General features: G+C 38.9%; 7 protein-coding genes across 10 annotated transcripts; 6 read left to right on the top strand and 1 right to left on the bottom strand.

Annotated features, from left to right (window-relative positions):
• The first annotated feature begins 357 nt into the window (after positions 1-357).
• On the top strand, positions 358-5,723 carry c1galt1c1 (C1GALT1 specific chaperone 1). Its single transcript, XM_088343781.1, has 2 exons — positions 358-535; positions 2,713-5,723. Exon 2 carries the CDS (start codon positions 2,723-2,725, stop codon positions 3,677-3,679), a length of 957 nt encoding a protein of 318 aa, XP_088199907.1. The 5' UTR covers positions 358-535; positions 2,713-2,722; the 3' UTR covers positions 3,680-5,723.
• Positions 5,724-8,113: 2,390 nt separating this feature from the next.
• On the bottom strand, positions 8,114-10,494 carry mcts1 (MCTS1 re-initiation and release factor). Its single transcript, XM_088343782.1, has 6 exons — positions 10,310-10,494; positions 9,913-10,065; positions 9,731-9,828; positions 8,524-8,657; positions 8,379-8,446; positions 8,114-8,306 (listed from the first exon to the last, which is right to left on the bottom strand). Exons 1-6 carry the CDS (start codon positions 10,318-10,320, stop codon positions 8,225-8,227), a joined length of 546 nt encoding a protein of 181 aa, XP_088199908.1. The 5' UTR covers positions 10,321-10,494; the 3' UTR covers positions 8,114-8,224.
• Positions 10,495-11,814: 1,320 nt separating this feature from the next.
• cul4b (cullin 4B) lies at positions 11,815-25,573 on the top strand. Its single transcript, XM_088343780.1, has 20 exons — positions 11,815-12,689; positions 15,308-15,423; positions 15,507-15,610; positions 15,886-15,955; positions 16,062-16,135; positions 16,213-16,375; positions 16,478-16,567; positions 17,373-17,455; positions 17,563-17,630; positions 18,983-19,101; positions 19,176-19,368; positions 19,430-19,534; positions 19,618-19,728; positions 19,797-19,882; positions 20,708-20,815; positions 20,886-20,999; positions 22,255-22,360; positions 22,441-22,613; positions 22,680-22,832; positions 24,751-25,573. Exons 1-20 carry the CDS (start codon positions 12,254-12,256, stop codon positions 24,844-24,846), a joined length of 2,568 nt encoding a protein of 855 aa, XP_088199906.1. The 5' UTR covers positions 11,815-12,253; the 3' UTR covers positions 24,847-25,573.
• A 1,478-nt stretch (positions 25,574-27,051) lies between these two features.
• On the top strand, positions 27,052-45,396 carry lamp2 (lysosomal-associated membrane protein 2). 4 transcript variants are annotated; one of them, XM_088343775.1, is made up of 9 exons: positions 27,052-27,214; positions 28,616-28,731; positions 30,428-30,638; positions 31,866-32,027; positions 32,093-32,328; positions 32,969-33,088; positions 34,371-34,425; positions 34,512-34,682; positions 40,630-45,396. In XM_088343775.1, the coding sequence occupies exons 1-9, from the start codon at positions 27,169-27,171 to the stop codon at positions 40,770-40,772; spliced, it is 1,260 nt and encodes a 419-aa protein (XP_088199901.1). In that variant the 5' UTR covers positions 27,052-27,168; the 3' UTR covers positions 40,773-45,396. The 4 variants fall into 4 exon arrangements, with proteins under 4 accessions (XP_088199901.1, XP_088199902.1, XP_088199905.1 ...); XM_088343776.1 differs by lacking the exon at positions 40,630-45,396 and adding an exon at positions 36,106-38,291; XM_088343779.1 differs by lacking the exon at positions 40,630-45,396 and adding an exon at positions 38,387-40,619 and having other exon boundaries at positions 27,085-27,214.
• A 7,017-nt stretch (positions 45,397-52,413) lies between these two features.
• klb (klotho beta) lies at positions 52,414-71,759 on the top strand. The gene is made up of 6 exons (XM_088343863.1): positions 52,414-53,124; positions 57,564-58,077; positions 60,196-60,464; positions 62,720-62,976; positions 64,382-65,259; positions 70,770-71,759. Exons 1-6 carry the CDS (start codon positions 52,414-52,416, stop codon positions 71,138-71,140), a joined length of 3,000 nt encoding a protein of 999 aa, XP_088199989.1. The 3' UTR covers positions 71,141-71,759.
• A 3,532-nt stretch (positions 71,760-75,291) lies between these two features.
• LOC148360238 (ubiquitin-conjugating enzyme E2 K) lies at positions 75,292-86,629 on the top strand. The gene is made up of 7 exons (XM_088343774.1): positions 75,292-75,654; positions 79,721-79,814; positions 81,834-81,892; positions 81,978-82,060; positions 82,392-82,491; positions 83,943-84,071; positions 85,010-86,629. The coding sequence occupies exons 1-7, from the start codon at positions 75,592-75,594 to the stop codon at positions 85,082-85,084; spliced, it is 603 nt and encodes a 200-aa protein (XP_088199900.1). The 5' UTR covers positions 75,292-75,591; the 3' UTR covers positions 85,085-86,629.
• Positions 86,630-88,898: 2,269 nt separating this feature from the next.
• LOC148360237 (neuronal acetylcholine receptor subunit alpha-9-II) lies at positions 88,899-97,727 on the top strand. The gene is made up of 6 exons (XM_088343773.1): positions 88,899-88,953; positions 89,031-89,176; positions 90,439-90,593; positions 92,110-92,290; positions 93,813-94,164; positions 97,072-97,727. The coding sequence occupies exons 1-6, from the start codon at positions 88,917-88,919 to the stop codon at positions 97,725-97,727; spliced, it is 1,527 nt and encodes a 508-aa protein (XP_088199899.1). The 5' UTR covers positions 88,899-88,916.
• Positions 97,728-121,896: the final 24,169 nt, after the last annotated feature.

The following is a 121,896-nucleotide window of genomic DNA, read 5'->3' as shown; positions in this document are numbered from 1 at the left end:
GCAATAAACAAAGCAGGAACCAAGAACTTTCCATTGCAAAATCACACAATGACATAACAAAATATATTTTTCCCTTGTGTTTTTTAAATAGTTGATTTTAGTATTTTAAAGTGTGCGTGTTTTTGTCGGAAATCAAGCATGACCTTTTGCCCCATAATCGTTGTCTGATTTAAACAATGAATATTAATTGGACTTAAAACGAATTTTTACTATTCTGAACAAACAAACAAGTGAAAATTTATCAGAAAAACAATATCCAGATTAAAAAATAAATAAATACATATAGTGAGTTTATTTTTATTTTTGTTACTTCCGGTAGGCGTTACGAACTATGATGACGTCATTCGTATAAAAAAAGCCCAGCAAGATAAGCAAACAAACGTGACCATAAGGGCGGAAACGGATCAAAATGGGATATAACCGAATAACAAATTGACCAAAACAAAACTCATTCCGGTGGATTTGTGTAACTTGGCTCTACTGGAAAAGTCACTTTAGAGCGGCTCCAGCGGCACCGGGGAAAGGCGCTCGTCAGGTAAACAGTTACCTGCTAATGCTAACTGTTAGCATCTCGGCTACGGAGATTAGTCGTTTTGGCTATAAGTTTTTTTTTCCTCTTAAATATATTTTTAAGTAATATTGACTGCAAACTTTGCCGTCCAAGTCAACTATTGAACGTGCTGTGGTGTTTACAATGATTTGGTAGCAATTAATTTCCTTGTAACGAACTGTATGTGACTTTAAGAAGACTACGTCACAAATCCCTTTTTTAATCTGATTTGAATCTGGTTTCAAACACAAACAATAGCCACTTCCTGGATAAAGCAAATGTCTTGCAGGGAGCTCCACCATTTTTAAAACTAAGAGGTACTTTTTGGTTCTGACTAGCGCTACCAGTCTGACAAGCATCGGTTTCTAAAACAGCAATTTATCACGTTATTAAATTTGTATAACCATGTGTCTACCATGACATAATAGGTTGTAATTATTCGTAGGGTTTAAATTCTATCGATCTATCCATCCTCCTTGGTCATATCCCTCGAGAGGGGTGACCGAAGGCAAGACAAACGCATACAAAAACAAAGAAATTTAAAAAAGGAAAAAGGAGCAAAAAAACACAAAGATTTTTGGACCATGGCCAACCCAAATGCCCAAACACCCAAACAAGGTAAGCACCTCGGCACCCAAGTTTGTCATGCTTTCGTCCCTCCAGATGAAATGGGACACGAGAAAGCGGCCGTGTCACTCGGGTCAGGGTGACACAACACACTCTTTTGATCAACAGCATGGCCCGACAGCTTTCGCTGGTTTACCCCTGCCGCATCATACGGGTTCCTTGCCCATTCCTTAGAATGCGTCTAATCATCCCACTGTCCTTTTACAACACCTCTCCACTCATTCCTATCACCAACAAGAGCTCTATCTTTCACTAGATTTAGACCTCTTTCCTGCAGTGCACTCATAACACCATCCATCCACTTCAATCGCGGCCTTCCTCTTGGTCTCTTGGTCCATTTACTTCTGCTCTGTAGATCCTCTTCAACATCGCTCCTCATCCATCCTCTCCATGTGTCCAAACCAACCGAGTACTCTCTTATCTAAACGCTTGCTCAGTTCCACTACTACTCCAGTTCTGTCTCTCACAATTTCCTTTCTCAATCTATCTGATCTTGTCACTCCCAACATACTCCTCAAACACTTCATCTAAAAAACATTTCATTTCCTTCTCAATTCTGCATTCAGGCTCCAAGTCTCTGCACCGCACAAAGTCGGCACAATCACATGCTCATACAGTCCCCTCTTAACATCCATACTCGTACCCTTTATGATTTAAATAGGCTCGGTAAAACACACCTTAAGACAACTGATGGATTTACATATAATGTGACTTTAAGAAGACAACGTCCCAAATCCCTTTTTTAATTTGATTTTAATCTGGTTTCACACGCAAACATACATATTTAGCCTGAAAACAAAAATTGGAAGAATTATTTTTGTATTTAAAAACACGGATCACGTAAATGATGCCCGTGCACACGTCATTGTTGAGCTCTAGTTTAAATATTTCCTTTATAATGTGCCAATTGAGTACTTTATTCATTCTCTTTTTGACCTTAATTTGAAAAAACAACATAAAACACTTAAAAATGACTTTTTTTCCCCAAACACTTTTAAATAAAAATCATAATGCCGCATAGTAATCCTTCCATCCATCCATTATCAGCACCAGGCGCTGTTAAACCACAAAATGTGACCATTTTTGTTGGCCAAACTCTCCATCACTCAAATAGCAAACTGGAACTATAAATCCTTTTTAAAAATGTGTTTTGCGGTTGCCCTATCGCACTACGTCACATCGCGACATCGGCGAGATTTCGGTTGATCGTGCAGCTCTATTGTAGACTGACCTAAATTGTAAGTGCATTGAAAATAGTTTAATGACATTGAGAACAAAACCAGGTTAAAATGGTTGACTTAAAGGCACTGGAAATAAATAATTATAACAATCACAGGGGCCCAGCGTTGCGAGGCATTCTCCTTGGGTAAGGTTGTCGGGTTTGCTAGTTGAGCCTTTCGAAGCCTATAAGCCAAATACAAACACACGCAAATAGGGATTTTTAAATACAATTCAATAAATAAGAGTTAGATGGATTCTTTTTGTAGTGTGGTACCAGATGACTTCTTATCAAAAATATATTTCCTCTTTTGCAGTTGTCTCAACATGTGGTCTGAAGGAGGCTCCTTCGTCAAAGGGTTGGCCCTGGGAGCTTTCTTCTATCTCCTACTGTCTCTTGTGTATAATTTCAGCCCCAACCTCCAATTTTCCACCCAGAAACACCACCAACACCACCATGTCCAGGCACAGAGCAACGACAACCTTAAACAACTCTCTGAATCGCAGATGAAAGACTTAAAAGATCAAGTCCGCGTGTATTGCGTCATCATGGTCCAACCCAAGATTTTAGGTTATTGGAATGCCGCTATAAAAACATGGAGTAAACACTGCGACAAGGCCGTGTTTTACACTTCGGAGTCCTCCAAAGCTTTTGAAGCAGTCGATCTCCAAGAACAGGACAGTTGGTCGAGGCTTCGAAAAGCTCTGAAGCATGCCTACGAGAACGCTGGAGATCTACGCTGGTTTTTCGTGGCGCAACCCACGACCTTCGCCATCATCGAGAACCTCAAGTACCTCCTGTTCACGAAAGACCCCAACGAGCCCTTCTACATGGGCAATGCCGTGAAATCGGGCGAACTGGAGTACGTCACTTACGAAAGCGGCATCGTCCTCAGCTACGAAGCCCTGAAGCGTTTCGTGAGCGTTTTGGACGACGCCGAGAAATGTCCGGATCACGTCAGTCGCTTGTGGAAAGTGAACGAAGACAAGCAGTTGGCAGGGTGCCTCAAGTACGGCGGCGTTTTTGCGGAAAACGGCGAGGATCCCCGCGGTATGGGGCTCTTTAATACGAAAAGCGTGGAAGCGTTGATTCGGGATAGCATGAAAAGCGATCCGGAGAACGTGGTGGAGAGCTGCTGCTCCGACTTGGCCGTCACGTTTAACGGCATGACGCCCAATCAGATGCAAGTGATGATGTTCGGCGTTTACCGGCTTCGTCCGTACGGACACGATTTCAACGATCTACTGCTGTTTGACCCGCCCGAAGGTTCCGACAACGACTAGGAGACAATGGCTGCAACAAGATATTTTGGGGGGGGGGGGAATCCAAACACTTGAAAGGATTCTAACCAGATCCTAAATGGAGGAAACTTTGTACCTTTTGCACTCCTTTTTTGTGACATACATAAAAACTTTCCTTTGAAACAGGGTTCGTACACCTTTTCATGGCCATATTCAAGCACTTTTTAAGGACTTTAAAAGCCATTTTTCAATTTCTCTAGTAACATTACAAGAAGAAACCCGGTGTGAATCATGTATTTTGCAGATGCATGTAGCTCACATTTTCAGTTCCAGGAAGTACTTCCGTAACAATTTACCACTGGGAAATGCCACTTTAATATTTTGCATGGCTCATAATAAATGTCCAAAATTGATACCTAATCCTTTGCCCTAATACACATTGAATAGTACCCTGTTTAGGTGTAGCATACACCTGTCCTCTTTGGCTTGACCTGTAAGGATGACAATGCCATACAAACTAATGCCAGCAGACGTTAATTATTTGGGAAGAAATGTAATGGCAAAGCCACCAGAGAGCCGTGTCTGTTTCATTTGAAAGCAGTCTTGTTGTGAAACATGGCAATTATTTCAAGCATTTACAAGAACTTCACCTAAAATTTAGACACTTTTCAATCCTTAAAAACAAAACATGAGAGTTCAGCCATTTTCAAGGACCCGTACGAACCCTGTTTGAAAGCAAAGCTGGGAACGTTGTTAATGTAGTATGAGCTAGCCAAAATGTACAGTAGACCCCTGGATATGATGGCGTCCCTTTATCATGATCTTTTCACAGTACGATGGGGAATACAATATTTTTTCGACCTCTCGTTGCGGGGTTTTCCCAACATTAAGAACAAAATATTTTGCATGCCCAAAAACCTTATGGCAGGGGTCTCCAACCTTTTTCAAGCCAAAAGATAGCTTTTGCTACCAATTATCGCAAAGTGCTACCAGGTTGATAGGCATGTTGTTACTATACCAGGTTACAATCAGTAGGTTAAAATAGGCTCGGTTTAATGATTGACTAAGCCTCGTTTAACAGTTAGAGATCAAATTTTTCACAGCACCACAGAGTCCTCTCCTTTACAATGATCACTTACTACATGCGACATACATTTCTAAAAAGCCTGTTTATCTGTCGGTCGATGTCATATAAGATACTAGTCTGCTATTGTTTGCATCACAAGCTATTGATTTAACCCCCTCCCACAATCTTTTTCGTCTTTGTTCAGTTCAGAATGTCATGTACCAAACTTGAATTTGTTCAGCTATGGGTCTGCGATGCTAAAGCTAGAAGTAAAATAATGACCACTGTGAAAACAAAGCTGCTCATGCATATATGTTGAATTACTCCTCTAAGATATCTCCCTGCTATTGATCAGCATCATAAAATGCCGACCTGCTATTGGTTTGCGTTGCAGCGTCATCAAGATGCTGATATGCTATTAGCTAAAGTCCTTCCCACAATGCCTTTCTCCCTCTGTTCAATTCAGAATGTTGTTTCACAAACTTGAACTTCTTTAGCTTTGGGTCCCAATGCTTGTAGCGATGATAAAGGACGAGGCAAAACATGACAACAATGGAAACAAAACGTGAAGTAATAATGAAATACACACACATCGTTAATCCCGCTAAGGAATATGGCCGCAACCAATTGCCGATCATGACTATTATAAGAATGAGGAGGTGATTAAAACCACAAAGTCTTCCAGTGAGATGGGGACACTCAATTTTGATATTTTTACCTTGGGTACCAGGGGTTTGGAAAGCATGAGGTAATACCACAGGGATCTATACCCCGCCTTAAGACAATTTCACTTCTAGATCCCTGCATCAAAATAATATATCATTTCCAGGGGTCTACTGCATTGTCAGGGAAGTGGGGCAATAATGAAGAATATAAAAAACATGCATTCTTTGATCATGTTTTAATTATTATCCAAGTTTCTAAGAAAGTGAACTTGGGTACATTGAATCAATCAATGTGATCTACTTTTCAATGTGATTTGAAGAAAGATAATAAAAAGAGAAGGGATCTTGTCAATGATTTATACAATTTGTAGAAAATTCTTTATACAATGTTTAAATAAAAGTAATTCATCAAAATAAAGAGAAGTTTTTCTGGTCATCACAAAATCTCACCCGTCACAGAATAATATATTTTTAGGATATCACGTGAGCTGATTTCCACTTTAAAGTCCAAATGAATATGCCTATTTGACAGACCAGTTAAACTTTGAATGATATAGGGGGATAGTAATAAGCACCAAATTGTGAAAAAATCTAACAGTTGTCTTTACTCCTTGTACTATGAACTTCCGATCTATTGTGTGTATTATAACAATGACATTACGAATTTAATAAGGCCTCAGGTAACAAATTATGGCTTACCAGTTTTCGCAAGCTTAGCATTGTTGTTATTCTGTCAACAGCAATTAAACTAGATGAACTTAATGGTAAGGTTCCATAAAGAAGCATTTAAAATGTTAAGTAAAGCAGGGCGTGCCAATGTATTCGAAGCTGAAAGCTACTTTATTATTACTGATTCTACCAGTTTAATATGTAATTCTACAATAGTTTATTACCATACTATGTCACTACCATGTTGTAATAATTAGAAGTAGGCTTAAAATAGGCTCACTAAAATGTCTGCCTTGTATTGACTGATTTTTAGAAGTAAATTTAGGGCTAAATTTAAATAGAACTTGGTTTATTGATCATACATTAAAAAAACCCTGATCTTGTCAAAGACTTTTCATGCCGACTAGAAATCCAATCTAAAAAATCACATTGACCCATCACTGGTGAGCTTTTATCAAAACCGGTCCGCAGGCTACTAAGGTGTTCTTTCTTGGTGCCCGTGGGCCACACGTTGGTGAGGCCTCATATAGTTCCTTCTGAAGATCTTCGCTCCTCAGAAACCTGAGATATTTTCAACGATTTTTACAGATAAAAGATAATCGATGCCAAAAATATACTGAGACTTTGGTTTTCAAATATCCATTGATAACAAGAAAGAAGTTGTGCCGGTATCAACGATAAACAATGATACCAAGTACTTTTTGGTAAATGGTCTGCATTTATATAGCGCTTTTCAAGTCAATGAAGACCTTCCAAAGCGCTTTACACTTACCCATTCACATGCAAGGCGTCTACCTGCTTATTGGGGGCATTATGAATTCAGTGTCTTGCCCAAGGACACTTCGACATATGACACGGAGGAGCCGGGAATCGACCCTGCGAGACGAGAGCTCTACCTCCTGAGCTAATGCTGCCCATTATCAAATATATATATATAGTATTTTTGATAACTTTGCACTAATAAAACAACAGATTTATTAACTAATGATTACATTGGTGACCCTTGATGTCAAGAGGGTTCATACACCTTTTTTATTTCCAAATTCAAGCACTTTTTAAGGACTTTCAAAGCCATTTTTTCCAAAGGCATCAAAAGAAGAAATCCAGGGCGGGTCAAAAGAACGAGAGCCTATGCTTTAGTTTCAAACCCCAACTCTATCCCCGACCTTATTTTGGAACCCTAGAATTAGTTTAAAACCTTAACTTGCAGCCCAAACCCTAGCCCTAAACTGACAAAGTAATTGAGAATCCCTAACCTAAGAAACAAGGCAAAAATTTACTATCTCTTTCCCCAAAATTCAAGCACTTTCTAAACCTTGAAAACACCCTAGAATACAAGCGTTTTCAAGGATTTCAAGCACCGTAAGAACCCTGTGTAAATACCATTACCCTCTTCTCAAATTGGATAGACTTTCCCCATTATTTTTTTTCTGTGTCATTCATGGAAAACATTCTGGAGTGGACAATCTGACGGAGTAGCCAAAGAATATATTGAATTTCCTAATGTAAGATAGAATAACTGCACAGGCTAATAGCTGATCCAAAACAAGGTGTACTTAAATAGTTGAGATGCTTGTTGCGGTCATAAACAAATGCTGAAACAAGTTAAAATGGATACACTGTACCGGTTCAGTTGTATATTCTATCAATCCATCTACCCAGGTCATGACCGACAACAAGACAAACACATACAAAAACAAAGCAAATAAAAAAAGGTAAAAAGTAACAAAAGACACACAAAAAAGTTTTTGAACCATGGCCAACCCAAATGCCCAAACAAGTTGGGCACCTCGGCACCCAAGTCGGTCATGCTTTCGTCCCTCCAGATTAAACGGGACACAAGAAAGCGGCCATGTCACTCGGGTCAGGGTGACACAACACTCTCTTTGTTCAACAGCAGGGTCCAACATCTTTTACTGGTTTACCCCTGCTGCATCATACAGGTGCCCTGCCCATCCCTCAGAACGCGTCCAACATCCCACTATCGTATATTACATCTTAGTAATCCAAACTTAGTGTTGGATCACACCTCAGTTGTGCAAATATCCCGCCTTAGGTAAATGTCAAATACAAGAATTCGAAGGGACACCTTTCCTTTAATCCTGTGATTAGTACAAAGACTTACATGGGTGCAAACAGCTGCTATCTATAATATAGATTATGGCAGAAAGATCGATATAATTTGATTCATTTATACGTCTTCATGTGCCACAATCCGTCGTTGAGATAGTGAACGTTTTCGATCCCGATGCCCTTGTTGACTTTTTCTCTGTACAAAAAAAGACAAATCGATGAGATCAATGTCGAAAAGTCATGCTGTAAAATGTACTGTAGGACTTACATGCTCTCTGCAGACAATTTCATGACACCGACGCATAGCGCGTGTTGTTTCCCCTCTGCCATAATTGCCTACAATTTCTGGTTACGGAAGATATACAGATGCAAAAAAATACAACACGAATCTACATTTTTGGGGGTGAGGATACGACAACTGTGTCAGATGCTGCCGGGTAGAGTTTGGCACCCGGTGACGTCAAACCCGGACACATGATGTTGGCGCCGCTTAGGACAAATTTGATGGCACCTTTGTCGACTTGCTGGTGAGGAAGAATGAAGGGATCTGTGAAGTGATGAGAAGGGTAAGTCAGACTCAAAAAATGCATTATTTAAAAATAAACATTAAAAAAAAAAAATCAATCAGTTCTTAAGACCCCACTGAATGATATTTTCATTTTCCGGTGTGGAATAAAATGTTTTTTCAGCCCCTCTTTATTGCATTCCCCCCAATATACAAAATCAATAGGAAGATATTTTTCATGCTAAAAATAATAATAATAATAATAATTTCCTTTGTATTGTCATTCTTTGTAACAATGTACACAGAACAAAATGTCGATACACCTGACCTGTTGTAGCGAGCCAATGCAGCCGCAAAAAGCTTACAAAATCCAAACGTAGCTGTGTTCATCCATATGTGGTTACATCTCTATAATGCCTGCTATTGGTCACTGTCATATAAAATGCTGCACTACTATTGTTTGCATTAAAATCATGATATACTATTGGCTGAACTACCACCCACAATGCCTTTCTCTTCTTTCAGGTCATGATTTTGTGTGCTTCAACAAGTCTTGAGTAGTTGGTGGAACAATACTCTATTTTTTTCGTACTGTATTTATTAGCTCGTCGTAAAACTTGCAGCGATGAAAATCGAGAAGCAAAATCATGATAACTACTGAAACGAAGCTTGCAAGAAATACAACGAAGGGGTCACCAACCTTTACCCTTGCTAAATTGTATGGCCCAAAATAATTAACGGTTCGGACTGTTATTAAAAATAAAAGGATTAAAGCAAAGAAATATTAGGCATGACAATCCTCACAAGTGGAAGCTTTAAAATCAGTTTTAATTTTAATCAACAGTCTCCTTTTGCATCCATCCGTTACTCTACTTGACCAACGTAAGTTACACTATTTTTTTTCTTGAATATTTGTTCATATGCGCATGGATTATACATAAGTACTATGTCCTGTATATTGTTTAGTCATTTAAATCTTTTGATCTGGAGTGCAGAAGGCTCAAAGGTAATTACCATACATTTCTTGCTCAGTCAATTTCACTTCACCTCAAAAACACTCAATTTCAAATCCCGAAAGTCTGTTGATCAAACATTAAAACACACAAAAGTCTTACATTTATGCAATAATCTCAGGGTTGGATAAAAAGGGCCTTCTCGCTGTCTGAAGAAGAGTAACTCTCCATTCACTGTCAAGATTTCAATGTGTTCATGGCTGAAACAGAATAAAAGAGGAGGTTTAATATTCAGTTTGCAAAAAGCAACCCAAATGGATCCAAATGAGAGAAATCCACAGTACCATCGCACTATTTTGACAGGGTCCTTCTTGGGCATGATCTGATTGAGCCATGATTCGATATCAGGGAATTGATCCAGCAACTGGCTCTTTATGCCTTTGATGACAGATGTTTTTAGTTGTATGCAGTTTGATACATTTTCTTTCTCGTCGAATCTAAAATAGGAGAAGATACAGAGTTCTTAAGTACGAGACACGTAGACAGCATCATTTAAGATATGGTTGGCAAAACCTTAGTAGATTCATACAACCACCTATTTAACGTAAGAAAGAGTCCAACATGTAAAAAAATCAAATCCTGCAAGGATTTCTTTTAAGACCATCATTTAAAAAGAAAACACCTGCCAAGGTTTAGCTAAGCTATTAGCGTAACCACGAGATCAAAATACAAGGCACCTACTTTTTAAACATCTTCGATTGCTGTCGTTTCTCAGGTTTGCAGTGGGTTATTTTACACAAACTGCAACATAGGTGATGTTTAAAACGTTTAAATGTGTAAATATGGAGCAAAATACGTTCATTTGGAAGAATTCGACGCCTCTTTGGCACACACGGCAAAGCGATGTTACGTTTTACGGTTTTTACGACACCTTCACCAGCTTTACGCCAGCGTATTGGAGCATTACGTCTAACTGCTGTCGGGACTCCGTGGCGGCCATGTTGGAAGGGGCGAATTTCTTGTCATAGTCGATGAATGGTTACTTGAAATGGCTTAACTTATCGATTTATTCTTTTATTTTCCTTTATTTTATTTTTTTTCTGTTTTCTGTCAATATAGTTGCCTCGTGTTTATTTTTACCGCTTTATCCATTTTTACAGTTACCTATATTCTTATTTTTCCCCTTTTCCGCTAATGTTCTCTTTTTAGCTTTCTTTTAAACTTTATTCCCCCTCTTTCTCAATATAACTCGAGATAGTGATTCCTTTACTTTTTATATATTTTTACTTTTTATATACCTCTCCCTTTCTCTCTCTGTCTATTTTTTCTCTGTCTCTGTATTTCTCTGTTTTCTCTATCCATTAATCTTTTTATCTCAATCTATATTTGTTTCTCTCAATGTCTCTCTCTTTTTCGCTATCCATCCATCAATTTATCCATTACTGTCTCTTTTATTTTTCTTACATTTCTTTTTCCTTATGTCTCTTTTCCATCAACACATTCCTCTCATTAGAGCTTCCTCTATTCCTCCATACATTTCAGAATTTACCTCCATTTCTTTCTTTTCAATCTCTCGGTCATTTTTTCTCTCTCTTTCTCCCTCCATTTCTCTGATTATATCCCACTCCTTCTTTTACTCCTTATCTCTCTATATCAATTCTATCCCTCTCCTTATCTATTCCCCTCGTTTCCTTTCTCTTTTTTCTCATTCTTTCTCTTTCTAACCCTCTCCATAGCTCTCAATTCCTCTCTAATGCCCAGTCTTTCTCTTTCTCTCTCTCTCTCTCTCTCTCTCTCTCTCTCTCTCTGTGTGTCTCTCTCTCTATCTCTCTCTCTCTCTTTCGCTATTTCTCTCGCTTTCTTTCTCTCTCTCTCTCTCTCTCTCTCTCTTTCTCTCTTTCTCTCTATCTCTCTCTCTGTCTCTCTCTCAATCTACAAATTTCTATCTCTCTGACTTTTCTTAACCTCTCTATCCAACTATCTAATTCGTAACTCCATCGTAGAGCAAGTACCCCAAAGCCATTGAAACTGTTCAACTAAGGGTAAAATATGATTTATTTACTGTATGATTTGGTAGGTTTTGCTCCCTTATTTCAAGAAATATTTAGAATAATGAAAATAAAAAATATTACATTTTTTTAAAATGGGTTCCTGCCTCATGTACCGGTACTGATCGTATAACGCCATCTAGTGGCTAAAAAGACACATGAGTACAAAAAGTACTTTCGTGCAAAGTACTTCCGGTGGGGTCACTGAGCAGTTTTAACGAGCCGTTTATATCACGTTTGCCGGCGACTCCATCTTTGCACGTTAAGACACCCAAATCTCAACTGTAGTCCCCTATTAAATGTTATAATTGACTGTTTTCGAGTTTTTGTTCACCGGACGACTCGACAACGCGCTAAAAGACGAGCGGGGCGAGAGGAGGAAGCAATAGACCGCCATCTTTCTTTTGGACGCCAGCAGCAATAACAAGAAAGCCAGCCAGGCTAGCCGCAAGTCAAGCTCTTACTTTGACCATTTACATTCTGGAATTGTTAATAAAAGAATAGCAAAACTGAGGGCAGCTTCCAAACACATCCCCCGGCCATCGTCGTGCTCGCCCCCCTTCTCTCCCGTTTTAGCTTTTGGGAAGTTTCCGACCAAGAAGACTGGCTGCTAAGAATTAGTATTCCCCGTTCTTTCATGTTTCCAACAGGTTTATCTTCCCCTAAGCCCCCACCACCGCCAACGCAGGAGGCAAGATCAACGGCTACTGATGTCAAAAACGACAGCGGCAACATTATCTCTCCAAAGAAGAGGAAAATAAACGGCTCCGAGAGGGAAGACACCAGCGACACCATCTCCCCATCGCCCCCCAAGATCCACGCTTCCTCCTCCTCGTCCGCCTCGTCGCCGGTCCACAAGAAGTTACGCTTCGAGGACTCGTTGGACTTGATCGGCTTGGATGTGAAAATGTCCGAGGAGGCTGCTTCAGCTTCGTGTTCAAATAACAAAAGCAAAGCCGCTCTCCTAGGGGGGCACCATGCCAACGGACTCACCAAGAGCGCGGTGGGCTCCGGGACCTTCTCCAACAGCAAGCCTGGAGCTGCCAAGAAGCTGGTTATCAAGAATTTCAAAGGTACACCGTATTTACGTCAACAGTTACATCAGTTGGGATGTTTAGCATAAGCAAAACTACACACAAAACGCATATAAAAATAGCTATACTGCGGGGCCCCGGGATACGTCATGAATCCACTCTTAGGTGGTGATTACCAAGGGCAAATATTCTGTAACGGCGGAAAGAAATCCCTTGTCACTAGTTAATGCCTTCCAAACTGCCGCTACCCCAGATAAAAACATTAAAATAACAAAATAGTCAAACGCTTAATCACAAAGAGTCTCAAAGGACTGCACAGATCACTATTACAACATCCCTGGTCTGACACTTACAAGAAGACAAGGAAAAACTTCAGCATGAGGAAAAAATAAATCTTGAAGGAGTCGCACATGAGGTAACCTATTCAGTAAGACAATCCTGCAATGGATGTTTCAAGAGCAAAAATAGACAAGTCGACATCACTCCAGTAGTATTATGTGTAATACATGTGCATGTGATTAAATAACATAATAAATAAATATGTTTCACTCAAGGCTAACACATCAACCTTCCTTTTAATCATCATCCTTCCGATCTCTTTCTTCCACTCAGTCGCTTTACTTCCACATCATCAAATATTTGTTGGTGATAGGAATGGGTGGAGAGGTGTTATAAAAGGTGGGGTGTGTGGACACGTTCTTAGGGATTGGCAGGGCACCTGTATGATGCGGCAGGGGTAAACCAATGAAAGCTGTTGGGCCCTGCTGTTGAACAAAAGAGTGCGTTGTGTCACCCTGACCGAGTGACATGGCCTCTTTCTTGTGTCCCGTTTCATCTGGAGGGACGTAAGCATGACCAACTTGGGTTCAGAGGTGCCTAACTTGTTTGGGTTGGCCATGGTCCAAAAATGTTTGTGTGTATTTTTGCTATTTTTTCCCTTTTTGTTATTGTATGTGTTTGTCTTGCTGTTGGTCACCGCTCTTGAGGGATATGACCAAGGTAGATGAATAGGTAGATGGATATAGATAGATAGATAAACACAGACGTAAAGGAAAAACGAAATTATATCTATCTTTAAACATGACTTGACCTTTAGTGTGATGTGACTTGAGCTGGTACTATGGAGTTAATGCAGGGGTCGGCAACCCAAAATGTTGAACGAGCCATATAGATAAAAAAAAAAAAAAATTGTCTGGAGCTGCAAAATGTTAAAAGCCTTATAATGCCTTACAATGAACGCAAAACATGCTGTATGTATCTATATATTAGCTAAATTAGCCCTCTATCAAAAATGACTACATTGGATGCAACTTCGTTTCTATATGAATGAATTCTGGTACGTTTAATTACTTTGATAAAATTAAAAAAAATGCAATAAATATTTGTGAGGAAAAGGGAGAGGAAAAAAATTGTGACTTTGGGTAAAGATTGCACGCATGCATGCGCTGATTAGCACGCCGGCACTGTCCAGAGACTCGATTGGTTACGGCCATGCAACTCAGTGAGAGTAGTGATTTGTTTGCCCTCCTTGTAGTATTTCATAATCACAATTTTTGTTTCCTTGGTTATCACATTTTTGCTTCTTTCTTTAAGATTACTACAAGTCCTGTGCCCCATAGTAAATAAATGCAGTACAATAAATGTAGTATTGTATCGGTGACCCGAAAAGTCTTTTCAACGCATAAGAGATTCTGAACTGAATAAACTAAGACGACTACACTGTGGTAGGTAGTTCAGCCAATTACATATACATGTTTTGATGCCCTAACACAAACCAATGGCAGACGAGCTTTATTTATGTCATTTACCAATTGCAGAGGGGCATTTTACAGACGTAACTCATCCTACGCACCAATTGTTCACGTAAAATAATTTGTTGACAGGTAATTAAATGGATGCAAGAGTGTGTGCTAGTGATGGATGTGAATGAATAAGGATAGTTGAGAAAGACTGATATTGACACATGATGCGGAGGGGGTAAATCAGCGTATGCTGTTGGGCCTCTGCTGATGAAGGGTTGCACGACACAGCAACTCTCCCCTTGTTGAACTGTAGGTTTAATATTCAGTCTTGTGTTGGAAAGGGCGAAGGGGAATGAATATTTGTTGAATGTGAGTGTGTTCTTGACTCTAGCCACCTCCCACTAGGGAGATATGGCTTCAATATTTAGATATATCGGGAAAATGCGAAAAAATGTCTTATTCCACACCCTAAAGTGAAAATTATGTAAGGTGGGGGATGTCATATCCCGGGTGTTTACTTTATGCGTAATTCATTCGAAATTCAAAGTGCTAATCAAAGCTACTCATCAGGACAATCTCAACTTACTTTTTGATCACAGAGCTAGTAATGGTATATCAAAGTTGATTCAATGCTCTGTATTTGTTTGCACAAGCTGTCATCTAGCAGACAAATGTAGCATAAACATTAAAGTTGCTGAGGCAGTGCAGTAACAAATCGGAGACTGCCAAATTTTCATGACTAAGTGCCTAAATATCATAGGTCAAGCAAACTAATCTGTCCCCCCCCAAAAAAATATATATATATCCTTTTTTGTGGGGATTTTATTAAATGATTGTAAAAAATACCTACTGTAGAACAGCACTCGTGCCATTTCAACATCTGTATTTATTGATTATAAAATATATGTGTCTCAGAAAAGCCAAAGTTGCCAGAAAACTACACACAGGAGACGTGGCAGAAGCTGAAGGAGGCGGTCGAGGCCATTCAGAACAGCACGTCCATCAAGTACAACCTCGAGGAGCTCTACCAGGTAACTATTTCATTTTAAGCGTATCTTACCCTTTTCTTTTTCCTGTACGAAAACCTCACATTGTTCCATTATCCTTTCTGCAGGCTGTCGAGAACCTGTGCTCCCACAAGATTTCTGCCAAGCTTTATATACAACTGAGGGCCGTGTGTGAAGATCACATTAAGGCCCAGATCAATCAGTTCAGAGAATATCCTTTTTAGGGTAGCATGATAAATATATGGACGGTGGTTATTGAACATGTGAAAAAACACACGTAGAGACAATTAGATTTTGCGAGTGTTTTGATTTTTCTGTAATTATAGCATGCAGCTACAAAAAAACGCTTTCAGGTCTTCTGATCATTTTTTTAATCAGTTTTTGTTAGGAAATATATTAATAATGGATTTCTGCTTATTTTTTTTCGCCAAGAATGTAATTATTGTAGTTGTAGTCCAATTATATTTGCCTTAACGTCAATCTCACGGGTGCCCTGGATAGCGTGCTATTCTTAAAGAAAATTGACAAATGCTGGCAGGATCACTGCAGACAAATGGTGAGTTTAAGTGTTGGGGGGCTATGAGAGTGTGGCACATCATTTATTAAGATCATCTTCTATTAAGACAGATTATATATTTATTCATTTATTTTTCGCTACCCAGATCATGATCAGAGGTATATTTTTGTTTTTGGACCGCACCTACGTTTTACAAAATTCAATGCTGCCATCCATTTGGTGAGTGGTCCGTCGTCAATTTTTCTTCTAGGCCCGCTGATAAAGTTCCTGCTCATAAGCCTATTTATCTCGCACAGGGACATGGGTCTGGAGCTCTTTAGGTTTTATGTCATCAGCGACCTGAAGGTCCAGATTAAAACTATCGACGGCATTCTACTGCTTATCGAGAGGGAGCGCAACGGCGAGGCAATAGACCGCAGTCTACTAAGGAGCCTGCTCAGCATGCTTTCGGACCTTCAGGTAACCCTACCTGTCCTGTATAAATGTACTGATGGGTAATATCTTCTTTCTGCAGTTTCTTGTCAATGAATGATCTAACTGAAAGTGCTCTGACCTTGCCAGATTTATCAGGTCTCTTTTGAGCAGCGCTTTTTGGAGGAGACAAATCGTTTGTATGCTGCAGAGGGCCAGAGGCTTATGCAGGAGAGGGAGGTGAGCTTCTTAACTGTTTTCTTGCATATGAAAAAATACATATATTGGTAGAGGATGCCTTAATCTGGAAGAGTTCTTGCATATCACCAATTTATTCCATTTTCTTTCTAGAGAAGATGCAAAAAAAACCCATTGTCTTTATGGTCATTGATATCAACGTTGTAAAACATTGTATGCAACAACATTGGACATGGCAGGGTAAACATGTATCAGTAATAAAGACATTAAAAAGAAAATTAGATCAAAGACCATGATAAATAGGCAAAATATTTACAAAATAATGCTTAGAGACTGGTCTATGTTATAACAACAGGGCAATGCTTTCTTTTATTTTTAAAGAATAGTGAATAGTAACAGCAGTTTTTATGTAGCCCGGTCGCTAGGCTGGTCTGAAACACGCTAGCTGTAGAGACTATATCACCGTAGTAAGAGGACCAAGCTAAATTTAACCTGCTTTTGTGCAACCAACTTGAGGCTAAATAACAAACATATCCAGACTTAAACCCTTATCTTGGTTTGTGCAATATACCCAAGGTGTGGGTGTGGTGCCCCTTGTAACACAGTGCAGGTTGGCAGACCTCAAGATTTTGTTGGGTTGTGCAGTGTACTGGAACATGTTTTTTTTATTCTCACCTTATTGGCCCCTGACACATTTTTATGCCTGCATTGTAAACAAACTTATAACACCATGGCGGTTTCCTTTTTTTTAAATTGATTTTTTACTCTCATCGCGCAATATGGTTCCCTGCACATTCGAGAGCTACTGTACAGTAAATCTTACTGCCTGGCTGATTTGTGGTTCCAGGTACCTGAGTATTTGCACCATGTCAACAAACGTTTAGAAGAGGAGGCTGACCGCGTTATTACCTACCTAGACCAGAGCACACAGTGAGTATTCCATTTATCTTTTGACGGTCCATTCTGATAAAGTAACTGAGTATATAGCTAAAATAATAAGTCTAAGCCTGTTTATGGATTTTGTCTTTGCATTACAGAAAGCCTCTTATTGCCACAGTGGAGAAGCAGCTTCTAGGTGAACATCTCACCGCAACTCTGCAAAAAGGTAAGTAGTTGGTAAAACGAAAAGCTTTTATGTGTTCCAATACAAAAAACGGGAGAAACATGGATTATGGAAACCAAAAGGCTTTTCTTTTTAAAAAAGGTCAGATGCTTGATAAAAAAGATATTTGCAACCAGAGCCTAGAACAATTTAGCATTTTTTTAACTGGTTTTCTGGACTAGATGCTCTGGAGTACAAGTCACACCAGCCATAAACTGCATAACAAAATTGGACAAAATGTGTTACACTGGAATATACTATATACTTGCACTACTTTTCAAGTCACGTAATTGCACTATTGTTACAATGCACTTTCATTGTACTATTATATCATGGCCCAGTCTCTTAGCACTACATTGTAAATATTTTTCTCCATTCTGACAGTCTTTTTTTTCTCTTTAATTTTCTCTCTAAAGTCTTTATTACTTGTTTACCCTGGAGTGCCACATCTAATCTCATTGCATACAATGTTTCACCACATTGATATTAATGACAATAAACACAGTTTTATTCTGAATTGCGTTTTTAGGGGTATATAATATAACACTAGAAAAATCACGTCATTTAGAATTTAAATGACAAATTAAAGTAAATATCAAATGGAGCCAACAACAGACTGGACATCTATGAATGTACCTGGTTTGTTAACATTATATTTGAGTTTCCCTAAATATCATTTTTTTTCTTCTGCTTGATTATTTTTTTTATTTTTTGTGTGTTTACTTCTTCTGGTCAACAGAAAGTGATTTTCTTACTTGTTATGAAAACATTAGCACCAATGTTAAATCAATTGACACATACTTGCGTTTTACTGTTAGAAAAATACCACACGATATTATAGACTGATAATAATGTGTTAAAGGGAGTGTGTGTAATATATAGTGGCTCCTTGTGGTACAAAAAAACTTTCATTTCGTAAAATGAAATATATTTATTTGAATAATAAGAAAAAATACATGAACTATCATACCAGGGTAATTTCTTAAAGGAAATCCTAGTTCGAGGGTTTTATTTTTCATTTACATAGTGGAATCCATACCAAACAGTCGCCGCCATGTTTGTTTTGTGTCTTGTTGCTTACTTACGGTGGGATTGGTTTTCGTTCACATTAGATGACAACAATGCCATCTAGAGGTCAAAATTCGACACTGGGGCTTTAATAATTTCACCATCATGTAACTGCGTACGGCCAAACTATGGAAAAACACACGACTGTAAAATAGACTTCAATCTAATATAAATTTTTGTTGGTTGTTTGTTTTTTGGCTTCTCAATCAATTTTGCGATGATATCAGTGTCCATCACACCAATTGGATGGATGCTTCATTTTGACCAAATTCAAATCCTTGTTCCAGGGCTGACTCACCTGCTCGATGAAAATCGTATTCAGGACCTCTCTCTTCTCTATCAGCTATTTAGTCGAGTGCGAAGTGGCGTTCAGGTCCTCCTGCAACACTGGATAGAGTACATTAAGGTATTTGCGGGTTTATATTTGGAATATTTTGATTGAATGTTCAACTTTCACATGACACTCCAAATTTTTTGCAGGCTTTCGGAAGCACAATTGTGATTAATCCCGAAAAAGATAAAACAATGGTTCAAGAGTTGCTAGATTTCAAAGACAAGGTCGACCATATCATAGACGTGTGCTTCATAAAGAACGAGAAGTTTGTCAACGCAATGAAGGAAGCTTTCGAAACATTCATCAACAAGCGGCCAAATAAGCCCGCCGAACTCATAGGTGAGATTTTTCACGCAGTCAAAGGCCAAATCGTTTTACTAAATCTGCTTTTCCCTTCCAGCCAAACATGTAGATTCCAAGCTACGAGCTGGAAACAAAGAAGCAACAGATGAAGAATTGGAAAAGATGCTGGACAAAATCATGATTATATTTCGATTTATCTATGGTAATAATGATCATAATAAGGGTGGTAATACTATGCTTTTGTCATTTTTTGGGTACAGTAATGTATGTTATTTTTTATTTCAGGAAAAGACGTTTTTGAGGCCTTCTACAAGAAAGATCTAGCCAAGCGGTTGCTGGTCGGAAAAAGTGCTTCTGTGGACGCTGAGAAGTCAATGTTGTCCAAATTAAAACATGGTAAGATGAAAAAGACGATTAAGTTATTAAAGGGGGGGATATTCAGTTTTTGTTTGCTTTCATTTTAGAATGTGGAGCAGCATTCACAAGCAAACTGGAGGGGATGTTCAAAGATATGGAGCTTTCAAAAGACATAATGGTGCAGTTTAAACAGGTGAGCGTGCATTGAAAATGATCACAGTGCATGCTTTTTTTTTGATTGGATTCAATCATATACATCATTTGTAATGTTTGACTGTTATAATCTCACTACTAGCCTTTCTTATTCATGAAGAAGAATTAAAATGATTTTAAAACTTCCAGCTGTGAGGATTGTTATGTCTTTGGAAGATTTCCTTGCTTTAATCTTTATATATATATATATATATATATATATATATATATATATATATATATATATATATATATATATATAATTATATTCCCGAATGTTGATTGGTTACAACCATATTCTTAAGGGCAAAGGGTAAAAATGTGTGTGCCTTCTTTGTATTTCTTGATAACTGCAAGCTTTATTTCCATGGTTATCATGTTTTTGCTTCATCTCTTTACAGTATTGTATTATCGACTTGCAACTTTTTTTAAGAGCAAAATTCTTACCAGAATAAAGAGAATGGCACTCTGGGAGAGATTTTAGCCAATATCATATGGCATTGGTATAATGCAAACCAATAGCATATTGGCATTTTATATGACATTGACCAACTGCTGACAGGCATCTTGGTCATAATTTATCATATGCACAAACACAGAAAACTTAATTTTCAAGTTTTTCGTCATGCAAAATAAATTGTTGATGTTGTTTTGTGGGTTAAATGCAGTAAACACATCCTATTCCACACTGTAAAGTGAAAATGAGGTAAGGCGGGCCTCCGTATGTGCCAAAACCTCTTGATGTATTACTGAACACCTATCAACGTCTCCTAAACTACTCAGCATCTCCAAAGAATGTTCCACTCTGCCCTGTCATGTCTTCCAGTATATGCAGTGCCAAAACATTCCAGGAAACATTGAACTCACTGTGAACATACTCACCATGGGCTATTGGCCCACTTACATCCCCATGGAAGTCCACCTTCCTCCCGAGGTGAGCAAATATTTAAGTAATAGCTGCAGGTGTCATAAACGTGGCGTATTGAAAATACGGTTGCGTCCAGATGGTGCGGCTGCAAGAGATATTCAAGACCTTCTACTTGGGCAAACACAGCGGCAGGAAGCTGCAGTGGCAGTCAACACTTGGACACTGTGTCTTAAAAGCAGAGTTTAAGGAGGTGGGTCCTATCATACAAAGTTGGGAAAAGAGGCAGTGACTCGATGTCAATGCGTTAATAAAATGGGAAGTACTATCAACATGATGATGGAACGCAGCTCGGCTACTGTGGTCACTTGAAACCAGCAAATGCAGCAATAAACCATAAAAATAGACCATCCAGCACTACTCACTGGCATCTACAGTTGTTTTACTATGTTTACATATGCTGGAAGTTTGGTTTTGACAGTTGACTTAACCCAAAAACCCAGTGTTTATTATACAACGACCACTGACTGTAAAAAAGCAATAAGCTGAAACTGTTGATCCAAATAACAAACTAAAAGACATGTACTATGTCATAAATCATTTTTGTTTTGATAACTTGTGATTATATAAAACACAACTTGAAGAAGCTGAACATGTCTGGTTGCCATATTCCTACTACAAAAGCCCAAATAACCATCTTGCAAAAGTAGCTTGTCCCAGTGGTGCACACAGCTGGGCCCTGCATATGATGGTCTCAGAGTCGGTCATTCAGGCATCAGACCCTTTTCCCCCCACTGTTTCCTTCTCTAGCCACTCACGTTAGCCACATGGCTGCAGGCTATATCTAGCTATGATAGTTAGCCGCTCCATGTAAATAAAGCTTGCTGCGTCCTTCGACAGCTTTAAATGCAAGCAAATGTCGCTGAGTTCTGCGACTCAGGGTCCAGACACTTGATAAATTCAGATTTGCTCTTGCAATGTTATCCAGTAGATTCTCCCGAGAGCCACTAAAGTGAGCGTCTTGAACCATTTCTGACCAACTCCAGCTATTACCAGCTCAGTAGCCTAGATGGTAAGGCGCCCGCTTTGAGACTGGGAGGTCGGTGGTTCGCGCCCCGGCCGAGTCATTCCTAAGACTTAAAAAGTGGTCGGCGGCGCCCTCTGTTGGCTGCGGCTGCATCGGCTCGCTACAACGGGTCAGGTGTAATCGACATTTCGTTCTGAGTACATTGTTACACAGAATGACAATACAAGGAAATTATTATTATTATTATTATTATTGGCTCTTTTCAGCCGCTCTAAGTTTGTTGCTCACTGGCATTAAGATTGAGATGGGTTTTTGAGTCCGGTAGCTTGCTGAAATTCATCCTTGCTGTTGTAACCTACAACAAACTTTAGCAGTGAATTAGTACACATCCTTACTATTTTGTTTTATTTAAATGTATTTTTTTCCACCTCAGTTTCCTCCCTCCTTTGTCAACTGTATGTTCTTATTTTTCCTACACCAGGGCAAGAAGGAGCTGCAGGTGTCACTTTTCCAAACACTAGTGCTGTTAATGTTCAACGAAGGCGAGGAGTTCACCCTGGAGGAGATTAAACTTGCTACTGGAATAGGTACAAAATGTTTTGCACTTTTTTTGTGAGATCTACATCATTGAGCACAGCTCATCTCAAGTGTCTTGTGCTGTGTGCAGAGGATAGTGAGCTTCGTCGCACTCTACAGTCTTTGGCGTGTGGCAAAGCGCGCGTCCTCACCAAAATCCCCAAAAGCAAAGATGTGGAAGACGGCGATAAGTTCTCCTGCAATGACGAATTCAAGCACAGGCTTTTCCGCATCAAAATCAATCAGATCCAGATGAAGGAGACGGTGAAGTGTTTCGGTCTTACTGACACTTATCTGCAGTGGACTTGAGGTTTTTGTATTTGCTTATAGGTGGAAGAACAGGCCAGCACCACAGAGCGAGTCTTTCAGGATCGACAGTATCAAATCGATGCGGCAATCGTGCGCATCATGAAGATGAGAAAGACTTTGAGCCATAACCTTCTCATGTCCGAGGTGTACAACCAGCTCAAGTTCCCTGTCAAGGTAATTTAGCCTTTATGTAGTTTTCTGAGAATGCCTAAGAAGTTGCTTTCACTGTTCATTTACAAAATTATTGATTATTGGCTGCTGTTGGTCAATACCTGACATTCCAGGTTTTGTCATTCCTAAACAGTCAACCTGCTGAGTTTTTGTTTAGCTTTGGCTGATTCATCTTTACTTGACACTTTTTTTTCTAATTGACTTGATTTAATATCTCATAAAAAAGTTCTCAGTGTGAATTACAGTGTGTACTTCCAGACTTATATAGGGGCAAATTTATACAGGAGCTCCTCCAAGTTTCAGGAGAATCCCACCCCCTTGAGAGCCATTGTCTTTTTCCTTTATTATACCTGATTTAATTAAAACAATGATTATCTTGAGATTTTCGTTAAACAATCAAGTCAACTGTGGGAGAGAAAGCCATCAGAATCTGACAGAACAATTTTCAATAAATGAAACGCACAACCACAAATGTTCCTGCCTCATCTACATATTCTAAACTATATTTCTAGTTGCCCTATTCCCCGCTATAAACTTATATTAAATATACTCTTGAACCCCGGGATAGAGCATTAATCCGTTCCGAGGTGGGAATCGTATGGTGAAATTGTTGTATGGCGGGGGATACAAACATTTGGTATATGCATTCCAAACGCCTGGTACCCAAGGTAAAAACATTAAAATTGTATATGTATTATTAAACAGGGTTCATACTGGTGCCTGAAATTCCTGAAAATGCTTGAATTTTAATGTTGTGTGTTCAAAATTTGAAAAGTGCTTGAATTATGGGTTAAGTGCTTGCAAATGTTTGAATTTGCCATGTTTCCCAGCGGTCTGACTGATTGACTACGCATGAGAAGAATGAAAATAAATCACGTCTGCTTAAAAATGACGCTGACATGCCTGCTCAAGGGGGTTCATTTTTACCATTGCATTTCTTCTTCCCTCTTGACTGATGGTAGATTGCATGAGTTTGTGTGGCATTGTCATGTGAAGCGTCACGCCCAAGATGACAGGTGAATAGACTAAGATGCTGGGTACTTGAGAAATTGGAAAATTGGCTTTGATGGTGCTTAAATTTGGCCATATAAAATTTGTTTGAACCCTTTATCTGAACAAAGTAATATACTCTTAAGTAATACTTAAATATCATATACGTATAAATTAGATAACATTATAAATAAATAAACAAAGGAAAAATGAACTATTATTTAGCATTGGTGACGTGACTTGGCTGGTACAGTGGAGTTAGTGGGTGGATTAAGAGCATGAGGAGATGGTGGATTACTAATTAGATGTTTAAATTGTTGTCCATAACTTCGATCGGTTATGGCCATGTTCTTTTGTAAGGGTAATGAGATGTGTGCATTCTTCGTTCTTATTTATTATTTTTTTTTCATCTTAAGCTTTGTTTTCATTTTTGTATTTGGTTCTCCCTTTAGTGTCATTGCAAGTGTGTGAATCTAATGAATACAGTACAAAAATTACAGAATTGCGCCCACTCACAATGTCTTCACGAAGGCTGCGGGATTCACAACAAAGCGAGAGAAAAGGGCATTGTGGGACAGAGTTCTGCCAATAGTACACAGGCATCTAAGAGAAATCTTAGGCACACGACTCGCAACCTTTATGTACATGAGAACATAATTTGTTGATGTTGTGTGGTGGGGAAAATGCTTTAACGAGCGCCTAAAGGAAAAACAGTTCCTCACTGCGATGTAAAAACATTGAAAGGTAGGATTTATGTAACCATGGAAACTACAGTATACAACATCATATCTTGTTGTTCCAAGTTCCTTTTCCAATCGGCTGGAGCTCTTGTTTGATTTCCTCACATTGGTACACACGGTTATGCAATACGTTTGCACCGATACCCAAATGTGGTTCAAATACCGTTCCTCCTTTCTGTTTCTCTTCACAGCCTGCTGACCTGAAGAAGAGGATAGAGTCTCTCATCGACAGAGACTATATGGAGCGTGACAAGGAGAATGCCAATCAGTATAACTATGTGGCTTGAAGAACATCAACAAAACGAACTTTGAGTGATCAGGAGTGATCCTCCTCAATGAAACTTTTAGCCCCAGTGGATGGAAACGTTGTCACCTTAAACCCAGCCACCGACGCGCTATATGGATGCTTCATCGCAGGGGGATTCTGTGTTGTGTCCATACTTGTCAGTGCCTCTGAGCTCAATGGACAAAAGGATGCACACATTACACGCATTTTTGCCGTTATACTTTGTTTCCTGGAAAAGTAAGAAATATTTATTTCCCAACTTCAGATTCGATGTCCATTCTTTGTCACTTTGTTTTTTTTCTCATCCCCTTGCAAATGCCAATTAACCTACCTTCGAACACATTGAAATTGTTCCCTGACCCGCTCGAATATAAGACTGTTGGGCGACTAATCGGTGGGTGAATATGTCAAATTTGAGTTAAAACTTCAAATGGAAATACATGGCAGAAAAATCCGAGCACTTCATTATTCAAGCTGCTACTGCCCATCAAGCATACCTGGTTTTTGATGTTTTTCTTTTGTACCAGGGTACTTGTTTTTTTTAAAGACCACTCTCTTTTTGTTTTATTTTTTTCACCCAATTTGAATGCCAAAAGCACAACATGTCCATTATCCTTTTTCTTTCCCGCCATACACAACACTAAAGCGTTCTTTTGGGGGCTTGAAGAAAGTGAGGAATGTACATTAGCGTACAACAACAAAATAATAAACACTTTGTACAAAAGTGATGGGTGTCTTGATTATGAGAGCATACAACCTCACAGTACCGCAGCAGAGCTCACATTATTAAGGACTAGGATAATGTACTTGAATTTTTTTTTTTTTTTTACTTTATTCTTGTTTATTTTCTACATTGTTGCTGCCAATGTCATTGCACTATTTTATGGTATGTTCAGTTTAGGCCAGCCTGCTACCACTACCCTTGTAAATATTGCCTATCCTGCTCTTGCTTTATCTCCTATTTTGTAGTGTATTGTGAGGGTGGCAAAAGTTGGTCAGATGTCCTTCAGTAGGAAATTGGGCGTGTTGGCTGAAGTTAAAAAAAAAAAAGGCTTCGTAGACTCAGTTGAAGTAGGCTAGAAGGAGATATTGTTTCTATCCAAAATGCCAGACAAAACGAAAAACTGTCAGATAAGTGGCTTGCCCTTTTGGGGGCCATCCCCTAAAACAAATCAGGAGATCTGTTTCAGATTTCAAGTTACCTTCCCGATTGGTTTCACTAAAAGTCTATATGTGTCTGTAGGGGTGCCAAGATTCTTATCGCCCATTTGACACAGACCTTTGAAGGAGAGAAGTTTTGCTCTCCATTATAGGTTACGTGAAAATGGACCTCCAAGTCTTTTAATTACGTGTTTTTCCCGGAGTGCTACTTCTAGTATTCTGGTAAACAATGTATACCACGTTGTTATCAATGACCATTCTATTCTAAATTGGGGGGGGTTGATTATTGCAATGTTGGTATTGATTGGTTTGTGACCTACCGTCTCGATTACTGTAATGCACTACTCTCCGGTCCCCATAAGTCCAAAATCAAGAGCCTTCAGCTAGTACAAAATGCTCCAGCGAGGCTTTTAACTAAGACAAGATTGTTTGATCACATTACCCCGATTTTAGCCAAACTGCATAGGTTCTCTGTTAGCTTAAGATGTGATTTTAAGGATCTGTTGGTAGTATACAAAATCATGCATGGACTTGCTCCCTCATATCTTTCAGATTTCATTTCCCCCTATGTTCCGGTCCGGATGCTTCGCTCTGAAAATGCCGGTCTACTAGTGATCCCAAGAGCCAAGAAGAGATCCACAGGTTCGAGAGGGTTCTCCATCCGGGCCCCGGTGCTGTGGAATGCTCTTCCCCCTGATATTTGATCTGCAGCCTCAGTGGAAATGTTTAAATCTAAATTTAAAACACACTTATATTCCATAGCATATGAATATCCTATATTTTAAGTTGACAATATCTGTGTATTATTTGCCCTCATGTCGGTTTTAGATCAGGGGATGGTGTCATAATAGCCTGTGGTCTGTGCAGCCCTTTGAGACTCTTCGTGATTAAGGGCTATACAAATAATCTTGACTTGGATAATGTCAATGGTTTGAGTATTTTGTTAACAAACCGATGGTTGTTTGTATGTAGCTTTTACGTATAGTGGCAGTAAACAAAAGTTACAGACGAGTCCACGCCCCCTGCGACTTCTGACCCCGTCATATGACTTGATGTGACGTGCATTTTCTCATAGACTCGGCACCAACTCAGTCCAGCCATCGCCGACTGCTCTGGTCTTTATTTTATTTTTATTTTCTCCTCTGCAGCCAAATTCAACATCATGTTTCCACATTTTGCCTTTGCTCTTCTCTTTGCATTTGTATGCGGTAAGTTCGGTAGATTTCATGCGCGTGGGGATCGATGAAACGGAAAAAAGCATCGGCCTTGTCCTTGTATAATTCGGAACAATTAGTTGCGTTTTTAAATACACTCGTAGTTTTAAAAACACTTTTCATGACGAAAGATTTTATAATCACCTACAACCACGAGTGTTGGGAACGCAGCTGGTTTTAGTTAGCTCTAACAATAATTACTGTCAACAACGTCGAAACTTGAGTGTCGCATAGAGTGCGTAAACCCTAAATAACGCTTGATTTTAAAGTTGTATTATTTGTATACGCATAAAAAATGCTAGTGTATCACCAAATTACTGTGTCGGGTATTTTTATAAAATAGTTTCTCGGGTGTCACGTCAATGGCGTCACGTTAGCTGCTAAAGCTAGTTTTGAAAGCTAAAGTTAATTATTAAACCATGGTGTGTCAAACTTAACTGGTTATTACTTCGGCATTGTTTAAAGGTTTGTCAAAAACATTACCCAAAAATTCCCTGTTCTTTTGAATTGGCCTAATTTAATCTGTCGTAAAACACACATAAGCCTTTGCCTATTAGCATTAGCCGATAGTGGCGTATTACGAAAGCGCAAGAAATGTTTACAATCAATTAATGTGCTTATATAATTTCAAGTTTTGCCATTTATGCTTGTTCAAAAATGTCGCATTTTTTTACCAAAAGTGTTTTATTCTGGTCAAGAACATCAAAACTTGGATATTGGTATATTATTTCTTCTGCGATTTATTCCTGAAATGTTATTTTAATTATAAATACCAATGATTTACAATTTATTTTTTAATAATTATTGAAGTACATGTAATTTTAAAAACGAAGACAATTTAAATGTAATTTTACATTTTTCTCCACATTTTAAGAGTGTTTTTGTCACCGCTGCAACAGTGCCACCGTGAGGCCATCACGTTCCTTGCATCATAATACGCCAAAACTGCAGTTAATCCAAGTAGACATTAACTTACTTTATTTGATTGATGTATTTTTTTCTTCTTCAATTTACTCCTTTCTGCTGCTGCAGTGGGTGCATTTGCACCCAGCAACAATTCTATTGAAAACATACTATTGCCAGTATTCCGATTTAGTCATGTCATGAAATCGTACTCAGAAATCCAAGTAAGGTCTCTGTCCAACTTTGAGTTTTCCGGTTGCAATGGTTGGGTTAGTCCTGTCATTTTCCTATATGCAGTGCGCTTTTACACATTTGAGTAAGTCAATTGCTTGTGTGTACGTGAAGTTCCTCCGACTTCTGATGCCAGACTATCCCCTGCGTGGAAATGTTGTCAGTGTTGAACCCAAATTTCAAAGTTCAATCAAACCTTGATGAGTTCAATTTATACTAGACCTCCCAAACAACCATTGTTTTTTATCTCGATCTTCTCAGGGATCCATCTGTCTCAAGGAGCCGAGGTGATGGTCACAGACGACGATGGGAAATTATGTCTTTACGCCAACATCACAATCAGCTTCTCTGTGTCGTATGCAACGTCAGAGAATAAGGTGAGTCTGTTTTTATATTTTCCACTCGTATCAGAATAGTAACCCAGAAAAAAACAAGGTGTGTTTCCTTGAGTATACTTGCTTGTCAGCGTTTCACTTGTTGGGGTTTTCCTGGTGCACATCCTGTCGCATGCTCAGCAGAGCTGCAGCTAAACTCTGGAATCCATTTTGTTGAGCTCCCCAAAGTGAAAAGTGATCTGATTTTTGTGATATTCTATTCCTGTTAAAATACTAGTCAGGAGTGCTTTCAACCATTAACTGAAGTTAATCTGATAAAGCCAATTCATGCATAGTTGTAATCATGAAAGACGTGTATCTCCTATTTATTTAAACCATTAGTACTTGCAAAATGGGTTATAAAGATTAACATGAATTTTACTTGGATGCAACTATGCATTAAATATTGACAGATATAGAAAACAGGTATATTCTGTAATATTTGACCATTTAGTGGCATTGTATTGTCTAATGCGAACGAAACCCATTGCCAAACGAGCACTGCCTTGCAGCAAGATGCCAGACAAACATGGCGGTGACAACTAGGTATGGATTCCGCGATGTAAAGGGCATACTTTTTTTTTTTTCAACCTATCAATATTAATTAAAAAAATATATAATTTTAATGATAGTTCATGTATTTTTGCCCATTATTCAAATCATGGTTTTTTTCCTCATCATGAAGGTTTTTGTACTACTAAGGGCACTAAATATTACACATTGTCCCTTTAATCAAATCAACATTTGTTTTTTACAGCACTTTTCAGACAAATCTGCAATTCAAAAGTGCTGCATGCACCCATTCTATGTACAATAAGGAACTAACTCACCCATTTTCTCAGCCAACTATGCGGAACACCAAATACAGACACAATAGTTAAAATAAACAATATATAAATAAATTGATGGCAAGGCACAGACTAGTTAACTCGAACAGTTTAATAAACCATTGATGGAAAATTTAAATCGTCACCAGGAAAATGCTGAAGTCTATGTAATTGTATATTTAATTGCAGAAAATTACATGCACTGTGCTGTCGAAAAAAAAGTTTTAAATTTTTTTAAAGATTTATCAGACATCAATGTTTCAATTAGGCAGCACGGCGGTGCAGTGGTTAGCGCGTGTGCGGCACAGTTCTGAGGTCATGAGATCAAACCTTCTGTGTGGAGTTTGCATGTTCTCCCCGTGCTTGCGTGGGTTTCCTCAGGGCACTCCGGTTTCCTCCCACATTCCAAAAACATGCATGTCAGGTTAATTGGCCGGTCCAAATTGTCCCGAGGTGTGAATGAGCGAGTGCGTTGTCTGTCTCTGTGTGCCCTGTGACTGGCTGGCAACCAGTTCAGGGTGTCCCTTGCCCACTGCCTGCAGATAACTGGGATGGGCTCCAGGGCCCCCGCGACCCTACTGAGGATAAGCAGTGTGGATAATGGATGGATGGATAATGTTTCAATTATAAAAACAGACATAAATGAAAAAAAAACTGTCATTTGTAAATAATTATTGAAAATGTCAAGGTTAACAAATATGAAATCTAATACTCACCGGATTTATCGAGCAACATGAATCTTTTACTCCGAACCAGATTCTTGTCATAGCATCAAATTTCATGACGTATGAGAGAAAGTTATAAAGAATAATCAGGAGCGAAAATGATTCAACATTTGATTTGTGCCGGGGTTTTTTTTTCCCCCTCCTCAGAGTGAGCTAGCGCAGTTTGACCTTCCCTCGGAAGTTACGACAGACGGAAGCAAATGTGACGACGCCAGCTCCACCCTGAAGCTCAACTTTGGTGTGGGACACTCCTGGAGCTTGGATTTGACTGCTAACGGGAGCACCTACCAGGCAGATGCCGTCACATTTTCTTACAACCTCAGCGACTCCGCCATCTTTCCTAATTCAGCTCTGAACGGTAATTACTTTTTTTTTTAATTCAAATTTTATTCTTCAGAAAAAATGGAACTATGAAGGCCTATCTATTTTTTTAGGCATTTATGAACAAAATACTTGCAGTTATCTATATGTTCATGTTCTATTTGTTTTTGTGTATTGCTTGATCATTTAGCCAAAGAAGTTTTGAAGCATTCAGAAATACAACAAAAACAGTCCCATCTTAATCTTTTAATTTGAATCTCTTTTGCTTTTGCATGAAATTTGGTGGATTTATGGATAAATATATGATAACAAATAAGAAAATACAGTCAAATTGAATTTTGGGTGAAGTGCTCGATTTGTATATGACTGATATGAAAATAGATTAAGGTTTATTCTGAAATCCTATTGGTGCGCATAAAATTACATCTTTTTTGACTGATAATAGGTTTATCAATCTTGTACAGGACTGGTCATAAAACTGAAAGAGAAAAAAAGAGAATTATTAAAACGTTATTAACCAATCTTAGATTATTTCATCCAACACCCTAAACCAAGTTCATTAAGAGTGTTCTTTGACTATAATTTTATGCTAAAAAGAATTATGCATTAAAAGTGGAGTGCGTAGTTATAGGTGTCCTTAAAAAGTTCAAAAATAATTTCTCTCCGGGTGGATGCTAACGAGCACATGCCGATACTAGTTATTGACTTTCTCAAGTTTTCTTTATTTTCCTCATGTTTGGTTTTGAGTTTTTCCTTCCTCTCATGTAGTTTTGAGATCAGGGGATGGTGTAGTCTGTAGATTGCAATAGTATGTGGGTCTGTGCAGCCCTTAGACTCCTTGTGATAAAGGGCTATTAAAAAAAACATGACTTGACTTAAATGTAGCCATGTATAAATTTAACCACTCTTGGAGGCCCTCTAGTGGTTGCGGGGCCCGAAGCAGCCGCTTAGCTCGCTTATGCCCTGGGCCAGTTGTATTGAAAAATGAGTTTGCTTCTTAGTGTTATTGCGCTACTTCCCATTGCACTTATGGTACAAAAGAAAATTGCACGTACATTAGGCCAGTCTCCAAGCACAACCCTTTAAATATATTTTCCCATTTATCAAGGTAGTGTGTCATCTACATTTTTCTCATTTCAGTCTTTATTACGTGTTTATCCTGACGTGCCATGTCTAATCTCATTGCAATCAATAATCCCTAGGTTTTTATTAACGACAAAGTCAATTCTATTTTATTCTATATATGTCTTCTTTCTATCTTCAGACACTCGCTCCGTGACCGTGAATCCTCTGATCACTGAAGTTGGCAAGGACACCAGCTACTCATGTAAGAGTAAGCAGACTCTTCAGTCTGAGTCTGTCAACCAGACCTTATGGAACGTCCTCATCCAGGCTTTCATCAACAACGGCACACAGAGCGAAAACCGTAAGTGTGGGATCATCTTAACGTGACTACATTTTTCCCACTAACTGCCGATCCGTCTTCGCTAGTGACCAGCTGCTCGGCCGACCTACCCACGCCCTCTCCTGCCTCGCCTACCACCTCTCCTACCACTGTGGCCCCAGTGATAAACACCACCACAATTGCACCTGCTCCAACCACCACTGCACCCGTCCCTACCCTGCCCACACCCACGACAGGGAAGTTCATTCTCAAACCGGATGAGAACAGCACAGCGTGCTTGATGGCAAACTTCGCCCTGCGGATTGGCGTCAAGCAAGACGGGGTGTGTATCATCTTAGGCTATGTTCACACTGCATGAAATCAGATTTTATTGCACAAACTTTATCCGATTTGTTAAATTCTGTCTGATCGACACATATCCCCAAAAGTTTTTACGCCAGACCAAGGCCACTTTCATATGTGGTCCTAAATCCAATACATATCTGATCTTTTGGAATGTGTCTGCTGTGTGAACGGCAGAGACTGATTCATGCGACCTGCACGTCTCTGTTATGTGTCAACAACCATGGCGGACAAAAAAACTGAGAGCATTCAGTGGATTTAAAGCAAAGTTTTTGATATAATCAACATTTGGGGGGAGAACTCTGTTCAGCCTCTGGTTGCACAATAACTTTAAAATGGATACACGCCGCTTTTAGCATCCATGACTACTTCTGCAAACACTTCGCACATTTCACGTGACGTCGCATGTCCTCTTCTGTGCATGCTGGAGACTTGTGGCGTTCACAAAGGAGATCACAAACGAATTGAATATAGTTCGAAATGTGAACTGTCTCACAAAAACATCGGATTTCATCCAAAAATCGGAATTGAGCATTAAGCTCTGCAGTGTGAACCTAGACCTAATAACTCTCCAAATGAAATATCACCACTAATATATTTTTGGGGCTTTGCTGCTTTAGAACTATCAGGAGATGAACTTGGAACCCAACGTGACTTCGGTGTCTGGGTCGTGTGGAGTCAACACGAGTGAGCTGGTGTTGGTGTCTAATGCGATGACCATCGCCATGACTTTCACCAATGTGAGTCCTTAATATTGATTATTAGGGTTGCACCAAAATAAAAATGGAAAACGTTTGGCCAAAAATTAAGCACTGGGGAGAAAAGAATGGTCCTGATTTTGCACTGACTTGGAAATGATAAATGATTGACAGGCATATAGATTCTAATGATAAGTCTTATTTATTAATTCTGATGAAGAAAAAGGAATTTTAGCGCTTAAATAAATGTGATACAGAGGAAGCAAAACTATTGGGGAAACGAGAATGCAAACAATACAAGTAAATTCATTATATTTTTAGTAAAGTAGTAGAAAAATAGTTTGTCTGTTACACTCGCTATGTCGTTTCAAAGTACATATTTCTGGGACATTTTAGCTTGTAATGGACGGAGTGAATTTGTGACAAGAAGTAAATAAATGGAAATAACTGATGATGCAAAAACGAGTTTCACACACACATATTTGCTAAAGTAAAATAATAATGGTGAATTTAAATGTAAAAATGGGCTTCAGGGACAAACCAACAATGTCCCACACAAAGTATGTTTTTCTGAATTCAAATTGTGCGACTTTAGTGAGTCCTTTGACGATGGCATGTAAACATTAGCCAAAGTCCGACTAGCAACTATCCAACAGACTTAAGCGACTTACACAATAAATGTCATACACAAAGTACGTGCATTCAAATAATTAAAACTGCTGACTTGTATTAACTTGGTCCAGTAGTGTTCGCATGTAAACATTGGCCAAAGTCCAGCTAATGGCTAGCCAATGGACTTCAGGGACAAAGAGAATGAATGTCACACACAAAGTACTTCTTTGCAATTTAAAACGGCTCAACTATAGTCAGTTAGCTCTGGAGTGTTGGCGTGTAGACAGCCGGCAAACAATCGTGGAAGCAGAAAGACACGCAAACTTTTGAGGAAAGTTTGGCAGGTCTGCTGTTTTGACAGCATACTCTTATCACCTTTCTTCTTGTGTGCAAAATAAAAAGTAGCAGAAATAGGCAGCACAAACTCCGCCCCCGAGTGAAAGCCAGCTTCACATGGCTTGTGTCACTTTTGACATCATTCTGTCTGAAGCCTTTTTTTTTCCCCAGGGTCAAAATCGAAAATGCACTTTGGGTGATGTTTGTCGGAAAGATCTTTGGTGCTGAAAATGTGGGGCATCGTGATTAGTTTCACTGGTGCCTGTAGTACAAGAACCCTTATTACTAGCAACTTTTGTTGAAAAATGAACTATCTAAAGATTTCTTTCTGAATCGATTATTGCCGCTAATCAACAATATTCCCCTTCCCTCACAGGACACCAAAAAATTCCACCTACAGTCTTTGAACGTCACCACAACCTTGAGCTCTGGTAAACTTTGTTTTTATGTCTTACTTAAACGGGACTTGTTCAGCATCAAGAGGAGGTTAATTTAGGGTGGTATGCTCGTTTTCAAGGTGTGGTCTTTTCCGAGGCCAACACAAACTTGAGTCTTTGGGAGGCAAGGCTGGGCAGCTCGTACATGTGCAACAAGGAGCAGAACTTGACCATCACCGGACAGCTCGACCTCTTTACCTTCAACCTTCAAGTGCAGCCTTTTGCTGTGAAGAAAGGCGTCTTCAGCACAGGTACAATTTGCCACTTTTAAGTCCGACAGAATTTATGAGTCCCTTTTTTAAAACTTTGCAGTGGGGCTTTTGCTAACTTGACCAGTTCATTTTGAACATATCTAGTTTTCAAGTAACCTATTTAAGCAATAGAGTGGTACCTTCATTGTAGCTGGCGTGACGTGGACAAGTGACTGAATGACTTTAGCCCTTAAAGTGACAGTGTATTAGATATACTTCTTAGTTTATTATAACTATATCATTTATTTAAATGAAACACTATTGATTCACACAATAAGCAAAAAAAAAAAACAAAAAAACTAATGTTTTACCTCATAAACATGATTTTTGTATCACTTGTACGTTAAAAAATTGGTAAGCGTATTGCAGACCTTGAGAGGCCCTTTGAAGAAGCTGACATTTTTAGCCGCTTATTACCACGGAAGCCTGAATGACCGTTTAGCAAAATTAGTTTTTATCACTTACTTGCCCCTTGGCATCCACAACTGAGCCCTGGATGTAATGGTCGCAAGGTCCCATCGTTCGGGCACCTTTGACTCATTTTCCTCGCCCCACCGTTTTCTTCTCTAGCCACTTGGCTTCAGGCTATGGCTGCTTTGGATAGCCCCTCTTGCTTTGTTCATCTTCCGTCCGTGTGACTCTCCTACCTCAGCAGATTATGCATTTTAATAAATTCTCCTTCATTTGCTCTCGCTCTGACCATCTTTATTTTCCCCTTGATTCAGTCATTTGATACTTGTCATCTTTCACTTTTGCCAAATATCCTCCTCTAGCCAATCTTCAGGCCAAGGCCCACTGTTAGCTGTTGTTAGCTGCTTCGTGTAGATAAAGTTTGCTTAGGCTTTCTGTGTCACTCTCTGCCTGACAAATTCTGCTTTGCTCTTTCCTGATTTCCTTCTCTGGCCACTCGTATGGGAAACCAGGCTGGCTATGGCTCACCACTAGTTGCTTTCAGCGTTAGCTACTCTGTCTACATGAAGCTTACTTCATCTTTCAGTGTCATTGGCTTTCTATTATGGGTCATGCATTTTAGTAGTATCTAAAGTTTGCCACTTACACCAGTTTTTAACAACTCCAGCTATTGGCTCTTTTCAGCTGCTCCGAGTGCATCCAGCTGGCTCAGTCTTTTTTTTTTGTCAGTCACAATTAACACCAGCTTTCATATTCTGTGGCTGGCCTTTAATCCATTTTAGCTCATGCAAGACAATCTGGAAGCAACCTTTTGGGAATTTTGCTAAGTGGTATCTTCCGGGCTTCCGTAATTTCTCCTTTGAACCGACACGCTTTAGTTCCATTCTAAGATGGAACGCCCTCTAGTGATGAATTCTTACACACTGTCACTCATTGGAAGTAAAAAAGAAAATCGTGTTTTTCATATAATTGACGGAAACGTGTGATTGACTGCCTTTCTCTTCGTCTGCAGCCCATGAATGCTCATTGGACGATACCAGCATCCTAATCCCAATCATTGTCGGCGCTGCTCTGGCCGGCTTGATTCTCATTGTCGTGATTGCATACGTGATCGGTCGAAGAAAGACCTATGTCGGATATCAGACCCTTTGAGAAGCCATTTGTTTGAAAATTGGACACAAATCCTCACAAAGCCCAATCCCCCATCACACCCTCTCCAAGCCTGGTCCTTGGATTTGATTGGCTCTCGGCAATTCAAACGTTCTATGGCAGTCAGAAATGTTTTGGTGTGAAACTTGCACACAGAGCATCACTGAAGGCTTTCAGGGAAAATGTTTTTTTTTTTCAAGGACCAAACTTGTCTGCCTTTTTTGTTTTTGTCTTTTATTTTTGTGATGGAGCAAATGAAAAATCCACCGAACAAGTTGTCAAACTAGAATATTTTGGGAAAATTCAAAGGTATAATGGACACAATCACTAAATGCTTGTAAGAGTTCCATTTCCTAATGTAATGATTTTAATTTTGGTGACTTTTTTCATCTTTGCTTATTGAAACGTTTTTCACAGTAATGGAATTTGGGATCCAGCGATGCAATTTCCATGACAACGATTTTGCATTTGCTCTACGACACTCCCATCTTGTTTTTCTAATGATTTCATCTCCTGCACATGATTTTCTTTGGATTTTGATTTTTAATGCTGCAAATCCGTTAATGGGGTACCTGTGTCATTCAACAATTTTTGATTGCTGAATATTTTCTTCCGCCAAATGCAAATCCTTCACTCGATTTCTTTAAGGCAGACAAAGAAATAATCGTCTAAGGGTGAGATTCTACCACTATTGAGACATAAAAGTAAGTCTAAACAAGTATTTTCTCCTGCAGAGCGGGAGAAACGGATTCCAAAATTTTGAAAGATGTCTATTGGCCCTCAATACTGGGTTCATTTTCTGCAACGCTTTGCACAAGTCATAAAAAACCCGACATGTCTTTTTTTCCACAAATGATGTTCTGAAAAAGGGATGTATTGTTTGTGTATGTTTCCATGTAAATGCACTAAATGCTCTACTTTTTTGCCGATGAGATTGGAAATGTCAATGATTGTTCTGTGATCCGGACTCCAACGGCTGCAGTTGCTTCTTAACGATGTGTAATAACATGATCAACTACTATTTTCGAATGATGCGCAGAAGCTGAGCAAACGATGTGGCAGAATTCTGCCTCATGGTTGCCTAACGTAACTTGGTACTGCACACAAATTCTTTTCACTTCCTTTAGATTCTAGTTAGCCCTTTTTGGGTTAAAAATTTGCTCAGTAGTGCCCTTTCTAGTTTCTGTCTTGTGACTGGCTAACACAACATGGCATTGCACATTAATCCTTGTGTCGCATCCTTAAGATTCTTGTAAACCCATTTTGGGTTACTCAACAATGCCCCCTCCACTATATCTTAGTTCGTATTTCTCCCCAAATCTTCTGCAACCGCGTAATTACACCGTCAAGTTTCACTTTGGGATGTAATGTACTGAATAATGCACCAAAGCAAGTGAAGCAGCACCATTCAGCTTTCTAATTGGCTAGTCTGAATCTCACTTCCTGGTATTGCACACTAGTGTCATTTCCTGTGGGTTGTAGCTACCTAATAATTAATTGAAATTTGCTCGTCAGTGCCCCCATCCTTCAATTTTATGTAAGCAAGTAACATGGCAGCATTCTGATTGGCCAATCCCATCGGTGGGCTTACACTTCCTTGAACCGCACATGAATTCTTGTCGCTTCCCGTCGATTCTGGTGAGCTCGTTTTTGGATTAAATTTGCTCAGCAGTGCCTCTCTTTCAATTTGTTTCTCCCAAAATGCACTGCAGCTGTGTCAGAGCCTTCGGGTAACAGTATTTTATGTGTGTGTTTCCCCCCGCCCACTCCTCCATTTTCACGACAGCAAGCCAGTGTGTCACTCATGTTACTTGTCTATACAGAGGCACATTTGGGCAATGCCGAAATTTAGAAAAATAAAGTGGCTTGATTTATGTTTATGTAGGTTCCAAGGTTTGGGATTTCTCCCCAGCTTTTCTTTTGCCTAAAAAAGGGAATCTGTGTGTTATTACATTTGCTTTCACAAATATATATTATACAGGTTGTCAAACCTGACCGTTTTGGTCACCTGGAGGTTTAATACAAATAAAAGTGTGCTGATGTCCCGGATCTCTGGAGTAAATATTTTCCTCTTTCAGTTTTTACTAACCCATTCCTTGTCCCTGTGAATACGTGTGACCCTTTTTCTCTTCACTTTCATTCAGCCGAGGAATGCCGGACGGATTCTGAGAGCTTCCTCGTTCCTGTCGCTGTCGGCGTTGCCCTCCTTGTTCTCATTCTTATCGTTCTGCTGGCTTACTTCATCGGGAGAAAGAGGAACGTGGCCAGTGGTTACGAATCCTTTTAGAATGTTTTTTTTTTTCTTTTTGTTGATAATCCTGACTGCCTACCAATATCCTCGCTGTTTGCTCTTTTCACATGCTTTCATTTGCTGAAGCTTAAAAAATCATGAGGTTTTGGGAATAATTGTTAATGCTAAATATAGCTTAAAAAAAATAACCCTTCCATTATAATGGATGAAAATAAATATCGTAATCTAAAAAAATCCTTTGAGGGTTGGATAAATTAAAAAAAAGGTTTAATTATTTCTTTCGTTGGGCATATCTCTGTAAAGATAAGGGCGATAATTCTATTATTCAGTCAGAAAAAATAAAGTATCTGCTATAATAATTATTCCTAACACAAGTGATAATTTATAGCTTTTTTTCTTTTCGGGTGAACAATTAAAAAAAAAAAAAAAAGCTGAAATATTTCTAGCTGATTAGTCCAAGAAGCAATTTCTATACAGGAGGGTTGTTAATTAAATTTTATGTTTTATTTTTGGGTCACAAAATTCAGTTAAAATATCTGCATATTATTGGTCTTATATTCCTAATTGAACTAATAACAAATTATAGTCTGAATAGTCTTGGGACTGGTTCTGAATATAGCTCACAAGCGATGGGTAATTGTGATTTTCAGGGAAACTTGTTTTTTGAAATCATTTTTGTCTTTAAATGATCAATTCTTTCAAATTTATTTTTAAAATTCGCCTATAATTTTTGTGTATGAATGAATGTTCTGCATTTATATAGCGCTTTTCAAGTCAATGAAGACCTCCCAAAGCTTCAGTTTTCCCTTTTACAGACAAACTAACCGATAGCAGCGTCAGCCATGCAAGGCAACTACCTGCTATCGGGGGCATTAGGGATTATTCAGTGTCTTGCCCAAGGACCAGTCAACTGATAACAATCCCTCAGTGCCCAAGACAGTTGATTTAGTGGTTGATGGACCCATCTTGTAATATTTAAAACCAGGTATTAGTAGCATGGTAAAATCATAGTAGCTGCCCGGTTGTAACCTGATAGCTTGTTATTTTATGAATGCATACAACTGGTGACCCTTTGCACTAAACTATAACATAGTATTATCTCAGCTTTAAAAAGGTGGTGATTCCTGGTGTAAATTGTCCCTCATTAGTCCATTAAAAAGTTATGCAGAAGGATAATCAATTGTTGCTTTTCATGTAAAAAACAAAAAACGATGGGGAATCTGTATTAACAGAAAATTGGGTATAATATCAGTGTCTGAAATAATGTCTGTCCGGACGCCCGGGGCGTGCATCTTTTACGTCAGGCGTACAACTTAAAAAAACGTCTCCGCCCGGGTGGTTTTTTTGAGATTAGTCGTCTTATTGCGTTTCAAGTTGTGAAAAATGGGTCAGGCAACTTTTCAGAGTTGTCCGCCCTGGTGTCCGCTAACTTTTTGGCATGAGTTCCAGACGCTGATAATATTTTGTCATAATGTAATCCACATGGTAGCTTTTACTGATTTCCAGCATCATTTCAACTTTAGGTTTAACCCTTGGATGCATGACCTACAAGTACATACTCTTCCATGATCGGTGTTGAAGATTAACGGGAAAAAGAAGTATGGCATGTCATAAACATTTTTTATGAGGAATATGACAATATTACTTTAGATTTTGAAGAATAAAAACACATTGGGCCATTTGTGTTCACTTCGTCTAAATTTAGCCCCCAAAAAGTCGGAAAAAGATATTGTTTCAACCAAACAAAGAATTTTCGAATGTATTTCGAGCCTTTTTTTAAAATCTCTCTTCAACCCGTTTCGACTGGGTAGAACATTTTCCAAACCGAAAATGAAAAATATCTGGTTAGCATGTTTTTGTGTGTGTTTTTTTCGCAGTAGCTCTTTTTTCAGGATAATTATTAGACTCAAAGTGCTTTGCATGAATACAGTTGTTCCCAAAACATCAGAAAAGCCCTTGTGTGTACAGATTATAATTTTAATAATCCTGCTTCTGAATTACATTAATTCTCTTTATTGGATGCTGCTATTCTTCCAGGCTTGGATCTGCACATCTAATTTGAACCTATTGCCTCACAATTTCTTTTTCTCTAATTTTCCGGTCTGTTTTCTTCTTCGTTTTTTGTGTGCAATTTAGCCGAAGAATGCTTCCTGGACTCTGAATTGAGCTTTTTGGTCCCCATCGCTGTGGGCGTGGCCCTCAGCTTCTTAATCGTCCTGGTCCTCCTCTCTTACCTGATTGGCCGAAGGAAAAGCCGAACCGGGTACCAGTCAGTCTGAAGCTCTGCCTCTGAAACACAACCACTTTCCTCCCCACCTTCCTTTTATCCCAGTGTTTTTCAACCAGTGGGCCTGGGCACACTCGTGTGCCAGGAGAACTTGTCCAATGTGCTGTGGGTAATTGGCCAATTTTAACTTGGCAAATAAAAAAGACGCCATTGTTTTTTGTAACTAACTCTCATCCATATTAGCAAATGGGCACACATTCAATGGTAATGGTAAATATTCTGCATTTATATAGCGCTTTTCAAGTCACTTGAGACCAGCCAAAAAGCTTTACAACGTGGTTCACACTTACCCATTCACATACACACTCATTCACCGATAGCGGCATCAACCATGTAAGGCTCCCAATTCTTATTAGGGGTTTGGGGGTTCAGTGTCTTGCCCAAGGGTACTTCAACATTTAACTCAGAGGAGCCAGGAATCAAACCTTCATATTTTCTCTTCTGGCAGCACGGCGACGAGATCAAACCTCCTGTGTGGAGTTTGCATATTCTCCCCGTGCTTGCGTGGGTTTCCTCCGGGCACTCCGGTTTCTTCCCAAATTCCAAAAAAATGCATGTCAGGTTAATTTGCCGCTCCGAATGGTCCTTAAGTGTGAATGAGTGAGTAATGTGTCTGTCTTTGTGTGCCCTGTGACTGGCTGGCAACCAGTTCAGGGTGTCCCCTGCCCACTGCCCGAACATAGCTGGGATGGGCTCCAGCACCCCCGCGACCCTACTGAGGATAAGCGGTGCAGATAATGGATGGATGGATGGATGGATTTTCTCTTCTTATATCTATCTATCTACAGAGACACATATTCAAAAACGTTTTTTAATGAAGCTGTCTAAGATTGTTCCATTATTATTTTGTTATTTTATGTTTTTTTTAAAAAAAAAACTGAAAACTATTTTGCTCTTTCTATGTATTTCTGATTTTTCTTGGGGAAAAAACAAAATATTATTATAGTATTAATTGAAAAACAGGTTAACTATGTAATAAAATCCCACATTACAGCAAAATTATTAACCACAATGATTCCCCTGTATTATTCCCTGAGACATGGTGACCACAAACTATCAAAGATTTTAAAATGTCACTTTAAGCTTAAAATAAATTGAATAATTTGTAAACAATTCAACCGTCTGCGCACCTCGATATTTTTGAATGCAAAGTGCGCCTTGGCTCAGAAATGGTTGGAAAACACTGACTTATCCTATCTACCACCACACTTTCTTTCCTCCCTCATGACCAACAATGGCGTACTATCAAATTCTGCATGTTCCAGAATGGACCGAGGCTTTATCCCGGCCGCCCTTTTCAATATCCTGAATCATTTTGCTCATGTAAAGAATGAACTAACGTTTGTTGTCAAATGACCTGAATGTATAAGCAAACTATGTTTTTATTTCTAATTTTTCATTAAAACGCGGGTACAGTATTCCCTCGATTTTCGCAGTTTCGTTCCATAATCACTCGTATTAAGAGAATTTCCGTGAAGCATAAATTGTGATACCTCGGTATTCGATAATCCGTTTGGGTGTGGTGGTCTTATACTAAATTGTTCCATTGCCAAAATAACCAAATATAACCCATTAGTGCACGTAACAACAATTAATACCCCCAAAAAAATCATAAAACGTGTACCTGTACCTAGATTACCAAAATAACCCAATATGAATTATGCAATACCTTAAAGGGACCGTGTGTAATATTTGGTGCCTTCTAGTGGTGCAAAAAGCTTTCAGTATTAAAAAAAACATTGATTTAAATACTATGCAAAAACACATGTTAATTTTTATTAACAAAAAACAGCGAAATTCTTTTACATCGTGGAATTTCTACTAAGAGGTCGCCGGCATGCTTGTCTGGCACCTTGCTGCTACGCTGTTTTCTGTGGCACTGGTTATCTTTTGCATTAGACAATAATGTCCTCTAGTGGTCAAATATGACACACTTGGGCTTTAACAATCAAATAACCCAAATATTGATAAAATGTGTACCTAAACAACTATTAATCCTCTAAAATATCAATAAAATGTATATTTAAAAGTGTCTAAATGCCTAAATTATTAATAAACACACACTTCATCAACGATAAATACCCCAAATATCAATAAAACCCATATCTCTACTACTACAATTACCTTAAATATTAATAAAATGTGTCCCTAGACGACAATAAATACACAAAATATGAATTAAACAGTTCTTTAAACAACCCAAAGATCAAAAAATGTGTACCTTGACAACGATAATTTATTGAAATGCATATCTAATAACACCATTATTTTATTTTGCAATAGATTCCTTTAGATTACTTGTGTTTCCTCTGGACCTAGCGACTACGCGAAAGCTAATTCCACTTCCGCTTGGTCAAAACCAAAATAGGTCCAAACAAGTGATGTACCGACTTCTTCAGTGCAAGCTTCGTTTGTTTCTCGTTTGTTGACTCTGGCACTATGTTTACGGAGTCTGCTATGACACTCAATGAGCTCACACGGTGGGTGCGGCATAGTGTGGTGCTTGCAAACTTTGAATCACATTTATTGGCTTGTGCTATCGTAAAAACTTGCCTCTGATTGGTCGGCGCTTTTAGATTTCGAACATTAACAATTGTGGTTGGCCAAATCTCCATCACTCACTACAAAACCTTAAAACATTGATGAGCAGGTAGTTTCCTCGCATGGCTGACGCTGCTATTGGTTAGTTAGTGTGTGTAAAAAGGGAAAGTGTGAAGCACATTGTAAAACGCTTTGGGAGGTCTTCATTGACTTGAAAAGCGCTATATAAATGCAGAACATTTACGTAATTGTTCTCACTTTTCCTTCCCCTCATCACTAACTTTCTTTTTAGAAATGAAAGGCAATAAATAGCACTAAATCACAAATTTGCAACTCGAGCTTTCACGAAATGCTAGCCGACCGGGCTAATAGTATAGCCTTCGGTTGTGACTGGGTGTTTGAGTTCCGAAATAATGTCTCAAATTTTTGGTCGAACACCTATTTGTCTGAATACTCAGACATCAATGATATATATTAATTAATGATAGCAAAACATGTGTTTACTTTTGCGCACATGCAGTTTTCCTCTTTATTGATATTTCTATGTCCCAAAGCATTGTGGGACTTATAGTACAGAGACAAATGATACAAGTAAACTCCATGTCACTCGCCAAAACCGCCTCCTGTGTATTAGTTGATTTTTCTGGGAGGTTTTCATTTCATTTTCTGCCTTCATGGCGCAAGTTCCACAGTTGTATCCGTCCATCTATAATGTAAGTCCATGCTTCTGGCGGGCCTCAAATGGGCACACCTTGTAAACCTGGTGCGCAGCATTGGAGCAATCTCTTTGGAAGAAACAAGCGAGATACTTCCTTGATTTTGGTGAGTGACATGAAAACAAGTTTTACTTTAGTGGTGGTGTCTGTAACTTAAAAATATTCTACTTGCTGAAGCCATCTTCTGGCTGAAATAATCATTGCAGCCTCTGTCAAATGCGTGACTCTTAGATGCGCTTTAACAAACTCTTTTTTTTATCTTTCTGCGGGTTTAGGTTGACATTTGGACTGTATGTTCTTACTCTCACCATTTTCATCCTAGACTTAAAGAAAACTTAGAGCATGCCCCTGAAACCACACTCTTCTCCCCGCCTCCTTTGCTTAAGCCTAATGCACTGGGTGGCGGGAACACAGATGATAAAAGTAAGATAAATGCAGATAGGCGCAGTAAAAAATAATAATATGAAGGCTCTTTAAACTTAGTTGGGCATCAATAACCCATACTTACTTTAGAAAGTATTTCTTTTTAAACTTTTTAAGGACACCTCAAACTACGCACGATATTTGCTTAATTTTGGTCAGAGACATACAAACAATTCTTACTTTAAGGTGGTGTCCCTAACTTAAAATATTCTACTTATAGATGCCATACTGTGGCTGATATCATCATTGTAGCCTCTGTCAAATTCCTTTTGTTGCGTGTGCTAGTATGTAACTCTCTTAGATACGCTCAAAAAAACTCATCTTTTTTCACCTTTTAGAGGTTTGAGTTGGATTTTGGACTGTATTTGAAACAGTCATTTTCTTACTTTCACCATTTTCATCCTAGAATAAAAGAAAACTGAGAGCATGCCCGTGAAATCACGCTCTTCCCCCAGCCTCCTTTCCTTCAGCCTAGTACGCTCTGTGGCCGGAACACTGATGATAAAAGGTAAATGCAGATGGGCGCGGTGAAGAAAATATAAATAAACTCAGTTGGGCATTGTTAACACAAACTTATTAAAGAAAATATCGAATTTGAAATTTTTCAAGGACACCTACTACGCACCCCACTTTCAATGTCAAAGTTAAACGGCGTATATTCGCGTCAAGACTGCTCGGAAGTCAAACCGCAAACTGAGGGAATACTGTACCATCGAAGTATTAAACGATAAGGGACACTTTACTAGCACTCCATACAAACACATATTGAGAAATGTGACCGAAGACGAATGGAAATGTGCAATTCTTCCTTTTTTCATCCAAGCACCGGACCGACAGTTTGTGCCTTTTACGTTAGCCACCCGTGAGTTGCTTTGTTCGGGAAAAAAGTAACATTGGAGGGAATGAAATAAACGAAGAATGGCTTCTTGTTTCGTAGCGCTGTTGTTTTTTGTGCCTGGAGATCTTGTGACTCAATTCAAAGGTTGCCCGAAGAGCTTCTTTACGACCTGTTTGAAGTTCATGGACGGGGGCGGGGAAAGGTATGAGTTGTAAAGCATTAAATATATTTTCGAGAAAAACAATATGACATTTGCACATTCTAAGGGAACGATATGAACTCATATTTTTCATTTAAGGCAGTTGTTGCAAAAGTGTCCATGCGGCTCAAAAGCAAGGTTTAATACAAGGTTCCCGCGGATCCTTGAAAAGTCTTAAAAAGCATTAAATTGTAAGGACCAGAACGAAGACAGAACACAAGCGTGCGTTTCTCTTAGTTTATTTGGAAAAAGAGAAATGATAGTACTGTCACAAGCCAGGAACGGAGACAGGACCCAATAGCGTTCGTTTTACTCAGCTTTTAATAAGAAAGAGAGCGGTGCTTGCACCCACGATCCGATGACGAGACGAGACGGCAGGAACGCAGAAGTGGCACTTCCGTGTCGAGCGAGGGTAGTTGTTGACGGCGAGAAAACAAGTCGATGGCCAGGATGGGGGAGCAAAACAGAAACTGGTCCAGAAAAGAGGTCGGCAACAGGTATCAGGCAGGAAACAGGGCAAAACAGGTCGATGGCTGGGACAGAGGAGCAAAAGCAGAAACGAGTCCAGAAAAAGTTCGGCAACAGGTATCAGGTGGGATAACAGTGCAGGATAATGTCGGAGAGTACAAAAGCTTGCCTAGCTGAGAGCATAGGTTCGCAGACGGTCTGACGGCTTCCTTTCGGAAGACGGGAGTTTAAAGAGTCCAACAGCCAATCAGGTCCCGCGGCTTTTGGCGCCAACAGGGCAGTTGCAGGTGCCCCAAATCAGCAATCATGACAAGTACACACAATCCGTAGATCGCGGGGAGCAGGTTGCTCGGAAGCGGAAGTGGTATTTCCATGGCGAGGGAAGGCAGTGTCGAGAGCGGGAAAAAAACAGATCTGTGGCCGGGACTGGGGAGCAAAAATCGTACTCAAGTTCATAATCAGAACAGGAGAGAGTCAGGGTTGAAAGGCTTGCCTAGCATGGGCTGAGGTTCGCAGACGGACTGACGACCGGTGACAAGAAGATAGGGGGGGGGTTTAAAAAGTGACAGGCAGCCAATCGGTGTTCGAGGCAGTTGGTGCCAAAAGGAGCAGACTCGGGTGCCCCGCATCAGTAATCATGACATAAATGTATTATTCTTAAAATAACACCTTGTTATTAAAATGTTTTAAATCCAATTTTTAAAAGTCTTAAAACACATAAGATTTATATTTGTTTGAACTAGAAAGACTTGGTGAAAAATTCCCTTTTTCATGATTCATGATCTCATCTCATTAGCTGCACCGCTTATCCTCAGTAGGGATGCGGGGGTGCCGGAGCCCATCCCAGCAAGCAGTGGGCACTGCAGATTATTTTCCTCATTTGAGGTATTTCTCTTATTTGCCTACATTTCTACGTTTTTTTCCCAGTAATAAAATAGTGAAAATGAGCTGCGCTATATTTTGTGAAAAATCATGAATGGGCGCCACCAGGCTGTACTTGCCCAAAACACATGACAGGAAATGCTGCCCCTACGACCCTTAGTTTTGGGAACCAGGCAACCCACAGACGGACACACACGAAAATTTCAGAAAATGGGTGTCATGATTTGCCAATTGCCCTCACCTGCGCTCACTCGTTCAGCCCCAGTTGCCACTCGTTCCCTAATTAGTCATCCTCCTACTTAGACACATCATTCTCGTTCACTCCTGGTCAGTCCGTCTGCAAACCTCAGCATATGCAAGGCAAACACTTTTGACTCCGGCTCCTGTTTTGATCCCGACCTGTTTACTGTATCGATCCCCGATTCAAGCTCTATTCTCCTGTCCCAGCTACCCATACCCTGAACCTGTTTCCTGTCTCGATCTCCTATCCAAGCTCCGTTCTCCTGTCCCGGCTACCCGTATCCTTCTTGAATCTGTTTCCTGTATAAATCCCCGATCCCTGGCTTCCCGCTCGTCCCAGCTACCCGACTTGTTCAGATATCCGACCACGCTTCATTCTCGAGGGCTGCCCCGCCCCCTTAATAGAAGCATTGTGTGAAACGTTACGCATTTGGGTCCCCTGCTTGTATTGGTCGTGACAATGGGAATATCGTATTCACATACGGGACAATTTCAGATAATGAGAATATTGTGATATCGTGTTTTAGTTTTTGCAATGTAATTTTAAAAAAATGCCATACATTCTAGATTCGTGTCAAGTCATAATTATTTGTATAGCCCTTCATCACAAGGAGTCTCAAAGGGTTTCGAAGACCACAGATGATTGCAAACCGTAGACTATTCTTACACCATTCCTTGATCTGAAACCTACATGAAGGCAAGGAAAAACTCCAAAAACATTAATACAAGAAAATGTAGACAAATTAGCTCGCACTGAATCAAACATGAAAGAACAATATACTTTGGAATACACCAGGCTCTTAACAAAATATGAAAGGAAGTGGGATATTTTGGAATACTTACTATCTCTCACTGGACAAAACATGGATAACAACGCAGACTCTTGTAACACTGGCTCTAACTGATCAAAACATGAAAGGGAACAGCGGGATTATGTTGGAATATAAACTACTTCTAACTGAAGAAGTTGATAACCAATTAAACAGAAACATGAAGGACAATGCAGAATATGTTGGAACACAAAGTCTTACTGAACAAAACATGAAAGGATACAGAGCAGGATATCTTATAATACTCGCTGAACGAAAAACTGGAAAGCAATACAAAGTAGGATATGATAAAACACTGACTGAACAAAACATGAAAGGAGACAATGCAGGATGTGTTGGAACGCTAACCAACTAACTAAATAAAAAATTAAAGACAACGCAGAGATATGCTGTAACACTAACTATAACAAAAGCAAAAATAACACATGACTGGGAAGCAATTTGAGATATGTTGGAAAACTAACTGAACAAAACATGAATCAAAGACATCCAGGATATTTTGGAACACTAACTCTTACTGAAGAAAACATGAAAGACAGCATGGGACATGTTGGACTTAACTGAACAAAGGCATGTCACCGCAGACTGTTGAAACACTGGCTCTAACTGATCAAAACATGAAAGGGAACAGCGGGATTATGTTGGAATATAACCTCGTTCTAACTGAAGAAATTGATAACCAATTGAACAAAAACATGGAAGACAATGGAGGATATGTTGGAACACAAACTCTTACTGAACAAAACATGAAAGGATTCAGGCCAGGATATTTTAAAATACTAACTGAATGAAAAACTGGATAGCAATACAAAGAAGGATTTGTTAAAACACTGAACAGAACATGAAAGAGACAATGCAGGATGTGTTGGAACGCTAGCCAACTAACTGAACAAAAAATTAAAGACAATGCAAAGATATGCTGGAACACTAACTATAACAAAAGCTAAAGGGGGGCAATTTGGGATACGTTGGAACACTAACTGAACAAAAACATGAATCAAAGACTTCCAGGATATTTTGGAACACTAACTCCTACTGAAGAAAACATGGAAGTAAGACAGCATGGGACCAAGGCATATCACCGCAGACTGTTGGAACACTAGCTCTTACTGAACAAAATGTAAAAGGAAGGCGGGGCAGAAAATGTTGAAAAGCTGAATAGCTCTAACTGAACAAAACATGAAAGCAGATGAAGGAGGACAAATGTTGAACGATCGCCCATTAAACGGTACAGTTCTGACCTATCATTTTTTTGTAATAACAGCAGCTTTCCGTTTTAACAAACCCATCCACCTTGCTCCCGTTTCCATAGCAACTCCACTATTTACTTTCCACTCCTAATGAGAACACCTCCTTGACCTGAAAGTATCATTTAAAAGCGTGACAAATTCGCACTTTCCCGCAACTGGACTGGAAATGAAAGGAAATCGAATTAGCTTATATGAGCCGGGGACCTCGTCGTCACCCCTCGTGTTTTAATCGAATCCCGAGAGAACGAGGCAAACGTTTTTGATGCCTTCAGGCGCGAAGATTGTCAGAAGAAGGATCATTTTCATCAAGTTGCTGTCAAAATGGGATTTACTCACCTTAATAAATGTCCCTGAAGGCATCATTGGATTTAAACATCGGTTTGTTTAGAGAAATTGGAATACGAAAAGAGGAGAAACGGTTCCAAGTTTATTTTTTGAAGCCAGTGCATAGCAGTAACGGGGAGGACATTCTATCAATGTGTCATGGTTGCCATGGCGCCTAATTGGCCCCGCCCATATGGCGCCAGCTGCGGCTCATTAACAGATTGGATTTCTGTCTTTTTAAGCTCAGTGCGCTCTCTCTTACTTTGTCAGTCCGTCAGCGAACCTCTGCCCCGCAAGACGTGGGTTCTGACTCGGTCCTGTTTTCCTGATGGTACTTCCAGTCTGTTATTGTTCCCGTTTATTGTCCTGTTTAATATCGATTTCCAGTTTCAATCCCGTCTTGTTTGTCCTGTTTATTTTCACCCGTTGCTGCAGCCTCCATCCAGAAGAGGGCACCCAAACAGGTTTGGAACTAGGAACAGGTGTGTCCAATCTCCATACCTGTCCCTAAACATCCTGACCCCAGGCATGTCCAAAGTTCGGCCTGGGGGCGAGTTACAGCCTTGTGATCAAATTTTAACTGACCCACGGTCTCTTTCATAGAATCAATAAAATCAGTAATGTTGACTGCAGTATAAAATAAATGCGTTCAAAAATAGTTGTATTGTTTCGCTAGATGATGGCAGTAGACCCTTTCCCACCTTTCCCTTGGCTTTCTGTGAGAATGTTAGCTCACCCTATTTCCGACATCCCGACTGTAAATAAAAAAAGGGAAGTTGACTACGAGGGTTGCCCCTTCCTAGACAAGTGGAAATTGGATATTTTTTATACTGTTGGGAATTAAAATATCAAAATGTATCGTTTACCAAATTGTTCGAATTAGTTATCTGACTCCATTAACCAAACACAACCTACATTCAGCCAACAATACACGCTCGTTTCTTGATGGAAAAGATGAACAAGAAACCGACACTTCCACACGGGGGCAGATTTAATTTCATTAGCAATTTAACTAAGTGTACTCCATCGAAAATGGCCGAATTAGTCGAATTAGTGTCCTCGGAGTCTCTTCAAGACCTCTCGCTTCTCCCCTCGGCCCACGTCTTTCCGCAAGATGGTGTGCCGGCTCCTCCCATGGGCGTGCCAATTAAGCCCAACGTGAGCTCCAACACCTCGCCGCGATGTCTGGAAAACTCAAAACAGCACCGAGCGTTTCTCAAAACAATGCCTTCTGTCATCAGGGCCTTTCTGCGTCGTTGGATATGCTGATTATCTTATCAGCCTTACATACCGTTTTCGCCATTCCTGTAAACAATATTTCCTACCAGGGTGCCCTGAACTTTCACTGCTCATTGAATAAAGGCACAGTCAGTAAATAACTACAGCATTAATCTCAATAAATGTAACTTGTATTCAATCGTATAAAATCCTTTATAGTCAATTGTATAAAATCCTTCAATGCCGAAATCCAAAACAACTGCGTTTGCCTGATTTGCCAAAAGACTGTGGCTGTTTTAAAAGAATATATGATCAAGAGGCGCTGCCAGGCTAAACATGCTGACTACAAAAAGCTAACTGGATATGAACTGTGAAAAGGTGAAGCAAGTGGAAGCTGTTTTAACGGCACAGCAGCACTTTTTCAAGAGACCCTGCGAGTCACTTGAAAATGCCACAAAGGAGAGCTACAAGGTCGTGATTCCTATCGCAATTTTCGCTTCAAAAACCTGGCCCGCTTTCTTAAAAGTTTGGACACCCCTGTCCTCGCCCTTTCTACATATGACTTTTTAGACAAGCATCGTGGGTTGTGTCATTTTCATTTCTTCTGACATTGTCTTCCTGGCTGTCATTTCCATGCTAGTTCCACTTTTATCAGGTTTGGGGTTTTGTTTCTGGTTGATTTAAGACCTGGTTTGTTTTTGTTTGTTTGTTTCTGTTTTTTTTTGTTAACAAACCATCCTTTGTTCAGCAAACGTGCCCCCGGCTTCTCCGCATTTGAGTCCACCACAACAAAAACGTGACACTGATTCCACTCCTGTCTCACACAAAAGACATTGAAATAACCGATTCACTGTTTATTCAATCAATATTGGATTACGAGTATCTCTGTTCAACCCATTACTCTCGTAATTCCTTATTAATATATTTTTGAAGCCCTACCCTACCTTGTACCAGGGCACGTCAATTGGACCAATTACTCTGCACACCAACACACCAAAAAACACTGAAATCATCGATTCACTGTCGACAGGGTTGGGTAGGGTTACTTTAATTGGATTACTTTCAATTACTTTTGGATTATTCCAATACCAAATATGCTAATCAAAGACAAAAGAAACTAAATATGAATAAAATTATTAAATTTTGTGCAGGCTTGGGGAGTAACGGAATACATGGAACGGCAAAAACGATGTTTGGATTTATTTTCATTTTGTTTCTGTCGCATTTTATGTTCGTTTTGCCGGAGATCAAAGAGATCAAAGCCAGGAGAGAAAGCTTACCACGTGTTGTGAGTCATCATTTGATTCATATTTAGTTTATTTTGTCTTTTATTAGCATATTTGGTATTGGAGTAATCCAAAAGTAATTGAAAATAATCCAGTTAAAGTAACCATACCCAACCCTGACTGTCGATAACCTCTCTACTCATTTATGTGGAAAACAATTTAAATTAAGAGCACATCCACTGAACCGATCTCGCTTGTATCTCAAAACACACTCACACTAAACACACAACCAAGGAGGCCGATTATCAGTTAACCTTTGTATGTGTGAACATAAGGTGGGCAGGTCTAAACGGCAGGGAAGTCTTAACAGGTTTATGACCACCTCGCCGGCTCTCCGGACTGTTATCATTTCTCCTCCGTCCTCCACGACATGGATCCGTTCTCCAAAAGAATGTTCCCGACACAAATTTAGAAAACCATGCCGGACCACCAAACCCTCATCCTGATTCAGGTCTTGCTCCTGTCCTCACGGGCGGTAACCATCGTAACCTCTATCGGCAACGGGCGACTCATGTGGCAGGAACCCAGACCGGTCTCTGTTAACTCAGAAGAATCGTTTCTCCAAGATACCTTCCCCCCTGGGTTCCTTTGGGGGACCGGGACATCTGCCTTCCAGACCGAAGGACACCAGGACGGAAGGGGTCCGACCATCTGGGACCGGTTCCAGATGGACCGGGTGTCCAGTGACGGCTACGCTCGCTGGGAAGAAGACATACAGGCTTTGGAGTATCTCGGTGTCCAAACGTACTCGTTCTCCTTGTCCTGGTCTAGACTGTTCCCCGATGGGAACTGCACAAGTCCTGCGAGGGTCCAGGCTGTGGACCACTACAACCGCCTCATAGACGCATTGGTGGAGAAGAAAATCCAGCCGGTGGTGACGATCCATCATTGGGATCTGCCGCTGGTCCTTCAGGAGAAGTACGGCGGGTGGAAAAACGAAAAACTCATCGGGTTTTTCGAGGACTACGCCAGGTTTTGCTTCCGTACCTTCGGGGACCGGGTAAAGTACTGGATCACCATGCATAACCCGTACCTTGTGGCTGTGCTCGGGTATGGGTCCGGAGTGCATGCTCCTGGGGAGGCAGGAGGTGTCGCCGCCTCACTTGTAGTGGCTCACAATTTGATCACGGTAAGTCATCTGTTATTTTTGTAATCGGTTTTTGGACTGTAGTGGACTGAACAACTAAAAATACATCAGGTGACTTTGGTACTAGAAAGACAAATACAAATGTCTTCCAAAAAATAGATTTAAAATTAAATTGGACAAGCCCAACTTAATAAAGGTAAATCTAACACAACACAAACTCAACTATGGAAGCCTTAAAGTGCCAAAACACAACAAATTAGATAATGTGCTGTTTATTTTTAACATTAATTTAATAAAAATATTAGGACAAAACAGACTGGATGAACCCAACTTAACATAGTTCAATTCAAACTAAACAGAATTCTACGGAAGCCCAAGTGTGCAAAAATGCAACACATTGGAACCTAATCATGTGCTATTCTTTTTTTTTTTTTATTAGCTGTTGTGTTGTGAGGCAGGGGCCATCGCTGCCTCTCTTATTCTGGTCCAAAATATGATAAATGTTAGTCTTGTTCTATTTTAAAAAAAAATCATACAAAATTGGATAAGCCCAATTCAATACAGGTCAACGAAATCCAACTTCATCTCAACTGAGCCCTACAGAAGCTCAAAAGTGCACAAAATGCAACAAATAAAAACAATTTTTGAAATAAGTCATAAATATTTGAGGGTAACGATACGTTTGACTATTTTTTTCTCATTTATTTATTACCTCGAGCTTCATTTCCATGTTTATCGTCTTCTTGCTTCTCCCTTTAGCATCACTGCAAGTCTTGGGACCGAGTCAGACTTCGTAACATGCGATTCTGAACGAAATAAAAAGCAGGAAATGTAGATTTGTGGGCAACCAATTGCGTATTGGTATTTTTAATGTTACTGTGCCACAAACCAATAACAGACCAGCTTTTTATATGGCGTTGACCAATAGCAGACAGGCATCTTGGAGACGTAACTCATAGGTATACGTAGTTTGAATTTTCTACCTTTTAAGCCACACCCAATGTTTTATTGTTTCTACTTTATCGTGGGGGAAATGCTGTTACGAGAAGCCAAAAAACAACCCACATCGTAAAAACTTGAAGCAGGGAAGCTATCAAAATTGTACACTCCTTAGAAAATCTATCTTAATTAATGACTCTTAAAGTTCCAGTGTGCAATGACCACTAGATGGCACAGTTGTCCAATAAAAACCGAAAGCAAGCAACAAGACGACAAACATGGCGGCAACCTCAGGTCTCGATTCCACTATGTAAAAGAAAAACAAATTTCTCGAACCTATGATTTTTTTTTAATGAAAAATAACATTTTTTACTGAATGAAATATTTTTTTGTACCACAAGGAGGCACTAAATATCACGAACTGACCCTTTAAAGTCGTACATAACTATTTACTTGAGTTTTAGTAATTACGTCATTAAACAAGAATACCTCCAAGTTGTAGTGGGCTAATTATCCGCCATGTTTTCTTGTCGATAAACAAGATATTTTACAACAGGTCTAAAGTCCATTAGTGTGCGACAGGAAGTGAAGCCGATATGAAGGAATACTAATCAGCCATGTTTTTGCCATTTACGGCACCGCACAGCTGTCGTTTGTTGACGCTAAGCTCATTAGCGTGTAGCTTTTAGCTTGCGTCTAAGTACCGCAACTGGAGTGAGCGGCGGTGCTAGCTTAAATAAACACGTTGCTATTCCTCAACTAAATATGAGCTGATAAAGGACTCAAACAAGATTGTGAACCTGAAATATGAACAGATGGGTCCTATTTTCGCTAGTATTTCTTTGGTGGTGAAGGATTTCATACATTTGACTATAAAGGATTTTATACGATTGAATACAAATTACATTTAATGCAAAAGATATTCACGGACTGGGCTGTGGTGCGAGGTCAGGGCACCCTGGTGGAAAATGTTGTTTACAGGAACAACGGGAACGGGACGTACGGCTGATAATCAGCACATCCAGACCCTGTTGACGCAGAAAGGCCCTGTTGACGTAGAAACGCTCGGTGTTGTTTTGAGTACCCCAGACATCGGGACGCTCTTCTACGAGATGGTGAAGCCCAGGGGGCTTCCTTGGCACGCCCATGGGAGGAGCCAGCACGCCATTATGCGGGGAGAAGATGGCCAATAGGAGAAAGCTAAAGGACTTCAGAAGAAGGCTTCCCACAGACGCCAATGTCACTAATTCGGCCGTTTACGATGGAGTTCACTTAGTTCTGTCATGTCCTGCACGGTTGTCATGGCGCCCAGCTGGCCCCGCCCCTTGACACCGGCTGAGTCGCATTGGACTGATTGCTTTTGGAGGACTTAAACGCTCCTTTTGGGACTACCCGTGGCCAGACCATTGTTTAACCCTCGTTGAAACCCTGTTCATGCCCGTTCGATCTGAGTAATGCCTAGTTTGTAATTTTGATTGCCTTTGAACCTGTTTTGTTTTTGGTCCATTTGTGTGTTGGACAACTTTTCTATCCTAATTAAAGTGACAGATCGTCTACGCATATGGGTTCCGACTTCCTGCTTCCCGGGTCCGCTTCGTGACAAGTTCGTTAGTCAGGGAAATTAAATCTGAAAATGTCGGCTTCCTGTTGATCTTTACCCTCAAGGAACGAGTGCGCATAAATTGTTGGGTGAATGTAGGTTGTGTTTGGTTAATGGAGTCAGATAACTAATTCGAACAATTTGGTAAATGGTACTCTTTGATATTTAAATTCCAACAGTGGCTTGCTTCGCGTTAGCCGCTAGCATCACTTTCGTTGTTAATGTTAATAGTTTACCAGCTAATGCTTGTGTCACTGACCTATTGACCACACTCTATATTATAAGGCAAAATACTTCTTTCTAAAAAAGAAACAACTATTGATTCACGTTATAAACAAAAATATAGGGACAAGCTCATAATTTAGATTTTTCCGTCTACAAATGGTCTCTCAGTTTTATTATTAAGCCTTTTTTTACCCTGTTTTCTTCTCTAGCCACTCATGTTAGCCACTTGGCTGCAGGCGATGGATCACTGTTAGAAGTTACTATTATTGTTAACCGGTTCTGCTTCGTTCTTGAGTGTCACTCGTCTTTCATAGCTAATCATCTAAGCCAGGGGTGGGCAAACTACAGCCCGGGGGCCACATGTGTCCCGTCGGGGTAATCGGTTTGACAGACGTGTTTTTAATTTAAAGTTTAATATGGTCAAAATATAATGTCAGTATATATATTATAGTAAATAAAGTACTACTTAAACAATTTTTTTGGGCACCACAAAAATACTGCTACAGAAAATACTGCAAAACGACTTCAAATTTAGTACAAAACTAAATATCAAATTTACTGCTTAAAAACTGGAACCTAAAATTTATTTCTTTTATTCTGAAAAGAAAAAAGTACAATACAAATACTACAAATTAAGCTAACATTCCTGTGTTCCCTGATTCAGGTATTGGGCACTTTTTTCCACAGTTTCATTCTCTAGCCACACATTGCAGGCACTTGGCGTCAGGTTATGGCTCACTGCTAGCCGTTAGTATTATTGTGAACTAGATCTACTTATTCCTTAGTGAAACTCACCTTTCACAGTTCATGTAAGCGAGCTTCGCTTCCCTAACTGACTGTTTCCTTCTCTAGCCACTTTGCTGCAGGCTAAGGCTTGCCACTAACAACTTTTGTTTTGTTAGCTGCTCATGCTTTCACCAACAGTGTCACCTGCCTTCCACAGCTGCTCATGCAAGTGGACATTGCTTCTTTAACTCACTGTTTCCTTCTCTAGCCACAGGCTATGTCAAGTCAAATCAAGGCTATGACTTGCCACTAGCTGTTATTGTTATGTTTAGCTCCTTCTGCTTTGGCCATCAGTGTCATTTGCCTTCTACATTTGCTAATGCAAGCAAACATTGATTTTTAACAGTTTCCTTCTCTAGCCACTAGGCTGCAGGCTATGTCAAATCAAATAAAGGTTATGGCTTGCCCTAGCCGCTATTGTTATGTTTAGCTGCTTATGCTTTCACCATCAGTGTCGCCTGCCTTCCACACAAGCTCATGCAAGCAAACATTGCTTTTTAACTGACTGTTTCCTTCTCTAGCCACTTGGCTGCAAGCTATGGCTTGCCACTAGCCTCTATTCTTAATGTTTGCTGCTTCTGCTTCATCCTACAGTGTCACTTGTCTTCGATAGCTAATCATTCATTCATGTACCTTCTCCACTAGGTCAGCAACCTGTGGCTCTAGAGTCGCATGTGGATCTTTAGAGCTGCCCTAATGACTCGCTAGAGATTTTTGGGGGGGAATTTTTGAAAATTGAAAAAGATGGGGGATGGAAGTATGTATTTTATAATTTTTTGTCTATCATGGCTTTTTCAAAATTTTGGTTTGCCAAAGTAGATGCTAAAGTTAGCCACTAACACAAAAGACCTGACCAACTCCAGCTTTTGACTCTTTTCATCCGCTCCGGGTGCTCATTATATGAATTCACAATTCTGTTTTTTTTTCCCAGGCTCACACCAAAGCCTGGCACGTCTACGACACCCACTTTCGTCCATCTCAGAAGGGGCAACTCTCCATCGTTTTGGGCTCCCACTGGGTGGAACCCCAAAGAGACCAACCCGCCACTGCTGGCGCCGATCTCTGCCAGGAATCGATGGAAGCCGTCCTGGGTTGGTTCGCCAACCCCATTTTCGGAGACGGCGATTACCCGGGCTCTTTAAAAACCAGACACGGCAAACTCCTGCCCGAGTTTTCCGCCCAGGAGAAGCTGCAAACCAAGAATACGGCCGATTTCTTTGCACTGTCTTTCGGACCCAACAATCTGCGCCTGGGTAGGGACCTGCCCCACTTGGGCCAGGCGGTCTCTCCAGATCTGAGACGGGTTCTGGGCTGGATTAAGTTGCAGTACGGGGACCTGGGTGTTCTGGTCGCCGAGGGGGGCTGGTTCTCTGCGGCCAGTGTGGGAACAGAAGACACGGTGGCCATTTACTTGATGAAGAGATTCATCAACTATGCATTGCAAGGTATGGAGAAAAAACATATTTGTCAGCGAAATTATTTCAATTCGGTTCTGTATGTATTTAAAACTTGACACAATTTAGGATTAAGAGAGGCAAAAAAATGCTTACTTTCATATTTAATTTATCTTGATTGTCATGATTACCGATGTGATGCACCTGTGCCCGCTCCTTTGGCTCCAACTGCCTCGGACTCTGATTGGCTCCCTGTCCCTATTTAAACCCACTCCTTTCCGTCCCCGTTTGTCAGTCCGTCTGCTAACCTCAGTTAACACTAGGCAAGCCTCTTTTTGACCCTGACTCCCACCGGTTTTTGCTCCCCTCTGTTCCCCGGCTTCGACCCGTTTTTGATTCTGACCACGTATACTCTCCCGTCCCGGCTTTCGACCTCTTTTTGGACCACGTCTACTCTCCTTTCCTGGCTTACGACTCGCTTCTGACCCCGACCACGTTTTTGCTCTCCTGTCCCGGCTACTGGCCCGTTTTTTCCATTCCCGACACCGCCATCGCTCGCCACAGAAGTTCAGAGCGAACTGTTTCCAGCGCCCAGCGATCACCGGATCGTGGGGTCAACCCTTTCCTTTCTTCCTATAAAACTGAAAGAAACGTAACGCAAGTGGGTCCTGTCTCTGTTCTGGTCCTGACGGGTATTATAAGATTGCCAATATTGAACCAAACCAGATACAGTATTACCAATCTTATTCAAAAGGGGAAAACTGAATTTTTTTAAGATATCAGGCTCGGTACTGATATCAGACTTTTTACAGTATGTATACTGGTTTGAACTGTCTTCTTGCGGCCATTTAACGATATCCAACCTAAAGTTGAAAGATACCAGTTATTTTTGTGAGTGCTGATACCAGATAAGGTATCAATACTGGTATCGTCTGTTTTCTTGGCCATCTAACAATGTAGAACCTGAAATCGAAGGTAGTTATTTGAACGATACCCTTATCGGTATCAGTGCTGAAACCAGATTTGTTAAGGTATTGATACCGCCCTCTTGTGGCCATTTTACAACGTGGATGAAAATGAAGGTGATTCTTCAAGATTAAGTCATATTTTGCAGACATAATTCAGTAATGTTATTAGTATGGGTGGGTGGGTGTGATTCCACCCCTTAACCACTAGGGTCGTAGAGGCACCGTTTCCTGTGGTGTGTCTTGGGCAAATACGGCCATTATTAGTACGGTAAATTCCGGACGAAAGAGCGCACCCGAATACAAGCCGCAGCACCCACCACATTTTAAGAGGAAAACTGATTTTGTACATACACAAGCTGCACCTGTATATAAGCCGCATGCGCCCACATTTAAACATGTGACACAAACACAAAATTAACCCAAACCCAACTTCAAGTCCCACGATTGAAACTAAATGTCCTTCGGTAAAGTCCACAGTCCAAAAATCACAGCTGGCAAAATAAATGGAAAAGGATACCGGTACTTAAGGTTTGATGCAGACATGCAGAGTCCGGGTCCCGTTGAAAGTAATCCAAGGAAAAAAGTGTATATTTCTAAAGGTAAGGGTGGGAAAAATATATCAGATGAACACATTTACTCACGCAACTCCTTTTTCTTTAACCAACTTTTTACCCCGACTTCTTTCCTAGTCTGTCCCTCACCTTTAGCGGTCCCCACTTAAACTCGGCACCCCGCGTTTGTTCCGCCCCTCATTTTTCGTTCACCCGTGCAAAACATATCAGAATAAGTGTCTAAAATAAATACAAATAAATACATTACAAAAATATACAGTTGCAAATACATATTGTGCATGGGTTACACATATTTACAAAGAAAGACGGTACACCGAGAGAGTTTTTAAAGCTTTAATAATAATAATAATATAGCTTTGACAGGGCAGTTAACGGTAGAAACACTCGAGCGCCGCTAGCGGCCATTAGAAAAATTACATAAATTGGCCGCATCACTGAATAAGCCGCAGGGTTGAAAGTTAGGGAAAAAAGTAGCGGCTCATAGTCCGGAATTTACGGTATATGGTATCTATATTCAAGATTTTGTTAATGATGTTTCGAATATCCCTAAATAAATTCCCTGCACAAAGTCAATCAAATCGGAATGAATTTTGTAGTTAATTTACCATAACGTTACCTTTGTGTTCCAGCCATCCGATTGGACGGCGTCCGGTTGCTAGGCTACACGTCGTGGTCGCTCGTGGACGGCTTCGAATGGAACTACAACTACTCTGTCCGTCGAGGCCTTTTCTACATCGACTTCACGCTCCCCGACCGAAGAAGAACGCCCAAAACCAGCGCTCACTACTATCGACAAATTATCGCCGATAACGGTTTCCCACCTTTGGAGGTCGCCCGAGAAGTTGAAGGTCGTTTCCCCTGTGATTTTCATTGGGGCGTTGCTGACTCTACTTTGCAGGTAATTGAAATAAGACCCCAAAACGTTCATATTAGGGAGGCTTGATAACTCTCCTTTTTTATTGGGCAAATAATTCAAAGGGGTGTGTTCAAAAAAATTGCAGTGTCTGCTGTACAAACACAAAACTATTTTTGTATTTACCCTCAAAAAGGTAGTTTTTTATGCAAAATCTAATTGATTATTTTCAATAATTATAACATTAAACTGCACCTCCAAAAACAGCGTTGGAGAGACTAGATTTTGACTTTATCAATCAATTGATCAATACTTACCGGTACTCGTTTGTTACTTGCTATTATGACAAGATATTGTTATGAGCACCATTACAGAGAGATATTGTACTGCTAAAGCTAATCGATCTCGATATCGATAATGGAGGGATAGATAGAACAAGGTTCACCTTTTAAAGCCAAACACATTCAAAGGCACGAATGTATAACATGTGAAATTTGTTTGAATTGCGACTCCAAGTGGACAGTACGGGTAATTTTGTCGTATTTTTTCTACTCATTTAGTGCCCAAGAAGTAGTTTCCCGTCCTGTGTGTTTTTTTTCATTATATTTAGTTTTATTACAGTTTTATTACATCGAAAGATGTGTAGTAATGAGTATATATATATATATATATATATATATATATATATATATATATATATATATATATATATATATATATATATATATATATATATATATATATATATATATATATATATCTCTACAGGATGTGGTGCATCCAACGTCGTCATTTTTATAGTAGGCTATTATAGATATGTACAACATGTGCTGTGTTCGTTTTTAAGGGTTCTATAATGCTTTTAATATATAGTTATTTTATTTGTTTTAACTATTTTATTGCATTTTTGTGTTGCCCAGATAAGGAACACATTATGCACCTTTGTTGTTGTTTTTTTCCAATCCTTAAAATAAAAATGACAACATAAATTAGAATTCTTAATTGCATTTCTTTAATTTTAGAGAAACAATTAAATATCTGTTACTCATTAATTTGATAAGTTAAACTTGAGGAGGTATCATACAACAGAGTAGTCACGACATTCTCCACGAGGGTGTGCTGCATCCAACGTCATCATTTTTATAGTAGGCTATTATAGATATGTACAACATGTGCTGTGTTCATTTTTAAGGGTTCTATAACGCTTTTATTATGTTTTTTCTGGTCCAATATGCTTCTTTCAACATTTTGGATTGCCAACCCCTAGCTCGCTCGCTTGTTGTTCTCCTTGCAGAGCATGTTAAAAAAAAGTACTGGAGCTTTAATTATCCTAATTCTGCTTTGATTTATACAATTATTATTTTATTGTTTGTTAAAGTACTTGAATAGACCTTGATTATGTCAGGACAAGAACAGAGACAAGACCCACTTGCGTTGCGTTTCTCACAAGTTTTTATTGGAAGGACGAGAAAGGGCTGCGCCTACAATCCGGTGTTCGTTGGATGCGGGAAGCAACTCGCTCTGGTGCTCGGATTGTGCTCCGAACGTGGAATTGGATCTTCCGTGGCGAGCGATGGCGGTGTCGGGGACGGAAAAAGCGGGTCGGTAGCCGGGACAGGGGAGCAAAAACGTGGTTGGGGTCGTAAGCGAGTCATAAGCCAGAAAAGGAGAGAAGACATAGTCGGGGACCAGAAGAGGTCGGAAGCCGGGACGGGAGGGCAGACGGGATCAGGATCAATAACGGGTCGAAGCCGGGGACAGACGGGAGCAAAAAACGGGACCGGTGGGAATCAGGGTTGAAAAAGGCTTGCTCGGTGTTCACTGAGGTTCACAGACGGACTGACAACAGGGGATTGAAAGGACCAGGTTCAAATAGTGAGAGGGAGCTAATTAGAACCCGCGGCGATTAGCGCCAAATGAGCGTGAACAAGTGATTCACATCAGTAATCATCACTGATTATTTTTAAATTAAATGTAATTCATCGTCGAATGAATGGACTTTGATGATCTGATTCAATGGCTGTTTAAAATAATAATAATAAATAAGACTTTGCGACGGTTACTTAGTACTTTAGTATATTTTTCACCAAGTGTTTTTACTCATGTAATTATTTGGATGGCTACTTTTTACTAGTATCATTCTGAAATAAGAGTACTTTTACTTGAGTACAATTTTGGCTACTCAACCCACATTTGATTATATCTGATTTAATATTTCACAAAAGGCTGCTCTTGATAATAGGATGTACCTTATAGTCCGGAAAATACGGTAATTTTTCTTCATTTTTTTCTCTTGTTAGCCCCGATTTTACCCCTACTCCCCCCAATTTACAGACCCCCACGTGTACAGTTGGAACTGGACAGGCGATGGATCATTGCGCCCGATCCCAGGAGTGTTTTTTCCGATTCATCGCTCTCAATGTTCGGACTATCTGGCCATCCGGAGCCATCTTTACTTGTTTGCATCGACCGGGGCCACGCACTATCGATTTGCTTTAAATTGGACGCTGATTTTACCTCATGGAGATCTTACGGATATTAATCGAGAGGCACTGAGGTAAGATTTAAGTTGTTTTTTATCTGGACCCAAACCTAAAATCTCCCAAACGAGTTTCAGTTTTTGTACCAAAACCCATCCATCCATCATCTGCACCCAAATCCCCAGTGGGGTCGCGAGGGTGCTGGAGCCCATCCCAGCCATCCTCGGGCAGTGGGCATGGGACAACCTGAACTGGTTGCCAGCCAATCGCAGGGCACACAGGGACAGACAATTCCCAGTTCCATTAATTAATGTCCACCCAGCACCAACTGTCTATTGGATCTCAAATTTTGGGCTAAATCTGGTCTGGTCCATTTTAGACTTGATTTAGACCACAAATGGACATCAAAAATGGGTAGTGTTTAGCCCATCCAACATGTACTCAATTTAGTCCAAAAGTAGTCGTTAATCTTTTCTAAATTACTACTTCAATACAAAGAAATTTGTTTAAAAAGAAGTCGTTTTAAGACTTTTCAAAGATTTTATTTTAATGTAAAAAAAAAGCCTTTTTTTCAAGGTTCACTTTTCAACCAAATAAAAATGTCTTTTGGATGGAACCTTTGGCATTTCCTCAATGTTTTTTTTTTCCCAACATTTACTTTTTGACCAATTTTAGACTAAGGAGGATGGAAAAATACTTGTTCCAGAAAAAAAATGAATTGCAAAGCATTTAACTATAACAGATTTTGATTTTTTTATGTAATTATTTCATATTTTTGAAAATACTTTTTTTGTTCTTTAAATAATACAACAGTTAATGTATTTCTTTATTTTTGTATTACCCAATTTCAATCATATATATATATATATATATATATATATATATATATATATATATATACATATATATATAAAATCATTTATACTTTTTCTTTAATTACATTTTCAAATTGTATTTATATATTTTTTCTTTATTTAAAACAAAAGAAAACTGTACACTTTTTTGTTTTATTAAATGTTGAAAATCTTTTCATTCTTTCTTTTCTTTTTTATGTTTGTGATTTATATTTCTATTTATTAAAAATCGAGAAAACAGTGATGTTTTAAATAACTTGGAAACCATTTAAGGAGCAATTAAATAGTAAGCAAAGAAAAAAAATATTTCAGATATCGTTTTGTTTTTAGCCAAGTTTGGGTCAATGTTTAAGTTTAAGTCAATAGCATCTCAGATACTTCATTGCTTTTTTGTATCAAGTAATACGCCCCCTGGAAGGCGGCAGGCAGTACTGCAGCTCATCATCTACAGTATAACTGTCACAAAATGTTTTTTTTGCTATATCGATTGTAAACCAAAAAATATAATTAAGGGGACTGGATGGTATCTTCGTATGTTGGTCCTAATATTTATAGTTCAACATGGTCTCCATTAGAACTTAACCTTAATGTCCGTCTTAAAGTGAAACTCAAATACTTTCTGTTCTAGGTACTACCGCTGCATCCTGACTGAACTTAAGAAACTGAACCTAGAAGCCTTGGTGGTGCTCTACTACCCGACCCACAAAGCTCTTCACTTGGGCCTACCCGGCGCTCTCCAGGCTTCTGGAGGTTGGCTTAACTCCAGCACGGTAGAAGCCTTCCAGGCCTACGCCAGACTTTGCTACCAAGAACTCGGATCCTGGGTACGGTTCTGGGTCACCATCAACGAGCCAAACAGACTGACCGATTTTTACTCCGACTTGAGCGAGCAAAACTTGGTTACCCGTAATCTCCTTTTGGCTCACGCCAAAGCCTGGAAGCTCCACCAAAAGGAGTTTTCTCATCAGCAGGGGGCGCTGGTGTCATTGGCGCTGCATGCCGATTGGGCTGAACCGGCAAACCCTTTTGTTTTAGAATCACATGGACCAGCAGTAGAGCGATTCCTAGTTTTCGAACTGGGCCGGTTCCTGGATCCTTTGCTGAGAACCACTGAGATTAAGGCTCATCTGGAAGAAAGAGCCCAGGTGGTGGACCACCAAAGATCTACATCTTTCACAAAAACGGAACTGAAAGAACTTCAAGGTTCTTTAAGTTTCATTGCCTTGAATCACTTCACTACCCGCTTAGTGTCGCCCTCTCCGAGTCAGCAAAACGATTCCGGCGATCAGGATTTCCTAATCCTCTCCGATCCCACATGGATTTCATCGGGTCGGGGCCAAGCTCTGGTCCCTTGGGGGCTTAGAAGGGTCCTAAACTGGGTCACTGAGCGATACGGGAAGGACCGCCCTGTTATTGTTACGGCGAGCGGGGTTGATGACCAGGATCCAGTCCAGGATTCCTTCAGGCAGCAGTACTTAAAAAGTTACCTGCAGGAAGCTCTTAAAGGTACTATTATATTTAATAGACAGTAGAACCACATTGGCAGCATTATTTTCTTATTTGATGTTTATTTTTCAGTAAAATAGGGAATTGTGCCATAATATATGAGTAAAATTAAGTTATTACTACTTATCCAACAAATAGTAGCTGGTTTTGCTAATTTTAAAGCCCTAGTGTGTATTGAATAGCGACCTCTATTGGTGTAAAAATACCTCACTCATTGAAATAAGACTATTGATTCAAATATAAGCAAAAACACATATACTGTCTCATACATATATTTAGGTTATGTACTTATGTACATACTGTTCAAAAAGTCCGATAGCAATTTTTTTGAGATAATTAGTAGTAATTGATACTTTAAAGCTAGAATGTATAATACACACCTAATGGTCTGGAAAATTTCCACTGATTTGAATAAATACCTATTGACTTAAATAACCAGCAAAAAACTTAGTATGATTTACGTTATGTACTCACTTTATACTTTCCAAAATGTCCAATGGCACTTTTTTTTCAGATCTTCAGTAGTCTTAAACACCGATATCGATACTACATCCCAATCTACAACAAGTACACATTTTCAACGTAGAACTCTCCAATATTTGTTGATTTTGATGTTTAAATCTGTGCGTATCCAAAACCAAATACTGAAGATGATACTAGCCTGATTGGGTGATAAACGCAACTAAGGAAACATGATGTGCTGTTGACAGGGTTGGGTCGGGTTACTTTAACTGGATTACTTTCAATTACTTTTGGAATACTCCAATACCAAATATGCTAATAAAAGACAAAAGAAACTAAATATGAATAAAATGACTAAATTTTGTGCAGGCTTGGGGAGTAACAGAATACATGGAACGGCAAAAATGATGTTGGCAAGCTGTTTGGATTTATTTTCATTTTGTTTCTGTCGCATTTTATGTTACTTTCAAAGCCAGGAGAGAAAGCTTAACACGTGTTGTGAGTCATTGTTTTATTCATATTTAGTTTTGTTTGTCTTTTATTAGCATATTTGGTATTTGAGTAGTCCAAAAGTAATTGAAAGTAATCCAGTTAAAGTAACCCTACCCAACCCTGGCTGTTGAAGAAGGTTCTGATATGAATTTGTATTCACTTGACCATGTAGCTGTGCAAGAGGCCCAACTCGTGCTGCAGAAAACATGCCCCAAACCATGACACTTCCTTCTCAACCTTCCACTGACATTTTTTTACACACTTTGTGTTTAGTCTTTCTCCAATATGTCGCCAAATATACTGCTTCATCACTGACGTGAACTCCTGACCAGTTCTCCTCTGTCCACACAACATGCTCCTGAGCATAGCTCAGTCTAGCTTTTAGACATTTTTTTTTGATAATGAGTTGTTTGGTTACTGCACTGTGGGCTTTCAGTCTAACTCTGCTCTCAATTGGTGAGACACTGTATGGCGAGACTGGTCCTTTCCATGTTCAGCACTAAACTGGCGAGCAGTTCCGGCTGCAGTGTGGAGACGATTGCCCATTGACATCCTCCGCTGTGGCCTGTCCTCTCTTGCGTTTGTCTTCTTGGGCGTCTTGAATGAATTTGTAGTTTTGTCAAGATTCAATATTCTTGAAATCACAGATTTGGAGCCATCAACTTGTCTTGCTATGGCTGATCATCCTTTTTGTTTTCATCTGGAGGCTTTAAGTCACCTTAGAACGGCCCACCATCTTGCAAAGTCAGTGAAACTGGCAGTTAGAATGCAAGTTAAATAAGGGTTGACAAATAATAAAAGAAATTAGCATCATGTGCTAGATTAGCACCATAAAGTGGGAGGCGCCTGAAAGTGTTCAATAATTTTGATCGCCGCGTTTTTCGCAAAATACAGGCTTTTTGTTAAAATGCTTTATTCATGGTATAGGCTAGTGCTGCACGATTTGGGGGAAAAAAAACGATTGCGATTTTACAGACCAGTATTGCCATTTCAATGCGATTTTCGAGTTTTAAAAGAAAATGAATGCTATTTTATTCAACTTTATATATTATTTTTCTAGATTGGTCCCAAAATAACATTTGTTTTTATTCACATTTCTATATGAGCTGTATAAAAAAAGTACAAAAATAGCCCATAAAATGAAAACAACACGAGGGTTACTCATTATGACAGGCGTTATTCAGAAAACAGCGCTCTCTTCTGGGGATGCTTTGTTAGGGTTTTTGCCTGCTTACACAAGGCTCAAAGCGCAGCGTATTGCGATTACACACTATCGCACGTCACGTTGCAATATCGATTAGATATCGGTTAATTGTGAAGCCCAAAATGTTATTTAACAGTTGAGCAGTGCAGATGGCATTTTTTTCCACAATTATGCAATCGTTTGTTATTTGTTATCTAATTTTGAGCTCATTTGTGTATTTTTAATGCACATAGAGTTTACCATACAAACTGTCTGAGTACACAGACTGACAATTACATAGATGTGTAAATTACTTTTAATTGGATGGACTTTGATGATTTGATTGAATAGTTATTTAAAAACAACAAATAAGACAGTTACTCAGTACTTGCTTTTTTTTACTTTTACTGAAGTATTTTTTTGGATGACTACCTTGATTTCTACCTGAATCCTATTATTTTGAAATAACCGTATTTTTACTTCAATAAAATATACGGCTACTCTACCCACCTCTGACGCCAAAGCAAAGCTCGACGAGCAATATACATTTTATGGCTATGTTGCCGCCACCTATAAACTCCAGAGGAGCCATAAAGATGATAAAAAGTTGCAGGGTGGAGAAACCAGGAAGAGATGAGTTTGATTCCTTTTTATAGACCGTTTACTGGCCTGCACTGCAGCAACAGATTCACGTTTAGAACAGTGTTTCCCAACCTTTTTGAGCCATGCCCAAATATAATTGCTAGGATCATTTTTTTAAGGTTAAAGGGACACTGTGTAATATTTGATCACTAGATGCAGGAGTGCTCCTGCTTTTTCAGCATGAGAGCTACTTACAAAATGACCCTGTCAAAATGATCTACCCAACACAAAGACAACAATGATTCAAGAGCAGTCCAGCATTCAAAAAAGCATCCTAATTAGTAGAATCGAATGCTCAAAATATTTCTCAATGCGCACTTCAAAAAACAAAATACATTAGATCAAGATCAAAATATGTAACACAATAGCAAAGACATTGACTATATTCAACTCTGGCAAGTTTGTCCAATGATGCTCCTGCAAGGAAATACGAAATACTCTGTGCTCAAGTTAGGCAAATGCTTACAATTGTGGTAAATAATCCCAACATATACTTTAATAATAACTTAAATAACAGTATTTTCCTTTATTTATTTGTAAAACATCATGTATTTTATGATATATCATTTGGACTCTTAATCATCAAATACTTATTACACCAGAAGCAAAAAAATCAAAACAAACAATTAAAGTAAACTAGTCTTCATGTCGACAAAATTGGGAGTTCTCCTATTTGCTATTGCTGGGACGAAACATCTAGCTGAAATGCTGCATTTAACCGCTAGATTGCAGCGTCTCCCAACAAATAGAACACACTCGATACTTTCCTCCGATCTACCAGTACTACCTCAGTGATCCACCAGTAGATCATGAGCACCCCTGGTACAGTCCAACCGAAAGCAAATGCTACAAAGCATAAGGAAGAACGCAAACTACAAATACTCGTGACCTACGAGTATTAAAAAAAATGCACATTTATATGATAGTTCGTGTATATTAGCTTCTCATCTCATCTCATCAGCTGCACCGCTTATCCTCAGTAGGGTCGCGGGGGTGCTGGAGCCCATCCCAGACGGCGGCGCAGTGGTTAGCTTGTGTGCGGCACAGTTCTGAGGTCGTGGGAACCTCCTCCGTGGGTTCAAATCCAGCTCCCGGCCTTACTGTGCGAAGTTTGTATGTTCTCCCCGTGCTTGCGTGGGTTTCCTCCGGGCACTCCGGTTTCCTCCCACATTCCAAAAACATGCATTTCAGGTGAATTGGCTGGTCCAAATTGTCGCTAGGTGTGAATGAGCGAGTGAGTTGTCTGTCCCTGTGTGCCCTGCGATTGGCTGGCAACCAGTTCAGGGTGTCCCCTGCCCACTGCCCGATGATTGCTGGGATGGGCTCCAGCACCCCCGCGACCCTACTGAGGATAAGCGGTGCAGCTAATGAGATGAGAGATGAGACTACATTTTCATCTTGCTTGTTCTAGAAAGAAGGAAAATAATACTTAAAATGAGTTAAAATGATATGCCAGTAGCACAATTTATTTTACTATCTTTTAACTTTTTCATCCTTTTAAAGGGCGTTTTTGAGGTGTTACTGTATTTTCTTCAACAATACTTAAAATAAGGCCAAAATATCTGCTGTGGGAACCCAAAAATGATTTTTGAGGTTTTAAAAAAATGAACTACGTTTTTACCTGCTTTTCATGTTTTTCTATATTTTCATTTTGGGTTTTTTCAGATAAAAAACAAAAATGATACTTAAAATGAGCTAAAATAATCTTCCGGTGGAACCCAAATATTTATTTTTCTTTTTTAGTGAAAGAGGAAATTTGGCAGAATTGTGTGCCATTTTTTTTCGAATTTTTGTTTTATTTTACATATTTTTCAAAATTTCGTTTACATCAAACTAAACTGAAGCTACATTTTAACCTGTTTTTTGAGTTTTACTATATTTTCTTCTTGTTTTTTTTCCAGAAAAACAAAAATGATACTTAAAATGAGCCCAAATTATCTGCCGGTGGAACCAAAAATTGTTTTACGAGGTTCTAACCTTTTTCACTTTTTTTTCTTCGGTAAAATAGTAAAATAAGCAAAATTGTGTGCAAGGTTTTTAAAATTATTTGATTTATTTTATATATATTTATTCATTATGTTTTTTTTCCTAAAAAGCTTCAACAGACAAAACTGAAACTAAATTTTAACCTGTTTCTTAAGTTTTACGATATTTTCATCTTGTTCTTTTTAGAAAATCAAAAATGCTACTTAAAATGGCTCAAAATTATCAAAATCAGCAAAGTTATGAGCAAGACTTTTCAAATAATTTGATGTATTTTATGTATTTTTTTCATTTTATTTTTTTACCAAACAGCTTCATCAAAGAAAATAGTTTTTTATGTTTCCCTGTACAACTTCATGAGCATATCATTAGTATATAAAAGAAAAAAATATTGATCTGCTGCCACCTACTGGTATGGATAAATGTTAGCTATTTTGTTGATCAATGGAAGAAAGCAAATATAGTGAACATTGGCGGGCTATTACCTGCATCCGTTCAATATGGTTGGTGTAAAGTTTAAAGAAGAAGCGAGTCGTTTCATTTGAAATGAAAGCTGAATAAGAAAGCTTTGACCAGTCACTGAGGACGCTTTACAATACACTTCAACCTTTACCTCTGCACCCGCACACACACTCACACACCGATAGCGGAGTCAGACAGCCAAGGTCTCACTGTACACTGCTTGAAAAACACCGGAATAGAAAAAAAAAAGGATAACCGACGAATATTTCTACATTTATCCCTCCAGCTCGACAATTAGACGGAGTCAACCTGCAGGGCTTCTACGTCTGGAAGCTCCAAGACGACCATTCGCCTCAATACGGCCTTTTCTGTTCGACGCACCACCAATCCAAAGCCAAAGACTCCGTCGACTTCTACAGACAAATCGTAGCTCGGGGAGGGTTCCCCCGAGATGACACCTTGAGCACCTGCCGCTCCCTTGAATCCGGGCCGCTGTGTTCCGTGTGTGCTTGGGTGTCCCGGAACAAGGCCCTGATGGTTTTCGGATCCTGTATGGTGCTCACGGCGTTTATGTTTACCGCATTGGTGGTCTCCACCGTCATCACCAGGAGAAAATATATCAAAATTAGTAGCAGGATGAGAAGAGGGAGGATATAATGGGTACGTGGGCTTCAAAATTCAGCTTTAAGCTGCACAATGATTGGGGAAGCTCTGATATACATATAGGTGCATTTTTATTAGGTTGCATTTTCTGAGAGCACGGTGGAAAGAAAAATTCTGTAAACCTTTTAGAATGTCTCATATTTTTACATAAAATGACCATCAAATGTGATAATATCTTTGTCACACTCACACATATGAAAAAAACAGTGCTTTATCTGAAACAACCCAAACATTTAGTTTCTATGTTCTAATGACAGAAGGGGAAGGAATAAGTAACAGAACCGTCCATCATCAAGCAGATGAAAAAAACAATGTCTGCTTTTACAAAAAACACCGAAACATTTTGAGGTTTCCATATTTCAATGAGGATAGCATGCCAACCATGACAGATAGGGGAGGAATAAGTAACTGAATCATCCAAAATCAAACAGATGAAAGCACTTGCTTTAACTAAAACTATCCAAACATTAAGAGGTTTCCATATTTTAATGGAAAAAAACACAGAAGGGGGAGGAATAAGTAAATCTATCAACTTTCAAACTTATTGTCAAATATTCTATATGTGCAACATACAGAACAGATGAAATGACTTTCTTTTACCTGCGTGCAGACATGTGATCAATACGACAAAAACACAAATAGCAACAAGATATAAAAATAATTATGCGTGTAAAAATATATGATTTAAAGTGAAAAAATGTTTAAAAATAACTGAAACATCCAAAATAAAACAGATGAAAACAGTGCCTGCTTCAACAGAACCTCCCAACATTATAGGTTTCCATATTTTAGTGAGGATGGCATAAAGACAATGACAGGAGGGGACGAAAAAAGTAACGAAACTGTCCAAAATCACAGAGATAAAAAAACGGAGTCTGTTTTAACTAAACTATCCAAACATTTATAGCATATTTTAAGCTAGATAGCATGCAAACAATTACAGAGGGGGGGAAAAAGTAACTGAACCATCCCAAATTAAACAGAAAGAAACACAATCTCTGCTTGAACTAATAACACCCAAAAATGTATAAGTTTCCATATTTTGATAAGAATAGCATAAAAACGAAGTAGAATGGGGGGTAATAAGTAATTGTGTTGAAAAATCAGTGCTTTGACATAAGTCTCTGAAGTATTTAGAGGTTTCCATATTCCAATGAGGAAAGCATACTAACAATGACAAAAGAGGGAGGAATAAGTAACTGAACTATCCAAAGTCAAACAAATGAAATCACTGCATGTGCTTTAACAAAAACTACCCAAATACTTAAAGGTGTCCACATTTCAATGATAATGGCATGTAAACAATGACAGAAGAGGCAGGAACAAGTAATCGAATTGTGCTAAAGCAAATGTAGGAAAAAAACAAACACAAATACCTCTAAAACATTTTTACGTTTCCATATTTCAACAAGGATAGCATGTTTACATTGATAGAAGGGGGAGGAACGAGTCACTGTATTATCCAAATCAAACAGATAAAAACAAAGTGCCTCTTTTAACTAAAACCAACCAAACATTTCGAGGTTTTCATTTTTTAATGAGAATAACATATAAACAACAAATGAAGGGGGGAGAATAAGTAACATAACCACCACAAAATCTAACAGGTGAAAATATAGTGCCTGCTTTAACAAAAAACACCCAGACATTTAAAGGTTTTCATATATCATAAGGATAGCATGCAAATAATGACAGTAGGGGGAGGAATAAGTAACTGAATATTTTGATATTGATATTTTGCGCCCCCCAGAGGCAGTAAGAACTTAAGCCAGACGCTTCATGTTGCTGCACAAAATATCAAACAAGATGGTTGAGTTACTCACTGCTCATCCTTCTGACGTTCCCTCAATGAAAAATATTTTTAAAAAATTGTGCTTTTTAACATCAGGATACATTAGGACCTTGTTGAATTAAATACAATGTGTTTTGATTATGGGCTCCAGCACCCCCGCGACCCTACTGGGGATAAGCGGTGCAGATAATGGATGGATGTTTTGATTAGTTAGTGTAAAAAAAAGAAAACAGAATTCTAATTCATATGAAACACAGACAGGAAGAAAAAGTCTTGTTTTGACGTATATACACTAAATATCAATATGTAAACATATGTTAAAATATATACAATATAAATATATACATTAAAGAATCATCGCTGAGATGTTTTCAAAAAATGATCTCAATATTTGTCATTTTGTCATGTTATGTTGTGTAAATGTTATTTCCAAAAAAAGGAACGAACTCAAACGTTTCTGCTTACATTTTATATTCATTTTGTTTTGTTTTTATTCTTGAAAGTGACGCTGACAATTGACACAGCCTGACTGTAATGTCGATGCATATTAAGTGGTGACGACAGCGCCGTCTAGCGGAAACAATAAAGAATACAGTCAACAGAGTCGATTTTTCTACTCAATACACAGCAAAAAGAAAACATAATGACACAACAACAAAAGGGTTTGTCAGGAGTGAAAATGGAAGCTCGTAGATTCTTCATTTTACCTTTTTAAAGTGACAAATGAAGCCTCAGAAACAAAAAGTGAAAGGGGCTGGGCGATATGGGAGCCCGAAGGTGCCAAACAACAAATTTAAAAAAGTCATATTACGGAAGCCCAAAGGTTCCAAAGTGCTATACAAAACAAAACAAAAAACGAACTTTTGAATTTAAATTGTTGTGCTGTATGAGTAAAAATGTAACACGGATGTTCAATTTTAAAAAGGGCTATCATGATTTTGAAATATACATGTACCATTCTTTTAACTCTTTTAATGAAAGACTTTGCAGACATAATGCTAAGATTATAAAAGTGCTTGACTTATGTTGTGAGAACCCAAATGTGCCAGAATATCATAAGTAAAATGGCCATTTTTATGTGAGAAAAAAATGTATATTTCTATAAAATAAGTCAGCGTTATGTATATATATATATATATATATATATATATATATATATATATATATATATATATATATATATATATATATATATATATATATATATATATATATATATATATGTATATATATATATATATATATGTATATATATATATATATATGTATATATATATATATATATATGTATATATATATATATATATATGTATATATATATATATGTGTATATATATATATATATATATATATATATATATATATATATATATATATATATATATATATATATATATATATATATATATATATATATATATACATAAATTTCAAAAGGCCCCATTTTATTTATTGTGTTTTCATACTATTGGGCTATCATAACACTGAGATCCTTGGGGAAAATAAAATAAAAGAAAGTTTTGACATGTATTTCTTTAAATTTAAAATAAAATGATAAAAATCTTATTTTATTTTAGAATATAGTTTTTGACAGATGAATAACTCCCGCTGTCAATCAAACCATAGGAGGCGGGGCTACAGGAAAGACGGGACCAATGTCCAGGAAAACCAATCGAACTTGAGGATCAAGATTTGTTAATTTTGTTAACAAATGATTTTTCTTTTGGATAAAATTATGGAAATTGCGTTACTATATATTTTAAAAAGCATGATTTTTCTTTAATTTTTTTAAAATATGTCATTATGATTGTGACAGTTATATCGCAAAAACAATCCTCCAAATGTTAGTCTCTTGATACATTTCATAACTTTTGGACTATGGACTCTTCCATACGGACACCCAAAAGTGTCAAAATACATAATGAAAAAAAAAATGTTTCACTCAGTAAAAACAAAAACGTTGACTGAATACAAGGCAAAAATACATACCAGTTTTAATTTCCATTTAATAAAAACACAAGTCAAGAAATTCTTATTTCCTTTACGTAGTGGAATCCCTACAGAGGGTCGCCGCTATGTTTGTCCGGCAACTTGTGAACTAAAATTAGTGCCACAAAGCGCAGCGCGGAAGCATTGGACAACAGTGCCATCTTGTGGTCAAATATGACACACTCGGGCTTTACAGGTATATCAATAATGCCAAAATAAATTAATAAAAATAATTTTTGAAATGAAATCAAACACTTAAAAATTTGCATGGGTATTCATTGTTAAATATATACACTTAGAATGTCTTTAAAAAATAAAGGAGGTTTTTCTTTTCCGATTTCGTCTTTTGTCACTCCGAGGCTTCCGTACCTCTCAGCCAGCCTTGTCGCAGTTTGCCATTAAAAATGTTTTCGTCGCTTTCAAGCGAGCAAGTCTGATGCTAGCGTGCACACGCAAAATTACCCACCAAACGATTTTCTCGATCTGTGGGGAAAAACGGACCGTTACAAGCCCCCCCACACGGTCCGGTCCACTCCAGTATCTTGAGCCTAGCGACGGTTACTTTTGGGAGGTTGTGTCCCCCCCCCCTCCTCCTGGAGCAAGCTAGCGTTCCTTCGTCAGCGGCGACGAGGCCCCAAACCGAACTGGGGAGGACAGAAAAATCATGGCTAACATCGCAGTTCAGAGGATAAAACGGGAATTTAAGGAGGTTCTGAAAAGCGAAGAGGTGAGTATTCTTTTTTGTGTTTTTCTTTTGTTTCGGTTGCTAGAAACGACAGTGACGCGTCGTTGCCTCAACTGTCCGCTAACATCCGGGTACGTGAGCAATAGCTCACATGCTAGCTAACATTCAGCTTCATTTAAGTACCTCTTTATAGCTGTATTTTATTTCTTGTATACGTAGGATTCTAGTCTGGACTCTAATTAAAGAAAATAGAAGAATAAAACTCCACTAAATCAATATTTAGTGGCCGAACCAGTTCGCTATCACCGTTTGCTAACTGCTAGCTTAGCTAGTCATGAAAGCTAGCTTGGTAAAGTCGTCGATCCTGTCATGTTGAATTATTTGTATTCTCTTTGTTTATGCTTCAAAAATATGCTCAAGGATTTACTAATATCGCATGAAAATGCCCACGCTCGTGATATAAGGTGACATAATGAAACTTTACTTCAAGCGACGGGAACCTTTTTAAGTCAAAGAGCCATTAGGGCCATATATTGATTTATATATTTGTTGGTGAGTGAGAGCCACGCCATATATTCTTAGATGAGGTTCTTTGTTTGATGGTGTCCTAAAAGGTTTTAAGGTTAAATATTTTCTCCGATATGTACGTGTCAACCATGCACAGCTGATTTCAAAGAACTCCTATGCTTTATTTTACACTGCGCCTATTTGCTTTTATCTTACTTTTAGCAAAGCTGTTTGGGGCGGAACACATTATTATGTTGAAGGTATGTGGGTGTGAGGGGAATGCTGCAAAGTCACCACCGTTTTTGTTTGTGATTGTAAGCGTAGCATGAAGATAGTGAAAGTAGGAAAAGGCTTGCTTCCGGTAGTCCAAAAGTCCACCTAAACCCCAAGAAAGATGGGAAAAAAAGCAGAGCTTACTCAAGCTCATTTAAGAAATGCACGTACACGCATCATGAACGAGCTGATTGAAGCTTCAATGAAGACAAGCCAGGAGATGGCGGCAGCGGGCAAGGAAGTCCAATATTCATTCCAGCTTCTTTGAAAAAAAATAAACAAAGCTGATAAACTTTATCCCTCAAAAGCACATTTTAAATGTGAAGATGATGTAATCGGTATGGAAATCACCGACCATATGTTCTTATGTCCAATTGTACAAAAATTCCGGCAAAAAGTTCAGCTCTGGCTTACTCCTTTCATCTCTACTTTCTTACCAACTTGACTAGAGATCATATAACATTTGGACTCATGTTACAGGAGAAAAATGACAAAAATGCAAACTTCTCCATCCACCCCAAAACAATATCACAAGTCTAAACCTGTTTTTCCAGAATTTTGTAAGTGAAATCATTTTTCTGGGGTTTTTGTTTGAATCTTGAGTTTGATGAACACTCCTAGTGTCCAAGGGATTTATACTATACTTAAGACTCTCCCCCTTGTATTGATTCAAACATGTATTTGTTTTTATTCACTTTTTATTTATGTTTGTATTTGCAATGTTCAATAAAAAATAGTCTCAAGAGAAAAGCTAACTATTCAGAGTATTTTTTTTTACTCTGTGACCTTTGATTTCTTAAAATATATAAAATAATGTCTGAGCCTGTGTCTAAGATCAACAGATATCCCTCTTTAAATTTGTCTCCCGCAGTTACTTTTGAACGTTGAAGTTATTTTTGGTCATTAAGTCAATTTGTTATCAATAATAGTTTCAAATCAAGGTGCAAGCAGAGTTCTTCCGTAAAATGACATTAAATACAGCAAGCAAAAATGGTACACAGGGTTCCCAGGGAACCTTGAAAAGTCCATAAAGGCATTGAATTCATTATTCTAAAAATAATGCTTTGACTGGCTTTAGAATGTCTTAAATCCAATTTTAAAAAGTCTTAAAGATGACAATAAAATGTTTTGGTTTAGGGGATCCACTAATGCTTATAAATAATCCATATTCAGTGATTATAAAGTTGTTGTTTTTTTCCAAGCATGTATTTTTATGATGCTGGTCAATAAAGCGAATATAGTGTTATATTTTTGAAAGTTTTCCATTGGACCAAAACGTTTTTATAAATTATTAAATAATGCTTTATGAATGTAGCAGAAAAGTTCTGGTATTAGTAGTTATCTGCCGGTTTTGACAGAGGTTTCATGAAGTTATGTAAACATCCTTTTTATTTTTTTGTTTTCCATTTCTAAAACTTTGCAGAGTGCTATGTTTTTTTTAGATAGAACAAAATATGGTTTTAAAAAAACATTTTTTTTAAATTGCCTCTAATTCATTTGGTGTTTTTCTTTCAACTGTGTGTCTTTTTTGTAGAATTGGTCTTAAATTTGAATTTAAAAGACATGAAAAAGTTAACTTGACCTAAGCTGTGATACAGGTTTATTTGCTTATTTTATTTTTCTCTTTTTAAGCTTTGAGTACGTGTTTATCCTGGAGAATGTTCATTATGACAATGATTACAATTGTAATTCTAATTCTACTTGTGCACATGACTGCACATGTGAAGGTTTGCTCGTCCAATATATTTTTATGCCACTAAGCCCTGTGGGACTTGTCATACTGAGTCAAATATTACACGCAAATTTGTAATGAAGCAACGCAGAAGATTAAAACTGATTTTACAACTAGCACTGCTCGTCGATTGGTTACAGCCATGTAATTTAGCGAGGGTAGCCTTCTTTGTTTTCCCCATGCTTATCATTTTTTTTTTGCTTCTCCCTTTAGCATCGTTGCAAGCCTTAGAACCAGGGTTTGGGAACTTTTTTGACTCAGAGCCATGAAAGCAAATGGAGTTTTTTTTCCAGTGAGAGCCACACCATGGCTTTAAAGACAAAATTAAACGAAGCCGTCAAACCTGATCTCCAGACAAAAGATAATTCTTCACTGCATTTTATTTCATCTTATTTTTCTCTTTTAAGCATTGATTATGTGTTGATCCTGGAATACCGTGTCTCATCTCGTTGTTAACAATGTTGACTGAGTTGTTATCAATGACAATAATTACAATTCTAGATTTACTTGTGTGCATGACTGTGCAGGTTTCCCTTATCCAAAATATTTATAAGCCAGAAAGCAGCGTGAGACTTGTAGTACACAGACTGATGTTACACACACTATCTAGCTTACCCACTAATAAACGATAAAGACGGTGGATTAAAACTGATTTTAAAACTTCCACTTGCAAGAATTGTCCTGTCTTTAGACGATTTCTCTTACCAAACAGTCATTATTTTTAAGAATATCCCTGATCTTGGATTGGTTACAGCCATATAACTCAACGATGGTAGCCCTCTTAGTATTTTTTGATAAGCTTAGCTTTGTTTACATGGTTATCATGTATTTGCTTCTCCTTTTAGCTTATTGCTGCAAGCTTTAGACCAGGGGTCAGGAACCTTTTTGACTTGAAAAGCCATGAAATTGAAATATTGGGATTTTTTTTTTAAGTGAGAGCCAAACTATTTCAAGACTACATTAAACAAAGCCGTCAAACATAATCTCCAGACAAAAGCCAATTCTTCAGTGAATTTTATTTCACTGAGTGATGTTTGATAATTTCATAAAATAAATTCAATAATAATAATAATGTATGAGCCTGTGTCCAATATCATCAAATATCCTATTTAAGATTTGTCTCACTCCCGCAGTTACTTTAGATCGCTGAAGTTAATTTTGACTTACTATTTTTACATAAAGAGTTATTTTTTAAAATAATTTCCAAAATACTGCAGACAAGAAGTATACTGATGCATTTTCCTTAGGCTATGTGACGTGGTCGCAGTGTTAACCTTGGGAATCGAGTGGTCATTATTTGTCTTCCATTCCGTTTTATAGATGCGAATCCTCAACATCTTAATCCCAATGACATTCCTTCTTACTTCTTACTACAGCGCTCCTGCAGCTAGTGGTAAAACACTGTGTCGGACTGCCGCCCTACTTGCGTTAAAATAGTGAGCTTGGTCTCCAAGCCAAATGTACTCATGACAAGAGCTATACCTAGCTCACAAGCCATACGTTACCAACCCCTGCTGTATATAAAGATTTTTGTTTTGACTGTTAAATTAACACATTCCAGTTTGTTTGATTTTATTTTTTGTTTGTGTGATTCAGACCAGCAAAAATCAGATCAAAGTGGAACTGGTGGACGAGAACTTCACAGAACTTAAAGGGGAGATCGCGGGGCCACCTGACACACCATATGAAGGTGAGTGGGGGGCGAAGTCTTGGGCTTGATTCCATTAAAGTCAAGTCTTGTTTGTTTTTGGCTTTTTATTTGAGCAAGGCATTTAAAAATTGACAAATGATTAACTAAAGAAAACAACAAAACATTTGGACAGATGTACAATACAATGATATATTACATTATAATGTGCCCAAAGAGAGTAAGATAAAGCAAAAGCTTTGAAGAACCTACCCGTATTCCATTTTTACTTGTAGTAAAAACATACTCAAAATCAAAACAACAAAATAAAACCCTAACCTACAAAAAAGTCACATTTATCCGTATAGCCCTTCGTCAAAGGCTAGGTTCATACTGCAGAGCTTAATGCTCAATTCCGATTTTTTGTAAAATCCGATGTTTTTGTGAGATTGTTCGAATTTCCATTTAAATGCGATTTGTATGCAACTTCATCTCCTTTGTGAACACCACAACTAGTCTGCATGCCCAGTAGAGGACATATGATGTCACCAGCAATGCGCTCATGTTTGCAGAAGTACTCATGGATGTTAACAGCAGAGTGTTGTTCCCCCAAGTATAAATTAAATCTAAACCCACCTTTGAATGCTGTCCGTTCGTATGATTCAAATATAAATATTGTTAACTACTACTCGACAATACTATCGCTTTATCAATTAGCCCAACTGTTGTTGAAAGCAGTGACTTTGAGCAACATGTTAGGGATCCAGTTGTATGCGATGGGATGTTGAAAAAACAAGTGAAATCATGACACTTCGTGTTTTCTTCCGCCGTGGTTCTTGAATTCTCCGCTTCCTCCCACCTAGTTGAAGGCAGAATGGTGACGTCTGCCGCCTGTTGGTGATGTGCAGGTCGCACTAGTGCGCATTGACCGTTCAAACAGAAGTCACATTCCAAAAAGATCAGATATGTATCAGATTTAGGACCACACATGAAAGTTGCCAGGGTCTGGTGTAAAAAAGCAGATATGTGCTTTTTAGACGGACTTTAACAGATCGGATACAGGTCGTGTCCGTCTAAATAAATTTGATTTCCCTGCAGTGTGAACCTAAACAAAGAAAAGTCACAAAGGGCTGCATGGGCCACAAATATGGTAGATACAACATCAGAAACTTACATGAGGGCAAGGAAATACTTAAAAAAAAAACAGCATGAGAAAAGAGATTTTGATAAGGGGTTACACATGAGGTAATCCACTTTCAAGCTTCAAAGGATGTTGCATCCACTGGAACTGATAGACAAAACATATCAACGTCAACAATAGACACCTGAGAACTTTCTTTTTCTGCAGGCCCCACAGTTAATTTAAAATGGCGCTAAGTTATTAAGGAAGTACAGTTTTTCTTCCATTTCTATGGTTAATCTGTTCCATATCCCCTGATATTATGTGAATTTCCGCAAAGTAGTAACAATACAGTGATACTTCAGTACTTGACAATAATCCCTTCGGGATCAGTGTTCAAACATTCAATTGTTGGTACACCGAAACATGTTACTAACTAAAGACAATTTGTTGTAATGAATAAAAACATGACTATGAAAGTGAAGCAATGACTATTTTTTTTAACCAAGGTTACGCGAGCATGCACTTTCTGTATCTTTTCTTGAGTAAAAAAATGTATTTTTGGTCTGTGTTTTTTTTGCCCGCCTGTATGATGCAACATTGGCATTTGGGAAGAATAACCTGTGACATAGCTGTTATTAAATCCCAACAGCCACGACTACCTCAAATTTAAAGCATGTTTGTCTGTGTTCAAGAGCACATTTATGATTAAATTAAAAAAAAAAAAAAGAACGGCGAACGCGAATATCATACTTGTATTTCTTTTTATTGATTAATATTTTAAGAGGACTACTGCTCATGCATTTGGAATATGTTTCCCAATGTTTGTCCTCATGTCATTTCTTTCATTAAACAACGACAACAAAAAACACATGTGTTTATACTGTATTTTTATATTCGCATATGGTTAAATCCAGCATTGATCAATTCATTTGTTAATGAAATGTCTTCCTTTCTTTTAGGAGGTAGATACCAACTAGAAATCAAAATTCCAGAGACATATCCTTTCAATCCACCCAAGGTACGCTGATGTTTTTCCTCACTTTGTGTCTATAGCTTAGCTAAACATCCATATAATCTGAAATTGTGTAATTATTTCCACACAGGTACGGTTTATCACAAAGATCTGGCATCCCAACATCAGTTCAGTCACAGGAGCAATATGTTTGGATATCCTGAAAGACCAGTGGTAAGTTGTTCCATTTAAAGCAGGATCAAACATTAGATAGCAAAGCGAATGACATATGGCAACTAGATGGTTGTAAACAATTAATGATTCATGTGACACAAAAGCCTGCTTTGATGGATTTTTCATCCATTATTAAAGTTGAACAGAATTGTCATAGTGATGCAGGGGAATTAAAAAAGTAAAGTTGTCATGTTGATCTGATCAAAACATATCCCAGAACAACATAGAAGGCTTGGTGGCTAGCTAAAACTGGGTTTTGATTCCATTTGTACATTGTGTAGTAAATGTGAGAGGCATGTCAGAGAAATGAGCTACTCGTGTGTGTTTTCAGGGCAGCGGCAATGACGCTGAGGACGGTCCTCTTGTCACTACAAGCTTTATTGGCAGCAGCAGAGCCCGATGATCCACAGGACGCTGTGGTAGCCAATCAGGTCAGCGAGTATCCATGGATTTGGCTTTTTTTAGGGAGTTGTACTTTTGTTACAATTGAAAATATTTGTATACACACACACAAAAAGATGATAATAACAATAATCTCATAAGTTCATAAGCCCATACAATCACTACAGACTACACATCCCATGCCATGCCACTGCTTGGCTCGCACACATCACGAGAAAGTAGGGAGGAGACACGACCAAGTTTTGTCAATACTTATGAAGGAAATCTAAATATATTATAATGAGGAACATAAACGTTTTTTATCAATTAGTGTAGGGATCGACCAACATGGGTTTTCATGGCCGATAACAATAACGAATATAGGTATCAAGAGGGTAACCGATATTTGGAGCCAATATGTATTTGCTGTAGAGGCTTGAAAATAGGGGTAAGAAAATTTCAACAAGGTGAAAAGGAAAAATGAATATTTGTTATAAATTCTAATAAACCTTTGATAGCTGTCTAAAACATTCTACAGTCAATAATTTAGAATTTTGGGACAACTAACATGACTAGTCTTTCACTTCAACAAAAAACTAACCGTATAGAAATAAAATTAAGCTTTGCAGGATCTTGTATAAATTTATATGGAAATTGAAATAGCTTCCTGAAACTTTTTACTATAAATAAAAATGTCAATACAACCAAAGGGAGGAGGGAGTGAGAGAATAACTCTGCTTTCAAATAATGAACTATTACAGGAAGTTACGTACCCTGAAAGGCATTAAAGGCAAATTGGGTAAGTTAAAGAGCCTAGCCTAGAGAATATGCACAACAGAACAATCTAAAGCCCATGGAACATGTGTAAAATCTTCTGTCCAGTACGAGATAATGGCACACATGATATTACTGTACTTGGAGGCAAATCTGCATAATCTCTGCTGACTGTTTTTTCCCTTAATTTAAATGGGTCCACCGCATTAATGACTGAAATTTTCGCGTCATATCTGTTACTGTCCATTTAAGTCCGAGTATCTTTATAATATGGGTCACCTTAACTTCTCACAGTGGCTTTAAAAGTTTTAGACACGGGATGAAATTTTATGGTAAAGTGAAGTAAACATAGCTCTTTTGCTATCGAAGATGGCCGCCCGAAGGGGTCACGTGGTCTGTGGAAATTATGTCTTGAATAAAATAAAAAGCCAATTATTCCCAAATATCTGTGCCGATAATCGGCCGACCTCTTAATTAGTGTAGGGTGTTAAGTGAGTAATTATTAAGTCTTTTTTCTTATCAGACAGATAACTGACGTCATGGTTGGCCGTTATCAGTTCAATAATTATCGGCCCAATATTTATCCTACGTCCCTAAGTATCCCTGCAATTTCTGTATGTTTGGTGCTGCGTGTTGCTGTCTTCTAGTCATTTTAGCCTAGAAGGATTATACACGTATTTTTTAAGATAACGACTAGACAATATGACAATGTGTGTTTGTTCCACAGTACAAGCAGAACCCCGAGATGTTCAAACAGACAGCGAGACTGTGGTCCCACGTCTACGCTAACGCTCCTGTCTCCAGTCCGGAGTACACGCGCAAAGTAGAGGAACTGTGTGCCATGGGCTTTGAAAAAGTAAGTGCCCCTCTATCGCGTGTTAAAATTACATGTCATGTTTTGGAGGTGGGCAATATGACTGTTGTTAAATATATTGTATTGTGATGGATTTAAACAAGATCGTAATTGAACAACGAAAGATCGTCAGATGTTTTCGCTAACGCAGATACTAGCCACATTAGCAAATAGGCTCTATTTGGTAACTGTATCTATTTAGCTGTTGGCATCATTTTAAAACGGGGGTCAGCCGGACTCCATTGCCAGGAGAAGTTTGTCACTTTAACTAGGACTGTACAAGTAAACATGACTTGACAACATGGCGTAGCCCCCCTAAGAATACCTGAGTAGCCTGCAGACCGGATCTGTGAAAAAACTCACCAGTGATGGATCACTGTGATTTTGTATGAGATGAGGAAGCGGAGAATTCAAGAACCATGGCGGAAGAAAACATGGAGTGTCATGATTTCACATATCCATGGAAAATTAACACTTGTTTTTTTTTTCTTGTTTTTTTTCTTTTTTCAAAAAGTAGCTTCTAAAATGTTGGTGTTCTCTGTTCTAGTCCTTCGCGTCACTTTAGAAATTATTGCTAAATAAGTGAAAAGCTAGTAACTGTTTCATGGATCTCCACTACTCATGCATTGTGGACCCAGTTGCTAGCCTCTAATGGGAACGTTTGTACATTAATGCTTAAGTATAACCATGCAAATGGCGATAATAAAAAATGCAGTATTCAAGTCAAACTGTCCAGAAAGTAGCTAAATTTTCTAAAAAGTTTTCTCACAATCATTTTCTTTAGTACAACATGAAATGAAAATGGTCAAGATGTGTTAATTGGTCACAAATTTTGTTTTTCAGAGGCTCACGACAAAAAGTAAAGATAGTAATATCCTTTTTTGAAAATTGTGATACTTGTCTGACTCCTTTATTTTTATGTGTGACCCCCGCCCCTCTAGAATGCAGTAATAGTGGCCTTGTCGTCAAAATCCTGGGACGTGGAGACGGCGACAGAGCTACTAATCAGTAACTGAATCTCCACGGCCACTTTTACTTCTTCCTCATTTCCCCCCTCCTCCAAACATGGCGTCGAACCCCCCCATCATCTCTCAGCATCTCTTCCCCCGTCCCTAAGTCGCACCTTCCGTTACACAGTGGACTCTGCCCCCCCTCACCTGCACTTCCCCCTCGTCCCTTCTGCTCTACCACACACCCCAGTGAGTTGCTTGGCAAGAAAGCATCGCCGGCCCCCCTCCCACGAAGGCCACTCAACATTCCGGTCAGTGCCGTCACCTATGCAGGCATTCACGTTCTGTTTTGAGATGACATTTTTAATTTTTGCAGTTGGTTTTCGTGAGTTCTCAGCACGAATGTCACAAAGTAGACAAGTTCAAACCCTTATATGTGCCACTGATTGAGTTTATGACGGCAGCCGAGTGTAAATAAATAACGCCATACATCCGATTTCATCGCAAACATGTTGGAAATTCGGGTAGGGCAGTACCATATTTGATTCAAAATATATTGCCTACCACATTTGAATGTAAACGGATCGAACCCAGATAGGTTTATAGGTGACCCAGGTAAAGGCGTTAGATTTTATCTCATCATCAGGCCTTCTTAGTCACGGTACCACATTGTACAACCTTGTTTTGTCTGGACTCTTCCCTTTAATGCTCCATTAACGTTCCATAAAGTGGTACCCTATTGGATCATTATGGGAAGGAATTCAGCCAAAACAACGTTGTTCGAAGGATTGATCAATCATGTGTGCCGTCAAGGCGATACGACATGGTACCCTGAGTAAAGAATTGTGTGATGAGGAGAGAAAATCGAATGGTTATCTCATGTTATTTCAATCCCTAGTTATCTAAAAATAACAGCAGATTTACGCTTATAATTATTGTTATTAGTGTTATTGTGATTATTACTATTGCGCTAGGCGGGCCGGTGCAAGTAAAATATCAGACATTAGACCGGTCCTTGGTACAAAAAAGGTTGCAAACCATTAGATTGTGGTTTAAATTTGGCGCTCTCACTGCTGCGATCTGGGTTCAATCCCGTTGCAACTTAAGTTGTGCAAACGGGTTCAGCAATATATTCCAACTTCTCAATCATTGCTCAAATATGGTAATGTACTACCGTAAAACCTCCTCTATAATGCGCTCCCAGTAATTTAGGAACTGGCATGACCAAATACTTTCAGACCCCACATCAGTTCACAGCAATCTTCAGTGTCATTACAATCAAGTTAGTATCCAGGTTTATTTAAAAAAAAACATTTAGGGGACTTACCCCTGTTCTTCCCCCAATCGGTCTGACGTCTTCGCCCCACCCCCCGGTCCATTACTGCAGTAAAAACATGCCTTTTAAAAGAAAAAAACTTTCTTTGCGTTTGGTTACGCACCAGGAATATATTTGGATTTTTTTTGTTTTTAAGAAAAAAAAACCACATGAAATGCAACCTCCAATGTCATGGAAAAACAGCATCCCTTTTGTGTCACCCTGACAACGCCAACAGATAGATATGTCAAAAGATTCATCTGTAAATAAAGATAAAAGTCTGTGTAAATTAACAATTTTTCCTGTTGTCTTTGTTTTAGTTCAAGAGCAGGAACGGCGTTCTTATTTTCTTTGGCAAACTACATCCGAAGGTTTATAATGAACACGGTGACAGATGGTGTCCCTGCTAAGCATGTTGTGCCTCCTAGATGGTCACCAAAAACGCCTGGCGCTGAGCTTCATATTCTTCTTCGTATAGTTACGACTATAAACAGAAACAAAATGCTTGAATTATGGACTACCAAATAAACATTGAACCTTTAAGAGGTCTGAATAATTACTAATTATAAAAATTTGCTTGTTTAAATTTCATATAAATTCAACATGAGCAGTTTTATTTATATATATATATATATATATATATTCCCTTAATATGATACCATTGAACAGATATTTGGATAGAATAACTTGAGAAGGGTTGACTTTGTGGTATTAATTAGATTGTATTCATTGATCTTAGTTCACAGGATTTTGGGGAATTCCTAAAGTGTTTGACATAGCAAATGCATCTCAAGACACTATAATTAGAAATGACTAGAAGAAAATAGTATATCTGTTTACCCCTTTTTTAAGTCATAAAACAGCTATGTTGCATATTCTATACTCAGGGATCAGAATTTTCCGCGGATCCGCAGATTTCCGCTGTTTTTGAACCCCAAAGGTCATTCCCGTAAATCGTCTAAATTCGATGAGAAAATATTTTGGGGGGGTGAGGTATGATACGTGACTGTTTCATCACCCCAAGTTAGCAGTTAGAGATCGCGAGAAAAATCGGCAAAAAGAAGCGCAGCGCATTAGATCTATAACACACAACAAATAGATCGACTCCTACCATTGGTCGATAGGTTCGCTGATAACCAATCAGCGGAGCTTTTGTTCAGAGCATTGGCTTTCTCAAACATGGCGCTCCTTCCGGTCTTTTCAAACGGTGAAATGAATGTTTGAAAAAGTAAATATGAAAATACTAAGAAAAGAAGACGAGGCTTTTGTCTCCGAGATTGATAAAGGAATCAAGAATAAATTTAAGTGGTCATGGCTGGAGAAGACTGTCACAGACTGACATGTATTTTCTTTAAGCATGTTCAGTTTGTGCATTCTATTTTCAAATTAATGATGAATGGTTATTAATGTATATATTTTCATATATATTGTTGATTAGTAGCTAAATACAAGGTCCATCTTCATCATCAAAACACAACAACAATAGTGATGGTTGTAACATTGTAATCCCCCAATTGTTTAAAACATCTTAAAACTGAAAAAAATACATGGTTTCTGTTTTGTTGGATTTAATTCATTCTAGTGCAATTTTCACATAGCAAATAAGATAAATGCTGTTGGCTCCGCCCTGGACCTGGCCGGGGCCTGCGGCCCCTGGACCCTGGCTATTTCAGCTGAAAATGAAAATCTCCATTCTGATCCCTGTATACTTAACGTCATTTATTAAGTTTTGATTTTGAAAATGGAAACAATTATGCATCAATATTGGTTTTTGTTTTTCTATCCACTGTTCATGGTCCAGCTTGACTAAATCGGATTGCATTCAAGTGATGTCCGCTCACTGGACTTAAGGAATTACTACGGGACAAGACACTGTAATTACAAATAACCAGAAGCATGTTATCTATCTGTTTTTATGCCAGGGGAAGGGAGGACTAAAATGATAACCTAGACATTTTTATAAAGTAAAATAAAGCACTATATTGTCTTTCATCCACTTATCATGATGACTTTTTCATGTTTGGAAAATTAATTGATACATCGTTTAACTATCAGTATTTTACATTTGCTGTCAGTTAACTACAGTGCACAGCACTTGTCTGCCCATTCTACATTTTTATTTTGAAATTCCTTACTGAATAGCCCTGCTTGATAATAAAACGGTTCAAATCTTTGGCCACCAGGGGGCAGCATCACACAAACAGACAAATGAAGAAAACTGAACAAAATTTATTTGAGTTCTTTTCTGGCTACAATTTGTAACTCAAAGTGCTGGATACAAACCTTTAAGATGATGTATAAGACTGCAATATAAGTATTCTACAAAATCCTTGATTTGTTTTTAGATCTTCGGTAAAAAAACGTCCACCAGGTGAGTCATTGGCACATGGCCAGGCGGTTTCTTTTGGGCATCCTGTTTCATTCTGGCTACTGAGTTACGTGATACACTCGCGGTGTCATTGTACGGTCGGCTTGAGCACCGTTGGATCCTGACCACTGTCGGATGCTCTTCTCTGAGGAATAATGTAGATTTCCCGATTTTAGAATACATATATTTATCTTGCTCCCTCACACCTGAAGAAGATGATCCAAATCTTCCTGGTTACACTCCTACCCTCAGGTAAGTCCCTGACTTTTTCTTTACTATTTGCATCATCCGAAGTTCTTGTAACTTTGACGTTCTCTTTGTTACTGCAGTGGTCCATTCAGCCCAAGGCCGCTATGCCCACAAACTCCTGCATGATTTAATGGAAAACTACACTAGCTCTTTGCGACCCGTGGAGGACACAGACCAGCCGTTGAACGTCACCTTGCAGATCACACTCTCGCAAATTAAAGACATGGTAGGTTCGCCTAAAAACCTTTTTTTTCACTCCCTTACCTCGTTTGGTTAAAGTGTAATGTAGCCGAATGAAAAACCAAGTCAGGCATACTGTTACTTATCCAGATCAGGTTCCCGTTCTGGTCCAATATGTCGGGTTGATAAAATGTCCTAACCTTGAGTTACTAACTTTTCATTGAACTTTATCATCTGTTACTCATTTAATAATACCCCTTTAGTGCCCTCTTTTGGAAACGAAGATAATTACGTTTGGCGACTTCAGATTTCTCCAACCTTTTCTTAGAAACGAGCTAAATACACTGAAACTAACGCGTTCCGTACCCCCGGTACACTAGATAACAACATTAAAATAACAAAATACTACATAGTAAGTACTACTTATGTGTATCTCATTTCACATATTTGTAATTTAATATAAATGCTAAGGGAAATGACATTTTAGTTACCTTTGGTGCAACATGACCTGACACTGGTCCAGTGGAGTAGCAGGTTGGTTGCAGAAGGGGGAAAGAGACGGCAAATTGAAAAGGAAACTTCTACTTGTGACTTTTGTCCTGTCTATAGAATTTTTTCTTGCTTTAATTGCATCCTTATTTTTTGTAAATAGTCCTTATAGTTGATTGTTACAGCAATGCTTAGCAATTTGTGTATGCTCTTTGTATTTCATGATAATAGCTAGCTTTATTTCTTTGGGTATCCTGTTTTTGCTTTCCCTTTTAGTACAAACAAAATGTAATAGTGTATCACGGACTCGCAAAGTCCTTCAAAAGCACACAAGATTTGAACAGCAGCCAGGCAACTCGCACAGTCCTACGCACAAAAGTTTCAACTTTATATGTCTTTTTGGATAGTCGCAAGCTTCGTTTCCATGGTTGTGTTTTTACTTCTCTCTTTAGCATCACTGCAAGTTGGGACCCATAGCAAAAATAATACTGTACAAATATAATATCCATTATGTCTCAAATAATTGACAAAGCACAGGGATGGTGTAATAGTAGTTTGTAAAACACTTTGAAACTTGTGGTTAAGGGCTATACAAATAAACTTGATTTGACTGACTTGTGAACTGAATGAAGAGAGAGAAAGGCATGGTGGGAAGTAGTTCAGCATTTCCACAAAGCCCTGCCCCAACCAATTGCAGACCAGTGCTTTATATGATGTCGACCTTTTGAAGAAGGGCATCTTAAGAGTTGTAACAAAAACTTTGTTAGATGGGGTTGCCGTATCCTGTGGTCTACTGTACTTATTCCCTTTTGCTTTCAGGACGAGAGGAACCAAGTACTGATCGCCTATTTGTGGATAAGGCAACGGTGGCACGACTCTTACCTCAAGTGGAATAAGGACGACTACGACGGCTTAGAAGTCATCCACATACCCAGCAACCTCGTCTGGAGGCCCGATCTGGTTCTTTATAACAAGTATGTCGCTGCAAAATATTCGTTCATGTCATTTGTTAAATGCCAGCCTTGGTAAAATGGTCCTTTGACGTCTATGGCAGCCTAGCTAGAATCCATCTTTGATTTCTTTTAGGATGACTTGTATAAGAGGAACAAAAACCATTATATATCTTCACCCCCTTGTCATATAATCGTAATAAAAATGGCCATAGATACCATAAAATGGGCCGACAGTAGCTCAGGAGGTGGAGCGCTCGTCTTGAGATCAAGAGGTCGCAGGTTCGATTCCTCTGTTATATGTCAAAGGAATGACACCAAATCCCTAATGCTCCCGATAAGCAGTTAGTTGCCTTGCACGGCTGACGCCGCTATCAGTGTGTGAGTGTGTGCGTGAATGGGTAAGTATGACGCACATTTTGTTGAAAGCGCTATATAAACCATTTACCTTTGAAATTAATTACTAAATTGTTCGAAAAATATATTTGTTATTCAAATTTGGAAAAAATATTTTAATCTGATTTATGATATATGTATATTTATTAATTCCAGTGTTATATATTAAATTATATGATTTATATTTAATATTATATGGATTCTACAATTATAAATAAATGATTTTCAAATACTATTTTTGTATATTTAGACTTATTAAATCATATGAATAATTTCATATTATAAGTATATTTAATATATATTTTTTATATTTAATCAAAATCCAATTGTAATTTTAAACTTGTTAAAATATTTTAAACTCAGTTCTTTAGATATTTATTTATTCATTCTAAAAAAAAATATATATATATATATCTCATCTCATTAGCCGTACCGCTTATCCTCATTAGGGTCGCGGGGGGGCTGGAGCCCATCCCAGCCATCTCCGGGCAGGGGACACCCTGAACTGGTTGCCAGCCAACCGCAGGGCACACAGGGACAGACAACTCATTCGCTCATTCGCACCTAGGGACAATTTGGACCGGCCAATTCACCTGAAATGCATGTTTTTGGAACGTGGGAGGAAACCGGAGTGCCCGGAGGAAACCCACGCAAGCACGGGGAGAACATACAAACTCCGCACAGGAAGTCTGGAGCTGGATATATATATATATATATATATATATATATATATATATATATATATAATTATAATAATATTTTTTTTCACGTTTATTGTACATTTATTTATTCATGTATTCTAACAAAAATTATTTTCATAATTTTAACTGGAAAAATAATCTTAAAACCATTTTTCCTACATTTAGTTATTCATTCTAAATATATGATTACTATTTTTTGTTTAGGCTTGTTAAATAATTTGTCATTTTTTTACACATTTATTTATTCACTTACTTTCTTGAAAGTCAAATCTTGGATTTTTTTTCTCCTCCAGAATTATAAAACATATCTTCTGTAATTCTCTTTTAAATATATTTACATGCCACTGCTAGTCTTTCTTCACAGAGGATAAAGAATACATACGTATACCTATATACATACGTATTTTTTTTAAACCTAACCTGCAAAAAAAAAATATCCCCAGAGCTGACGACGCCCTGTCGGGCCCCATGGACACCAACGTGAAGTTACGCTATAACGGCGAGATCACGTGGGACGCCCCCGCTATCACCAAAAGCTCCTGCGTGGTGGACGTCTCTTACTTTCCCTTCGACAGTCAGCAATGCAATCTCACTTTCGGTTCCTGGACCTACAACGGACACCAGGTAAGACAACCAAGACCACCAGGGGCGTTGTAGCAAACTAATAACGGAAGCCCCCCGGCATATGGTATCCTTTAGGACAGGGGTGTCAAACTCATTTTAACTCGGGGGCCACACGATAGAACAAACATTCTGTTGGGGGCCGGACCAGTAGATCAAAGAGAAAGAAAAAGAGAGATAAAGAAATAAGAGAAAGATGGGGGATAAAGAAAGAGAGAGAGGGGGAGAGCCTGAGAAACAAAAGAGATAAAAAGAGAAGTCATGAGAGAGGGGGAAAGAAAGGGAGAGGAAGAAAGAAATCTAAAGAGAAATAGAAAGACAGAAGGAGATTAAAGAGAAGAGAAAGCACAAAGGATAGGAAGAGAGAAAGAGAAAAGAGAGAAAAGGAAATTAGAGCAAAATAAGTTAAAAAGACAGAGAGAGAAAGAGATAAAGAGCAACAAGGGAAGAGAAAAAGAGACACAGAGTGAAAGAGACAGAGAGTGGGAGAAAAGGAGTGGAAAGAGAGAGAGAGAGAGAGAGAGAAATAAATACAAGTGCAGTGTCTTTGTGAGAAGCACCATTCTTTAGCAACATCAAGTTGACATATTTCAACCTGCAGCTTGTTTTTATCTTGCGCTTCTCTGAGTGTTGTCTCACGGGCCAGATTCAATCCCTTAGCGGGCCTGATCTGGCCCGCGGGCCGCCAGTTTGACACCTGTGCTTTAGGAGGTGGGCGTCGTAAAGTGGAATGCTGTATGGAGGGGGATAGAAATCTATGGTAAAAAATGTTTTTAATTAATTTATTTTGAATGTGGTTCCTATTATTTTAGTATAATTTGATTTTCTTATAATAGTAAATACATTTTATTATTTGTATTATATCATTTGAATTGTTATAGGGAACATCATTGGTATCATTGACACGCAAAGTGTTTTTGAAGCAGACGACATCCGCAACTGAATAAGAGAAAGGCATTGTGGGAAGTAGTACAGCACATTGGTTTTCACGATGTTCCTTGCTTGAATCGCCTTCTTGTTTTTTATAATAGTCCTGATCGGTTATGCCCATACAACTTGGCGAGCGTAGTGATTTATGTGCCTTCTTTATATTTCTTGATAAACATAAGCTTTGATTCCATGGTTGGCGTGTTTTTGTTTTTTCCTTTAGTAGCACTGCAAGTCTTGGGACACACAGCAAGTCCGAAAAAAATATTTTCACCGACTCACATAATACTTAAGCACACAAGATGGTGAAGTAAATTAAAGCATGTAAAGGAGTTGTGGGAGGCAGTTCAGCCAATCGCATATTGACATTTTCATGATGTCCCTTGTTTTAATCGCCTTTTTTGTTTTTGGTAATAATCCCGATCGTTGTTTGGTTATGGCCATGAGACTCGGCGGGAGTAGCAATTTGTGTGCCTTCTTTGTATTTCTTTATTACCTCAAGCTTTGTTACCCTGGTCAGCAAATTTTTGCTTCTCCCTTTAGCATCACTGCAATATTTCAAACATATACTTCCTCATGTCGATCTGATTGTTCACAGGTGGACATCTTCATGGACATGGAGAGCGGCGACCTGTCGGACTTTGTCGAGAACGTAGAGTGGGAGTGCCACGGGATGCCGGCCTCCAAGAACGTGATGATGTACGGTTGCTGCTCGGACCCGTACACGGATATCACCTACACCTTGCTCCTGCAGCGCCGTTCTTCCTTCTACATCTTCAACCTTCTTCTGCCGTGCTTCCTCATCTCCTTCTTGGCCCCCCTCGGCTTCTACCTGCCCGCGGATTCCGGGGAGAAGGTCTCCTTGGGGGTGACGGTCCTTCTGGCGCTCACGGTCTTCCAGCTCATGGTGGCCGAGAGCATGCCGCCCTCAGAGAGTGTGCCCCTTATTGGTAAGACAACTACTTTTGACGTCTTTAGCAGTCAATAGTACCAAACGATACATTTCGAAAGAAGTGATTATAAAGATTCTACATTTTGAATAAAAAGTTTCAATTATATACAGACACAAAAGTAGTATTCCTGACGATTAAAATGTTTAATCGTGGTTAATCAAACCTTTTATAGTTTGGTAGCAGTTAATGTATTTTAATTATTGAATGGCCTTTATCTTTATTACTAAAATTTTTAAACATAAAAATATTTAATCATGCTTAATCAAGTATTTTTTAACAGTTAACTAGCAGTTAATTTCAGATTAATCCTAATACTCGTATTGTTTCATATTTTTAATTAATATAATTAATGATCCTTTTGCATATGTTGTCAACTAAACTTTGTTTTTTTATTCTTTTATTATTTCACTATTACTAAAGATTAAAACATTAAATCCCAAACTGTTTTCCAAAGTTAACTAACAGTTAATTGCATATATCTCATCCATGGTACTTGTTGATTTCTTTCGTATGTACTCGGATTATTTTATGATCGGCTATTACTTATCAGAAACTAAACTTAATTTAATAAAGTGCAAATATTTCATTGTGATTAATCCATTTTTTCATGGTTAACTACCAATTAATTGATATAGCTCATCCACGGTACTCATTGATTGATTCATATTTAACGTATTCTAATTATTCTATGATTTTCTTACATCTATCACAAACTAAGCTTGATTTAGTAAAAAAAGTGCAAATACCAAAAATTCCGGACTATAAGCCGCTACTTTTTTCCCAAACTTTCAAGCCTGCGGCTTTTTCAGTGATGCGGCCATTTTATGTACCGTAAATTCCGGACTATAGAACGCACTTGATTATAAGCCGCACCCACCACATTTTAAGAGGAAAACCAATTTTGTACTTACACAAGCCGCACCTGTATATAAGCCGCATGCGCCCACATTAAAAAAATGTAACACAAACACTTTTTTCCTTGGATTACTTTCAACGGGACCCGGACTCTGCAGGTCTGCATCAAACCTTAAGTACCGGTATCATTTTCCGTTCATTTTGCCGGCTGTGATTTTTGGGCTGTGTTCTTTAATGAAGGACATTTAGTTTCAATCGCCGTACTTAAAGTCGGGTTTGGGTTGATTTTGTGTTTGTGTTACATTTTTTAATGTGGCCGCATGCGGCTTATATACAGGTGCGGCTTGTGTAAGTACATAATCGGTTTTCCTCTTAAAATGTGGTGGGTGTGGCTTATAATCAGGTGCGCTCTGTAGTCCGGAATTTACGGTAATCAATTGTGATTAATCCCATTTTTCATTGTTAACTCGGTTAATTGCACGCATCTCATCCACGATACTTGTCAATAAATGAATACTTTTAAAATGAATCAATACAACTAAAGTTATTTTATTATTAAAGGTTAAAATAGTAAATCACGTTTTCCAGACCTAATTAGCAGTTAATTGCATATATCTCCTTTATGATACTCATATTATTGATCAATTTTTATTGTTTTTTAATTATTTTATGATCTACATACATTTATTGGAAACTAAACTTAGTTGATCAAAAGTGCAGCTATTTAATCACGATTATTCTTTCACTTTTTGTCATAATTACACTAGGTAATTTCATTGTAATTATTTACTTAATTAGTCACTAAACTTGTTTTTTTCTCAAAAGATCAAATAGTTAACTGTGATTAATCACATTTTCTTCAGTTAATAGCATATATTTCATCCATGATACTCGTATTATCAATTCACTTTTAATCTCTTGATTATTGAATGACTATCTTAGTTTATTAGTACCCAGGCTTAGTTTATTATTAAAGGTAAAAATATTAATGATGATTAATCCCATTTTTTAACTCTTTAACTCACTAGTTACTTGCATATATATCATCTATGCGTCATTGTTTTTTAATGAATTTCAATTATTCAATGATCTGGGTTAAACATGTCTGACTCATTTGAATGCACCTTGCACCAATGTCAATGTTTACACTCTAGTTAGCAACTATTTATCTTTTGCTCACCGAGATTTATGACTCATCAAAATGACACAGGCTTGTCGCTAATGCTGACATTGCTAAAGCTAAGATTGCTCATGCTAAGGCCCTCTGATATCCTGACAATCAAGTTTCGCAAAAGTAATTACAGTCGCTGACATGACCCGCATTAGAATGGGTGACACTAACAGTAGACCCGCATTAGAAGCTAACAGTAGTGTTTAGCAACACCAGCTGCATTAGCATCACTGAAAACTATTTACACCTGGCAGCAATGGCGATAGCATTAATTAGCATTTAATCTGCCTTAATAATCACATTTTACTGGAAAAAAAACATTAAATAAAAAACCTTTTTCAGGCAAGAACGCCAACATGGTCGCGGGCTTCACATCGCTAATGCTAGCTTCATTAGCATCATGCTGACATAAGTTTGATGCTAATAGTGTGTGTCTATTAACCACACACACACACGCTTTTCTCCCACGGACTTGTCAAAATCTATATTAGCAGCGATCTTGAATCACAAGCATGTCAGGACTCAGGAGTTAACAGAGCTGCCGTTGTTTACTCCGCTCTAACGTTATTCTTCCTGTTTAAGTGGCTCCACCCCCGGCCACTCGACCAATCGGAAAGTAGGCGCGGGTAGCGTTTGAGACAGAGGGAGGGAAGAGAGGGGGAGAGAGGCTCAGCTGCATCTAAGCCTGAATAATCAACCTGTTAAAAAAAATATTCAGACACCGAATTCGGTGCCCAATGATTTGTCTACCTCTACTCTGAGCCGAATTAACAACATACACTTTCTTGGCTTGTATAATTCGTTTTGATTTAAAAAAAAAGAACGTTTAAAACCATTATAAAATATTCAAAAATATAAAAAGAAAACGACTTTTTCAGGCAAGTACTACATCGCCACCATGACTATGGTGACGGCATCCACGGCTCTCACCATCTTCATCATGAACATCCATTTCTGCGGCCCCGAAGCTAAACCCGTACCCCGCTGGGCCAAAGTCCTCATCATCGACTACATGTCCAAGATCTTCTGCGTCTACGAGGTGGGCGAAAACTGCGCCTCGTCTTCCGTCCGTACCCAGGAACCTCCCGAAAAACCGCCAGTCCTTAAAACCCCAAGACCGCCCCCCCAGATCCAAACCCAGCAGCACATCACCCGAGCCGAGAGAGCCCTCTTCTCCACTTTTCCGCTAGGGAAGTACGAACGCGCCGACGAAAATAATTCACCAGGGGGCGGTAAAAAACACTCACATTCATCTTTTTCTTCAGATAAAAATACATCCTTCTTCCCCGAAGACAAAAAACCTCAGAATCCTACGGTAACCTTCGGGCCGTGTGTGTTCTGTCGCCACGGCAACGACCCCAAGCTAGTACGCAACGTGGAGTACATGGCTAACTGTTTCCGAGAGCAACGCGCTAACTGCGCTAAAGGAGCCGAGTGGAAGAAGATCGCCAAAGTCATGGACCGGTTTTTCATGTGGGTCTTTTTTATTATGGTCTTTCTCATGAGCATCCTGGTCCTAGGGAAGGCCCCCTGAGCGAAACGCTTTCATACATATATATATATATATATATATATATATAATCAAACAAAACAATTGTTATCTTCTTAGTTGTCTTACATATGTGATTATCCTAACATGTGTCCGTAAAAAGTTAAAAAAAATAGTTGAACTTTCTCTATTAAGTATGTGTTAACAATGCTCAACTGAGTTCAAATAGCCTTTATGTAATCCCTCCACCGCACCTGTCTGCTTTTATCTTACTTTTACCACTGAGCGTATTACGCTGTTAGAAAATATGCGGGGGGTGACGTATAGTTATTTCACGTGCATGCTCACGGTTTTCTTTTATACTAAGATGAAAATGTTGAAAGTAAGAAAAGGACTGTTTCGATTACAGTCCAAATGCCAACCCAAACCCCCAAAAACATGAAGAAAGGAATGTTTGCGAGCGCGTTTAAGAATGTGCGGTACTTGCATGGAGAACAAAAGGAGCTTGACAGAGCCTGCAATGATGATTTCAGCCGGAAGATGGCATGAGCGAGTATTCAAGTCAAGTCATGTTAATTGGTGACGCCCTTCATCACAAAGAGTCTCAAAGGGCTGCACAGATCAAAGACCATTGCAGACTACAGACTATTATTACACCAAAAGACCCCACAATTACTTTTATTATTTTTTGTATCCCTTTTAAAAATCACCCTGCGAATCGTTTACGAGCACGCTGCATTTGTAACGCATCTCGGGAACCCGAGAGCGTCAACTAATACGAAGCATCAATTATGCAACACTGCACGACACTCGCTGCTCCGAAAGCCATGTTAAGTTGAGTGCATACCAGTGCGAACCTTTGTGTTCTCGCGCTAGTGGTTTGTAGCTAAGTCGACGGGATTTAGCGCTCGGATACTATTATACTATTCACTTCATAAGCAAGCTGGAGCGATTCTACTATAAGCATTATTTTTGTATTGTAATATATCATTTAAGAACAAAGGTGGGTATAGTCGCTAAAATTTTCATTCAAGTTACTGTTGCTTCAGAATAATATGACTGAAGCAGAAGTAAAAAGTAGTCATTCAAATAATTACTTGAGTAAAAGTAAAAAAGTACTTTTCAAGGAGTGAGTAACTGTAACCAACGTTTTATTGTTTTTCTTTCCATTTAGTCAGATCATTAAAGTCCATCCAATAAACAATAAATTACATTTAATTTAAAAATAGATTGAAATATCAAGGTTCAATTCCAAATTATGTAATTGTTAGCTCTGAGAGAGAGACGAAGAGAGAGAGGGAGAGACAGCGAGGTGGTGGACAGCAAGAGAGAAGGAGAGGGAGAGAGACCGCAAGAGAGAGGCAGACCGCGAGAGAGCGTGCATAGAGTATAAAAAATAACGTTCCTTACAGGTTCCACCTGGTGGTTGTTTGTGTTACTGGTCAAATCCAAGCAAAATAAAAGAGGTCTCTTACAGAATAAATGCACGTAAGCAGACACAGACCAACGCGTACTTACGTGGAGGCTATTTAGGTAACGGCTTCAATGTAACCTAATCTAGTAGAGTAAAAAATACAATTTCTTCACGAATCTACTCAAAAAATATATTGATTTAAAAATACTGCTAGAAGTACAAAATGTCGCAAAACTTACTCTAGTAACTGTTAACGGGGTGAATGTAACTTGTTACTACCCACCTGTGAATAAGAACAATAAGTAAATGGGAAAAAATGGAGTACTATGGAGTTGTGTTTCACACCCTTTTTTGAGCTAAAGTACACTTTTTCTTAAAAAAATAATTTCTTAATCACAACGTCGGTCGAAAATTCATCCCCTGCATCGATTTCATGTTTTTGGTTTGTTTTTTAATCTTAAATTATGTTGTATGTAATTCTACCGTTTTTTTATTATCTGTGGTCAAGTAATCTGGGATTTGACTCTAACTTTTTTTCAAGATTTTTCTATATTTAGACATTGTTTTCTAGATATATAACCTTTTTTATACATGAGAAAATCAAAAAATAATGATAATTTTAAAAAAGGAAACTCTTACCCGCCACCCTAGGGAAGAAACTAACTTAAATGTTGTTGCTATCACGTGAAAAAAAAAACGTTTCTTCCAAATTCTTTTTTACCCCCCCAAGAGGATGCCAAAAAAATTATTCCATTTAAAATTTATTTTGGATATTATTTTTTTCATATGAGAGCAACAATAAATATAAAATGGTCAGATCGAGATGATTATTACTTTTCCACGTACCGGTATTTTCACTCGGGTTACTGTAGTTCCATCAATTTCACACTAGAGAGCGCTATAATGAAGTGTACGCAGCAGCATCAGAAAATGCGCCAGACGCTTCCCAATTAGAGACGGAATTATATTAAGACAGCACGACTACGAAATCCCACCGGAAGTGTGTTTTATAAATAAAAATCAAAAGAATAAAAACTCCTGTTTTTATTTCAGAATGCTCTTTTATGGATGATTAACTCCTGCCAATCAAACCATAAAAGGCGGGGCTACAGGACAGGAAAACCAATCGATCTCAAAGATTAAGCACCTACTTTGATAAAAATCAATTTTTCTTTTGAATAAAACCATGGGAATTGAGTTAAAATATGTCACTATGAAAATAGGAAGTTTCGAATAAAATTAGTTTATAAACTATTAAAGTACATATTTCATGATAACGACACAGTTATAAAATGAATGAATGAATCTAATTTGGCTTTTATTTTTTATTTCTAAAGGTCGGTTTTATAATATTTTGGCACTCTTAGACTCCCACACTCAAATTTAAAAATCATACAATATTTAAATATCATACAAATTTTGATAGTTATAATTTTAAAGTAACAGTGCGTATTTCATAATAATGGCTAATATTTTAAAGGTTATTAGTGTAATTACATACCCTATACGCATTTTCTTTAGCATTTTCTTTAATTATTTATTTGTTAAAATCACGTGGCACTTGTGGACCCTCATACTTCAATTTAAAATACATGAAATATATATTTATGATACTATTTTCATTGAATAGATTTAAAAAGAATAATTAGTACATATTTTCACAAAAGTTACTTTAAAGGCTAATAGCTATATTACTCAATAATTTTTTTGTTGTATTTTGCCACTCTTGGGTTTCCATACTTCAAATACACTTTAATTAATACATTTTAAATAAAAATGAGTATATTGTTCCTGATAATGTCACCCACTTTAAAAAAAAAATGAATAACTATATTCAAAGTATTTTACTTAGAAAACTATTGAATGGATTTTGGCACTCTTGAGCTTCCATACTTCAGATTTTGAATAATTAAATATTCAATTATGATCCAATTTTAATTGATGTATTTTAAAAAGAACTAAGCAGATGTTTTTTAATAATGAACTTCTATATATAATTACATAAATGCATTTATGTAGCATAATGTTCTTTAAAAGCTATCAAAAGCGAATTTTATTTATTGCATTTTGTCACTCTTGGGCTTCCATACACTGCAGTATTTGATGTAGATAGTTAAATATTAATTATACATACCAAATTGGAAGCAAGCAGACAGATGAAGGCTAATAAGCATGCAGAAAAAAACAAACCTTAGGGAATTGAAACAGGTCGCTCCCATTGATTTATCTAACGTTATCTGCAAAGAAGGCGGGGCCTCGCATGTAATCACCATGGTGATAAGGGCGACTGAAATCGATGACCATCCGGAACACCCTAATCACCGTGACTGATTTGACTCTGTTTCCTTATCCATCCCCATGACATACTTGTACCTAGGCGGCGCTACAAAGTCCTCTATAGCGCACTAAGCTATATACTGAATTCCCTGATTTATTGCCGTTACTGGTGACCAGAATCCCATCCGATGTGCGAAAATGATCCCACCTCCTCTTTTGAACTAGTGCTCTGCCAGCACCTGCTTGCAGTAATAGTTGACCAGGGATAAAGGATCAATGCTACACGGGTGCTGTTTATTTAAGGAGGAAATAAAGGGGGAAAAAAAAGCCACCATGCGTGACAAAAACTCGCTCTCCCAGCCCTTGCTATTAGCAAAAGTGGAGGATATCGCAGCACGGCTGCATAAGTGCAGTTCATTTTGGGCTGAAATTATTGGCAAAAAGAGCTGCCTAGTCTGACAAAATTCACTCCAGTCCCATGCTCTCTCAACCAGGGGGATAATGGATCAGGGCCATAACCATTATTTTAGTTATGCTAGAACGGCGAGCCTGCCAACAACAACAACCTTCTGCCGGTCCTTGCATGGAGCAAAATGGGATTGGATCGCAGCTGCACAAGTGCACTTCATTTTAGGCGGAAATAATGGCAAAATAGAGATGCCAGGTTTGACAAAAATGTGCGCACTCAGCCCCTGCTCTCAGCTATAGTTGATTGGGGATATTAAAGCGCGGCCAAAACAGTGCAGTTCATTTTAAGTGGGCTACAACGTAACGTTTTAGTTTCAGTGGCCCAAACCAGCAAAAAATCATAGTCAACCAAGGGATAATAGATTGTGACAAAAACAGTGCGGTACATTTTAGGTGGGCCACAATTGCATACTGTAGTCCTTTAGGGATAATGGATCGCAGCCATAACCGTCCATTTAATTTTGGGCAGACAGGACGGCACTTCTCTCGACATAATTGCCTTCTGTTGGTCCCCACTCTTAGCAATAATCAACCAAGGATAATTTTTTTTTCAAGTCAAGTCATTTTTATTTGTATAGCCCTTAATCACAATTAGTCTCTAAGGGCTTCACAAGTTATTACATATAAGAAGATTAGGTTACTCGTATGCTATAGAGTAGAAGTGAGTTTTAAGCCTAGATTTAAACATTTCCACCGAGGTTGCAGATCGGATATCAGGGGGAAGAGCATTCCACAACACCGGTGCCCGGATGGAGAACGCTCTCGAACCAGCGGAACACTTCTTGGCTCTTGGGATCACCAGGAGACCGGCGCTCTCGGAACGAAGGCTTCGGGCCGGGACATAAGGGCAGATCAGATCTGAAAGATACGAGGGGGAAAGTCCATGTATGATTTTGTATAGTAGTAGGAGAACCTTAAAATCGCATCTTAGGCTAACAGGGAGCCAATGCAGGTTAGCCAAAATTGGGGTGATGTGATCATACTTTTTTGTCCTTGTTAAAAGCCTCGCTGCAGCATTTTGTACCAGCTGAAGACTCTTGAGTCTGGTCATCGGAAGACCGGAAAGTAGTGCATTACAGTAGTCGAGACGGGAGGTAACAAACGCATGAATTATGATTTCCGCATCCGACTGAGAAAGTATAGGACGAATTTTAGCAATGTTACGGAGATGGAAGAAAGCGGTTCTAGTAATTTTCTTCACGTGTGTTTGAAAGGACAGATCAGGGTCGAAAATGACACCTAAATTTTTAAGTGAGTCACTCTGTGTGATGTGGCAATTGTCCAAGTTCACTGCGGTTTTAGAGAATAAGTCACGGGACTTAGAAGGACCAATTACTAACATTTCAGTCTTTTCAGGGTTAAGACGCAGGAAATTGAGTGACATCCACTCTTTTATCTCAGTGAGGCAGGCCTCCAAATTTCCACAGTTTAGTGTGGTAGATTCCTCCATCGGGAAATAGAGTTGAGTGTCATCTGCGTAACAATGGAAACTGATGTTATACTTGCGAATAATATCACCTAGTGGAAGCATATAAATGCTGAAGAGAAGGGGGCCAAGCACTGAACCCTGCGGAACACCACAAGTTACACTAAATGGCTCAGATGTCAATTCGCCATATTTAACGCAGTGTGTCCTATCTGAGAGGTAAGATCTGAACCATAATAGGACGTTTCCTGAGAGACCAATCCATTTTTCCAACCGTTCTAGCAAGATAATATGGTCCACTGTGTCAAATGCAGCACTAATGTCCAGCAGCAGCAAAAGTGATGATGCGCCCGAGTCCATTGCCCGTAGGAGATCATTGGTTACCTTTATCAGAGCTGTCTCAGTAGAGTGGTTAGCCCTGAATCCTGATTGCATCGATTCAAAGAGATTGTTATCGGACATGAAATCATTCAGCTGCTGTGCCACTACTTTTTCAAGTATTTTAGAAAGAAACGGTAGGTTTGACACAGGTCTATAATTACATAAGTTTTCTGGATCTAGGTTGGGTCGTTTCAGTGTGGGTTTAATGACAGCGGACTTAAAAGCAGCTGGAACTACACCAGAGGCGAGTGATATGTTTAAAATATTTAGAACTGAAGGTGCAAGAACGCCAAAGAGACCTTTAATAAGTGAACCTGGAAGTGGGTCGAACTGGCAAGTCGTCGGTTTGGCAGTATTCACCATCTGTTTAAGATTTTCGAGTGACAGTTCACTAAAACGGGACCAAGTCCCTGGACAGCCACCATGTCGTGCATCTAGGGATTTGAGTGCTTTAGTATGTGTTGAATTAATATTGTCTTTAGCAATTTCTTCCTGTATGCTCTGGATCTTCTTAGTAAAGAAGACCATTATGTCGTGAGCAGAGTGGGTGGAGCTATCTGGGATAGTCTGTTGCCTTGTAAGTGATGCTACAGTGTCAAAAAGGGCCTTGGGATTGTTCTTTTGTGACGCAATCACTTTCGAAAGGTAGGCTGATTTTGCAGAGGCCAGGGCCGCTTTATACTTCAACAAACTATCACACCAGATTTGATGGAAAACTTCAAGCTTGGTAGCGCGCCATTTTCTTTCAGATTTCCTGCATTCTCGTTTAAGGGATCTAGTTTCATCATTAAACCAAGGTGTGCGTCTTTTAGGTCGTAATTTATGCCGGATGGGCGCAACTAAATCCAGGGCATTGGCCAGGGTAGCGTTAAATTCATTTAGGAGTGGTTCTATGGAGCCTATGTAGGAAGGAAAGGACGCAACTGCTCCTGGAAGAATATCGGAGAGCTCAGAAACTGTGCCTGTGCTTATATTGCGTCCGGTGAATCCTTCAGTTTTTTTGGTACTACATTTAGCTAGCACCTCAAATGTAACTAAATAATGATCCGAGATAACTGTAGTACACGATAGCACCGCCATGTTTGAGGTTGAAACTCCTCGAGTCAGAACCAAGTCGAGCGTGTTTCCATCTTTATGGGTTGGCAAATCAACCAGTTGATTAAAACCAAAAGCATCAATTATAGACTGAAACGCAACAGTGAGTGAACTGAGTGGAGAGTTCATATGAATGTTAAAGTCCCCCATAATAATAATTTTGTCTGCGTAGGTTACTAGTTCAGACAGAAGTTCGGCGAATTCGTCTAAGAAAGTTGTGTATGGTCCTGGTGCGCGATAGATAGTTATTACGTCAATTGACAATAGGGGGGACCGCATCACAAGAGCCTCAAACGTTTTGTAATTATTAGAGGTACGTGGATTAAATTTAAGCGATTTTTCAGAGATTAGCGCGACACCGCCACCCTTTTTCAACGTGCGTGCTATATGGCTGCTCTCGTAATCTGGGGGAGAAGCATAATTTAGAGCTAAATACTCATCCGGGCGTAACAACGTTTCACAGAGACCAATACAGTTAAGTTTATAATCACGAATAATATTATCTACAAGTAAAGCTTTAGGAGCGAGCGATCTAACATTCAAAAGACCAAATTTTAGCTTTGAATCATTTGACTTAGCTGTAGCCTTTGTAGAGATCGTCACGAGATGCCGGTTGTGTGCGTTGGGCTTCGGTTGTCGGTTTACTCGTAGAATCGACGAAGAAATGATGGTTGGATTAGACAGATCTTCATGTCGTTGCTCCATCAACTTCACACGCTTCCCTGCACGACATCCTCGCTTCTGTTTTCTATTCGCCGTCTTCGTCTCCGATTTTTCTTCTTTTTCTTCGGTGGAGCGGGAAAGCAGGGCGAACCCGAGTCCCTTTGGAGCTCATTTGGGATGTCGTGGGTGGTATAAAAAGTGCCCGAAAAGTCGAAATTTAGACACCCACCTAGTCGGATGAGCTCCTCCCGACTGTAGGTCTTATTGGCCACGCATGTATCCAAAAAGGAAAGCAGGAGGACAGTTGTAAGTAGTAGGATAACCGGGTAACAATCAGCCGCAACGTAAACACGCGCCGCCATGTTGGAAACCGGAAATCAATCAAATCAATAATGGATCACATTCGCAAAAGAACAATTTATTTTAGCAGAACAAAGGAAAAAAAAGCCGCCCTGCAAGACATATAGTTTCTCTCTTGACCCCTGCCCTCAGCAATAGTGGACTAGAGATCATACATTGCAACTGCACATTTAATTTTGGACTTGGTAGAACGGCATCCTCCAGTTTTGCCCGCAGTATTATGGGATCCAGGATAATGGATCCCAGCTGATCAAATTTAGTTCTTTTTAGGCTGAAGTAAGAGTAATACAAGAGCTGCCAGGCCCAATGAAGATGTGCTCTGCCGGTTCCTGCTTTCAACGATATGCGATCAGGGAACATGGATCGCGGCCACAACTGTACATTGCATATAAGAATGGCCAAAACAGCATTTCACCGGACAAGAATGCTCTGTGCCGGTCCCCGCTTGCAGCAATACAGGATTGGAGATAATGGAGCACTGATGAACGAGTGCCGTTAATTTTAAGTAGAGATAACAACACAAAGACAGCTGCCGCGCCTGACAAACCAACTCTTCCAGTCCCCCCGCTTGCAGCACAATGGCACTGGGGATAATGGATCGCGACCGCACAATCACAGTTGACTTTATGCTGGACAGAACTTAAAAAAGAGCCACCAAGCCTGACCAAAATGCGCTCTTCCAGTCCCCGCTCGCAACAATATTGGACCGGGGATAACGGATTACTGTACATTTTTCCACAGTTGTGTGCGTCTAAATCCGTTTTCTCGTATATCATCCGTGGAAACGGTCTCATTTGTAAACTGTTGGCACTTTTATGAAGTGTTGAGCAGCTTATAGAATAAATGTATAGCGTGACCTGGATACATTCAAGCGCCTTTGATTCATTGTATGCTGAGAAACACCCAAGAGAATCTACCCCCGTCGGTTTATACTTGCTTGGAAATTAAGCACGGGCCATTCGAGACTAGATTTTTTTTATGCCGACGGATAATAAAAACATAGACTAACTTGTATTCATCTTAAACTTCAAGCAATAACGAATGAAACAAAAAATACATTATGTAAGTTGATTAATTACATTCAATGATTTAAAAGCGAGGCAGCACGGCGGCGCAGTAGTTAGCGCATGTGCGGCACAGTTCATGTCTTGGGAACCTCCTGCGTGGGTTCAAATCCAGCTCCAGACTTCCTGTGCGGAGTTTGTATGTTCTCCCCGTGCTTGCGTGGGTTTCCTCCGGGCACTCCGGTTTCTTCCCACATTCTAAAAACATGCATTTCAGGTGGATTGGCCGGTCCAAATTGTCCCTAGGTGTGAATGAGCATGTGAGTTGTCTGTCCCCGTGTGCCCTGCGATTGGCTGGCAACCAGTTCAGGGTGTCCCCTGCCTACTGCCCGATGATTGCTGGGATGGGCTCCAGCACCCCCGCGACCCTACTGAGGATAAGCGGTGCAGCTAATGAGATAAGATGAGATTTAAAAGCGACCAGTTGCAAATCAGAAATGACATCTATGTGCCGCTAGAGGGCACTGTCCTCCATTTTACAGAATTTCTTTGTTAGCATCTATAAAATAAGTACAAAACTGAATGTACTCATAAAACTTTAGAAGCCCATATAAGCAGATCATGGGCAATGCAACTGATTTTGGCTAATGCTAGTCCTGGCCCTAACCCTGGTGCCTCACACACTTTACGGAGAAGTAGCGAGAAGACAAAACCAAGTTGAGATACCACTTCTATAGAAAATTTCAATATATTAGAACGAGGAACATCAATGTTTACACTCTCAGGTCTCTCCGGTGCCTCACACACTTGGTGGTGAGGTACAAAGGTGACAATACCAAGTTATGCTTTAAAATATATTTTAAAGAAGAACATAAATGTTGACTATCTTTGAGCTTTCCGGTGTCTCACGCACATTCGTGTGAGGTTCAGAGAATACAAGACCAAGTTGTGCTACTACTTCTTTAGATAAATATATCCAAATGATGAACATAAATGCTCAGAATATAAGAGCTCTCTAGTGCCTTGCACACTTTACAGAGAGGTAGAGAGGAGACACGACCAAGTTGTGCTGTTACTTGTGTAGAAAATCGAAATATATTCTAATGAAGGACAAAAATGCTTAAAATCTCAGAACTCTCCAGTGCCTCATGCACATTATAAAAAGGTAGAGAGGAGACATGACCAAGTTAAGCTTTTACTTCCCAATATATTCTTATAAGAAACAACATAAATGCTTACAGTCTTGGGAGTTTTCCATTGCCTTTTGCACACTACGCAGAGGTTAAGAGGAGACACGACCAAGTGGTGCGATTATTTTTAGATAGAAAATGAAAATATATTTTAATGAAGAACATAAATGGTTATTTTCATGGAGCGTTCCGGTGTCTCACGCACATTTATGTGAGGTTCAGAGGAGAGAAGACCAAGTTTTGCTGCTAATTCTATAGATAAATATATCCAAATGATGAACATAAATGCTTAGAATATAAGAGCTTTCCAGTGCCTTCCACACTTTACAGAGAGGTAGAGAGGAGACATGGCCAAGTTCTGCTGTTACTCCTGTAGAAAATCGAAATATAGTCTCATGAGGAACAAAAATGCTTAAAATCCTAGAACCCTCCAGTGCCTCGTGCACATTATAGAAAGGTAGAGAGGATACATGACCAAGTTAAGCTTTTACTTCCAAATATATTCTATTAAGAAACAACATGAATGCTTACAGTCTTGGGAGTTTTCCATTGCCTCTTGCAAACTACGCAGAGGTTAAGAGGAGACACGACCAAGTTGTGCGATTATTTCTCAGATCAGATTCAGATATACTTTATTGTCATTCTAGTACACGTGTATACAGAACGAAATGTCGATACATCTGACCCGCACAGTTTCCTCGAATGTACAGATATAAATAAAATGTTGTATTGAGTTGGAGTAAATGAAAATGAAAAGATATTCTTATGAAGAACATAAATGCTTATTTTCATGGAGCTTTCCGGTGTCTTGCGGACTTAATGCAGAGGTTGAGAGGAAACACGACCAAGTTCTGCTGTTACTTCTATAGAAAATCCAAATAGATTTAAGTACAAACAGTTACATGTTTAGAATCTTCCCAACAATTAGTATCTCATCTCATCTCATCTCATTAGCCGTACCGCTTATCCTCATTAGGGTCGCGGGGGGCTGGAGCCCATCCCAGCCATCTCCAGGCAGTGAGCAGGGGACACCCTGAACTAGTTGCCAGCCAATCGCAGGGCACACAGGGACAGACAACCCATTCGCTCATTCACACCTAGGGACAATTTGGACCGGCCAATTCACCTGACATGCATGTTTTTGGAATGTGGGAGGAAACCGGAGTGCCCGGAGGAAACCCACGCAAGCACGGGGAGAACATACAAACTCCGCACAGGAAGTCTGGAGCTGGATTTGAACCCACGACAGGTTCCCATGACATGAACTGTGCCGCACAAGCGCTAACCACTGCGCTGCCGTGCTGCCCCCACAATTAGTATCGACTGATTAAATATATTATAATCGTATAATATTATATATCAAGTGACTGTTTTTTTTTATTAGACTGCAAACGTCTCTTCAGATTATTCTTTTAATTAACAATTTGTCGCTTTAAAGAAGTTGAGCCCAGATCTCCAACTAGCAAAAGAGGAAAACTTGATCAAGCCCTCGTATTGATCCGTGATTAAATCCCATAAGAGAAAAAAAAAAGTCCTTCGTAATCTCCGTATTAGAAAAAATCGGCGCCGTGACTCTACAGTCGATAGGTGACAGTCACTCCGTCTTCAGTTGGACGTTTTGGTATCGGGAGTTCTTAACGTTTTCCTTTAATGATGAGTGCTGCATTTCTTTCACTTGGGACCCAATCAGCATTTTCTTCATTTATAACGTTAATTTTACGAAATAACGTACGAAAATGCCATCGAAAAATGACGCCATCGATTTTATGACCTTTGCAGGGTTCTTACTTTATAGGATGAACTATTATTTATCTAATAACCGTGTTTGCTCTTTCTAAAATCAGCCAAATATTGATCAATTTCTATATTCAGGGCGGAGGAACAAGTTACCTATCTATTTTGAGGCCAATTTTGTGGCTATCCAAATTAAGCTCACTAGTTTAAAGAATGCAATAATGACCAAAAGGAGAGGAATAAGTAAGAAAACTGTCTACCTAAACAGATTATGATTATTTAATTGTGTAGCCTCCTATTTTCGTATTTTAAATGGAGCTTGTTTGACCAAAAGCTGAAAACTATGACAGACGGGGGAGGAATAAGTAACAGAATCTTAGCCAGATGAGTTTTTTGAAGTATATTTAATTAGTATCCTCTTGTGTGAGTATTCCTACTGGAGATCAGTTGATCGAAGCCTGCAAACAATGACTTAAGGGGGAGGAATAAGTAACTGAAACTCCTGCCTGAAGAGACATAGTTGCTTAAGTAATTGAGTAGCTTTTTATGTATGTATTACAGAACCTCAGTCAGTCAAATAATGCAAACTGTGACCGCATGGGGAGGAATAAGTAAATGAACTGTAAATGAATCTGCCTAAAGAGACTGATGTAATTTCTGAAGTATATTAAATTGGTATCAATTAAAGTATGTAACCGATAGAAGGGAGACTTATAACTAAAGCCTCTCCCTAAAGAGACCTATGTAGTATAAGTATTCTAAATTCATGTTTGCCTATATATGTATTCCAAATTAGATCCAAGCATACAAAAAATGACAGAATGGGGAGGTATAAGCAACTGCACCCTGTGCCTAAAAAGGCTTACAGTGTGTCTTATGTACGCATTCCAAATGTAGCTCAGCCCCAAAAAACCTTCAAACAAAGACCGCAGGGGGAGGAATAAGTAACTGAACCCTCTGCCGAAAAAGATGTATTCAGTTTCTCATCTATATTAAATTGGTAAACTCTTATGTACCTATTCCAAATCGAGCTCAGTTGATCAAAGCGTGCAAATGATGACAGAATAGGGAGGAATAAGTAACTGACACCTTTGATTTAAGAAATGTATCTAGTTTCTAAACTTTATTAAGTTAGTAGCTAATTAGCTACCGTATGTATTCCAAATGGAGTTCAGTCGTTCAAAGCATGCAAACAATAACAGAAGGGGGAAGAATAAGTAACTAAAGAGTAATTTTAAAGATTTTATCCAAAGGTTTTCCAACACAATTTAATAGCACTGTTGGTTAGATAAATAAACCATAATGGAATGTATTGTCAGACTAGGTTTTTAATATATAAGACGTATCAAAAATGACCAGTAATTTGCAATTCAACAATCATTCCTCCCCCTTTGAAATTCTCTCTTCAACATTTCCATTTTGTTCCATTTTTCGTCCCTCTGAGTATTCCACCAGCCCCCAAAAAGTCACATGACCGCGCCTGGAGACGCTCTTTAGACCACTTTGTGTCCGCTTGCATTTAGAACATCAAGAGAACTTTTTGTTCCTGTGTGTGTCCTTGACAGGGTTGGGTAGGGTTACTTTAACTTGATTACTTCCAATTACTTTTGGATTACTCCAATACCAAATATGCTAATAAAAGACAAAAGAAACTAAATAAGAACAAGATTATGACTCACAACACGTGGTAAGCTTTCTCTCCTGGCTTTGATCTTTGTGATCTCCGGCAAAACTTACATCAAATGCGACAGAAACAAAATGAAAATCAATCCAAACAGCTTGCCAACATCGTTTTTTGCCGTTTCATGTATTCCGTTACTCCCCAAGCCTGCACAAAATTGAGTCATTTGATTCATATTTAGTTTCTTTTGTCTTTTATTAGCATATTTGGTTATTGGAGTAATCCAAAAGTAATTGAAAGTAATCCAGTTAAAGTAACCCTACCCAACCCTGGTCCTTGACCACTAGCAGAATAACCCTGTTTTAGGAGAATCCTATTTCCTCGAATCTGAGCTTTACCAACAATCATACTGTTTGTTCTGGTTGTCTGGGCAGGGGTTAGCAACCCAAAATGTTGAAGGAGCCATTTTGGATCAAATATTATAATTGAGCAGGTTCTCCAACTTGAAAGATTAGAAAGACCCGTCATTGTCAACCTGACTGAACGTGGAAAAGCCCGAGGAAATCACATTGTTTGATTTTTAAAGATTATTAAGTATTTGGTCACCTACAAACAATCGAGATTTCTGGCTGTCAAAGAGGTTTTGTCGGGACCAGAACGGACCTACTTGCGTTGCGTTTCTCACAAGTTTTATTTGAAGAAAGAGAAAGGGTTGCACCCACGATCCGGTGATCGCTGGACGCGGGAAGCAGGTGGAACTTCCGTGACGAGCGATGGCGGTGTCGGGAACGGAAAAACGGGTCTGTAGCCGGTACAGCAGAGCAAAAACGTGATCGGGGTCGGAAACGGGTCGTAAGCCAGGACAGGAGAGTAGACGTGGTCAGGATCAAAAATGGGTCGAAGCCGGGGGACAAACGGGAGCAAAAACAGGTGGGAGTCGGGGTCGGAAAAGGCTTGCCTATTGTTACTGAGGTTCGCAGACGGACTGACAAAAGGCGACAGACAGGAGTGGGTTTAAATAGAATAGAATAGAATATGCCTTTATTGTCATTGTTACAACATGGGATATGCTGTGACAACGAAATTGGACGACTCCAGTTCCACATTTACAGTGAGGATAAGGAAACCAAGAGACAAAGGAATAAATAAATAAATAGGGAATAAATAGGGACAGGGAGCCAATCAGAGTCCGAGGCAGTTGGCGACAAAGGAGCGGGCACAGGTGATGCATATCGGTAAACATGACAGGTCTAACTCTTCTAAAGAGGTCTAACAAAGCTCCACTCGTTACCTGGATTAATGACTCCTTTTTAACTCCCTATAAGTTTAACAGACACTTGTCCACAACCTAAGTCGGTCACACTCCATACTCCACTATGGCCAGGACCAAAGAACTGTCACCAGGACACCAGAGACAAAATTGGAGAACCGCAACCGGCTGGGAAGACTGAATCTGCAATACGTAAAAGGCTTGGTGTCAGGAAATCAACTGTAGGAGCAATTACTAGAAAAGGGAAGACATATAAGACCACTGATAATCTCCCTCCAACTGGGGTTCCATGCAAGATCTCACCCAGTGGCAACGAAATGATATGGAGACCGGTAAGCAAAAATCCCGGAACCACACAAGGAGACCTAGTGAATGACCCACAGAGAGCTGGGACCACAGTAACAAATGCTACTATCAGTAACAAAACGCCCCGCCAGGCACTCGGTTCCTGCACTGCTAGACGTCTCCCTATGCTGAAGCCAGTACATGTCCAGGCCTGTCTGTGGTTTCGCTTGAGGGCATTTGGATCATACAGAAGAGGACTGGGAGATAGTGTTGTGGTCAGATGAAGCCAAAATAGAACTTTTTGGTAGAACTACAGGTTCTCGTGTTTGGAGGCGAAAGATTACTGAATTGCATCCGAAGAACACCATGCCCATTGAGAAGCATGGTGGTGGAAACATCGTGCTTTGAGGCTGCTTTTTGAAGGGAAAATCTTCCATTACCAAGGGCAGGAGTGGCGTACCTGCTCCTCAAGAGCCGCATGTCCTGCATGTTTTTGGAGTTTCTCTGCTTATTACAGGTGAGTCCAATCACCTGGGTCTTTATCAAGCTCCCACACTGCTTGCTAACAAGCTTTAAATTTGCATCACCTGAGTTGGGGAAGAGAAACCTCCAAAACATGCAGGACATGTGGCTCTTGAGGACCGGGTTGGCCACCCCTGAGCAAGGGCATTGAAGCTGAGACGTGGCTGGGTCTTTCAGCATGACCGCAGCCAAGCATTTTAAGGTCCTGGAGCCAGCTCTCAACATCTGTGGAGGGAGTTGAAAGTCCGTGTTGCCCAAACACAGCCCCAAAACATTACTGTTCTATAAAAGATCTGCATGACGGAATGGGCCAAAATACTAGAAAAAGTGTGTGAAAAGCTTGTAAGTTACAGAAAATGATTGGCCTCGGTTATTGCCAACAAAGGGTATATAACAAAGTGTTAAGATGAACTTTTGGTATTGGCCAAATACTTATCTTCCATTAGATTTGCATAGAAATTCTTTAAAAAACAAACAATTTCATGTTCTGTTGAAGTTTACCCAAATTGACAATTACAGGACACTCTAATTTACACTCTATTTTAAGTAGAACTTGCACGATTGGTGGTTACTTTTCCCCCAAATGCATATACCAGGTTTCTCCATCCGTTTTTCAAGTGGAAAGCTAATTTTTCTTACGAATTTGCGCAACGGGCACCCAGTTTGATATGCATTTCTAAAATACCAACTTATCGTGTTATCACGATGTTGTTACTATGTTATCAGGCTATTTATTGGAAGTAGCTCTGGTAAGCTATTTTCAGAATTTATCTGGGGGCACCCTGGTGCCTGCGGGGACCATGTTGGAGACCCCCTGGTAGATACTGTATATATTTATTGAAAAATTTTAAAGTATTTGTGTCATTTTTGTCCTCTTGCAGAAACCATATCATTTTCCATATCAAACATTTTTGAAAAAGCGGCAGGGAACCACTAGGGAACCCCTTCCTAGACCCTAACACCCCAAAGATTTTTGGGCGTTATTACAAGGCCGAAATCATCTCGGAAAGTTGAAGGACGTAAAAGGTCAGCCAAGGACGGTTATTTCCGTCTTTCAGGCACTTTTGATCTGCTCCATTTTATATTATTTTTCTTTTGATCACGCGAAACCTTTATTTTCCTCTTCACCGTGACTCGGACCCGCCGGTCCGTTTCCATCAAGGTTAAACTTTATGGACGACAATGCGCGTAAAAAGAAGAGTGCCTCGTTGTGAAGCTCGGGGGATGTCGAGTAACGATCCGATATTTGCAAAAGCATCTTGAAAATGAAAATTAAATATGGAATGTATATAAGTTTTGTGAGTTTTTCAGCTAGTATTTTTTTTTTTCAGTTTTACCCAAAAACGATTTGAGAAGCTGTACTGTGCAGAGTAGCAAACAGCCCCTGCTAATTTTAGTTATTTGTTCCTTTTATCATAATTAACTATAAATTATATATAAAAGAATACAAATAAATTATTTTAGTAAGAGTGGTGTGCAGAGTAAAAAAAAAATATATATTTTATGGATATTTTTTTCTTATTATTTTTTGTTATAAGTGTATATGAAATACAGATGTATAAAATATTGTATAAAATCAAATTGATTTAATAGCGTGCACAGAAAAAACAAATACAATGTTTTATTATTCCATTTTAATTATCGTATATAGGATATAATTATATAAAATAATATATAGAATCATTTTAAATCTAGTGTATGAAAAAAATGCAAAACAGTTTAATTTTAGTTTTATTTCTAGATTATTTTTAAATTTTGAATATATATAATAATAATAATAATAATAATAATTTCCTTGTATTGTCATTCTGTGTAACAATGTACACAGAACGAAATGTCGATTGCACCTGACCCGTTGTAGCGAGCCGATGCAGCCGCAGCCAACAGAGGGCGCCGCCGACCACTTTTTAAGTCTTAGGAATGACTCGGCCGGGGCGCGAACCACCGACCTCCCAGTCTCAAAGCATATATATGTGTATGTATATATATATGTATATATATATATATATATATATGTGTGTATGTATATATATATGTATATGTACATGTATAAATTATACAAAATTAATTTTATTTGCAATAAGGTGCACACAAAAAAACTAATTTAACAGATTTTTTTGCTTATTTCTTTTTATATGTATTCCTAATTACAAATATGATATAATTATACTTATTAAATAAAATATATTTTAGTCGATGAATTATGGATAGAAAAAAAATGTAGGCATTTTTCCTTCCAATTTTCTTTTTATTATATTTGGATAGAAATTGTCTAAATTACCATAGTGTACATTAAATCAAACTGAAAAAAAAACTCTTTAAATGGGGGAAAATTGGTTGAAAGGAAAGTAGGAGATACATTTATTCATTTCAAATATTTCTATAGAAACTATATTCTGCAAACATTAATTTATTGTAATTTTTTTTATAAAATAAAAATATAAACAACATATAAAAGCAAATTTGTCTGAAATGGATCTATGAGACAAAGCTGTACGACATTAAACTTGTTTTTCTATTGCATTTCCCTAGAATTTAGAATAAATCTTAAAGGGACAGTGTGTGATATTTAGTGCCTCTTTCGTGGTACAAAAAACTTTCATTCAGTTAAAAAATATTTTTTTTTTTTGGAATACTAGGCAAAAATCCATGAACTATCATACCTATGTTAATTTTTATTTAAAAAAAAATAAGTGGAGAAATTTGTATATTTCTTTATCATAGTGTTATTCCTACCAAAAGGTCACTGTCTTTTGTTCGCATTAAACAATACACTGCCATCTAGGGGTTAAATATAACACACTTTGGCTTTAACGACTAACTTTTATTTTATTTTTTTTAAACAATAATGTTATTTTTTTTTTTTTTTTTTTTGCAGCTCCAGACATTTTCTTTGGTCTGTTATAGCTCTTTCGACATTTTTGTTTGCCGACCCCTCGTTTAGGGATAGGACCAGGGATGGGGTTCTAGGATGGTAGATGTAGAATGGATTACGGACTACCTGACAGGCAGACCCAAGTATGTGAAACGAGGGCTGTACATCGGACACTGTGGTTGGCAGCACAGGTTCTCCGCAGGGGACCGTGCTCTCTCCGTTCTTTTTCACCCTGTATAGGTCGGACTTTCAGTACAACTCTGAGTCCTGCCACGTGCAGAAGTTTGCTGATGACACTGCTATCGTGGGATGTATCAGAAGTGGGCAGGAGGAGGAGTACAGGAAATTGATTCAGGACTTTGTCCAATGGAGCGACGCAAACCACCTGCACCTGAACACCACCGAGACTTCAGGTGGACTCTAGGAGAACTAGAACTCACTAGAACTCACCCGGTTCCTGTAACCATCAAAGGAGAATGTGTAGAATTTGTCCAGACCTACAAATACCTGGGTGTGCAGATGGACAATAAACTGGACTGGACTGCCAACACAGAAGCTCTATGTAGGAAAGGTCAAAGCCGACTTTACTTCCTCAGAAGGTTGGCCTCCTTCAAACATCTGCAAAAAGCTCCTGAAAATATTCTATGAGACTGTTGTGGCAAGCACCCTCTTCTATGTGGCAGCGTGTTGGTTAGGCAGCGTCAAGAAGAAGGATGCCTCTCGTCACAATAAACTGGCGAGGAAAGCGAGCTCTGTTGCGGGCACAGAGCTGGACAGCCTGACAACAGTAGCTGAGAGACGGGCACTGAAAAAGCTGTGGTCAATCATGGACAATTCATCACATCCACTACACAGCATCATCTCCAAACGGAAGAGCAGCTTCAGCGACAGACTGCTGTCACAGTCTTGTACCGCGGACAGACTGAGGAGATCTTTTCTTCCTCATGCCATGAGGCTCTTTAACTCCTCCCGGCGGAGTAAAGGCCCACATTAAACCACACCCCCCACATTGCATATTACTGTATTTTTATTGCAGTGTGTATTCTGTGTAGCACTATCTAGATACTCTATACAACATGCTATATCGGGTAGCAACACGTCACATTGGGTATTTGTGTATTGTATTATTTTTGCTTTATTATTTTGTTCTCCAGCGCACGGATGCTGCCAGAAGTGTGAATTTCCCTGCGGGAATGAATACATTATCTATCTATCTATCTAAAAAGGGTCAGTCAACTACAATATATCTCCCCAGTTGGAAATCAAATTCCCTAGGAAATCACAATGACCTTTCACCCGGTGATTTATTTTCACACACTGCAGATTCTCTTCTTATGTCTTTTCAGGTACTTGCTTGGGTTTTACAGGGTTGGGTAGGGTTACTTGAACTGGATTACTTTCAATTACTTTTGGATTACTCCAATACCAAATATGCTAATAAAAGACAAAATAAACTAAATATGAATAAAATGACTACATTTTGTGCAGGCTTGGGGAGTAACGGAACACATTGAACGGCAAAAATGATGTTGGCAACCTGTTTGGATTTATTTTCATTTTGTTTCTGTCGCATTTTATGTTAGTTTTGCCGGAGATCAAAGGGATCAAAGCCAGGAGAGAAAGCTTACCACGTGTTGTGAGTCATCATTTTATTCATATTTAGTTTCTTTTGTCTTTTATTAGCATATTTGGTATTAGAATAATCCAAAAGTCATTGAAAGTAATCCAGTTAAAGTAACCCTACCCAACCCTGGTGTTTTATAGTCCAGGTGACACCCTATTAAATGGGGGGAGGGGCATGTTACACTATACAAAGGTGTCTTTTTGAGGGGGGGGGTGCAGTGTCGGGTAGTTTTAACACTTTCGGGTGTAAATCGCGTCGCTGACGACAGATTCAATCAGCGTCAAGGTCGAAAAGGTCACACCCGGGAAGCCCGCCAATTTTCGTGCGCGTGTCTTTGTGAGTGTCTTTGTGTGTGTCTTTGTGACTTTGTGTGTGTGTGCGACTCTTAATATTTTTGACAGCACATAGAACAGATCGAAAGCCCTTTTACAAGGCCGTACAGTATTTTTATTGTCTTATAAATCAGTGGAGGATTAGAGTCTGATTTAAGGAGTGGACCTTTTGGAAGGGGATAGGGTGGATTTTAAAAAGCATCGAAAAGAGGGATAAATAGCCAACCATTCGATTAACGGGAACAGAGTTAAGGTTTGGGCTTTGGTTAGGGTTAGGGTTAAGATAGGGTTATGGTTTGGATTTGGGTTAGGCTCGGGCAGGGGTGTCAAACTCATTTTAACTCTGGGGCCACACGATAGAACAAACATTCTGTTGGGGGCCGGACAAGTGGATTAAAGAGAAAGAAAAAGAGAGATAAAGAAATAAGAGAAAGAGGGAGGGAAAAGAAGAGAGGGCGGGACAAAGAAAGAAAAAGAGAGAGAGGGAGAGAGCGTGAGAAACAAAAGAGGTAAAAAGTCGTGAGAGAGGGGGAAAAGACAGGGAGAGGAAGAAAGAAATCCAAAGAGAAATAGAAAGAAAGAAGGAGATAAAAGAGAGAAGAAAGCGGGAAAGGTAGGAAGAGAGAAGAGAAAAGGAAGTTAGAGCAAAAGAGGTTAATATGACACAGAGAGAAAAAGAGACAAAGAGCAACAAAGGAAGACAAAAAGAGAGACAGAGTGAAAGAGACAGAGAAATAAATAAATACAAGTACAATGTCTTTGTTCGAGACACCTGGCTTTGGCAACATCAAGTTGACATATTTCAACCTGCAGCTTGTTTTTCTCTTGCGCTTCTCTGAGTGTTGGGTCAGGATTGTATTAGCCTTAGGATCAAATAGCAATTACAATTATGTTAAGTTTAGGGTTGGCATTAGGTTTACGTGAGTGTTCAGGGTAGGGTTAGAGTTGGGTTAGGGGAGTACCAGGGTTGGGGTTAAGGGTATGGTGAGGGTTTTTTAAGCAAAAAGTTAGGGTTGAGCCTAGGGCTAGGGTAGGATCAGGGCTAGGCTTGGGTTAGGGTTGGGCGAGTGTTACAGGTAGGGTTAGGCTTAGGGTGGGTTAGTGATTAGGGATAGGTTAGGGTTTAGGGTAGGGTTAGTAGGGGTTGGGGTTAGGTTTACATTAGTGTTGAAGGTAATGTTAAGGTTGGGTTAGGTCCTAACCCCAACTATATAGGATATATCCTAACCGTTAGGATATAGTTGGGGTGGAGGTAAGGTTTGGATAGGGTTAGATCAGGGTTAGGTTAGTGTTAGGAAAGGGTTACGGTTAAGATAGGGTTAGAGTGGGATGAGGATTAGGCTAGGATTACAGGTAGAGTTAGGTTGAGGATGGGTTTGCGATTAGGGTTAATTTAGGTTTAGGTTTGGGGTTAGGGTTGCATTGGTGTTATGGTTTAGGATTACGGTTTGAAAACGATTCATAAATGAACAACATTATGTCCTATCTGCTGGATAAGCTCATTCCGTCCATTTTAGGGATGATTTTATTTATTTTATTCGAGTCATAAAGTACATCCAAATGGGAAAAAAAAGATATAAAACGAGCATATTTTCTGCCAATGAAGTAGAATGCATTTGCCCTCTGAAACATCTTTGCCAATTTATTTTCACATGTTTTCTTTTCCCTGATGTTCAACATTTCACTTTAAGAGGTGAGCTCAGGGCGCCATGGAGGGACTGAGCGATTTACAGGCGCTGAAGGGTGAGTGGGGGGGATAGATGAGAAGGAGAAAAATAAAAAGGGGGAGGCAAGAAGAAAGTAAGAAGAGTGAGAGTGTCTGTTGAATTATTCAATGTCCCCTGTCTCAAAGAGTTAGCGTCGTTGAAGTTCGAGCTAGCAAACACGGAAAGATGCGGCATTGACTTGGCGCAGATCGTCGCTGTAAGGAGTCAAAAAAAAGGGGTTGGCCATTTTTGGTCAATTTCTTGTGTTTTGCATCAAAGTTTATCGTTTGAATGCAAATGATTCAAAACAAAATAACAAAAAGGATCCATAAAACGCATGTTATTTATTTCTTCCTCCCCAAAAGAGTAAAAAAAAAAGTAGTTTTATTTTCACAAATAAAATGACAAAAATTGTGATAACTCGCAGAAAAAAATTACAAAAAAGGAGAAACAATATATTCCACATAAAAAAAGCTAACAAAAAATCTTTAAAATGTTTTTTTAAAGTGTATCTTTATTTTTCAAATACAAAGTGTCCCAAAAATTTGAAGTATGGTTTTTCATGAGTGATTTTTTAACAAAAAATTTAAAGATAAAAATAAAAGATATTTTTATATTTTTTCCATGAAGACAATTTTTTTTTGTTCTGACCCTTGAAAAACGACACAAATTTGATATTGACTTTTTAGCTGGTTATTTTACCTGAGACCTTTGCATTATGTCCTTCTGATCAGTTCGCAACCAAAACGCCAACTCTGACCAAAACCATAACCCTAGTATCAGCCAAGTCCCAGATGTCTTGTGCAGCCCAGTAGCTCAGATGGTTAAAATCTCTGTAACACTCATAGATTTGAGGGTTCAAATCCCTGTTAAGACATTGCCATTCTTAAAATTGGGTTTTTGTTTGAGCAACCTAAATCCGAACACCACCGGCAACAAAAAACCCATTTGAAGAATTCATACTGCAGGGAATTGAACTCTGAAACCTATAGATGCTATACAGGAACCATATCATTTGAGCTACCAGTGCTGTTGTAGAATTCAATCAAAAATCAAAAACTAACAATAGCTCCTACCAAAACCATAAACCTAGTTAGAGCCAAAACCCCTCAAAACTGCAAAAGCACTTGTAGCTTAAATGGTAAAATGTCTGTGTTACGAACGCAGGGTTGATGTATTGATCCCCAGTCAAGACAGCACAAATTCTAGAAATTGTGTTTTTTTTTTGGAGCAACCAAAATCCTAACAGAAGGTCTAAAGCTAGAATTTTTAATGTCTTGACAGGGGATGGAACCATGAACCCCGTGATTGCTATACACAGACATTACCATTTGAGCTACCAAAGCTGTTACACATTATTGATAAACGTCTAACCCTACCCCTTGCTTCAACTAAAACAACCCAGGGGCCAAAACCGTAATCCTTGCTCCAACTAAAACCTCAACCCTAGCTACAACACTAACCAACCTACCATGGCTCAAAGCCTAGTAACGGCAAAAACCCTAACTCCAACTCTAACTTTAATCCTAACTTTAACCAAAAACATAAACCCAACTCCAATCAAGAGAGTAACTCCACCAAAGCTCTGAACCCAAATTTTGCATTGTCTCGACTGAGGATTGACCCTAAAACCCTAAAATGTAATACAGGAATCTTGCCAGTTGAGCTACCAGTGCTACTCCTGCCTGAGTCCAACCAAAACCATAACTAGTTAAAGCCAAACAAAACAACACCAATACTAACCTACTTACCATGGCTCTAACAGAACTCACACAAACCCCAGGATTTGTACAAGGGATTAAACACGCACGATCATGAGTGGAAAACACGCAGTTTTCCAATTGAGTTACCAAGGATGGTAGTTTCTCAAACGCCCAACACCAACTCCAACCAAAGAACTAACCTTAGCACCAACCAAAGCCGTAACTCCAACACTAACCCAGTAAAACTAGATCTTGTACTGACTT

The sequence above is a fragment of the Urocampus carinirostris genome, chromosome 9 (genome assembly GCF_059441175.1).
Source record: "Urocampus carinirostris isolate Australia breed hairy pipefish chromosome 9, RoL_Ucar_1.0, whole genome shotgun sequence".
Classification (NCBI taxonomy): domain Eukaryota; kingdom Metazoa; phylum Chordata; class Actinopteri; order Syngnathiformes; family Syngnathidae; genus Urocampus; species Urocampus carinirostris.
Note: the sequence above shows the minus strand (reverse complement) of the source record. Positions and strands in the feature narration are given on the sequence as shown.

Bases quoted from the DNA above. Each gene is read 5' to 3' on its own strand.
- c1galt1c1 (XM_088343781.1), top strand. From the start codon at position 2,723: ATGTGGTCTGAAGGAGGCTCCTTCGTCAAAGGGTTGGCCCTGGGAGCT.
- mcts1 (XM_088343782.1), bottom strand. The intron at 9,829-9,912 runs GTACTGTGGATT...ATTCTGTTTCAG, and splicing joins CCTGTCAAAATAGTGCGATG to CCATGAACACATTGAAATCT. The intron at 8,307-8,378 runs GTAAGTCCTACA...TTTTTTGTACAG, and splicing joins AAATTGTCTGCAGAGAGCAT to AGAAAAAGTCAACAAGGGCA.
- cul4b (XM_088343780.1), top strand. From the start codon at position 12,254: ATGTTTCCAACAGGTTTATCTTCCCCTAAGCCCCCACCACCGCCAACG. The intron at 19,535-19,617 runs GTAATAATGATC...TTTTTATTTCAG, and splicing joins TATATTTCGATTTATCTATG to GAAAAGACGTTTTTGAGGCC. The intron at 20,816-20,885 runs GTGAGCAAATAT...GGTTGCGTCCAG, and splicing joins AAGTCCACCTTCCTCCCGAG to ATGGTGCGGCTGCAAGAGAT.
- lamp2 (XM_088343775.1), top strand. From the start codon at position 27,169: ATGTTTCCACATTTTGCCTTTGCTCTTCTCTTTGCATTTGTATGCG. The intron at 28,732-30,427 runs GTGAGTCTGTTT...CCCCCTCCTCAG, and splicing joins ATGCAACGTCAGAGAATAAG to AGTGAGCTAGCGCAGTTTGA. The intron at 34,683-40,629 runs GTACAATTTGCC...TGTGCAATTTAG, and splicing joins GAAAGGCGTCTTCAGCACAG to CCGAAGAATGCTTCCTGGAC.
- klb (XM_088343863.1), top strand. From the start codon at position 52,414: ATGCCGGACCACCAAACCCTCATCCTGATTCAGGTCTTGCTCCTGTCC. The intron at 58,078-60,195 runs GTATGGAGAAAA...TTTGTGTTCCAG, and splicing joins CATCAACTATGCATTGCAAG to CCATCCGATTGGACGGCGTC. The intron at 62,977-64,381 runs GTAAGATTTAAG...TTTCTGTTCTAG, and splicing joins ATTAATCGAGAGGCACTGAG to GTACTACCGCTGCATCCTGA.
- LOC148360238 (XM_088343774.1), top strand. From the start codon at position 75,592: ATGGCTAACATCGCAGTTCAGAGGATAAAACGGGAATTTAAGGAGGTT. The intron at 79,815-81,833 runs GTGAGTGGGGGG...CCTTTCTTTTAG, and splicing joins ACCTGACACACCATATGAAG to GAGGTAGATACCAACTAGAA. The intron at 81,893-81,977 runs GTACGCTGATGT...ATTTCCACACAG, and splicing joins ATCCTTTCAATCCACCCAAG to GTACGGTTTATCACAAAGAT.
- LOC148360237 (XM_088343773.1), top strand. From the start codon at position 88,917: ATGATCCAAATCTTCCTGGTTACACTCCTACCCTCAG. The intron at 88,954-89,030 runs GTAAGTCCCTGA...TTGTTACTGCAG, and splicing joins GGTTACACTCCTACCCTCAG to TGGTCCATTCAGCCCAAGGC. The intron at 94,165-97,071 runs GTAAGACAACTA...CGACTTTTTCAG, and splicing joins AGAGAGTGTGCCCCTTATTG to GCAAGTACTACATCGCCACC.